The sequence below is a fragment of the Hydra vulgaris genome, chromosome 13 (assembly GCF_038396675.1).
Source record: "Hydra vulgaris chromosome 13, alternate assembly HydraT2T_AEP".
In the NCBI taxonomy this organism is placed as follows: Eukaryota; Metazoa; Cnidaria; class Hydrozoa; order Anthoathecata; family Hydridae; genus Hydra; species Hydra vulgaris.
This window is the reverse complement of record NC_088932.1, coordinates 25923613-26067791: the sequence shown is the minus strand read 5'-3', so window position 1 is coordinate 26067791 and position 144179 is coordinate 25923613. Positions and strand designations below refer to the sequence as shown.

The following is a 144179-nucleotide window of genomic DNA, read 5'->3' as shown; positions in this document are numbered from 1 at the left end:
TGGCTGCAAGAGCAGATCTAACTATGTTTAAAATGCGTTTTTGCACCTTGCCTAAAAGACAAGGTGCAAAAACGCATAGATATGGCAACAGTATTCCATACATGTTGCCAAATCCATATATATAGTCCGCCCCAGATATGGCAACAGTATTCCATACATGGCCGGATTTTAGATTTATAGAGATAAAGAATAGAATCCAGAGTAAAAAAAAATTGAGCTCGATAAAAAGATGCAACCTTTGCAGATGCTAATTTTGCAATGGATTTGATTTATGGTTTCTAAGAAAGATCGGAAGTAAGACTTAATCCTAAAAGATGAATGGTAGATGATTCATCGAGTACATTACCGTTAATAAATATAAGAAGATCTAAATTATTGCAAAAACAAATGGCTGAAAAAAATTGAGTTTTATCTGAGTTAAAGTTCACCAGCCATCGTGAGCCCCATGCTGTAGCTGAAGTGAGATCCTTTTCAAGCTCAAATGCCCCCTCCAAGCAATCAGAGTGTGTTGGCTTCTTTTCATGACAAAAATAAATGTAAGTATCATCAGCGAACAATGCCACTTTAGATGTGAGAATATCTGAAAGATCATTAATGTCAGTTAAAAAGAGTATAGGACCAAGGATAGAACCTTGAGGAACCCCTGAAGTTACAGAAAAAGAGTGCTGTCCATCGAGGACAAATTTTATACTATGATAGAAAAGGAAGGATTCAATAATCTTAAAGATGCTACCAGATACACCGTTTGAAGAAAGCTTATGGAGAAGACAAGCATGTCAAACTTTATCAAAAGCTTTAGAAATGTCAAGAGCGATTGCCTTAACCTCTCTGCTTTTATCTAATGCACGATAAAACCTATCGGTTATTACTGTTAACAAATCAGCTGTAGAACAATAAGATCGAAATCCATATTGATGATCAGAAAGTAAGTTATTAGATTCAAGATGAGAGATTAAGTGTTTGTTAATTAAAGATTCAAAAACCTAGCTTGTGATAGGAAGAAGACTAATGGGATGGTAGTTAAACGATCAGATCGCTCTCCAGAATATTTTAAAATAGGAATAACAGATGCCGCTTTCCAGCAGGCTGGAAAACAAGAGTCTGATAAGCACTTGTTAAATAGTTTTGAATCCTCTGGAGAACACTTCTGCGAGCCTATAACAGCTATGTTGTCTGGGCCACAAGCAGAAGAAGAGTCTAAGCAGCAAATCACTTTAGATACTGGAGTGAACGAATGTCAAGCAATGGATCAACCTGTTTGACAGCTATATTAGGTAGAACACAACTAGCAGAATTAAGAGATGATATTGATGAAAAGTTCTTAGCAAGTAATTCAGCTTTATCTTTAGGTGAGGTGACAAAGTCTGAACCATACAAGAAAGGTGGAATTAAAGATTTCCCCTTATTATTGATACTATTAAAGATTCTCCAGGTGTCACGACAGCCTAACTTTTGTGATGAAATACAAGATTTCATGACCTGAGAATAACAGGCTTTGGCATTAGATAAAACCTTTTTACAATGGTTTCTAGCAGTAATAAACAGATGCCTGTTTTCTGGAGAATTGTTTTGCTGATAGATATGGAAGCAACAGTTTCGATTGGCAATTGCAGCAGCACAATGCAAGGAAAACATTGGAGAAGAGTGAAGCTTGACCTGGAATCGTCGAGAGGGAATAAAAGATTTCATGCCAGCCTGAATCCACAAAGTTATGTAAGAAGCACATTTGTCAACAGGAAGACAAAAGATTTTTACCCAAGGGCTGTCATGAAGAAAATCATGGAAAGAGTCCCAGTCAGCTTTAAGGTAGTTGTAAGAGATACGATGATAGGGGGATTCAGATGATGAAGAAGAGTGAGATAATAATTTTAGAGAGATCAAACTGTAGTGTAGATCAAACTGCGATAGTGGTGTAGTGGTAGAGCGCTCGCTTCATAAGCGAGAAATTCCGAGTTCAATCTCCACCACATCTCTGGTAGTATCGCTCAACTTGTTTCTCCATGCAGCAGCCTTGTTCGTCAAGTTCGTCAAAAACTGTGATCAGAAGCACCTAAGGGTGATTGTGGAGAAACTGAGCACTGACTAGGATCAGAAACACGATATAAGTTGAGTAGAGAAGGTAATTGATTCGGGTTGTCTAGAAAGCGAGTTGGAAAGTTGACTACTTGAGTTAGAGATTGAGAAAGGCAAAAGTCGTAGGCTTGAATGCATGCAGAGTCACTGACACTAGAGCCAAGCCATTCAGTGTGATAAGCATTAAAGTCACCAACAACAACAATATTAGCTGATGGATAATATTGAGAGAGGGCTTGATCAATATGATCAGAAATAACATCAAAAAGAGTGCAATCTTGAGATGAAAGAGAGCGATATAGAACAAAGAGAAAGACAATAGAGTGAAGTGGTGCTAAACAAAAGCACATAAAAGAATAGTCTGTGGATTCAAACCTAGTTTCACAACAATAGGGTGAATTCTTACGAATGTAAATGCCCAGACCAAGCATGTGACTATTGAAGTCTTTATGAATTAAAGGAAAATAACCATCAACACTAAGATCACAAGATGAAACAGCTGAACTCAAATTAATCTCACAAAAAGCAAGTAGGCCTGGTGAACTTTGCAAGAGATAAGACTCAACAGAAGAAAAGTTACTTTGAAGACCACGAATATTAGTGAATGATAGGTATAGAGAACTTGGTGATGACAATGGTTTTTTGTGTTTTATAGTTTTTGGTACTTCATTCATATTTAAAGAACTTGACTTAGATAGTAATTGTAGATAGTAATCTGTAGCGTAGCGTTAATCTGTAAAGCGTAGATAGTAATCAGTAATCTGTTTAATAGCCCAAACAATTGCCTCATTACTATTAATAAACCCTAGGATGTAGTAAAGGACTGCAAATGTGACCTTGGCATTGCAAAAAAAAAGTACCACAAGTACAAACAGGGTCACCATCCATGTGCAACATGGCACTGTTAATACTTTGATATTTTTCAGCTGTTGATGGAATCAGCCTCTCTGAGAGCTACCAGAGTTCAGGAAACCTGACTACCAGCCGGTTACAGAGTTCAGGATCATAAAACTGAGTGAGTGCTGGCCTCAGAATCATAAAACTGAGTGTTAGAGCTGTATTAGAGTTTTAGAGCTGTAACTCATTAGGAGATAATCGAATGAGTTGCCTAGTCATAAAAACAGAGAGACAAGCAAAACCCATGCATTGAGTCAAGAAGATCCAGCATTCAACATCCTTTACTGGAAACAATGTATTAAAAATACATCTGCGCCAGCCTAATAGATAAAGAAGGGGTGCGAGGCTGGGCAACAGATAGAATCTGTTTACCCCTAAGTGTTTGCCTAGGTGGCCTTCTTCAAGACAGTAGCTGAATGCATTTAACATCTGCCCAAGATGAGTATTTTTATCGAGACACCATTTCTAGCCTTTACTCAACCAAGAGCCCCAAGGCAGTGGGTGTTTCAAGTTGAAGTTGGCATCTCCTAGCCTTTGCCTAAAAAGGTGTATCCTACAAGGCAGCAGGACATGAACGACCTAAAACTAGGGCCTAAAATAAATCTAAAAATTTATATCTAAAAACGAACAATTAATGATTAATAAAATAATGACCTCATTTGTGGGTTTTGAGTTCTCCATAATGCTATTTTTAAAATGAAAAGACAATGCAATTTGTAACTAACTGCTTTGACTGAAAAAATTAATGAGTGCAACATAATGGTTTTTAAATCTGTCAACCAAATTATGTGCACAAGATTCTTTTGATAACACAATTCCTTTCACTTAATTTTCAATACATAAAAAAGTATGTAATTTAAACTATTTTGCTAAATTCGAATGGCAACGCAGTGGTGCAAATTTTGGTAGCGACCTCAGTCTGCTGAGGTCGCTACCAAATTTGTTGAGAAAAACGCTTTCACATCATTATTGCCAAATGGAGAGCCTGCACTAAGCAGAGGTGTGGATCAGAGTGATTTGTGAACACATTATTCACATAAATGATAAAATAAGCTTAGATGAGAGATTTAGTACATATAATTGACTAAAGTTATGGGATTGGACATACATACATATGACTAAAGTTATGGAATTGGACATACATACAATTGACTGAAGTTTTGGGATTGGACATACATACAATTGACTGAAGTTTTGGGATTGAACATTTACTTTGCTAGATATAAAAGACTTTAACAACAGCAAAAAAAAGTGTTTTTTTTAAACATTTTTTTTTTTTTCTTTTTCTGAAAAAACTGCCTGGATTTAAGCATTTTAAAACTTAAATTAAAATATACAACTATATAAGAACATTTCTTTCACCTATATCAACTAAAGTGTGTGTGAGTGTGTGTGAGTGTGTGTGTTTATTTGGACGAATAATTTTTAAATTCACATTTTACATATATTTATTTCATAAGTATTTTTTTAAACAAGATTTAAACCAATAAAATTTATATAAAAATTTACATTTTTTTTTTAAACCTGTAAAAAAAAAAAAAAAAAAAAAAAGTCAACTTTCTATCTGTAAAAAAAAAATAGTTATATAGTCTAGTCAATGTATTATTTTTAAAAGAGTTGTTGAATAATCAAGCTGTTTCATTTGTACGAAATGAGTTGAATAGTCAAGTCGATTGCCCTTAAGATCAAGTATACTGAGTGTGCTTTTTAAAAAAATTCTTTACCTTTGCAAAAAATAAGTTACCTTAATTGAAAGTCAAAATTCTGTTCTCTTTTACATCTATTAGTACAGACACCATCAACCAAAATATTTTTACATAGTCCACATTTCCATTTCATTCCAATCCATTGAATAAAAGTTACACGCGCTACTACAGTAAACAAAATATCATTGCTATTGATTTTATTTAGAACCAGTGAAATAAGATTCATTCTTTCATTCTGAGCTATATTAAGACTTTCTATAAGTTTGTTAACATCTAAAGAAGGAAGTTTTATCATCTTGAACTGAGACATTTGGTTAAACTTATAATATGTTGAATGATTTGATTTTTTATGTTGGAGATACAATAATTGAACTGCAGCACCAGGAAGCATTCCGAGAGGATAAACAAGTTTGTTTGAGTCAAAATATATGGGAAGAATCTTTTTTGTTTCATTAACATATAACTCTAGCTTAAGAATAGATTGACAATATGGATATAGACTTTGAAGAGATTCAGCTAAAAATTTTTCTTCTACTCGTCCAAGGGGAGGAACATAAATGATATTTTCAGTATGAAGTTCTGTATCAAACATAATGCCTTTTTGACGCTTATAAAATCGCCTAACGATTGTGCCAAAAACCCACCTAAAAAACAAACAATTAAAAAATTGCTGATTACATATTCATGAATTGTTTAAGTTTTTTAATCATTATTTCTTTTTGTAGCAGCAAAAAGTAAAGGATAAGAGCACATTCTATCTGTAATTATGAATACACATCAACATTAACCAGACCTTAACTGTTGCACATTTTACATATGTGATAGCAATTTTACTTAGAGATTAAGATTTTTTTTTTTAGCAATTTTAGTAAACTGTAGAAGTTTAAACAAGTTATTGTTTATAAAAAAGAAAAGCAAATAAAAAGAATAAGAAGTCAACTTATGACATCACAAGTCAACTTATGCTTAAGTGTTACACATTTTCTATTGGAAATGTTAAAATGATTTTAAATAAAACTAGTACAGTTTTATAATTAAATTACTTTTATAAATAAATAACAAAAGAGACCACATACTTTTTTCCCTCAAACTTCAACTTTTTTTGTGGATGCATACTGACAACATCATTAATAAAAAATATGTCATCTAAAGAAGATATAACAACATACAGACGAGTACATTCTTTCTTAAGATGATACCCAGAAATTACTTGAAGCTCAGTATAGCAATACTTCTCAATAACTACATCATATTTTTTAATAGTAACTCCACAACCATTTAAGTGAGATATATCTTGCCCTTCACTGAAACAAGTAAAAAAACATTTTCACCTATATTCCAAACACCCAAATGTAATAAAATACTTTATAATTCCTCACCACATGAAATAAACTTCACATGTTGAATCCGCTATTTTACTATCAGATAATATTCCACATACAATCTAAATTATCAACTGTTACATAAATCCTTATTCCAAAATGGTGAGTATTAAAAACTTTTTAATTTTTTTTTTTAAATTTTACCAAGGAAAGCATAGAAGAACTCATTTTTACATAACTCCATCCATCAGAACAATTTGAAAAAACATTAGAAATACTTCCATTTAGCCAATTGCCTGATTGTGATAGCATTACAACATGATTTTTAAACTCTTTTAATGATTTTAACTTAGACTTGATTTTATGAATACTTCTGTTAGTATAAATGCAAGAATGAGGCTCATTAAAAAATTCAAAAAACAATGAAGGCCTGTATAAGGTTTTTTCAGGAGTAAAAATCCATTTTAGCATTGATAATAACCTGTCTGGGTTCTTTTTGAATCTAAAAAAAATAAAATTGAATATTATTTTAAAGTTTTTTGTTACTAACCTATTACTATTTTAAAGTTCTTTGTTACTAAACTGTTAATATTTAAAGTTCTTTGTTACTAACCTATTAATATTTTAAAGTTCTTTGATACTAAACTGTTAATATTTTAAAGTTGTTAATATTTATAATCTAACAAATAGTTTCAACAAATAAAATCAACCCTCAAAAAGAACTTTCATTATAATTTAAAAAAAAAGAGAAACTTTTATCTAATAATTACATTGAAGTTAATGTTGGATGAGTTGTTGAAAATAGTTTTTGAAGAAACTTTACCATGGCAACTAAATATTCTACAGAATACATCTGTAGCTGTGAAGCTATTGGATGTAATTGAGGAAACACAACCTGAATATAAATTTAATAAGTTAAATTAAGAATCTTAGCTAAAGTTAAAAGCAATAAAATAATGAAACACACATTGTATGAAGATTGATAAGCAGATAATTTGACAATTTGAATTTCACTTGAAGAACAGCAGCACAGCAGTTTCTTTGATCCCTTAAAAATGTTATAACAATATACTATTATTTCTTTTAAAATGTTATAGTAAAGTAACAAATTAAAATATATGTATAATCAGTTGTAAAATGATAACAATGATATTCTAATTAAGCCTTTAAAATTTCACCTTTAATAAAAATGAAATAATACATAACAGCATTTAAACATCAAACAACAAATAAAAGCCAAATAAAAATATATTGCCATCAAAACAACAAATTCATATTACAAAGTAAAAATATATTAATAAAATTATTTACCATATAGTGGTAAATAATATTACAAATGTTTTAGCAATAACTATGTTTAACAAAAAAAAACGATATCAATTGTATATGATATTGTTTTTCGTTAAACATAATTATTTAAAAACTTGTAAATTAGTAAAAACTATTGTGGGTGAACTAACATACAAAACTGATATCAAAAAACTTAAATAAATAGAAGAGAAAGACAAAGCTGATATAGGTGATGGATAAAACTAGTAGACATGATAGTCACATCTATTCATAGTTGTTTGAAATCTTTTTGATCTTCCTTTTTTTAAAACTAATTCAACAAGATTTTAGCTTAATAAAAAAAGTAGAAATGATCTTAATTCATTGGTATAAGAATACTTTAAAAAAACTAACATAAAAAAGCAAATGTGCATTATGGATTAAAATTTCTGCACCCTGACGAAAACCTCTTCCAAATTGTGAAAACAATGCTTGACAAAAAATTAACCTAAAAAAAAAAAGGTGCTATTTTACCTTCATTTTATAAAAACAATGATATTTTTAAAGTAACACAGCCAGGTGTTGTGTGTGCTTTTTTAGTTGGTAGATTTATACAAACAATACAGTTTAGTTGTTAGCCTAAGCATTTTCATTAAATATTTAAAAATATTTAAAAAAAATTACTTTATGTTAATAAAAATTTAAAATTTCTTTTTAGTAAATTAAAAAGAAATTTAAAAAAATAAAAATACTTGATTTCTTCATCAAGTTCTAAGATACCAAACTCAGCATAAACAGTGCTAGTGATAACACCCTAAAATGTGTAAACAGTACTTATAATAAGTACCAAGCATTTAAGAAAATATTTAAAAAAGAAAATTATATTACATTACAAACTATTTACTAATGCAACTACCAACTATACTTTTTTATTACAAAGTAAAAGTCCTTAAGTAGCAAAGCTTTGTTATTGTATTATTACAAAGTAAAAGTCTTGAAGTAGCAAAACTTTGGTATTGTATGGTTACAAGGTATTTTTTTAAACATAAAATTCATAATTTATTTCTTAACAGCTAAAGTTGACCTAGATACTTGAGCTTGATATGTTGTGCTTTTAATAATGGTAATATTATTGTTTTTATCTACATAATGTATAAAAAGTTAATGTATAAAAATGTATAAAAAGCATATCTTTTAAGAGCTTTGTATGGACTTCAGATGATACCTTCAGATGATTACCTTTGTATGGACTTCAGATGATACCTTCAGATGATTACCTTTGTTTGGATATTACTTCAGATGATACCTTCAGATGATTACCTTTGTTTGGACTTCAGATGATACCTTCAGATGATTACCTTTGTTTGGACATTACTTCAGATGATACCTTCAGATGATTACCTTTGTTTGGATATTACTTCAGATGATACCTTCAGATGATTACCTTTGTTTGGATATTACTTCAGATGATACCTTCAGATGATTACCTTTGTTTGGATATTACTTCAGATGATACCTTCAGATGATTACCTTTGTTTGGATATTACTTCAGATGATACCTTCAGATGATTACCTTTGTTTGGACTTCAGATGATACCTTCAGATGATTACCTTTGTTTGGACTTCAGATGATACCTTCAGATGATTACCTTTGTTTGGACATTACTTCAGATGATACCTTCAGATGATTACCTTTGTTTGGATATTACTTCAGATGATACCTTCAGATGATTACCTTTGTTTGGATATTACTTCAGATGATACCTTCAGATGATTACCTTTGTTTGGATATTACTTCAGATGATACCTTCAGATGATTACCTTTGTTTGGACTTCAGATGATACCTTCAGATGATTACCTTTGTTTGGATATTACTTCAGATGATACCTTCAGATGATTACCTTTGTTTGGATATTACTTCAGATGATACCTTCAGATGATTACCTTTGTTTGGATATTACTTCAGATGATACCTTCAGATGATTACCTTTGTTTGGACTTCAGATGATACCTTCAGATGATTACCTTTGTTTGGATATTACTTCAGATGATACCTTCAGATGATTACCTTTGTTTGGATATTACTTCAGATGATACCTTCAGATGATTACCTTTGTTTGGATATTACTTCAGATGATACCTTCAGATGATTACCTTTGTTTGGACTTCAGATGATACCTTCAGATGATTACCTTTGTTTGGATATTACTTCAGATGAGCAGCCAGAATTTTTATGTCAACAGAAAATTAAGCTGCTTTATTTAAACCACTATAAATAAACCATTTTTTACGGAAAACTTCATTGATATGTTATTTGATTTTTAAATTAAAAAAATTATTATTTAACAGAGCAGTACTCTAATAATCTGAATTAATTTGAATTATTGACACCTGAATTAGTAAAAGTATAGACCTTGACTTATAGATTGGTCTTAAGTATACTTATAGATTGGTCTTAAGTATAGACTTTGATTAAAAGATTGGTCTTAGGTATAGTATAGATTTATCAAGTGGTCTTAGGTGATGGTAGTGATTTAAAAATGGTTAATCTTTAGCATCTTTTTGTTGGAAAATGAAGACTTTTTGAAACTTATATATTTAAATAAGCCAAAAAAGGTAAATATTCTAAGTCAATTAAATTTGAAGAATCTAAATTAAAGATTTGTACAACTAAAAATTTGCAATGTAATCTTGTTTAACTTTATGAGTTTGAATAAAAGCTTCATGTTCTTATTCTTTAATCTGATGTACTATATCATATGCAATATCAATCTGTGATAAAAAATGCCTTTTTTGTTAACTTTACTATTTTTTAATAATTTCAATAAATTTAATAATTAATTAAATAATTTTATTTAACAACTTCAAAATAAAAAGATCAAATAAAGACTCATTGAAAATGGGTCTAGCTTGTACTCAATAATCACTTGTTGCAAATTGCGAATTGGAGATTGAAAATGAGTTGGAGATTGACTGTCTCACTTTTGGAAACAAAAAAAAACAGTAAAAAATATTTTCAAAATGATAAAACCCACCAAAAAAAAAAAGAAATGAAAAGACCAGTTAATTTGTTCATTACTGAAAACCGAAGCACACAGATTTATGTAAAAAAAAAAATATCTTAAATTAAAATGCAGATAGAAAACTTAAGTTGTTTTAAAACCATGTTGCCAAAAAAATTTTTACAGTAAAAACATGAATAACTTTCTGGTAAATACTAAAATATTTTCAAATATTATAGAGAAACTGTTTGATTTAAATATAAATAAAAAAACTGCAGTTTTAAATACAGGTTTTAAATTAAATTATACCACAGAAGACATGTTTTACGTAGAGGGTAAATTTAATGAGAAAAAAGGACTAATTATTAGTGGATTAAGAAGAAATCTATACATCAAGGTATCAGTGTTACTTTGTGCTTTATTTATACTTTAAATAAAACTGTTTATTTTAGGTAATGACTGATAAGGGCAGATACTGATTGATACACATATGATATAGTACATCAGATTAAAGAATGAGATCACAAAGCTTTTATTTAAACTTATAAAGTTAAACAAGATTATTATAGTTTTAAATGATAATATAGTTTTAAATTATTATAGCAAGATTATATAGGATTTTTATAGCAGGTTTTAAATAAGTATCAGTAGTCGGTCTACAAACAACCACTTTAGGTTGTAAAGCTGAGCAATTACTCAGCGTTTTTGGGTTAAAGTTGTTCAGCTTTACATGATTAAAAATTTAAGCCATTCTGCTCAAAATTTTTTTGCACAAACTCCAAAAATGAGTAAAAGCAATTGCTTTTTTATTTAATTTACTTAACCTTTTAACTTTGTACATAATGCTGTATTAAACAATAACCACTTTCAGAAAGAATATATCTGATATAAACTGTAATTTTCTTCAAAAATAGGCTTGCAAACATATGATGATCTGAGAAAAATTTATAGCAGGTATAATTAAATAATAACTTACTATAAATCCAATTCTGTTATTTATATATTGTTACCAATTTAACAGTAAATATTTAACATTGATCTAATTTTAGGAGGGATAACAAAACAAGATGGCATACCTTGAGCACAATAAGTCTGCCACTTAACAAACCAGATAATACACTCTGAAATTTTCATAGTTCCATAAAGTTATTGTAGATTTTATGCCAAATGTATTTATAAAATTGACCACAAAATTACCTTTATTAGAGTTATTGTAAACAAATGCATTTATGAAAACTTTATGCGTTTCTGAGGAAATCAAAAATGTTTTTAAAACTAGTATATATATAAGAGTGAAATTTCCATAGATCAATCAGTTTAATCAATAAAGATTGATTAAAATTTGAGCAAGATTTTGATTTATTTGTTCAATATGAAAGTTTTGTGATTTTAAATTAACATTTATTATATAATTGTTGTATAGTTGCACAGTGGGACGTAGGGTGGCCAAAACTCAATTTTTTTAAGGTGTTTTTTTATAAGGTGGGTTCAAATGTAAACACATTCAACATGAATAGGTTAAAATGTAAATGATTTAAAACTATCAATTATGAGATATTTAGGTACTAAGTTAAAATTTAAATGTTTTAAAACTATCAATAATGAGATATTTAAGTACAAAGTTAAAAAATTTTGTTGAAAAGTGTGATTCAAGAAAAATTTTATAGGTGATGTTTTAAGTAATTTATATAGAATTACGGTTAATATTTTCCCAGACATATATACATTGATGGAAAGTTTTTTATGTTTCAGGTATGACAATTCCAATATATTCAATACCCAGTATATTCATTATAAAATATCCAATATATTCAAAACATATTCAAAGTTATCTAGGAGGGGAAAAGGAGATAAATAATAAAATACATCTCAAAAAATTTGTAATGTAATACCTAAAAACCTTTAAATTTATTGAGAGTTTTGCATATCAAATATTAAAAAAAATGGGGAAAAGTATATAAATCAAAAGCTAGATTTGAAAACCATCATAAGAATGTTACATAATGACACCCCAGCTTTTCCAATCAAAAGAATATACCAACTAATCAAATAAGAAAAAAACAGGATGTTCGTCAAAGGAACTTGCTGGATTGAGCAACAGAAGCAAACAACAAATAGCTAACGACAAAGTTTTTAATTGTACAAGCTTTACTTGAAGCAAAAAGAACAGTATATAATATTCAATATATATATATATATATATATATATATATATATATATATATATATATCATAGTTTTTAATAATTATAGAACATCAAACTAAAGCAATTCAAATATTACACAAGTTAAATAAGAATGAACTGTTGCCAGATGATAAAGTGTTAAGGTAGTGCATCAACTGTATTGTAATCACATAAAAAGTTCAAATAAAGATACACACATGACAGCACCTGATAGATTTCCAAGCTACAGCACTATTAAAAAAATGAAAGACATGCTGTCTGCCAAAAGATTCGATAACTACAACGAGAAAGTTTTCCAAATTAGAATTAAAGGCTCTCATGAAGAACACACCTGCATGGAGTTTACAAAAGAAAACAATGAGGCTATCCATAAAATCAAACAAGATATAGAAATAGAAAGTGCAAATTTATTCTGATAAGCTGAAAAATCTGCTATAACAAATTTGTCATTTGGTAAATCTATTCTAATGGGGTTCAAAATTATCAGTTTTGAATACTAAATAGGTATGATGATTATAAGTATTATTGGAATGCTTTTGCAAAAAAAAGGACAGGGACAGTTAGATATGGAGCACATTTTGTTTCCTCTGAAAAACTTCATTTTTTGTAAAGTTTTGCACTATGCTTTATGACAGAAAAAGTGAATGCAAGAAACTATGAAGATCTTTAAGAAGATATTGAAATTTAGTGAAGGTTTACCTAATGAGAATCGGATTTTCCAACGAGATAATGTGGCAATCCATACAGTATGTGTTGAAAACAATCATTCCAGGAAACTATGTGTTTTGAATTGGCCAGCACACTCACAAAACTCGAACACTATTGAAAATTTATAAGGAATATAAGCATGGACTGTATATGGAAATTCTCAACAGTATACAATACAAGAACTTCAAACTGCTACTCAGGAATGATGTTTCAAAGGTTTGCTTTGAAAATCTTGAAAAAAATCAAAAAGTATGAATATTTTACAAAGTATGAAAAACCAAATTTAGAATTTATTGTAAAAGTTGGTAGTTATTACCATTATTATTTAAAAACTAAATTATTAAAAACGTTATTAAAAACTAAAGTAATTAAATCTTATAAAAAGTATGAAAAAATCACATTTCAAATTAATTAGTGTAAAAGGTTGTAGTACACATTATTAAAAACTGAAGTATTTAAAAAAATTATATTTTAAAAGAAAAATTATAAAGGTTTACCTTTGATAGAACTATAGAAATTTTGCATGTTTTTTTTACATACCTGTAGCCTATGTTTTAAGAAATAAATTAATTTCACAATGACAAACAGAAAAGATGACACAAAATATAAAAGATGACACAAAAACTATTTCTTATAACTATAAATTCAAATAAAGACCTCTTATGATAATTTTGAATTTATTTAATAACTATTTTATTTATTTTTGTTTAATTAAAGATTCAAAACTAATAACACACAAGTTGTCAGGCAAAAAAACATTAAGTTTTCGCATATACATTGTTTGAAATGAAAAAAAAATCATTCCCAATAAGAAATGGTATCAACTCTTTGAAAACAAGTTTAGTAGATAATGAGCAGTAAAGTCCTATTTTTAAAAGTTGTTTTTTTTTTTCAATCTTTTATACTTTGGTTTCTAAAAAAACTTGCTAATATTCAATAAACCGTGCATGATTTTAGGGGTTGTCTATAAAATATGCAACACTAAATTTAGCTAATAAACAAAACAGAAAATATCAAAAGTTTTCCCTCACAGAGAATTTTATTAAACCAAAAATTCAAAAGCGCTTTAGGTTTAACGAATATCATCATGCAAAATAGAAAATAATCTTTTACTTAAGTTTTTTAAACAAACTTTTTTTTAAAAACATTAATAATTTATTTTGTCATAATTAATAATACCTAATTAATTATAATTAATTAATTAAAAATTATTCATCAAAGCAGAGTAAACATTATAAGGTTGTTAACAAAAAAATATTTCCACCGACATACAAAATAATTATTTTTTTTGACAATAAATAGTATGAGGTTGTTAACAAATATTTCCATTAAAAAATATAGTTTAGTTAACTTACAACAATAATATAACTTTTTTTTTTATTTTGTAGATTTTTTTGTTTTTCATTTATTAGCTAGGTACCTTTTTCTGCTAGGTGCCTCATATTTATATGAAAAAGAAACAATACATTCATAAAATCCAGTAATAATGATAAAAAAAAAAGAAGATAAAACAACATACTTGATAACTGATACCAAAAGAATATTTACAAAATTTTTTTTCACAATACTTGATCTCATTTGTTAGTGAACAAAATGTTAAATCATTTGTAAAAAAAACTTTATGTCTCTTCTGCTCTATATTTATGATTCCAACTTGAAGTCCATTAAAATTATATACTCTATTAATTTTTAAACACCAGTACCAATGAGCATACTTCTTACCTTGAACAACAACAAAAAAGGTTTGTGAGTCACTAATGGAAGTTAATAGAACTAAAAAAAATGGTGTACCACCGTTAATTTTACTCAAGCAACTTTTTCTTATAAGAATTCCATCCAAAGAAAACTTCTGCTTTGGTTCCTTTATAATTGTAGGTCTATTTAATATAAACACAGACTTTAGTTCAATATAACACGATACTTTAGAATTTAAAAGTTTGATATCATAAAACGATTGCTTATGGTCAATTAGATAACTCCAATCTAACACTATTCCAAGTGAATTTAATTTTGAAAAAGTAGCTTTAGGATAAACACAATTAATTTTTCCAGTTATATCTTGAATAACAATATTTCCACTATTACTTGATTGATCAGCAGAAATTTCGCAAACAAGTATGAATAAATTTTGTTCACTCCTTTTATTACTTATACCATGTTCAGAGTTCATACCAGAGTTAAATAAACTATTTAACTGACATTTTGATTGTTTTATTGTGTTAATGTCTATAAACAGGTGTTTGGAAAGTTTTTCACATGCTATATTTATTGAAGGAAAACTGTATTTATCACAAATTAATTGCAATAGCATCAAAGTATCTTGATAAACATTTTTTTGTATTTCAATTTTAGATAAGATGTGTGACACTAATTCTTTGAACCATGGATGCATCTTCTAAAAACTCTTTATAATTTCATATTAAATTAATAACATAAAATAATTTGTTTTTGTTATAAAAGAAGTTAAAATCTATTATATATACATATATATATATATATATATATATATATATATATATATATATATATATATATATATATATATATATATATATATATATATATATATATATATATTAGTACTTCTTGTAATAATATTCAATAATATATTTACTAATAAAAAGTTACAAATTCTAGAAATACAATTGTTATATCAGAACGCAATAGTAGAATTTTTCTAAGATATATTTCTATTATATATAAGAATTAAGTAAAACCACTTAAAAAACAATTTTTATAACCCAAAATAATTTTATGTTTTAGTGATCACAACCATTTTTTTGAGGACTTGATTTACGCTTTTGTTTACACATTATTGATAATTTATTTTTTTAACTTTATATATTATGATTTTAATTAACTTTTAAAACCTTCACTTTAACAAAACATAACAAAAAAAAAGTTTTTTTGAACATAAACAAGTTTTAAACCTTTTAAAGACAAATTAAGCTTAATAAAAAAAAAATCAAAAAAATAACTTTTGATTCGTAAAAAAATTTTCAAATAAAACTGTACAAAATTAAAAAAAAACTAATTCATGACTATATCTATACCTACACCTTTGTTTGCGTAAACCTAGCCCTGCTTTTCTTTAAAAAAACAACAACAGTAAAAACTTGGAAAAAAATCAACAAAAAGTTAAAGTAAAAAGAAAAATATGAAAAGTTTAACAATAAAAATCACAAAAATAATTAATGAATACAGAAAAACTATAAGGAATAAAAACTCCAAAATAATATTAAAAAATTGCAATTCAGTTATCTAAAATTTTTTACAAAAGTATTTTGCTAAATCTTCAATTTAGAATTTTATTTAAGACAACTGCAAGAGGAATCATTATGATGGCAGTTAATATCAAAACAAATAAAGGACTACAAAAAGAATCAATTAATTTTGAAGAATTGACTAATACAATCTCCTCACTGTTTTTAGGCTTTAATTGAGTTTCTGATTTACTAGCTTCAATTACTTTATCTTGAGTAGCACAATCATTGTGATTATTTGAGAGCATATCAATTTTATTGTCAAAAGAAACATCCTCATCCTGACTACTACAGACAGATTCGGTGTCAGGAAATTCTTCAGTTTTGAAATCATTCATTTGAGCTGAAGAAACTAATGATTCCATTGAACTATTCATATTTAGACTAGCAGTTTCTTCCAATGGTAATTTTGGTTGATTGATTTCAAAATTTGGGACTGATAAATGATTTTCTGATGCAACAGGCTTTTGAGGATTCTCTGATGCAAAAGTATTTTGATTATCTGATGCAATAGATCTTGATGGTGATGGTGATGGTTTATACTGAACTGATAAGCGTAAGCTTTTACTCCTAAAAAATCAATAGTGTTATAAAAAGAAAAGTTGTGAAAATCACATTTTTTTTAAAAAACTCTTTAACAAAACTTGAAATACACAGTAAAAATATTATGAAAATAATTCATTATTATTTTTTAAAATTTCACCTAACAAATACGTTATAAATTAAATTAAAAATTGATAAGTTTTTAGGAATGTGAAGTGTTGAACTTTAAATAACAATTTCAGGTTATCATTCAATCTCATTTACAAAAATTTGTAAATCACACTCCAGTGTGTTTATGAAGTTTTTTTTTAACTTAAACAGAACTACCACTATTACTGTGGTTGTTATAAAAGCCATGGTTCCTGAAACACATAAAAATCTGCAGGGTCTAAAATTTGTGGCTTTATAAGCATTTTTATTTTAACTTGGAAAAAAGATTTTTTTAATACTTAATAATTTTTCAAAAGTTATTATTAAAAAACTGGGGAAGGGGCATGCTCCTCCTGTCTTCCTCCCTACCCACATTGCTGGAACCATAAAAATATTAATAATATTGTGGTTTTCATAACAGCAACAGTATTTTGACTGTTGTGTTGCTTAACATAATAGCAACATAAAAAATGAAAACTTTTTTAAAAAATAATTAACTGATGGATTTAAACCAATATATTTAATTTTTTTTTAAATTTGCGTATTTTAACTCTTTCACTACCCCAAGCCAATGACAGCGGCTTTTGATTTTTCAAAATTTTTACAGCAAGCCACTTGTAGCGGCTTTTGAGTATGCTTCACAGTTTATCCTTTTTTATACATAACTTTTTATTTTAGACACATAATTAGTTTGTTTTTAAAGTTTAATTGATTCTCTACATAATCAAGAACAAATAACAGCCATAATGTGTAATTATAGAAAGCTATCATTTTATAAACTTATTTCTAAAATAAAACAGCATTAGCACTGTAAAATTTAACATGTAGAAGTGCATAAGTATTTAGCTAAGTAATAGGAAAAGTCTTTTAAAGAAAAACATTCTTATTATACATTAAGTTTTGTTTTGGACTTAATGTTTTAGTTACTATAGATAAAAACAATGATTTTAAGCAAAGAGATTTTCTTGCTATTAAAAAACTTATTTTATTAAAAAGCTTATTTGTTTAGCATCTATTGATATAAAATTTTTTATCTTTTCAAAGAGATTTATTATTTGAGTTTTAATTAGTTTTCAATGTGATGACATTCAAATTTTATACAAAAAAATGTGTGGTCACAACAAAAAGATTTTTATTAAAATGGCTGGTAGTGAAAGAGTTAAATAACTTTTAAATTTTATTGCAAAATCAACTTTTGAGTTTCAGTGTGCTCATGGTACTATAAAACACTATTTGCACAAAATGGGAAATACCTCAAGCTCAGTGTTTAGATACTACACAAACTTCAGCTCAGTGTTTGGATACTTCACAAACCTTAACTCAGTGTTTGGATACTACACAAACTTCAACTCATGATAAAACAGTGTTTAGACACAAATGGAATGTTAGTTAACTAGGTTAGAAAGCACCTTCAAAAACTTTTATAAATTTAGACCACACCTTTAACTGGTTTGAACATGTCATCGTCAGAGATGAGAAATAGTTACTTTACATTAAACTACACTAGAAAATGCCAGAAACTTTAAGAATCAACTAAAACCGCAAAAAGGCTTGATTTGGTGGGACATGTGAATAACTATAGGTTGTTGCCACCATTACAGCGGAAGCGGAGCACTTGTCATATTAGTTGTTGTTACAGCAGTGATCTACTGTGCTCAACTCAAAAAGTTTCAACTTCCTACATGTCATCGTCAGAGATGAGAAATAGTTACATTACATTAAACTACACTAGAAAATGCCAGAAACTTTAAGAATCAACTGTTACGGCTTAGGGTTTATTAATAGTAATGTGGCAATTGCTAGGGCTACTGAATAGTGAACTGAGTACTATCTATGCTTTGAGTCAAGCTCTTTAACAAATTTAAAAATGAATGAAGTACCAAAAACACAAAAAACCATTGTCATCATTCACTAATATTCGTGGTCTCCGAAGTAACTTTTCTTCTGTTGAACCTTATCTCTTGCAAAGTTCACCAGACCTACTTGTGAGACTAATTTGAGTTTAGCTGTTTCATCTTGCGATCTTAGTGTTGATGGTTATCTTCCTTTAATTCGTAAAGAATCTAATAGTCACATGCTTGGTCTGGGCATTTACATTTGTAAGAATTCACCCATTTGTTGGGAAACTAGGTTTGAATCCACAGACTATTTTCTTATGTGCTTTTGTTTAGCACCACTTCACTCTATTGTCTTTCTCTTTGTTCTGTATCGCTCTCCTTCATCTCAAGACTGCACTCCTTTTGATGTTATTTCTGATCATATTGACCAAGCCCTCTCTCTTTATCCATTAGCTAATATTGTTGTTGTTGGTGACTTTAATGCTTATCACACTGAATGGCTTAGGTCTAGTGTCAGTGACTCTGCAGGTATTAAAGCCCACAACTTTTGCCTTTCTCAATCTCTAAGTCAAATAGCCAACTTTTTAACTCGCTTTCTAGACAACCTGAATCATTTACCTTCTCTACTTGACCTATGTCTTGTTTCTGATCCTAATCAGTGCTCAGTTTCTCTACATTTACTCTTTGGTGCTTCTGATCATGGTTTGATCTCACTAAAAGATATCAATAAAACCTATCGGTTATTATTGTTAGCAAATCAGCTGTAGATCTTCTCGTTCTACAGCTGATTTGCTAACAATAATAACCGATAGGTTTTATTGTGCATTAGATAGAGATGGAGAAGTTAAAACCATCGCTCTTGACATTTCTAAAGTTGGGCATGCTGGTATTCTCCATAAGCTTTCTTTTTATGGTGTATTTAGTAACATCTTTAAGATTATCGAGTCCTTCCTTTCCAATCGTAGCTTAAAAGTTGTCCTCGATGGACAGGATTCTTCTTCATATCCTGTAACTTCAGGGGTTCCTTAAGGTTAAACCATTGGTCCTACACTCTTTTTAACTGACATTAACGATCTTCCAGATATTCTCACATCTAATGTGGTGATGATACTACCATTTATTCTTGTCATGATAAGAAGCCAACACACTCTGATTGCTTGGAGGGGGCATTTGAGCTTGGAAAGGATCTCACTTCTGCTACAGCATGGGGCTCACAATGGCTGGTGAACTTTAATTCAGATAAAACTCAATTTTTTTCAGCCAATCGTTATCGCAATAATTTAGATCTTCCTATATTTATGAACGGTAATGTACTTGATGAGTCATCTACCCTTCATCTTCTAGGACAAAGTCTTACTTCTGATCTTTCTTGGAAACCATATATCAAATCCGTTGCACAATTAGCATCTGCTAAGATTGCATCTCTTTATCAAGCTCAACACTTTCTTACTCTGGATTCTATTCTTTATCTCTACTAATCTCAAGTCCGGCCTTGTATGGAATAATGTTGCCATACCTGGGGCAGATCTTTTAATGATGCCCTTTCTCTTTAAAAAAAGGTGCAAAAATGCATTGTAAACATAGTTGGACCTGCTCTTGCAGCCAACCTCCAATCATTATCACATTGTCGTAATGTTGCTTCTCTTTATCTTTTCTACGAATACTATAATGGACACTGCTCTAAAGAACTTGCATCTCTTGTGCCATATACTAAAATTCATTCTAATGTTACTTGTCATTCAATTAAGTCTCATCCTTTTTCTGTGACTGTTCCTAAGTGCTCCAAAAACTCTTATTCGTCTAGTTTTTTTCCTTGAAAATCAGTTCTTTGGAATTTGCTTCTATTATTTTGCTATCCTGATTCATATGATTTGCAATCTTTTAAGTCGACTGTCAATCGTTATCTTGCTCTACAAACTTTTTTCCAGTAACTTCCAACTCTTATAGTGGTTACTTAAAAAAAAATTCTGTTATATTTATATATTTTTATATGTGAAACTGCCTATACCTTATCATCTTTATAGATTATGATTTAGATGGTTTTAATTTAGATGGTTTTAAATTTTAAAACAATTTGAATGGTTTCATTAAGAGTTCTTTATAGAAAAAATTCTATAAAAAATTTCAAACCAATCAAATTAACTTATTTGAATAACTTTAAAATAAAAATTCATTGAAGTAGAGGATTAGATCCAGCTACATTTATAATATACTTTCAGACCTTGACTCAGTAGTAAGTGATAATCCAAGAAAACATAAAGTAGAGAAATACCAACAAAAATACGATAATTGTAAGAATATAGAAATACCAACAAAAATATGATAATTGTTAGCAGTAAATAAATTTTGATTGGGTTAAAATACACAAGCCACTGCAAGCCTAAAACTGTCACAAAAAATAGATCAGATTCAAAATTGGCTAACTATATTAAGTAACCAAAAATTTAGGACTTTTTGTCAATACATATAACTGTGTTATCAGCAAATAGAACCACTTTATATGTTAATGTCAGGATAACTAAAATCATTAATAAAGAAGAGGAACAATACAGGACCAAGGATCTAATGCACAATAGAACCTTTCTGTTAAAACAGTTAACAAGCCAGCTGAAGAAAAAGAGAATCGAACAACGAATGTCAGAAAGTTGTTAGACTCAAGCTGAGATAATAGAAGTTTATTAAAGCCTCAAAGACCTTGCTAATAATAAAGAGAAGACTGGTTGGTAATATTTAATAATTATAATATCCAAATAAAATGATTATTTATATTAGTTAAAAGAGTGTTCTTCATAGTTTTTTAAAATTACAGTTTTCAAGCAGACAGGAAAACAAGATTTAAGCACTTATTAAACAGTTTAGAGAGTATTGAAGTTCTGGAGTACACTTGTAAGACTGACAAGAAATTTTGTCTGAACCACAAGCTGTAAAAAAGTTTGAGAGAAATAAATTTAGCAACATTAGGGAAACAGGTGTGGTTAGATTGTTTAACAATGGACTAAACTAGTCCTCTAAGACGGCTAATCTTAATGATCAAAAACATCTTAAATTTAATGATCAAAAAGTTTGATCATTAAATTTAAGATATGAATTAGAGAAAAAGTTTTTTGCAAATAGTTCTGCCTCATCTTCAGAATGGTAATAAAATCAGATCCACATCAATAGAGGCAAAATATAAGATTTTTCTTTGATTTAATGACACTGATCATGATTTGTCGAAATTCTCTAGAACATAACTACTAAGATAAAATACAAGATTTAGTAAATTGAGAATAATGGGGCTGAGACAATTTTGCATTGTTTTATTGCATTAATAAGTAATTGCAATAATAACCATGTTTGTTCTCAAGAGAATTATTTTTGTAAAAAAGATTTGATTATGATTAGAAATAACAGCTGCACAAGAAGGTGATAATGCTTGAAAAACCAACAAGAAAGAAAAAAACCATGGAGTGCACAAGAAGGTAAATATGATGCTTGAAAAAACTAACAAGAAAGAATAAAGTCATGGAGCTGCATAAGAAGGTGAATATGATGCTTGAAAAAACCAACAAGAAAGAATAAAACTATGGAGCTGCACAAGAAGGTGAATACAATGAAGCTTGAAAAAACCAACAAGAACGTATAAAAATGACAAACAAGGTTTATGTTAGGAGTTGAGAAAACTTACCATCAGCCAGCCTCAGAATCATTAAACTGAGTTATAGAGCTGTATTCTCATAAAAACCCATGAATAGACTCAAGAATTCATTATCCTAAGCAAGAAACAATGTAACATAGGTTAACATTTTACACCAGACTAAAAAGGAATGCAAGGCTATAAATAAATCAAAAAATTTATTTAAACAAATATACTAAAAAGTGATGTATTCCTTCCATCAATAAGTATCAATTAAATGGTGCATATTTGTTCTGGTTTGATTTAACAACTTTTTACTATGCAAAAACATAACATACCTAAAAAAGAAAAAAATTAAAATATTTTGAAAAAGTTGTATAACCCTGCAAATTTGTCAGAATGATGTAGCTTTGAAAATTTTTGGAGTAGTTTGAAAGGTCTTGTCTACCAGAATTATTGGCAAGCAGAATATCTTATAAATTTACGTTCTAGGATCAAGTTTGCCTTAAAAAAATTATGATATTATGCTTATACAGAATTTAGCTCAGTCTATACCAGGTCTAGCATATAGTGTAAGGAGGAATGATTTAATTGAAAATAACTAACTATATATACAGAAATTTAAAAAAATATGTTTTCTAAAATATTTTTTCTTTTTGTTTTACTATATATTTTATAGGAGCCAATTTTAAGCTGTGACCTGTTCATAATTTTATGACTATAACACAAGTTACTTAACAGACTGTATGAATACACAAAGTAAAATAACATGAAATCTGCTACGGCAAGATTTTAAATTTGTGCTTATAGACTGTAACTAGATACCTTATCTAATTATGCTACATGCTACATGAAAGCGTGGAGAATAATAACTTATAGACTATAAGCAAACTGACAAAATAAAATGAAGGAAGTTTTAAAATAATGAAAGCAAAGTAAAAAATATATAATAGATAATAAAAGTCATAGAAAAAATACATAAGAAAAGAGAAAGTAAAACAACAACTATATTAATTCACTTTTCATTTTCTGTACTAGTAAAAATCCAAAAAAAGAAATTCATAGTATGCAGTTAGGTTATTAAAAAACAAGTGTAAAGAACAATTAAATATTAAGTGATTAGCAAATTGTAACACAGTAATTTAGGAAAATTAATTAAAATGTCTACCAATTCATTTATTTTGTAAATATTAAAGTTTATTTACTCTTTAGATATTAGGTTTTTGTTATGTTTCCTGTGTGAGATAATGTCTGATGGTTTAAAAAAAAAAAAATTATTATTTTGAATACTATATATATATATATATATATATCTGTGTGAATATATATAAATTTTTTTAATGTTCATTATTCTAAAAACAGATTTATGATTCTGGTATAGAAAGTTTAGTTACATATAAGTTAAATACCTTGTAAATGTAGGTGGTGAAGGTCTTATTATTTCATCAGAAATAACTGCATGTTCTGGTTTTCCACTACAAAAAGAATCATACAATATAATTACTACTATAAATATGCATACACACATAAACACAGTATTGTGTACTTTTTTGATATAACTAATTTTTTCATTACCAGACTATATTTAAAACAACATAATGTACATTTCTGTGTTAACTTTGTTTTATTTGGAAGAGATGGCAATTTATTTAACATGCAATTATTTAACTAGTACAAACAGAAAACAAAGTTGTACTTTAGTCATTCAAAAAATGAATTTTATTAAGTGCACTGTAACAATCTGGTCATAAATACATCATATACATCATTTTTTGAGTTACAACAGAAAAAGTGAAACTTTGCTACAATAATTTTATTTTATGAGTAGCATTCTTAAAAAAAGTCTTATTGTGTACTGCTTGAACAGCAGTAAACACTAAGACTTATTTTAAGTTTTTTTATTTTTAAAAAAAGCTAGTGATATAATTAATTTTTCAAAAATAAATTCTAGTGTATGGTTTTTTTATAATTTTCTGTTTACTTGGATTTAAATTATCACAATATGCGAAACTAAAATGCAAATTTTTGTTTTATAATTTTACAATAAAATATTAAATAAACCTTTCGTTTTTGTAATATTTTTATTTTAGTTTTAAAACAAATAGTATTTTATAAGTTTTAAAATAAACTTTTCCAAAATAAGTTAATATTTTCATTGAATTTTATTGGTCATATCGGATAAACTAAAGTATTTATCAAACAAACTGAAAAGAAAAACTGATATTTTAGGCTCTCTCTCTCTCTCTCTCTCTCTCTCTCTCTCTCTCTCTCTCTCTCTCTCTATATATATATATATATATATATATATTTATATATATATATATATAAATATATATATATGTGTGTGTATATATATGTATGGGTATATATATGTATGTGTGTGTGTATATAAATATATATATATATATATATATATAAATATATATATATATATATATATATATATATATATATATATATATATATATATATATATATATATATATATATATATATATATATATATATATATATATATATAAAGACCAATTACGACTTAAGCAAAATACCAGCAAATTAATTCAGGAAACAAGTTGTGTTCATATCTTAAATAACTTCTTGTAACTTCACCATTTTATTTCCATTTTTAAGCCTTATATTAGGCTCATGTTTAATTTTTTTAATAAAAATTTGGTTTTTTGAATGGTGTGTTTAGAGAGTATTGAAGGTTTTTAAATTTGCAATTATAATTAAACTTTTTCACTGCATTTCAGTTTATGAAGTGTTTCAGCTCTAAGTGTCACTTTTGACAAAATGAACAATAAACTTTGATCTGTCTTTTCTTAAATAACTACTATTATCAAAAAAAATAGTTTTCACCAACAAATTTATTTTTATATTTTATTATTACTAAAAAAATTATTTTTGGTTTTTAGATTTTAATAGAGCAACTTGTTTTTAACAATCCACAGCCGTATTCTTCTCTCCAGAGTATTCTTAGAACTTTTCAAAGTTTTGGAAAAAAAATTAACTTAATAATAGCAAGTTGGCAAGTTATCCATAAGCAATCACACCAAAATAAATATGCACCATTTGATTGATACTTACTGATGAAAGGAACAAGTCATTTCTTAGTACATTTGTTTAAATATATTTTTTGATTTATAACCAATATGGAAAACTAAAACATTAAAATATAATTTTATTGTTTGGTTTTAACAACACTTATTTTTATTGATGTCAAAAGTTTATTGACATCAACACTTTAATCAGACCAGATTTCTTTTGAAAGAAAAAAACAGAACTTTCCTTTCAGAAAAACAATATGGTTTTTAAAATGAAAAAGTTTTTTGTTAATATCTCGATAAATAGTTTGTTTTGGTTATTTTAATTAACTCTAAACTTATTTTCTAAGGTTTATTTAAGATATGAACACAACTTCCAAGGTTTATTTAAGATATGAACACAACTTTTAAGGTTTAGTTAAGATGAACTTGTCTCAGCATTTTGGGATCCATTTAAAAACCACTAAAACACAACTTAATTGACTAGAATATATTTTTTTTAAACTTAGAATTTTTAGTTTGCATTTTTTTATCGTTTTCATTGTTTTACAGTTTTTAGAGTTACATTTTATTTGTTTTATTTTATTTCTTATTTTTGTTTTATTGAATATTATTAAATAAGGGATATGCAAAATGAGGTGTACATTTTAAATAAAAAAGGTGTACTTTAAAAAAAAATCTGGTCTGATGCGTTCAACTTTATCAATAAAATCTCAATAACAGTCAATAAAAACATTGATGTAAAAAGTGAAATTTTAAGTTTTTTGGTTAAGTGATTAAATATTATAATAAACTGTTGTTAAATAACTTGTTTAAACTGTTGTTAATTAACTAGATTAAATCATCATAATTGTCAATATGACAAAAAGTTAATATGTGCTTATTTGAAATAATTTTATTGATAAATACATTTATCATTGTTATTTGTTATTTACAAATGATTTTTTAAAAAAGCTGTAAAAAAGTTGAATATTAATTAGTTTTTGTTCTCCTATGGAACTCTGATGTTTTCCTATGGAAAATGGATAGAGAGGCTTTATTTTAAAAATTCTACAAAACAAATATTACCTGTATATAAATGATAAAATTGCCAAGTAACACTTTAAAAGTTTTAAATTAGTTTTATTTTAACAAACAAAACTATAATAATTTATATAAAAATTTAGTATAAAGAAGATATATAAAGATAAATTTAATTTATCTAGATACTTAAAAAAAATAAGGTTGCTTAAATAAAATCTTTAAACCTATAAAATATTTTATTTTTAGAATTTTTTGAAAAATAATAGAAAAACATTTGATTTGCTGATTGCTATTTAAGTTTAAATTTTTTTTTAATTTACAAATATTTATTTTATCTTTTATTGATTTTGCTTAAATTGATGAAGTATCAAAACAATGCTTCTAACCAAAAATAAACTTTTATTGTTTACTTTAATTCATTTTTGGGACTGTCAAGGAGTTACTTTACTCACAATATTATTTTGGGACTGTCAAGGAGTTACTTTACTCGCAATATTATTTTTAAGTTGTTATGGTTTCAAAACTGTGTTTTTCCACTAATCTAAAACATAAGTTATTTCTTATTATTTAGAGTGTTGAGAGAACATTAAATTTTTCATTTTGTTTTTCTTTCAAATTCACAATTATATAAACTTTTCTTACATTGTAAATATTTCATATAATTTATATAATATAAATTATAGAGTATAAAGAATAATTATAGAGTATAAATTTTAATTTTAAAATATTCAGTTATATATTAAATATAGTTATGGCAATATAACTAGTTGTAATAAATTTACCCAAACTTTGGCTTTGGTTTTCTAAATAAATTGTGTGGAGATAAAATTTTGGATTTCTTTAAAACCTTTGGTGTATTACTTTGGCTAAAAAAAGTATAAATAATAATATAAATAAATTAAACAATTTAAATGTGTCCATATATAAAACATATTTAAAAAACTTTTTTTTTTTCTAATTATAATACTGTATTGTTATACTTTATTTCTATTGTTATCACATAACATTTAAAATATATATTTGTAACATTTAAAAAATATATTTATATTATTTAACTATTAACTACATTATGGCAAGAATCATATTTTTTAATTTAAAGTAAATCTAGTTCTATTTTGTAATTTGAAATAAGCTAGCTAACATTGTTCAACATTATATAGGACTGTGATTTGAGAGTACAAAAAAAAAAGTTTTTTCAAATTTTTTTTTTAGTAAACTATGTATTAAATTCGTTGCAAGATGGCTATTTTTAAAACAATCAAAAAATTGCAAATTAAAGAAAACTATAGAAAAGCCAGTCAAGAAACCTAAACTTGAAGGAACACCTATAGAAAAGTCATCAAGAAACTTGAACAAGAAAAAATACCTATAGAAAAGCTATCAAGAAACCTTAAAAATAAAAAACACCTATAGAAAAGGCAGCCAAGAAACTTAAAGAAAAAAAGAATACCTATAGAAAAGCCAGCCAAGTAACCTAAACAGGAAAGAACAACTATAGAAAAGCCATCAAGAAGAAACCTAAACAAGAATAAATACCTATGGAAAAGGCAGCCAAGAAACTTAAAGAAGAAAGAATACCTATAGAAAAGCCAGCCAAGAAACCTAAGCAACAAAAAAAAACTTTAAAAGAGGTTGTGAACCTAAAAAAAAAAAATACAATTCAAAAAATTAAAACAAAATTAAAACAACTTTTTAATAAAATTTTTTCTAACCTGTAAAAAGACATGTGTTCTACAGTACATTTCCAGAGATGTTTGCAAGATGGAGTATCATTTAAGCAAAAGACATAATTTTGCTTTTTCTTAAAATTAAAATAGAAATGAAAATAAAAATAGTTTTTTCAGTAACAAAAGATAAACAGAATCAAATAAAATAATATAACAATTTATAAACACACAAAAGTTTGAAAGTTTTTTAATTGCATTTTGAATTTTATTTTTTTAAATCTAAAATGATGTGATTTGACAAAAACTTTATCCCTTCATACTTTTTTTCGGGTTGCAGAGAAAATTTTTAGTAGGGGTGTACCGGAATAAAAACTTTAAATTCCAGGCAGAGATTCCAGCTGGATTTGCAGGAATTGTTAATAAAATTCCAGCCGGAACAAGAATTATATTTATATTTTTACCTTCAAGATTAAAGAGAAAACCTGCACCTCAGCATCGTGGCTATAATATATATTTATAACCTATAATATATATATATATATATATATATATATATATATATATATATATATATATATATATATATATATATATATATATATATATATATATATATATATATATATATAACCTAATTCATTAATTTGATTCTTGTTTCATTTAAATCTAATACATTGTTTTTGTTTGTTTTTATAATTTTATGAATTGAAAACTTTTACCTGCATAATCTTTATATTTAAAATTATTACTTTCTATTTTACCATTAGGTTAAATTGAAATATTTACTGTATTAGGCATCCTATATTTTTTAATTGTATAAAATTTAAGTAACATTTAAAATGAGACTATTCTCATTTGCAACATTTTTGATGAAAAAAAAGAGCTAGTTTATAGCCTAAATCTGGATAGCAACTCTTTTTGCACCACAATATTCATAAACTTTTAGAAATCCTTACATAATTAATTATTGCAAATAAAATTACAGTGTTAGTTTAGAAATTTGTATTTCTTTTCAAAGTGTTAATACAGAAAAAAACTAGAAGTTTTATGAATGAAACATTATGACTGCTATGACAATATGAATACAGTTGAATCACTATGAAAGGACTTCATAAGTTCTACGTAAACTAATTTTGTTGAGAAAAACAAATAAATTGTTTTTTCATTGTAATGACTGAATTGCAAGTTTTTGGGTGAAAATTTTGTTTACATAACACATTTAAAAAGTTTTTTTTAATGAAATAGATTTAATTATTAAATGAAATTTAATTATTAAAAGATTTAATTATTAAAGGCTCATAAATCCTTCTTTTTAAAAAATTCATTAAAAAAATAAAAAAACTAATAACGATATATAGTAACAATCAAAAAGTAAAACATTGTCAAATATATTTAAAAATTTTCTTATAAGAAATACCTTATGCTTGAGTGTTTGAATGTAAAATAATTTGTTGTCATATGAAACTTTATTTATATCTGACCTAAAAAATATATTTTTGAAAACATATATTATTTATAATGTTTTAGTGCTTATATAAGTTTAAGCAATTAAGTTAATTTCATTACAAACTAAAAATTGTGTTGTATTTAAAAATGTAAATTACCAATCAAAAATTATTATTATATCTTTATAACTTTTGTTCTTAGTCATTTAACTAAAAATAACAGCAGTAAAAAACAAGTTTTGGCATTGCAAGTTATTGCAAGTTAGTTTATAAAAACATTGCAAGATAGTTTATGCAAAATAGGAGAGCAAGATGCAGCAAATTTTTTAGACATACTAGATTTTATATTTATTAACAATAAAAATAATGCAACCATTTTTTCTAGCATCAAAGGTAAGCCTGTGTAAAAAATTTTGTATTGGGAACCTTTACTGAAATATATGCAGTGGTTTAAGTCTTTTAACACTAAGCACTTCATAAACAAAACATTAAATTTAAACATTAACACTTCATGAATGAAAAATAAAAAACAAAGGCAATGATGCCATTAAATTAACTTATTAAATATACAAATTAGTTATTAATAATAATTTCTTATTAAATATATAAAAAGTTAACAGTTTTTAACAAAATAATGTGATTTTTAATAAATAAAAAATGTGTAGCTATTTACTTATGTAGTTATTTGCTTATATATTCTAACTTATGTAGCAACTATTGTATAAAATTTAATGTTTTTTTTCATTACAAAATATCAAAGAATTGATATAACTCATTTTTATTATTGCATTTTTTTTTTTGCTGCAAAAAAGTTTATTATTAAAGAAGAACTGAGAAAAACATTTCATAACTGATATTAATCAGATAGATATCAGAGGATTTATTGAATAACTTGATAAAATGATTATTACTTTTTTAACCTCAATATCAATACAATTATTCATCAAGAAAATTTTAATTTCTTCACACATGAAATTACTGTATCAAGTTTTTAAATATAAGATATACATAAAATATAGAATAAAAAATAAGATATACATATATAAAATATATACATAAGATATAATATAAGATATATATGACCAAGGTTTCAAAGTAAAATAACTTTAAAAAAATATTTACCAGACAAATCCAGAAACTCGTTTGGCCTCTCGAATAACTTGTATACCATGAGGTGTTAAACCAAGATACAGAGGTAAATCATCATGGTCCTGAAAAAAACCAAGATACAGAGGTTAATCATCATGGTCCTTAAAAAAACCAGGAGCGAATTCCAAAAAACTGATATTTGAGGAAAAAACAAGAAGAATTTTTTTCCTAAGTGCTCCAAAAAAGAATTTATGGCGCACTTAGTAACAGACACAGGATGAGACTTAATTGAATGAGTAACATGAGAATGAACTTTAGTAGATGAGACAAGAGACGCTAGCTCTATAGAGCCCTTTATAGTATTTGTAGAAAAGAGAAAGAGAAGCAATATTACCACAATTTGACAATAGTTGAAGGTTGGCTGCAAGAGCAGGTCCAACTATATTTACAATGCATTTTTGCACCTTGTTTAAAAGAGAAAGGGCATTCGAAGATCTGCTCTAGATATGGAAATAGTATTCCATACAAGGATTGGAGATTTACTGGCATAAAGAATAGAATCCGGACTAAGAAATTGGAGTTAATCCTAGAAGAAAAAGGATAGATGGTAATGTACTTATCAAGTACATTACCATTCATAAATATAGGAAGATCTAGACTGTTGCGACAATGAATAGCTGAGAAAAATTGAGTTTTATCTGCGTTGAAGTTCACCAGTCACTGAAAGACCCATGCTCTATCCATGTCCCCTCCAAGCAATCAGAGGGTGTTGGTTTCTTATCAAGACAAAAATAAATGGTAGTATCATCAGCAAACAATGCCACCTTAGATGTAAGAATTTCTGGGAGATTGTTAATGTAAATTAAAAAAAGTATAGAGCCAATCATTGAACCTTGAGGAACCCCTGAAATTACAGGATATGAAGAAAAGTGCTGTCCATTGAGGACAACTTTTATACTACAATTGTTAAGGAAGGATTCAATAATCTTAAAGATGTTACCTGATACATTGTAAGGAGAGAGGTTATGGAGAAGACCAGCATGCCAAACTTTATCAAAAGCTTTAGAAATGTCAAGAGTGATAGCTTCATCCTCTTCACATCTATCTAATGCGCAATAAAATCTATCTAATGCGCAATAAAATCTATCCGTTATCACCATTAACCAGCAGTAGAATAAGAAGATCGAAATACATATTAATGATCATAAAGTAAGTTATTAGATTCAAAATGAGAAATTTAGTGTTTGTTAATTAACGATTCAAAAACCTTGATGGTAGCTAGATGAGTCAGATCGCTTTCTAGAATTTTTTGAAAATAGGGATAACAGATGCTGTTTTCCAGCAGGCTGGAAAACAAGACTCTGATAAGCACTTGTTAAATAGTTTCAACCTGTTTGTCGGCTATATCAGGTAGGATGTGATTAGAGGATTTAAAAAATGAGATTGATGGAAAGTTCTTAGAAAACAATTCAGCTTTGTCTTTAAGTGAGGTGACAAAATCTGAGCATGCATAAGAGGTGGAATAACAGATTTGCCCTCATTATAGACACTGTTAAAGATTCTAAAAAGAGCAATGGAGCCTAATTTTTGAGATAAAATACAAGATTTTATGACCTGAGAAAAGTGGGCTTAGACATTAGACAAAACCATAAGTAAGAAGTTCTAGATTCAATCCTTATAACTTTCTTCTCACAGCAGCCTTGTGCTTAACTTGTTTCTCTTTGCAGCAGTCAAGTCGTTTACCAAGTTTTATGCTTCAGAACAAAATAAAATTATAAAAACAGTCTCCTTAACTGTAGTGATTCCCCTAGCCTTGTGAAAATTAAAATAAAGTCTCCATTTTTTTATAAAGTAATAATCACAAAATAATTAAGTGGCTTTAGTCAATCTTTTAACATCCACCTTAAAATTTGAATTAAATTTTATTAATACTTATGAAAATCAAAAATTGTAAGGTCTACACAAAATCAACTCATCAAAAAAATATATAATTAAATAATTTTTTTAAACCTTTTAAAGGAAATCAGTAAAGACACTATATCATATAGATCTTTAAATTTTTATTTTCACAAAGATTTGTGGTTCATTTGTAAAGAAAGTTAAATATTATTACTTAGATTTATAAATATTACAATAAAAATACTTCTAGGACTTTAGTACAATACAATAAAAACATTACATTAGCAACATTATACAAGTTATAAAGGTTATTATTCAAAACTATGAAAATCATTAACCTTGCAAGGGTGCGGATCAACACCATACAAATCTTGACTTTTAACAACATTAAGAAATTTACTCTCAATTTCTGCAGGTGAACATCCAGTCAAACTTTTATGACATTCCACAATCTTTTCAAGCAGCTTTTCATTCTGAAATTTAAATAAGATTAAACTCTAAAATAAAAGAAGTAAAAAACTATTATACATCATATTTGTTCCTTTTAACACAACCATAGGGCTATTAATAAATAACCATAGGGCTATTATTGCCTAAAACTTAATTATAATATAACCATTATGTAGGTCCCATCATGATCATATTATAAATAATTTTGCCCATTTTGTAGTAGCAATAAAAAAATTTTATACAAGTTCGATATTTGGTCATAGGCTTACATTTGTTTTTAAACATCCTTGTTTCCAACAAGGCTGCAAGCAACAAATAATTAGAGTTGGAAGTTACTGAAAGATATAAGATGAAGATTGTAGAGCAAGATAATGATTGACAGATCACTTAAAGGATTGTAAAATATATGAATCAGGAAAGCAAGATAAAGGATGCGAATTCAAAGGACTGATGTTCGAGAAAAAAACTAGACGAAAGAGTTTTTGGAGCACTTAGGAACAGTCACAAAAAAAGGATGAAACTTAATTGAATGACAAGTAACACGAGAATGAATATTAGTAGAAGACACAAGAGACAAGAGAAACTCTAAAGACCAGTGCCCATTATTGTATTTGTAGAGAAGAGAAAAAAAAGCAACATTACAACAATGTGATAATGATTGGAGGTTGGCTGCAAGAGCAGGTCCAACTATGTTTACAATGCATTTTTGCACCTTGTCTAAAAAAGAAAGCGCATCATTAGAAGATCCGCCCCAGATATGGCAACAGTATTCTACACAAGGCTGGATTTGAGATTTAAAGAGATAAAGAATAGAAACCAGAGTAAGAAAGTGTGAGCTCGATAAAAAGATGCAACCTTAGCAGATGCTACTTTTTCAACGGATTTGATATATGTTTTCCAAGAAAGATCAGAAGTAAGACTTTAACCTAAAAGATGAAGGGTAGATGACTCATCGAGTACATTACCGTTCATAAATATAGGAAGATCTAAATTATTGTGATGATTGGCTGAAAAAAATTGAGTTTTATCTGAGTTAAAGTTTATCAGCCACTATGAGCCCCATGCTGTAGCAGAAGTGAGATCCTTTTCAAGCTCAAATGCCCCCTCCAAGCAATCAGACAGTGTTGGCTTCTTTTCATGACAAGAATAAATGGTAGTACATCAGCGAACAATGCCACTTTAGATGTGAGAATATCTGGGAGATCGTAAATAGAAATTAAAAAGAGTACAGAGCCAAGGATAGAACCTTGAGGTACCCCTAAAGTTACAGAATAAGAAGAGTGCTGTCCATTAAGGACAACTTTTAAGCTACGATTAGAAAGGAAGGATTCAATAATCTTAAAGATGTTGCCAGATACACCGTAAGAAGAAAGCTTATGAAGAAGACAAGCATGTCAAACTTTATCAAAAGCTTTAGGAATGTCAAGAGCCTTAACCTCTCCACCTTTATCTAATGCACGATAAAACCTATCGGTTATTATTGTTAGCAAATCAGCTATAGAATGAGAAGGTCGAAATCTATATTGATGATCAGAAAGTAAGTTATTAGATTCAAGATAAGAGATTAAGTGTTTGTTAATTAAAGATTCAAAAACCTTGCTTATGATAGGAAGAAGACTAATGGGATGGTAGTTAAACGAATCATATCGCTCTCCAGAATTTTTTAAAACAGGGATAACAGATGCCTGTTGAAAAACAAGACCTGATGAGCACTTGTTGAATAGTTTTGTAAGTATAGACGGCAGCTCTGGAGAACACTTCTGCGAGCCTATAACAGCCATGTTGTCCGGACCACAAGCTGTAGAAGAGTCTTAGCAGCAAATCACTTTAGATACTGGAGTGAACGAATGTAAAGCAATGGATCAACCTGTTTGATAGCTATATTAGGTAGAACGCAACTAGGAGAATTAAGAGATGATATTGATGAAAAGTTCTTAGCAAGTAATTCAGCTTTGTTTTTAGGTTAGGTGACAAAGTCTGAACCATACAAGAGAGGTGGAATTACAGATTTGCTCTTATTATTGATACTATTAAAGATTCTCCAGAAGTCACGACAGCCTAACTTTTGTGATGAAATATTCATGAAAAAAATTTCATGACCTGAGAATAGCAGGCTTTGGCATTAGGTTTCTAAATGGTTTCTAGCAGTAGTAAACAGATGTCTGTTTTCTGGAGAAATGTTTTACTAATAGATATGGAAGCAACGGTTTCGATTGGCAATTGCAGCAGCACAATGTGAGGAAAACATTGAAGAGTGAGGCTTGACCTGGAATCGTCAAGAGAGAATAAAAGATTTCATGCCAGCCTGAATCCACAAAGTTATGTAAGAAGCACATTTGTCAACAGGAAGACAAAAGATTTCTACCCAAGGGCTATCACAAAGATAATCATGGAAAGAGACCCAGTCAGCTTTAAGGTAGTTGTAAGAGATACAAGGATAGGGATAGGGGGATTCAGATGATGAAGAAGAGTGATATAATAGTTTTGGAGAAATCAAACCATGATCAGATGCACCTATAGGTGAATTTGGAGAAACTGAGCACTGATTAAGATCAGAGACAAGACATAAGTCGAGTAGAGAAGGTAAATGATTCGGGTTGTCTGGAAAGAATCACTGACACTAGAGCCAAGCCATTCAGTGTGGTGAGCATTAAAGTCACCAACAACAACAATATTAGCTGATGGATAAAGAGAGAGGGCTTGGTCAATATGATCAGAAATAACATCAAAAAGAGTGCAGTATTGAGATGAAGGAGAGCAATATAAAACAGAGAGAAAGGCAATAGAGTGAAGTAGTGCTAAACAAAAGCACATAAAAGAATAGCCTGTGAATTCAAACCTTTCATGGCAAATGGGTGAATTTTTACAAATGTAAATGCCAAGATCAAGCATGTGACTATTAGAGTCTTTACAAATTAAAGGAAGATAACCATCAACACTAAGATCGCAAAATGAGACAGCTGAACTCAAATTAGTCTCACAAAGAGCAAGTAGGTCTGGTGAACTTTGCAAGAGATAAGACTCAACAGAAGAAAAGTTACTTTAAAGACCACGAATATTAGTGAATGATAGGTATAGAGAACTTGGTGATGACGATGGTTTTTTGTATTTTATAGTTTTTGGTACTTCATTCATTTTTAAATTTGTTAAAGAACTTGACTTAAAGCATAGATAGTACTTAGTAAACTGTTTAATAGCCCAAGCAATTGCCTTATTACTATTAATAAACCCTAAGACGTAATAAAGGGCTGCAAATGTGGCCTTGACAATGCAAACCAAAAGTACAAACAGGGTCACCATCCATGTGCAACATGGCACTGTTAATACTTTGATATTTTTCAACTGTTGATGGAATCAGTCTCTCTGAGAGCTACCACAGAATTGGGGAAACCTGACTACCAGCCGGCCTCAGAACCATAAAATTGAGTTTTAGAGCTGTACACTCATTAGGAGATAATAGAATGAGTTGCCTAGTCATAAAAACAGAGACACAAGTAAAACCCACATTTGAATAAATTTGATTTTACAATTAAATTTTGGTCAAAAGATGATTAACTTCAACTTTTATTATTATGAACTGTTTTTAAGGTACTTAGAAATTGTGTCTTTAAGTACTAATAAAATTATCTGATAAATCAGATAACTCAAACTTCCTTAAAACTAATTATTTATTTATCCCTTTTTATCATTCAAAATTTCTTCATATAATGGTTTAATTAAAGTTTTTTAGTATAAATAAGTATAGATAGGCATGTTAACTATTTTCTTTATTTCTTTTTATCTTAATAGAACAGATGTAAATAATGCTAAAATAAAACTTCTTCAAATTAATCCATATTTAAAATAAAGAAACAAAAATATGGCTTTTTGACGCAGTTTTAATACCAAATAATAAAGTCATTGTAATGTTGGTTTTCAGTTAAAAAGCGATACTTTTAACACGGATAGTATGGATTCTGATAATGCCAACCTAGCTGACCCAAGAATGCAACTTATATGAGGCGATAGCATACACATCAAGGTACCCTGTGATGCAAATTTTGAAATCTTTTAATTTTTTCTGCAAAAAATAATTCAATTTGAATGTTCAAATTAAGTGAAACTTAGACCTTATAGTGCAACAATAAAAATGCCTTTTATTGGCCCCTGGCACCTTCTTAAATACATTGACTTTCAAATTGAAGTGAAAAATAACTATATAAAAACCAATTATATTACCATCAAATAGCATCTGATTAAATTGTAAGACATGATCTTTGATCTTTGTTTTGCACTTTTTAATACTTTTTTAGTATTTTGGCAGTAGTTTATACTTTAGGAAATGTTGAGAAATTTACGCTATGCTGAAATTTTATTCAGAGTTTGGTGTGGCTATATGCTAGATTTGCACCAATTTTTATCAAATAAATTGGTTCTTATTTTACAGGTGATTTTATTGTTGCACTATTAATTTAAAATTTCACATAATTTGAACATTCAAATTAAATTATTTTCTGCAAACTAAATTAAAAAATTTTAAAACTTGCATCACAAGATTTCTTGATCTGTATGCTATCACCTCATATAAGTGACATTCTTTGGATCAGCTAGGTTGGCATTATCAGGATTTGTACCAACTGTGTCAAAGCTTGCAATATGAAAACATGAGACTTGCAATATTGCAAAGCTTGCAATATGGCAATATGGAACTAAGCAAAAAAAGTCAAATATCATAAATAAATAAATGCATATTTATTGCATATTTATACCCCCAAATCTGATGTATATTTTTTTATTTTATTTGCGATAGTAGTGTAGTGGAAGACTGCTTGTTTCTTAAGAGAGAAGTTCCAAGTTTGATCCCACCACGCCCCTGGTAGTACCGCACTCAACATTTTTCTCTGCGCAGCGGGCTTGTTTGTCAAGGTTGGTGTTTTGGAGTTATAGAGTTGAGAGAGGATTGTAACCACAATTAAGTAGCCTACTTGACTGTAGTGGCATTTTGGGCCTTGTGAAGGTGATTTAACATAAAAAATATATAAAAATATTGGATAATGAAAAACACCTTATCCACCATGTTGAGAAACAACAAAAAGATTTTTGATGTTTAAGAAAAAAGAAAACAACTCAAAATTTCAGCATTTGAAGAGTGGGTCATTTATTTTAGATAAAGTCATTTTTAAATAGCTTCCGATTGTTCACAACAGAGACACCGCTATTTCTGCTTTAATTTTCAAAACAAAACCTATTTTCATGATTTTGATGGTTGATTAGATCATTGCAAGAAAGGATAATAAATCATTTAAAACAGTTTCTGGTTAAGTCAATGTGTGCACAAGTAAAATGGTAGCATAATTTAACTCGCTTAAATCGAACAGTTTTGTTAAAAATAAATCATTTATATATATTTTTTGTGTAAAAATTAATGTCAAAAAATTAAATAAAAAATAAAGATCAAAATTTTTTACTAAAAAATAAAATCAGTAAAACTGTGAGAAAGCAGCATACTGATCTTTTTAAATAAAATTACTTTGAATGAGACAACCACTATTAGATCACTTCTTGACTCTACTTTTTAGTTTTTGCATGTCTTTGATAGTGGTTGATCTTCTTGTTATTTTGTAATAAGTTTTAAACTTATTTTAATGGTTCTGAAGCCAGCTGGTAGTAAGGTTTCTCAAACTCTTTGGTAGCTCTCAGACCAGTTGATTCCATCAATAGCTGTAAAAAATCAAAGTACTAATACTTTCATGTTGTGCATAAAAAGTGTCTCTTTTAGCGATTTTGGAGTGCATTGTTGAGGCCAAATAAGTAACGCTTTGTTATAAGTTTGGGTTGATTGGTAGTAATGAGCAACTGCATTATGTATGATATCCTAAGCTTACTGCTTAGGATATCATACATTATGATTGAGTCAACTAATTATTAAAAACACAAATATATTACCTAAAACCTTGGCTTAAATGTCTGAACAGCTGGGTTTTAGTCTTTTAATAAGTTTGCATAATGAAGTATTAGGTAGTTTAATGCATTGAATTTTCTTTGAGCAGTTTTTATCAACAAGTATCATTGTCTCCTCCAATTTAGTCTAGAAATTCTGTGCTAGCATAGTTGTAGTTTTCATTTAATTGTGAGAGTTTTTAAATATTTGAATGCTTTTAGCATTTAACCACATGTCAGTCAAACACGCTATATCAATGAGATAATCAGTAAAAAATCAATTGAAAATGTTTAATTTATTACAAAGTGAATGCCTCTGTAATAAAGTGGATCATATGATTAGTGTACATATGATTAGTGCTTTTTAAAGACTTTTAGGTTATTAGGGTGTAGTGAAGGGATAAGGGCACATTGGATCTTAATGACTGCTCTACAGCAGTCCCATTGAATGGGTGTTTAAGGGTTGTCAGTGCTCAGGTTTATATTTTATGTTGGGCTGGTATCAAAAATTGAATTGAAAAATAATATAAGAACAAATTAAGTGATTGCAAATTGTAATATCTGGAAATACTTATGGTCATTAAATTCTCAGTTTATCAAAAACTCTGAACATTGCTTTAATGAAATGGTCAATTTATCATATTGCAAAAATTTATGAAAAAACAAAACAATAAACTTACTACTGCAAAAATAATAACAGTCAAAACTTACATATTTTTAATTGTTTGTTTAAGCATCAGGTAATTTAAGGATTAAATTAAATAAAAAAGTTAAAAAATAATAATAATTAAAGGTTCGAAAAATCTGCATGGTAAATTAAAAAAACTGCACAGTAAATTAAAAATCAACTAATTAAAAATTATGATAAAGCTATTTGCGAATTGTATAAAACATTAAAATTGATTTTTGCTTTGGTGAAATCTTAGAAGAATTATCTATTTAAAAATTTAAATGTTTTAAATTAGAAATTAGTTAATTGATAATAAAAATTATAATAATAAAGATATATTTTAAAATAACTCAATAGAGTGCTTTTGCTTTGTTTAACTATAAAAAGTTTAAATTAAATCAAAGTTTGAATTAAAATATTAAAGTTTAAATCATAACTTTTAATAATGATAATAAAAATAATATTATTAATGTTTTTATAATGAGATTTTATATCACAAAATCAATATAAATATTTTAAATTGAATAAAAGCTATTAAGTTAAGTAACAAAAACAGAGTTTACGGCTTAAACGTGCATGTTTAGATATGCAATTAAAAAAGAAAACTTAATTCAATACAAGACAAAGAATATCCCCCCCCCCCCTACTCCTTTGTTGCTAAGCATTTATTTGGGGAGAGAAATTGTGAGTATTACTGCTGTCCAAATTATTTTTTTCTAAAATCTCTCAATATGTGTGTATACGATTTTTTTTCTAAACTAGTCCCTCTGCATATATGTGTATATGATTTTTAAATATAAATATTGTTAATCAAATAAAAAGGCTAACAAAAAAAATATGCCTGTCTTGGAAGAAGCTTCAAATCTTTTAGATAACCATCTCCAAACTCATCTTGATTATAATCCCCTAATTCCGCTGTAAAATATGTTAATAAAAATAAATTTATGATTATAATCAAGTTCAGTAGTAATCATATCAAAGTAAGCATAGTAATAATAAACATTTTTTACAGTTATTAAAAGTTTTCTTGATACACCTTATTATAACAAAATTAAATTTATGTACAAATAGTAATCATATCACAGTAACAATCAACATATCTTTTCATATTTTCAATTAATAAAACTTAAAAGACCTCACCATAAAATTGAACATTTAGGTCTTTTAAGTTTTTATGTTCCTCTTAATGTTCAGCTTATAAGATCTTAATATGACACCTTAAAAGACCTAAGGGTGATTCCACACCAAATCACCCAGTCCATTGAACCATGTGTCTTCCTTTCATCTTAAGACACGATTTCTATTTATAAAAAAACATTGTATGCAAAATTTCTGCTAAAAATGTTGAGCTGTTGAGCTCTGACAAGATATCGCAATTTTAAAATTGACCTAGTTTCCTAAAGTAAGGTGGTTTTCATGTTTCAAAAATAAACATAATTCAGAAACAATAAGAAATAACAATTATAAAAATATGAAAATAAACATTTACTATGCTTTTTTAATGCAGGATTCAATAAATTTACTTAAAATGCTGAAATGTAAAGGGTACATGCTTAAAAGTTAATAAAACAACTAGTTTATATGACTCAACCTTAAGCTCTTCATCTCAAAACATCCCCAATCAATTTTTTTTCCTATTAATATTGCTAGTTAGTTATAATCTTACATGTCACCAAAATTCTAACTGGAAAAGCAACAGTAACATATAGAACTATAATTTCAAAAATATATCCCTTTTTCAAGAAATTACTAAAAAATATTTGCAAATACAATAAAGATAAATTAACTGTAATTTAAAAAATTCCTGAAATCAATACAAATTTGTTTATGGTATTGAAGGCGTAAGTTATTTTGACTGTATTTGTAATAGTTTACAATATTTTTCCAATTTGTATTTCTTCCATTTCTGCTTTTTTCAGCGTAAACTTTCTACTAGAGCTAGAGCAAGCTTATGGAACTTCAATTTGTTTATATTGAGAATTAGACAGGAGTATTCGGTTTCAGTGAGGTTCAAACTTTCTTAACTGTAAACCTTTTTACAGTACTGTGGATCCCGTCTCATAGTTACTTTAGGTGGAACATATAAAAAAGGTTTGAATTGGCTCAAAGACCCAAATCATTCACTAGTTAGCGTAGATTGTAAAAGCTTTTACATTTGTTATTATTTGTTTTTCTTTTGGAAGATCTTTTCTGGCAATCTCTTGTTTACAAAGTTTACAGAGTTCCTTTTCAGGAGCTATATTCAAGCTACTTTTAATCACTCGTGACTCTTTTATAGTAACTGCGATAATATTTTCTAAAAAATGATTGAATTTTATAAAGTCTGTCCACACATTTCTCTAAAACTTTACTTTGGTATGTAAAAAAAAAATTAAAAAGTTATGTGTAATAATAAAATATTAAAATTTTCCAGCTAGTGATTTTCTTTGTATGTGCATTGAATGGGTCACAACAAGCTTTTTGTCATATAGGATACATTTTCAAGTATTTTTTGTAGGAACTTTCACATAACATTTTTAAGTTTGATAATCAATGTTACAGCATAAAGGTTTTTAACGAAGAAATAGTTCAAACCTTTTTAGATTCCTTCTTTAGCATGATGTTTTGCACTAGTAGATATTAATTTTTATTTATATATACCAAATTGTTACTTTTTTACAACTCCAATATAGTTTTACCAAACAATGTGACTCTATAACTTAACTTTTTATGAACTATATAATTGCTAAAATTTAATAAACAAATGCATATCATTATCACACTTTCATTATCACTTTCATTATCATTATCACATTATCACATACACACAAACAAATGCATATCATTATCACACGATCATTAATTTCAAAAATCATTAATTTTTATACTTAACTATGCAAGACATTTTTTATTTTAATTCCCCTCCTCAAGGCTGAAAAGGCCACTACAGTCAAGAAGGCTGCACAACCCTCTCTCAACTCCCTAACTTTGAAACACATCTTGACAAACTACATGGAGAAACAAGTTGAGTGTGGTACTACTAGGGATCAGGTGGGGGTCAAACTCTGAACTTCTTGTTTATAAGGTGAGTGCTCTACCACTACACCACTACTGTATACTTCCTTAAATATAACATAATCATTTTTTTTCTTCTATAAACCAAATTTAATTTATTTGAATAGAATTCTACTAGCAATTCTATTAGCAAGTTTTTTTCATAATCTATTTAAAAATGATATCTTTAAAATTTAGTTCTATAAGTTACTTTTATTTATCCAGTAATTTTTTTGTGCCATGAAAGATTATAGCTAATTAAAAATATTAAAAGCAGAAAAAAAAAAAAATTGAACCGGGGTGTTTTGAGATATTGGGCGCTAAAGTTAAGTTCCTATAAACTAGTTTATTTTACTTACTTTTAAGCGTGTTCCTTTCACATTTCAGCATTTAAAATACATTAATTGAATTCAGCATCAAAAAAGCATTATAAATGCTTATTTTCATATTTTTGCCATTGTGTTATTTCTCATTTCATTAAAAAAAATGTTTTTTCAAAATGTTATGAAAACCGGGTTATTTTAGGAAACCAGGTCAAAATTAAAATTGAAATATCTTGGGAACCATTTAACATTTGGGCCCAGAATATTTTTGTGAACTTTCCCTTGCAACACGCAACTGCCAAAAAAAGGTTTGAAGAAAATATGAAACTCATGGTTCAAAATTTCCTAAATTTTGGGTGATTTAATGTGAAATTACCTCTTAATGTTCACCTTATGACCTTAATGTTGCAACTTAAGACTTAAATGTTCACCTTCACCAAAAACTTTAATGCTCACCTTCAAAGACCTTACGGCTCACCTTAAAAGACCTTAATGTTCACCTTAAAAAACCATAATGTGACACCTTAAAAGGCTTTAACATTGCACCTTAAATCATAACTAAAAAATTGAAAATAAAATTTTAGATTCTTATTCTAATGACTATCAAATAAATATTATGATAAAAATTAATACAAACATTTTAATTAAATTAATAAATTTGTTATACAATATTATCTTTTAATTAAATAAATAAATTAGCAACCAATTAGATTAGTTTGGAATTTCCAAAATAATTATCAATCATACTCTATCAATTGATTTGTTTTTAATTGTTTAATAAAAGAGTTATGAATCATGGTTGAAAATTGAATAACTTATATAGGTACATTGACAACTCATTGAGAAAAAATGGAAGAAAAAAATGGAAGGATGAAAAAAATGGAAGGACGAAAAAAATGGAAGTAAAAAATAGAAGGAAGAATATATTAAATGGAAAAAATGTAAACTATACAAATCAGGAAAACAAGCATGTGTACAAAGTGTATACATATTAAAATGTATACTTAATTAAATATTATATATAATTATAAATATTTGTAAATTAGATAAGAATACCTTGAACAATATGTCCAGCGAGTTCTGTAATACTATTTGTAGGACAAAGAAGTCTAAAAAAATCAGAACATTTTATTTGAAAAATTGATTTTTCATAAATCATCTAAATATAACTTAAAAAAAGTTGTTAAATCGGACTACAGAACACAAAAATTTGTAAAAAATAAAACTACTTTCGAATTCTTAAAATAAATTTTCACCTTCCATGCAATATGTCTCGCTTTAATTGCAAATATAATTGATATCTAAAAAAATTAAAATATAATTGATATCTAAAAGTTACTAAAATAAAATCTAAAGAAGCAGAAGATTCTTTTGGTTGGAAAATATTTTAGTTACAATATTTTTAGGACTAAATTTCTAGTATACAATCTAGTATCCTTCTAGTATCCTAGTATGCTAGTATCTTCATTGACAAATACAAATTTTGTGGAATTTAACTTTTTCACTTTTGTCACAAAACTTTTATAAATTATCAATTAACCTTGTGATTTCTTCTTTTACTTTTGTAGGGTCTGTTGGATAAAATTTTACTCGAAAAAAAAACATGTAAGGTTGTCGTGAATCTAAAAAAAATAATAACTTTTTTGAATTCAAAAACATTGTCAAAAACTGACCAAAAAGTTGTACTTTATCCAAATGAAAAAAAGTGCCATTATTTAAAACCTTTAACTATTTTTAAATAACTTTTATTTTTTTTTATATATTTTTTTCTATATATTTTTAAATTTTTTTTTTTTTTAAATATTTCAGCAAATCTTTACGAGCTATCAATAAAACATCATGCTGTTGGTCTATTAATAATTTCCTTGCAGGAGATAAATTTTAGGAAAAATTTCTATGAAGCTAATTATTTCTAAAGAGCTAAATCTTTATTTAGTTAAATAACTAAATAATATCTACCAAGTTAATCAGTATTGTTTTTAAATTATTTTTGAAAAAGAATGGCAGAAACTGCCTTAAACAAGTTTCCTTTATGATACCTGTGACTCAAATTTGGAATAAATGGTTTCTTTGGTTTTTTCTGTAATAAATGGTTTCTCTCGCTTGTTCTGAAATAAATGGTTTTTCTAGTTTGTTCTGTAATGAATGGTTTCTCTGGTTTGTTCTGTAATGAATGGTTTCTCTGGTATGTTCTGTAATAAATGTTTTCTCTAGTTTGTTCTGTAATAAATTGCTTCTCTAGTTTGTTCTGTAATAAATGTTTTCTCTAGTTTGTTCTGTAATGAATTGCTTCTCTAGTTTGTTCTTTAATGAATAGTTTACCTAGTTTGTTCTGTATAATATCTGTTCTCTAGTTTGTATATTTGATTAAGCTAACATTGTTTTTTTTTAAAATTTTTATTTTTTTAAGATTTTCTTTAAAAAATGAAAAAAATTTTCAAAATAGAGCAATGTGGGTCAACATGATCAGACTTTCTATTTTATGATTAAGGTGTAATTATAGTCCTTTGCAAAGTCTATTAGGCAACTATATTCGTCTTTTAATCTGACAATGGAACGTTGCAAGATTATACAGTAACCTAATAGAGTTCATCAAACCCTTCTCCTTGATTTTATTTTCCAGACAGCCACTAAATAAAATTTAAAGAAAGAAAATAGGTTGTTGAGAACATTAACTCAAAATTACATGTAAAGAATTTTTGCTTCTTAGTCTAATTTCTGGATTTTTATTAAAATGAACTTTTCATGGTTACCCCTGTGACTAGACAAATTCATAATCATGAAGCCAACTTCAACTCTCATATAATATGAAAACCTATGAGTATCTATCTGGACAATATCTAAAATTTGTTTTATATGATATATGATGGTTCTTTTTGTTTATTTTACGCTCTTTTTTATAATTAAAACTTTTTTCTGTCTCTATCAACTGATATTTGTACTGTAGTAGTATATTTATAATGTTAATTACAAAAAAAAGGAATCTTATTTATAATGGTAATTACAAAATCAGAGGAATCTTTAGCACAAATCAAATTCCTACTAATTTTTGAAATCTACTTTGCTACTAAAATAAGTTTTGCTATTTCCTAATATTAAAGAAGGATGCAATTTTTATTATAGGATGCTATTTTTTCATGTACAGTGAATGCATATCTGAACTGGTTTTTCAATAGTATCTTAAGCAGCAACGAGATTTTTGTTCTTCCCCATCACACACTATCTTGTATGATCATTTTTATTTTGCCAAGACTTTATTATGTTATTGAGTATTATAATTATTAAATTTAAATTTTATTGATAGTAATTGAAATTTTACAATTTTATTGATAGCAATAAAGAATTATATAAATAACCTGCTTAATGGTTAAGAAATTATTAGGAAGAAAGACCCTTTTGTTTTGTTATATTTAGGTTTCTGGATCTCATTTCGCACAAGAAATAGTTTAGAATAAGAAATATCAACTATATGCAACTCTTAGAAACTTGGTAGTAACAGGATTTACTTTCAGTCATTTGTTGTAATATAATAAAAATACATAGTTTCTAGCAGAAAATTTAATTTTTAATTCTTTTAATATAATTTTTTTAAATATTTAAATAATAGCATTATTTTTTTTTCAGTTGAATAAAAAATTACTTTTGGGTTGAATTAAGGTACAGTGAAAAGTAGATTTTTTTATAAAGTTCATGTTTTAAATAAACTTTTTTTGTTTTTTTTATAAAATTAATTTTTAAACTAAAATTAAACTTATAAAGATAATTTAAAAAGTTAGAATTAAAAAGTAAATATTAAAAGTAGTTTAACAAAAAAAAACTATTTAACCTTTTTTAAATTTAACAATCAAATTTTTTACACTTTTTTTTAATAATAAATTTTATTTTGTCAGGGTTAGGGTTTCAACTTGTTTAGTAGCGTGCTCAACTTGTTTCTCCACACAGTGAAGAAACAAGTTGAGAGCGATACTACCAAGGATGTGGTAGGGATCAAACTCAACACCTCTTGCTTATGAGGCAAGTGCTCTACCACTACACCACTACCACATTTATTAAGTTATTAATTTATTAAGTTATTAATTGTTTCAATGTGCTGACATTTATTATATTATTAATTTAAAGTTATTATCTTCTCCAACAAAATAAAAACTCTATAATTTCTAAATTTTAATAAGTTTACCTTTTAATTGCTTAATGATTTCTTTATTTGACTTCAACCAGTGCTACAAACAAAAAAACATCTTATTTTATACTGTTATACTGTTAGAGGACATTATCATGCTACCAAGGTGGACATTATCTTGCTATAAAATTTTAATCAGGAACTTTCCATAAAACAAGGTTTATGGCAGATGCTATTTATTTGCTCACATTAGAAATGACAAAGGATATCTCAAACACCATGATTGAAAAGAAATGGAAGATGGTTCAGAAAGATTCCTTATTAATATACCTGACATTCTATTTTTTGGTTCTTCAATTGCTGTCTCGGTTTTAAAGCCTGAGTTAATGATTTGGCAGCTCTCAAGGATGTGCCTAAATTAAGTAAAGAATATCCTGAGCTTTTTAAAGTAAACAGCTGATTGTAATGGCTTTAGTTGATGTTGAGGAAAATGAAATTAGGATGAGTCGCAAAAAACTTACTGAACTATTTACTTACTAAAATATTTATCTGTAGACAACAAATGTTTTCTCTAAACAAGTCTCAATCTTTAGTTCATTTCTTTTTCCAAAGAAACAATGATAAATAACATTCTTAATAGATCTAAGTTTTTGTAAAAGCATACCAATATCTTTCTACAGGCATTATCTTTAAATACTTACCCATAAGAGCCTCCCAAAGACTCAGCAAAGACATCCCAAAAGACACAAACCTTAAAGTAATTAGGAATTCAGATGTCAATAGGTTTTTAATGTTTTGCACTTCAAACTATTTTAGGGAGTACTTCACAGTGTTTATTATTTAGATTACTGGGCAGTTTCAAGATTTTTTTATTCTTTCTAGTTTCACAACAAAGAAAAACTAAGAATAGTAGAATAGCTAGAATGCCATGGAGTAGCATCATGGAGTAGCAGTTAGATCATTTAAATTCAATTCATTATGAAAACAGATTGTTAAATGTTTTCTTAATAAAGCTACAGATTGTAATGCTAACAGTATTTTGCTGTTTAAACATTGTTGATTGTGTAAATTAATAATAGTTTAAATATTTGACTGTAACTTATTTTGATTATACTTTTGTATATCTGTAACTTATTATGAGTTTATTTCTTTACAGCTGTAACTTACTTGAATTTTTGTTAAAAATCTTGTGAGACTTGTGATGCAACAGAAAATCTAAATTGAGTTTAAGAAAAGATGTCTTGTTTTTGGTATTAGCAAAAATTCCTTTAGGCTCAGATTTGCAACCTCTATAAAATATTTATTTTAGCCAGGTACAATAACAACAATAAATTTCCTTAAGAAATCTGAAATCATTTCAAAAACATCATCAAATTTCCTTATTTATAAATATTAATAAGATTTAGATCTTGACAAAAAAATTATTCCCTCATGTAAAAAATAACTTTTTTTTCAATATATATGTAGTTACATTATGATTAACACTGAATTTATACTTTTATAACAATTGCTTTTGTCTTTTTATTTCATTCAGATTCACTGCTAACAAGACTGCAAGCAACCACTATTAAGTTGGGATGAGTAAACAAAAAAAAGTTAAAGAGCAAGGAAACAGTTGACAGAAAAGTTGTATGTTGTATGAGTCAGAAAATGATGAAGATGGGAGAGAGTTATAAAGGAAAAAAAACTAGATGACTAAAAGTTTTTAAAGCATGCATAGAGTAAAAGTTTTCAAGCTTGGCAGATAGAGCTGGACCAATTATGTTTACAATGCGTTATTGGATTTGAAGATATAGAGAATGGAATCAGGAGTAAGAAAATGGCGAGCTCAATAAAGAGAAGTAACCCTAGCAGATGTTAATTTAGCAATCCATTGTATATATAGTTTCCATGAAAGGTTAGTAGTGAACAATAATCCAAAAAGGCGTAAAGAAGAGGACTCTCAAGAGGTTGCCATACATCAATATAGGTCAACAGTATTGTGATAGTTGTTTGCAGTAAATAACTGAGTTTTTTTGGAGTTAAAATTCACAAGCCACTACAAGCCACAATCTGTTACAGAAGTGTTCAGATTCAAAAATGGCTGCCTGTTTTAAGCAATCAAAAAGAGAGGACTTTTTGTCTTTTTTATAAAGTTCAGCGATATAAAATATCAGTGATTAAAGCCAATTTAGATGTAAGGTTGTTAGGAAGAAAATGTAGATAAAAAAAAAAAAGAACCATAGATAGAACCTTGAGGTACCCCAGAGGTTTACTCTTCTTCAAAGGAAATGAAAAATGTTAGCTTTTGAGGATGAATTTGACATAGCAAGTTTCAAAACTTTTTCCAGATATACCACATGAAGCAAGCTTATGGAGAAGACCAGCATGCCAAACTTTATCAAAAGCTTCAAACATATCTAGAGCAATAGCTCTTGCCTTGTGGCTTTTATCTAATGCACAATAAAATCTTTCAGTCACATCAGTTAGCAAGTTAGCCATAGAGCAAGAAGATCAAAAACCATATTGATTGTCTGACAGTAAGTTATTTGACTCAAAATAAAATGTTAGAAACTTGTTGATTAAAGACTCAAAGATCTTTCAACAGAAAAAAGACAGATTGGATGATAGTTGAAGGGTTTAGAATGTTCTCCAGAGTTTTAAAAATTGGAACCACAGATGCCATTTTCCAGCAGACAAGAAAATAAGATTCAGTCAAGCGCTTATTAAATAGATTAGAGTCAAGCTAGATTTATACCTGTTGATTAAACTTTTGTGAGTATAACCAATGTTTATACCAGAGGTCAATATCTATTATGGCGAAAAAAATTTTTTTTGCTCATTTATATTTTTAATCTTATTTTTGTCTGAGGAAATCTTTGAATTAAAGTTGGCATATTTGTACGAAGAAGTATCTGAATTACGTTTAAAATATTAAAGTGTGCAATATATGCACTATGTTGATTAAAAGTCACACATAACTAAAATATAAATAATAAGCAATAAAGAATACAAATTTTTTTATTACTCTTTGTTTATTTGTATCAACATATCTTAGTCCAAAATAATCTTTAGATAAAACGTCCAGATGTTTGCACACAAAATCAAGTAATTCTGATCCAAGTGTCTCTTTCTAAAAGTAAATAAGTACAAAATAAAAAATAAAGAGTAAAAAAAAAATTATGGTTAAAATTTAAAATTACTAAACATTACAAGTGCTCAGCTGGATTCTTTATGAACCAATCTAGTCAAAGTTTCAAAATTAAAGGTTTACAAAGATTTCAAAGTTACAGAGTATAAAATTAGAGGGTTTTAAAATTTTTTTATTATAAAGTTACAGAGTTTAAAGAGGTTTAAGCACTAGAGTTACAAAACTAAAAAAAAAAGTAAAAAAAGCATTAAACTAATAAGCTAACATTGACATAAAATTATTATATATAAATTTAAATCAAACAATTTGCAAATGTTTGTATTGGTAAGCTTGAACTAAAACCCTTAAACATCTTTTGACTTAATCACTTTAACTTCTTCGATTTGACTTGATCACTTTAACTTTAACAAAAACAGAGTAAGCTATTCTTACTCTGTTTTTGTTAAAGTTATTCCTGATTTAATAATCTTCTACGCAATATTAAATCAGGGGTGTCCATAATAAGGCCACATCCAGTGCAGGCCACATCCAGTCCTCAGCAATCATTTGGTGCCAGTATGTTTAATATGTAAATCTGTTTCAGTGTGCAAAGAATATAATTTAAGATAGCACTATGATTAAAAATGATTCATATGATTCAAAACATTCAGAAACTGATAATCAGTTTGTCAACAAGATATGGAAAGAAAAAGCAAAAAAATTAAAATATAAGTTAGTTGGGCAACAAGATGTGTTTAAAAGAGGAATACCAAAACAGAAAATGCTGTTGTTGCAAGGTATAAAGTGAGTAGTTATTAAGCTAAAAATTGTAAACCATTCAGTAATAGGAAAATTATTAAGAAATATCTTGAAATTGTGTTCAAAAACATTTGGTTGGAAAAATTGAAAACTTTGAACATCACACTCTCGAGACAAACAGTTACACAAAAAACAGGTAGTATTACAGGTGATGATCTGAGTTTGTTATTGGCTGAAAAAATAAAAACATTTTAGTATTACTTGATAGCTATTGATGAATCAACCAATATACCACAAACTGCTCAATTGGCTATTTTAATTCTTGTGACTGAAGAGCTAATTGATCTCTATAATATGCAAGACAGAACAACAGGAGAAATTATTTTGCTGGCAGTTTTTAAAAAGTTTAACGGATCTTCAACAGATTAATTTAAATTACAACAGCTGGTGGCAGCTCAGTAATTGGAAAAAAAAGGGTGTTGTTTCCAGACTGGAAAACTAAATGGCAGAACACAACTTGTCATTGATTGAAATCAATTATATTATTCATCAGCAAAATTTTACGACGAAGGCTATGGATATATAAAACGTCTTTAGTAGTTAAAACAATAAAAAGCATTAAACTTAATTTGGAGTTTAGTTTTATGCAATATACTTAGCAAAAATTAATCGGAAATACGTACAACCATATTCTAGCTTTTCAGCTAAAATTAACTTTGTGGGAGCAGTAGTTAAGGACTGGAAAATTTGGTCATTTTCTAACCATAGGTGACCTGAGTTCTGGAAACACACTAGAACTTATTACCTGTATTGCTGAAATTAAAACAAGATTTTCAAAAAGGTTTGCAGACATTAAAAAACATGCTGACAAAATCAAATTATTCACAGTGCTATTTTCTGTTAAAATTGAAACTGTATCAGAAAAATTCCAAATGAAGTTAATTAATCTTCATCGCAGTGATGTTTTAAGAGAGACATATAACCAACAAAATTTAATGGTATTTAAAAATAATCTTGACCAAAATAAGTATAGCAACTTAGTTGACAATGCAAAAATGATGTCTTGTTTAATAGCACTTTTTTTCCATTAATTATTTTACTGCTTCAAGAAGTCCTAATGGTTTTCTCACAGAGCTCAGCTAAATAGCATTTAATCAGGAAGCTTATGCCTCCTTTTTTACCAATCATGCATACATGGCAAGAGCCGGCTTCAAAATACAGACCTCCCACTCTAAAGCCAGCACTCTAATCACTACACCAAGGCTTCACATACTTTTGTGAAAGAGTGTTTTCTTGGATGCGAAATCTAAATTTCTTGCAAAATCTAAAACAAGATCTGAACTGAGAGATTCTAACTTGCAGAATACTTTAAGGAGTAGTATTAAAAAGTATTAAAAAACATTGCAAAAAAATATATATATGTATATGCGCATATTCCTTTGCAAAACCACATTTAATAAGTTAACAAATCAACATTTTTTAATGAAATTATTTTAAAAACCTCCGGCCCCCAGTAAACAGCTAAAAAGCTAACTTTTATCCTCATCAAAAAAGATGTGCTCTTAATAAGGCAAAATTTTATAATTTCAGATTGTCTAGTTGTATTAAACAATTCACAGGTGTTTTAAAATCTACTAGAGATACTGCTATTTTAGCCTTAGTTTCTAACAATAAACATGATTATGTAAGCCATGTTCAAAATATTAATACTTTAGGGAATAGTGATTATTAGCTTATTGTTAGCTTTCATCATCAATATAAAATCTATAGTTAAAAATGATACTTGAACCATATTTGATTCAAAAAAATGTAACTTTGATTGCATAAAACAATAAAATTTATAAAACAAAATTTTTGAAGGATAATAAAATATTTTGTATCATTTTTAAAATAACCTAGTCCTATTTTCTTAAATATAAGGCCATTGCCACATCCCTATTTGCCACTGTATACTACATTAAATGTATAATATCATAGCTAGAGATAGCTTATAATGACATAGCAAGAGATTGCTCAACATCACTTAAGCAGTAAAAACCTTTAATTTACTTTATACTTAACCTTTTAAACATTAATTATACCTAAGACTCTATTATTTATTAGCTTATATGAGAAGTCTTTGCATGATGCCAGCTAAAAAGTTCTCATTTATTAAAATCAACACTTGTTTTATATTTGAGCCAAAACATATAAATAAGAAATAATTTTATAAAACACAATTCTTACAAAAATGTATACTGATAAAGTATCTTTAGATTTTATCTTTAATGAGCTATAATGTTAGTTTGTGAATGAGAAATATTATTCACATTAATATGAACTACTTTTCACAATAATGTGATTTATTATTCACATTAAATAATATTATACTAATAAAAATGTAAAAGCAAAAGAAATAAAATAAAAAGATAAAGAGTTTTTAAAGAAGAAAGGATAAACGTTGTAAGAGAGCAAAAGAATGTAAAAAAATAAAAAATTGATTTACAATTAAAGATTTGGACCAAAATTTTACCTAAAAATCTAACTCAAATTTTACCTTAAAATCAAATGAAATTTCTGAATCATCAAGCAATCGAATTTTGCTGGAAATATCAGCCAAATTTATTTTGCTTTCCTTCATTTTAGCATTCTTTAATGATTAACTTTCGTATATATAGTGTATTGGACATTTCTCTATGACAAACTTTAATTCTACTACCTTACCTACGACTTGAAGAACAAACAACAAATTTTAATGACAAAAACAATTAACCAAACCCACTTATTATGTTCTCTACAAGAATAACTTAGTATCGATCAAAAAAGATTAATTATAAGGACAACATAAACAATAAACTTAAGCAAATAATTTTCTTTGAAGTTAACGAGCTAAAGTTAAAAGTAACATTCTTCGTAATAAAGCTGAGAGAACATCAACCCTTTTCTTACGCATTTTGCGCTAATAAATTTACGCAAAATTTGTTTGTAATCTTAGGTTAGCGTTAACAAAGCTCAGTAAGAATATAGTCAACGAAAATGGTTAAAGAAGCTTTTACCATATTTCTAATATTTTATATACATAAAATAGAAATCAAATAACTTAGAGATTTAGGTAATGATTTTTTTAAATTCGCATTCTTTCTATCAGTCCCTGTGTGACAAGGGCGAATCCAGCATTTTTTGGTTGTAGAGATAGCTAACTTCCAGACACGGAGCAAACTCCAAAGACTCTCTGCCCAAAACGTAAGAGCAACAGTTCGATTAAAAAAAATTTTTTGTATTTTTAACTAGACTTGTATTCATCGATAAATTTTCAGTTTCATTGTAAAATCACTCAGCGTTATGACCATATAAAGTTTTAACCAGTAACGGATCCAGGTGGGTATAGTAGTATGCTTTCTCCCCCCCCCCTCCCTCAGCCACCAATTTCTGAAACTCCTGAATTTTTTTTTTCAGGGCAAGCAAATGTGGTAACAAAATACAAAAATATTTCAACACCCCTCCGCCCCCACTACCACCACCACCATCACCACCACTACCTCCAAAAACTCCTGGATCTGTCACTGGTTTTTATCCCCTCAATTTGAATTTTAAATGGTCATAATTTTTTAACGCTGACAGGTTATACGATGAAACTTAAAGTTTATAGATGAATATAATTCTAGTTAAGAATAGTAAAAAAAAAATTTATTAACTTATCGCTCTCACGTTTTCTAATAAAAAAGTTTAAAACCATAAAATTCTAAGTGCAAAAGTTTAAAATCAAATTATCGCAAATTTACCTTTGAGATATGAAACTTTTAATAATAAACAGGGATTGGTTCCGCATTGAAATGTTCTCAAAAATAATTAAGTTGTCAAAATAAATTTGTATGCGGAACCGCGAAAATCAAAATAATGAATCCGGATTTTTGGAATAAAAAATATACTATAAATGTAGCTATTTGGAAAAATGTGAAAACTTGTTTCATAGTAAAATTTAAAACTTGTTTCATAGTAAATTTTAATTACAAAAAACATTTAGTATGGAATAAGTTCAGGCTTTTAACAAATCATACTGTATATATACAGTATATGTATTAACAAATCATACTGAATATACTATATAAAGAATGAAGTCATTTTTGTTATCTTTCCTTTCATCTTTAGCATTAGAAAAAGCAGTTATCCCTGGCATTAGAGAATTTTTCCCTAGCATTAGAACAATTTGGAAACGCAGCACTATAATCGTTTTTCACCAAAATATCAAATTGAATAATTAATTAAGGAATGTTACTTAAAATTGTCATTTTAACTTTTAACATCTTTATTTAGCTTTAAAAAATTAGCAAAAAAAAAAACAAAACAAAACAAAAAGATAGTTTAATAAAAAAATGATTGTAAAAAAGACAATAAAAATGTTTGAAATAAAATAGCAATATTTAATTCTCTTTTAAATGCAACTCTCTTTTAATGCAGTTATTCTCTTGCAATAAGTTTCAAATGCATATTATTTTATTATCAGAAGTCAACTTGGTGGTCTATTTTTTAGTTACAAATACTACAACAACAAAAAATGTAAATATTTTATTATTATTTTTATACAACAAGATTTTCGTCATAAGACCATTAGTCTAGTTTTGTCAAACTAGACTAATGGTCATTTCATAACGAATGCACCATATGGTCATAAAAATACTGGATCAAACTATCTAGTAAGAAGAGCGGTTATTAGATTTTAGGATTTGTAGGCGGGCAAGTCCGCAAATCATAATACATTTTTCTTTAAATATGGTCTTATACTGCCTTAATCTACATCGCATCTTTCTATTTTATTCAAAATGATATGAAATTTTAACACAACATGTTCTTTTTCAAACGACTTTTTGTGTTAAATTTATAAATACAAAAACAAAAAAATTGTTTTAAAAAATCTGAGCAACGCCACTGAATAGGTTTTGAAAATAAATGAATCAATGTGAAGACTGCTCGGTGCTGGAATTATTTTAACTATTGCAAAGTCATTTAGACAATAGAATATTCCTTACTACAAACATATAATTTTTTTGTTTCCTTTTACTTATTAAGTGCAGAACTTAATAATGAAAAAATGAAAAAAACATGTTTTTTAGAAAATTTATTTGCTTAAACACTTTGTCAAAGTTCTAGCTCTTTTGATATATAATCATGTCCAAATTAAGGACGTTTTTAAATTTTATTTAAAACAATTTAAAGCCAACCGACTGAGCAAAACCGTAAAGAAGTTTAAAAAAAGTTACTAAGTTTCAAGTAACTTATGGACAATCCGCAGTATAATTTTGCCATAAAAAAAATCAAGGTTCCATTTGTTTCCTGGGGGATGGGGTCCTGAAATTTGTTCATCTTTTCCATTCTGCTGTTACGCCACTAAATAAGAACTTTATTAACTTAGATCAGCATTTTCAACTTGCTGTAATTGTTTTAGTAACTATTCTTGTTCTAGGTATAATTTAATATAGAGTCAAACATAAATAACAAGGTATTAATTTTTTTTAATTTTTGTTTTAGGTGCCTTAAGAAGACCTAACGGTTTTCTCACAGAGCACCGCAGAAGAGCATTTAAAAAGGAAGTTCACGCCTCTTTCTTTACCAATCGCGCGAAATATACCCAGAGCTCGCTTCGAACCCGGGATCTCTCTCGAGTTCGAAGGGAGAGATCCCGAAAGGGGATCTATAGATCTTCTTGGAGTACCTTAACAACTAAAAAAATAGTAATAAATAAGAGTTTAATTTGTAATAGTATAAAACATCAAATCCTTTTTCCACTCGTCAAATTAACTGAGCTAGGTCAATTGAGTAGTTCCCTGGGCCAGTTACAAATTTTTGATTAATTTTGATGTCTCAAAAACTTCGCATCGCATGACAAAGCATCTAATAGATGAAAGTTAGGGAATTGGGAAGGTAATACAATGTGGAACAAAAGGTTGTAGGATGACTGTCAAGTTGGATGCACGCGCATTTTTTTCATTTTGGACCAAAAATGTATAAAAAAAAATTATTGCTATTTTTTTCCAAGATGCTTTTAACTTTTCTTATCTGCCACCACTAACGTGTTGATGTTTTACCAATTTATCAAACTTTTTATCAGCCGTTTTTTACTATGTCTAACTGTTTTCTAAGTTTTTACTGTTGTTAAAACCTAACTAATGTGTTACCTTGGCTAATAGGAGTAAGTTTAGCAGCTTTGAAAAAAGATAAATAAAATTTAACTACCGAATACTCAGAAACAACTTAGATAAGAAAAAAGTTTGCGGTAGATTTTGTATGCATATATATATATATATATATATATATATATATATATATATATATATATATATATATATATATATATATATATATATATATATATATATATATATATATATATATATATATATATATATATATACGTATATATATATATATATATATATATATATATATATATATATATATATATATATATATATATATAATTAGTAACTTTTAAATTGGGTTTTAATGTTCAAGATTATTGCATTATGACCAATAGTTTTAGTGATGATTTATCCAAGTTCCATAACATGAATATTCATTTATTGCTCAACTTGCCCTACACAGTTACTCGACTTACCTTGTTGGGGCAGGTTGAGCAACTTGGTAAACGTAATCAATATCTTCTCAAAAATATAAAAAATGTACTTTTTTTTTAAACCAATTTTTAGCAGGATAAATTATCTTTGTACTAGTAAAAAAATTATGCAAACCCGACGCACCGTTTATGAAGTATGTTTGATTTAGTATAAATTGCCTAACTAGCCCAGCTCTACCCTACTGCGAGATAGAGTAGAGCGGAAACAGCCTTGCTATTTTATTGTTCTTTTACACAGTTTATTTTATAAAACTTTTAAAACGTAATACATAAACGCGTTTAAAATAAAACGTGTTTCATCGCCGCACAAATTTTTTTTTTTTTAATGCACGCGTTAGCAACCCGTCCGCTTGCCTTCGCAATAAATAAATAAATATGGTTGATCACAATATTCTTATGAGAACGTTCTCGGCTAAAATATACTTCTAAATACTGTCTAGAAATTTTCAAATTTTATCAAAAAAATGACATATACTTTACAAAGACATCGCGAATTTACTGGTCCTACTCCTCATAGTGTCGCAATTGTAAGTTAATTATTATTTTTATGAAGTTTAAAAGTAATATGTTTATGAATATCATATTAGTTAACAAAAAAATTGCTTATGGCATAAGCAATTTTTTATGCATAAGTTATGCATTATAAGTTACTTATTTTGCATGAGCATATAAATTTTAAGTTTCAAAGTTATTTAGTATATTTATTACTTTCTATACTATTGTTTCAACTTGTGTTACAAATCTAATAAGTATAAATAATTAATGAGGACTAATTATTTGTATTTATACATACCGTCAGATGGGGTAATATGGTCATATTTTGACTGTTTTTTTTCTCTCAATAATTTGCTAAGTACAGGAGCTATAAACTTGTAGATTTTATTCAAGAGTTACTCCTAAAAGATGCACAAAGAGTTACTCCTAAAAGATGTGAAAATTAGTCATGTAGCTTTAAAATTTTAACCATAACTTATTATTAAAAATCATTATTGAAAAATCCAAAGATATGGCCACTTAACAGAAAAACTTAATTTAAACAAAAAAAATTGCAATACATATTTAAGAAATTAATGAAAGTCGCAAATCATAGAACTAGATTATCAAATAAAATATAAAAAAACTAATAAGAGTTATAAATCTGTAAACTTTATTCAAGAATTACTCATACAAGATGCACATCATATGTGAAAATCAACAATATGGCTTTAAAGCTTTAACAAAATTTTTTAAATGAAAATCATTTTAGAAAAATCAAAATATAGTGTAGTTAGGCCACTTAACAGGTTAACCTAATTTAAACAACAAAACATTGCAATACATGTTTATGAAATTTAAGGAAGTATGTTTTAAATCCTAAAACTAGATTTTTAAAATATAGTTCAAAATGCAAATACATTTACAAAAAATACAAAAATTCCTAACAAATTGCAAAGGCATTTCAATCTTTATAATGGTATTTGAATGTCTTGTGACCTTTCTGTAAATTATTTTCTTAAAGCCAGGGCACCTTTTTTGCTGATATTAGTCTTATTATACTTCATTACATTAGAAGGAAAATGTTCTTGATCAGGTTGTGCAGATTGTTAAAAAACAAAAAAACAAGCTATTTTTCACTTATGGCTGCAATCTTTAAAATGTTCTGAACAATTCTCTGTAAAGTTAGGTTGTGTAGAGAAAAACCTGTAAGTCTAATCTTTTCCAGAGAAGTTCGCTTATGTTTGTAAAGGATACTTTTGATGAAGTGTTTTAATGCAGCCAAGTCCTAAAGTTTTTCATTCGAATAACGACAAGCTCTTATTTAGCAGGAATAGCAGTTCAACAAGGTGTTTGCATATTTTTGGTCTTACCTCATAGAAAATTTCTAAAAGTTGATCTGGAAACTTTATAAGTCTCAGAAACCCTTTTAACTGGAATACCAGCAGCAATGGTCATAGTCTCTATCGGGTGGTTACTGTGTGTATATTCTACCTTTGGTTTGAATGTGCATGGCAAATTGCAACTAATTAAAAAAAAACTAATCATTAAATCAATAAGTTGCCTTATTACCCCAATTTTTAAAATAGCTTTTTACCCCACTTACCTTAAGGTAAATGATTTGAGCTTTGTAATATATTTGCCTAAGTGGCTTTTATTTATTTTTCTTTATAATTTGACCACGGCTGTTTTGATGTTTTGACAATTTAAATGCAATTTAAAAAATTGTTACATTATGAATAACTTTTAATCTTTGATCTTTTCTAAAGTTTTTATTTTACATGAAGGCTTTAAATAAAATGAAAAATTAATTATAATGGTTGTTTAAAATAAATGCATTTTGTGTAAATAACAATGGTATATTTTTTTTATGTAGGCATATATTTTATGAAAAATTGAAATGTTTCAAACTATTTTTCCATGTCTTTCTAAAAATCTTCTAAAAAATTATTTTTTTTAAGTTACTTTAAATTATAAATTAAGTCTTCCCGTTGCAATGGAATGATTTGATTGCTTTTTTGTATATATATTTTTAGAAAGAATTGTTTAACTTTTTTTTTTAACTTGACTCGTCTATAAGTACGCTTTTATTTTGACCCTACCCCTACCTGGCACAATTTGTGTAACTTTAAAAAAATGTTTCAAAAGATAAGTTATAGAGTAATTTATTTCAAACGCAATCAAAAATATAACAAAAAATAATTTTTGCTTCGAGTTTGAGTTTTTTAAATTTTGTTTTAGTGCTTTAATATATTTTTTTTGTAAGGAATTTCATTAGTTTTCTTTTTTTTTAATTTTCTTCCTGTTTAAAATTAGCTTAGCATTTCTTTTTTAGAATATTTCTAAATTCATCTAAACAGTAGTGGTCAAGTTGTCAAAAAAAAATACATTTGCGTGGTCAGCAATTGCGCTCAATCGCACGCCATTCCTGTCCAGGCCTACTAAAGTTATATCTTAATTAAACTCTTCTACTGCTTGTTGTCCAGACAACATTCCTGTCATAGTTTTACAAAAGTGTTCTCCAGAACTCTGTTCAATTCTCTCTAAATTATTTAATAAATGCCTGACTGAGTCTTGTTTTCTTGCTTGCTGGAAAATGGTATCTGTTGTTCCAATTTTAAAAAACTCAAGTGAACATTCTGACCCCTCCAATTATCATTTGATCAGTCTTCTTTCTGTTATTAGCAAGGTTTTTGAGTCTTTGATAAACCAATTTCTCACATTCCATCTTGAGTCAAACAACTTACTGTCAGACAATCAATATGGTTTTTTTGATTCTCTTGCTCTTACTTAGTCGGCTTGCTAACTACTGTGAATGAATGAAAGGCTAGAGCTAATGCATTTGACATATCTAAAGCTTTTGACAGAGTCTAGCATGTTGGTCTCCTCAATAAGTTTGTTTAATATGGTGTATCTGGGAAAGTTTTTGAGATAATTAAATCGTTTCTTTCTAAAGGGTTGTCCATAAAGTATATGCGCTCACAGGGGGAGGGGAGATCTTCAAATAGCATATGAAAGTATTAGGAGGGGTGGGGAAAGGTTCAATTTAAAAGTACATACTTCATTTTTCTAATTATTCACAATTAACAAGTACTTGTTAATAACTAAATGTTTTTGAATAAATAACAACTTAAAAAAAAAAACAATACCGGATATTGTTCTCCATAATTCACTAGCTAACCAATATAAAAGTTAAAATTCTGACTAAAGGTCCTAGTTTGCCAACATATAAGGATGTATGGTATAGAGGAGTTAAGGGTATAATGTTCCTCTATGCACACACATGCCACCCCTTATATCTGATCCTGATTAAGGTGAATTTGTATTTTAGACAACTTTTTTTTTTGAGTTAGCAAAAAACAGGTTTTAGCATGGTGACCAATACACAGTTTGAAATCACATAGCCAAAAATCAAAAATCATTATGTCTGATAGTGGGTTTTGTTACTAACACCCTCACTTAGAAATTTCCAATTTATGAAGTTCTACATGTGACAGGCTAAATGGTAGTGGCTTCATGAAGTTAGGTTTTTAAGGAATTTTTGATAAAAATTCTCAAGATGCTGGATTTTAGTAATTATTTTTTATTTTAATATATAAATCATTGAAAAATTGACAATATATACATCGTTGGAAAGGTTATAATATAGACTGTTAAAAAGAAAAAGAAAAAATTTCCTGAAAAAGTTGGTAATACAATTTTTAGCATTGAAAAGAGGGATGTACCATTCCGGTACATCCCTACTTTCAATGGTGAAATGGAATTTATAATTTGACTTTTTGTTTAAGACATGTGACTCAGACTGTGTAAATTAAATCAAAAAAACATTGTTCTACAAGGCAATGAAGAACTATAAGTAAACCTAGGTAAAAAATACAAAATTCTTAACAAACACAATGTAATTTTATTTGCAGTAATCAATTACGTATAGGTTTCTAGAAGTTTAGGAATGTTCTGGTGCAAAAAGGGTTACTATCCAGTTTTGGGCAACAAACTAGTTTTTTTTCATCAAAAGTGTTACCTGTCTCTGAAAATAGTCTCATTTTAAATGTTACTTAAATTTTAAATAATTAAAAAGTATGGAATGCCCAATACACTAAATATTTCAATTTTAACCTAAATGGAAAATAGAAAACAAAGAAATAATTTTAAATTTAAATATTATGCAGGTTAAAACTTTCAATAAATAAAAAAAAAAAGAAACAAAAAAAAACAACATATTAGATTTAAACGATTACAATCATTTGCGATAAATTGAGCAATAAATAATTTTGAAAAATTGGTGTTTTTTTAATCAAATAAAAAACTTCAATTTTTCAAAATTGAAAGAATAAAAACAATTTTTTTATTACTAAAAGTAAAAAAAAAAGAAATACTTTAAGGCATGAAAGACCAAAGTAAATTTTTTTTTGAATAAAAAAGTTATTTTTTATTTCAATTTTATTTGTTTATGGTTTTAAAATACATAACTAATTTAAGAAAAGATAATTCTTTTCTTAAATTAATTATGTACATTATTACTAAGATTTGAGTCAGAGAAGACAAAATAGATGTATGCTGCACTATGGCATGCATTATATTGAAAAAAATAAATATTTGATAGCAATCAGGTTTGGCTTAATTTAGTTTTTAAAACAAATGATTTAAATGAATCACCAGGTAATCAAGAGAGTTTAATAAACGAATCAGCAAAAAGAGGTCGACCAACAAAAGAGTTTGATAAATTGAGTTCTCAAACCTAAAGACGATTGATAGCAAATATATCATTTGATTCAAAAACAGAATCCATTGAAAAAAATATTGTTAGTGTCACAAAGAACAGCATTTAATAAATGTGACTTTAATTTAGCTATAATACTTAGTTTCATTACAAAGAGGCGACATGAATCGTTATTGCTTTACACTCAGCTAACCATGAACCATTCTCATGTTGCATGAGAAAATGATGTTTACAGACGCTTTTGTAAATTTCTTGGATAACAAACTTTCATAAAGTGTTTATGAAAGTACTCATAAAGAAGCACCATGCAGATTTCAATCTTATCAAGTAATTTATGAAATAAAAAACAAGTGCTAACCTTTAAAAACATCGATTGAAGTTACTGAAACAAAGACCAAAGTTAAATTACAGGATCTTATGGATCAAAAAGGCTTGTAAAGCTACAAGAAAAGGAAATTATAAAATATTTGGATGATTAAAAAAAAAGACTTTGATGAATTGATAAATTTAGGGTATGATAAATTTATAAAGTTGGGGTATGGATGGAACATCAAATCATTCAAAATACCATCAATGTTTTAATAATTCCAATCAAAATAACCTTCAAGGCTCAGATCTGTACAAATCAGATTCAAACAATATTTTATTTAATAACAATGTCTCAGAGTATTTGGTTCTGTAGACCAATTATGCTGGAGTATATAAAAGAAAATAAAGAAGTGGTATTATAAATTAAGGAGGAATATTTTATCAACTATAGTTTTGTCCTTTCAATGATTGATGAAAAAATCTTAGTTAACATCACAGACACTTCTTTGACACAATGTTGTCCAATTTGTTGCACCACAGCTAACATGATGTAAGATCTAAAAATCTTTAAGGAAGGATTTGTTACAGATGGGCAGGCATTGTGCTATGGCATTTTACCACTACATTCTTGGATTAGGTTTTTTGAATTTATTTTACATATTTCATATAGAATTGAAACAAAAACTTGGAAAGTAAAAAAGACCTTGAAAGATCAATATTTAATAAGGAAAAAAATTATTCATAATAAGATGTTTGAGTAATTTGGTTTGAGAGTTGATGAACCAAGAGCTGGCAGATCAGGAACTAGTAATACCGGAAATTTATTCCGACGCTCTATTACATACCGAGTTTTTTCTGACCCTCTATTACTCAGTAAAATTTTAGAAATTGATGAAATTATTATCAGGTTACATAACATTCTAATTGCAATCAATTAAAAAGACCTAATTGATCCGGAAAAAATTGATAAATACTGCAATGATACATATAAGAAGTTGTTAGAGACATATAATTGGTTTAAGGTATCAGCTTCCATCCACAAAGTATTAGCACCTGGTTAGGAAATTATTATTAATTCACCAGTTCCACTTGGTTTAATGGGAGAGGAAGCAGCTGAATCTTGACACAGAATTTGTAAATTTGATTGTGAACATCATGCAAGGAAAAAAGTAGAGAAACAAATTTATTTAATATTTTCATTCAAGGTAGACATACTTCTGTTCCCCTAATTAGTTCAATCTCATTAACTAAAAGATTGAAAAATAAGAAAATATTGTGCCTACCATAAAAGTTTAAAGTTTATTAGCAGTTTATAGTGGTAATAGAGAATTCATGATAAGGAATCAAATTAAATTGATGACTTAAATGAATTATATTTAAATGTTGACAACGTCAAGAGAGAACTAATTTTTGAGGTATTTTTGATCCCAGGCTTCTATCATTGCAATTTTTTTGCAAAACATTATATTTTGACATAAGCAAAAATATAACAATTAATAAAATTGTCCATTATTTAAACAATGCTTGAAAGTATCACATATAAAATATCCAACTGGGCCCCTATTGCTAATGTGCAACTTTCTACCCTCCCCCTTTTGCAGTGCCTTTGAGCTGGTTAAGCACAAAAATGAAAAATATTATCTTATATCTCTATTTTACTCAATGAAGGCCTAATATCCACATAAATACAACAATTATAGTTTTGGCCACCTATTTCAATGGAATATTCCCACTGTGCAACGGGTCGGAGGTCCCCTTCAATATAACCTTTCATTAGGGCCCTAAAATCTTGAAATTTTTACCACTAGGTATTGCTTAAATGAAAAGCTCCTTAAATTTGTAAATAGGCCCCAAAATTTAATGCCCCCTCCCCCAATTTATGTGTGTTATCTCCCCCCAACACTGGGTTTTAGGCTTTGTTTGCAATATTACTGATCTCAGTTAAGAATCATTTTTTATGGACTTATTAAAAAGGGGTACCTGAAAGTAAAGTTTATTTTTATTTTTGATTTGTCATTGAAACAAATTTTTTTTAAAATAAAAAGTAAATTATGACATGATTGTGGTACAATCTTTGATCTCCCCGCTGGTTCACTAGTTTTAACCTTTTGACAAAACAAACTTACTAAGTCATGTGTGTATATATGTATATATATTTGAAGACATATATGTCTTTTAAATTGTGATCCTGTGCCAAAAGCAAGGGCTTTGGGGTCATATAAAGTATTTAAGGGGTGGAGGGATATGCAAAAAGCTTTCAATAAAGTAATGGATGGGGGAAGGGGGTGACCAACTTAAAAAGCGCATGCTCTAATTTAAAAAATGTTTCTTCATTTATACAATTTTTTTTGAAACTTTTTAAAAAAAAATGAAATCAGGGGGGGGATTTTAAAAATGTACAATTTGGGGGGGGGGGGAGGGGGAAGAGGTGTGGTCAAAATTTATATTTTGGCGTATGCACTTTATAGATGACACCTAACTGCTTTATTAAAGTCATCCTCGAAAGTCAACACTTTTCTTCATTTCCAGTAACTTCTGGGGTGCCTCAAGGTTCTCTCCTTGGTCCTGTTTTGTTTTTTATCTACATTAATGATCTTCCTGACAATCTTACATCTAAAGAAGCTCTTTTTGCTGATGACTTTATACTCCTGTCTTGCTGATGACTGTCTCCTGTGTACAAAAAATCTTCTCTTCTCGATCACTTAGAACAAGCAGCCGATCTTATATCTTATCTCACTTTTGTAACAAATTGGGGCTTGCATTAGCTTGTAAATTTTAACTCCAACAAAACTCAGTTATTTACTTCAAACAACTATCGCCATACTGTTGACAATCTTATATTAATGAATTGCAACCCTCTCACTGAATCCTCTTCCTTATGTCTTCTTGGATTATCGCTTACTACTGACCTTTCATAGAAAGCATATATAAAATTGATTGCTAAATTAGCATCCACTAAGGTTGCTTTTTTTAATATATTGTTAAAAAAAGAAAATGAGTAGCCTGTAGTATCTTTTTTGTCTTTGAACAAAAAAAAGTTGAGAAACAAAAAAGTTAAGAAAAAAAAAGTAAAGGTAACTGGTTCATTTTTAGATTTACTAAACAGTTAATAAAACAAGAGTCAATTGGGTGAGAAAAACTTCACTGAGTTTTTTTTGTGTGCTCACAAAAATCTTGGTTTTCATTATCTTGATTGTAATCACACGAAAAATGTTTCTTTAAAAACTTTAATATTTAAAAACAAATTTTAATTTGTATTTAGCTTGGAAGATTAAAAAGTAAACAACCCGCTGAACATCTAACTCTTGAGCGAAGAAAGATTGAAGAGTTGAGAAATCAATCTATAGCAGAAGCTAAATTTGACAAGCTGAAGAAGTTAAAAGTAAGATGTCTGAAATAGTTAGCATTTGGCTAACAAGAATAAAAACTCTTGTTAGTCAAATGTTGTTTATCTCATTCATATTTGAAATGTTTTTAGGTATAATAAAATGTTTATACATCAAAGAGAAAACTATTAGTATTTATTTGTTTATATATTATTCCTGGAAAAAGTAAAAAAAAAATTTACCAATTTTTCATACTCTGATAAATTTTTTGTTTACAATGATTTTCCAAACTTTTATAATATTTTTGTTTATAGTAAATTTTTAAACTTTTATAATATTCTTTTTTATAATAATTTCTTAAACTTTTATAGCATTTTTGTTTGTTTACCTTTAGTTGCTTACAAACTTTGCAATTTTATTTGGATGTTTTTTTTATTTATTGTACACAAGTTTTGAGTTAAGATGTTGTTTATGGTCAAGTAGTTTTTTTTTAAGGAGGTCTTTAGTACTGTTGAATAGAAGTGTTTGCAACACATTGATTTAATATCTAAAGTAACTTTCCATTTACTTTTAATATGATCAAAGGTTCTTTCTAGAATGCTTTTATTTAGGTTCTTATGAAATTGAAAATGAAATTTTCATTAAATTCTTATTTTAGTAAAAAAAGAAAGAAAAAATAAACTACAAATGGAAGGTGTTAATTTAGTGATACAGCACTGTTCTTCTTCTAAAATGGTGATATCTTGTTTTTGACAAGTTGCCCAACTTGATCAAATAAAAAGTGATCAAATAAAAGACAGATAAAGATAATAAGACTATTTTAATGATAATAATAATAACAGTAATACTAATAGTAATAATAATTATAATAATAATAATAATAACAATAATAACAATAATAATTATAGTTCACTATAAAAATTATAAATTATGTTTTAAGTAGTTATTTATTAAAAGGAATGATGTTATTTATACAGAAGTCTGATGAAAGGAGTGAAAACTAAGTAAAAAATTTATATTATAGAAGTCTGATAAGAGGAGTGAAACTAAGTAAAAAATTTATATTATAGAGTAGTCAGAACCATATTTGAATGTGAAGCCTGAACAGTCTTTTTGATCTATTTAATGCTTTATTCAAAAATTATATATAGAATTTTAAATTTGATTTTTTGAAGTAAAAATATTTTATTTTTTTAAATGAATTCACTTAATAAGTAAATTCATTAAAAAAATTAATCACCAATAAGTAAGTTAAGAAGTTAATAAGGCTGCTAGCAACCACTATTTAAGTTGGAAGTTAACAGACAGCAAAGAATGAACATGAAAGGAGTTGACAGAAGGTTTAAAAACTAAAAAAAGCATGAAAACGACAAGTCAGGCAAGATTGAGATTTGGTCCAACCATATAAACAATGTGGTTTTGAACCTTGTTTAAAAGAGAAAGATCCTCATTAGAAAAACCATCCCAAAAATAACAACAATAATTTGTACCAAGATGAATAGGAGATATGTAGAGAATAATAGAAAATGGAATTAGGAGATAGAAAATGGCAAGCATAATATAGAGAGTCTTCTTAGCAGAATCTTAGCAGAAGCAGGATGCCCACAGCTCCTCTAAAATCCTCTAAAGTCCTTTTTTTCTAAAAAACCTCCTCTAAAATCCTCTACTATCTTTTAAAAAGTTAAAAATGTGATCAAATCTCCTCTTTAACTCCTTTTTTTTTCTCCAGGTTCACAAACTTTTTTAAAATTGTATAAAATAATCTTGTTGTGATGAAGCAGATTTTTATATTAATTACAATAGTTGTTTTTTTGGAAGAAACATGTGGCAAGATGTCCATCTGATAGCAGTAAGACAAGTTTTTTAAAAAGCTATCTGAAGTAACTAATCCACCTGAACAGAAAACAACTCAAAAGCAAGCGAACTTGATGTCAAGAGATCAGACATTTAATGTGAAGATAATTTGGTCACTAGAAGTTTTAAAATGTAATTATTCGTACCATTCTTTAGAGTCAAAAAGTAAACTCTTCTGTTCCATGTTTCCAGGCAGTCAAATTTCTAAAAGTTTTCCATGTGTGGAAAAACAAAATGCAGTTACATTTTATGTCATGGTGTTGCCCCTTTTGTTAAAGAGATGATGATAAATTAATTAAACAAAGTCCCTTATTACACCACCTTATTTGATGAATCTTATAATAAAATTTTAAAAAAAAGTCAAATGGATCTGCTTGTTTTTGGGATGACACAGACGATGAAGTAAAAACATCTTATTGGAGTTCTGAGTTTTTAGGTAAAGCATCAGTGATTAACGTTTTTTCTAAATATAATAATTGTTTAAGTTCTTTGGATCATACTCAAGTCCTCCAAGTTTCTTCTGATGGTCTTGATTGAAACATATGTTGATTTTAAGTCAAGCAATATTGATATAAATGTTGACCAATAATTTAGGGTGTTTCCTTTAAATTTTAAAATCCAATTCATTTTTTGCAACTCCTGTCTAAAGCAATCAAAATTTCCTTTATTATAGTCAAATAGGGTTCTCTTTTTGCTACTGACTTCATATGGATGTTGAAGGTTATCATAGAATGATCACTATACCCAATGTAGACTATCCACTTCTTTACCAAAGCTATCAACATTGTTTGTTCTGTAACAGATTCCAATCAGTAGGTTGTCATTTTGTAAACCAGTTGTACTACACCATATATGTTTAGGGTAGTTAGACTTGGGCTGAAATGCAACAGATTGCCATACTGCTTTGATATAAAGTAACATACCTTCCCCTCGCTTTTTGAGTCGTCTATCAAGCCTAAAAAGTATGTAATTAGCTAATTCAAGTTCAGAGTCCAATACACTTTCTGTTGACCAACTCTCCGTTATCCCAATAATATCTGGTTGTAAAGTATAGACAGTTGCTTGGAATTCACTCACTTTATTAATCAATCTTTTTGCATTTAAGTAAAACATACAAACGATGATTCATCAATATAATCAGATAACAGGGCTTCATTATTTTGGTCAATTTTATTTGTGCAAACTCTATCCATTATATATTTCCCCAAGATTTCTTTAGCCATATGATTTTCATTTGTTCTGGTATTCTGCCTCTTACCACATATATCCATTCCCTTGAAATTTCTTTTGCTATTTTTTCCTTTGCCTCTGCAATGAGAATTTTGAGATCTTCTCTTTCTTTTATTGTGGAATCATGAGCCACTTTGATTGACTTATACTTAGTATCTGCATTTTTAAGTTTATTAATTATTATTAAGTTAAATTCTCTATCACAAGGTTTTTTTGACACTGATTTCGTAGTTTTACTAATAATGGTCTTGAACGGTCTAATACATTTTCATCTTTTTATAATAAGCCGGATCACTTTAATTATATCTTCTTTAACAATATCTGAACTAATTACTCTGAAAATTTCAAGGAAAAATTTCTTGTCTTCTTGGTATTGTTCATCAGCTGAGGTACTGTTACTTTCTGGTACTCTAAATAGTAATATTTCATCAGTTTTCTCTTGAGCTTGTCATAAAACATTTTTGAATCTTGTCAACATCTATTACTCTGGTCTTTAGTTCATTATCTAGCTGTTAAGAAATGACTTCAGGCCATTTTTTCTATTGATACTTGACAATTTGTCTATTTGAACGTTTTTTGGATAATAGAGTTTAATTCTTTTTGAATGTTGTTTATTTTTTTATCAAATTTTTCTAGTTGAATAGAAACTTCTAGACAACATTTATCATCTGTCTCCATTTTTATTTTTTTGTTTTTTTTTACAAAGAATTTGTTGAAGTATTCTATTTTTTGGTATTCTTCTTCTTTTTTTACATATTGAAAAATGGGGTTAACTCATATTTAGATCTTTTTAAATCTTTTTTTAACCTTAATGTTTATCAAGTCAAATCTTTTTATAACATAAATGATGCCACTAACTCTCTTTAAGTGAAAAAAAAAAAGATTTTCTTCTTGTAACAAAATTGTTGTAGTTAAATATCTCCCTATTTTTAAGCATTTACTGCTTAAAAAGGTTGAATTAGAATTTTGTTTTAAAGTTTAATGTTTATATCTATTAGATCCATCAAAAGCTGGCAAAAAATGCTGCTTATGGCAACAAATTTAAAAAAATAATGACTCTTATTGCAAATTTTAAACTTCTATTTTAAAAGTATTGCTGTCCACATCTTTTGAATTTTAATAGCTATAAACAGTAAAAAGAAAGAAGTAAATAACTGCATCTTAAAGAAAAGAAGAAGTGTCTAAAGTGTGTACACGAAATAAATGTGAAAAAATAAGCACGTCATTTTTTTTCAGTGGCTGTATTAAAATCTTTTTAATTGTTTTGTATTTTGTTTACAACGTTTCAATAAAATATGTTAGTTTTTGGATTTAACTTAAAATTAGTTTTAAAAATGACAAAAGAAGAAGATGTAAGAGAAAAAATTATGTACAAATATTTACAAAATCCTAATAGTAGCTATAATTCGATAGCAAAATCATTGCAAATACATCCATACACCATTAGTCATGTTATTCAACGTTTTTCTCAAACAAAATCGATCAAACGCAAATCTGGTTGTGGAAGAAAGGAAGTTTTTAAAGATATAAAACTAGTTATAAAACTAGTTAACAGTTTTAAGAATAACCCAAGCCATTCACTAAGGGAACGCGCAAAAATATATGGATTTTCTTATAGTTTTGTTGCAAAAGATAGAAACAAAATGATTTTCATTCTTTCAAAGCACAAAATGTGCCCAACCGTTCTGAAACTCAACAAAAAAGTGCAAGAACCCGCAGCAGAAAGTTGTATGACAATTTCATTTCTAAAAATTTCTGTGTTATTGAAGGCGATGAAACTTAAATCAAGTACAATCATCAACAAATTCCTGGTGCTGTTTATTATATTGCCAAATATAGAGAAAAAGCAGATAAGAAATTTAAATACACAAAACATGACAAGTTCGCTAAAAAAGCTTTTATTTGGCAAGCTATTTGCAGTTGTGGCAAAAAATCAGCACCTTATATTTCTCAGTCCACACTGGTTTCTGGTCAAATATATGTTAGAGAATATTTACAAAAACGCCTTTTACCTCTCATTAAATCACACAATAACAGACTTGTGTTCTGGCCTGATTTAGCTTCAATTTATTATTGTAAACTAGCTATGGAATGGTATAAAAAGAATAATGTGAAATTTGTGCCAAAAACAGAAAATCCTCCGAACTGCCCAGAATTGAGAGTTATTGAAAAGTACTGAGCTATTATTAAAAGAAAAAGAAAAAAAAAAAAAGCTTTGCAGAAACATTAAAGATATTAAAATATCATTTAAAAAAGCATCAAATAGTTTTGATTCTTATTCTGTGCACAAGCTTATGGGTGCCACTAAAGCAAAAGCTCGAAATTTTATTAGATTTCCACAGGAATAATTGATTTTTTTTTTAATGTTTGACCTTCTTATATTAATGTATTGAAATTATTACTTGGTTTGAAATAAAAATTGAGGAGTACTTTTTTTTAATTGTTTTTCTACTTTCACATTTATTTCATGTACACGCTTTAAACAAATGAAACTAAAAAACATACTACAAAAGTTTTACCTTTATTCAAAGGCATGTGACCACCCAAATACCAAAAATCTTAGTAACTAGGTTATAATTACATATGATGGTCAGAAACATTTGGAAGAAATTGTTAATATTATTGCAAAGTTTTAGTTAAATTAGCTTGCAACAATAAGTTGGATCTAGTCAAATGCACAAGTCCTATTTTTTTATAACAAGCTTCAAGTTAGACCTCTTGACTCTAAAGTCAGATTTCTAACCACTTGGCTATGGCTGCTCAGTTTCTGGATTTAATAAATATTCAAAATGGTATTGCTGTCAAAAGCTTAAGAATAATGGAAAGCACTGTAAACTGAATTTAATTATAAACAAACATTAAGTATTATAAATTAAAAAAACTTACTGATAATTAAATGTTTTTTTTAGAAAATTTCTTCATTAAAATTTTATTGTACCATGTTTTTTCAAATACGCCCATTATTTATGAATTGATTATCTATTTTTATTGTCACTCTTTTTAAAGTCCTTAAGATTGTTTATTATAAATTATGAAAGTTTATTATAAAAAAATTTACATTTTCTCAATACAACATTGTTTTTAAAATTTCACTTGAAAAAAAAGGCTTTAAGGAAGATTCTTAAATTAAAAGTTCATAATTTTAATTATGAACTTTTAATTTAAGAATCTTCCTTAAAGCCTTTTTTTTTCAAGTTTTCAATTAAAACTAATTTTAATTAAATCTTTAAATATTTTATTTTAAATATTTTATTTAATCTTAAACATTTAATCTTTGTCACTAATTTAAAAAAAACATAGCAATTATGTTTTTACTATTGTAAGATACTGACACATTATTTTATTAGGCTTTATTTATTTTTAATATTGCTTATTTTTAAGCATGTTTGAAATTTGTTAAATATGTTCTTTTTATCTACTTAACTTTGTGGTTAAAAGATTCACATAGTTTTTTTTTATTTTTCACATCTGTTTTTTTACGTTTCACATTGTTTTTTACTATAACAATCATGATGACATTTTTTTTCATTTAGGCAGCATGGGAGATGAAAACTGATCAGCTTCTTGAAAAGAGCTGTGTTATGAGAAATATAGAAAAACATTTTCAGGAAGAGCAGAAGGCTTTAGAAATTAGAAAAGAAAAGTATGACATTTTAAAAAGGAGTAATCATTCAATAATAATAATTTTGGTTGCTAATAAGTTATATCTTTTAAAGATAAATGAAAACTGACCACCTTTTAAAAATCACACAACTCACTTTAAAAATTATCATTAAATAGTAGTTTTTTAAAAATTCAATTATAAAAATCAAAAAAGTTAAAAAAAAAATTGGTTGAAAAAATTAATAAGTATCAAAGCACTTTTTTAGTTTATTTTTTTTATTTTTATTTTTTATTTTTTATAATTCACCTCCCCAAGGCCGAGAAGGCCGCTACAGATGAGGAGGCGACTTGTGGTTATAACCCTCTCTCAACTCTATAACTCCGAAACACGAACCTTGACAAACAAGGCTGCTGCGCGGAGAAACAAGTTGAGCGCGGTACTATCAGGGTATGTTGTGGGAATCAGGGGCGGTGGTGATACTATCAGGGACGTGGTGGTACTATCAGGGGCGTGGTGGGAATATTTTGTGTGCACCTGTAATAACTTGTGCTTGCTTCCCTAGGCTATTGCTGAATAAAATAGAGATGTGGGGACCTTTTTCACTCTAACTTGTTTTTGGCCCAGTTAAGTAGTTATAAAGGTTTTGCGGAGTGCTGTGAAGACCATTTAAAAAAACAACACTTGTTTATATGATAGATAATGTTATAAAATAGTAATGTTGCATTTATTAACAGTTATTATGATGTCTTGTTATGTGTTTTCCCCCTATTCTAAAAACATTTAAACCATACTATATAGCTCTACTTTATGTGGTTTAAATTATTTAGGGGGGTACCCAACAATCTACAAAGTCTTGAAAATATGCAATAGTTCAGAAATTATGAACACATTTGGGAAATCTTGTAAACTCTTGTTAATTTTAAGTTTTATCAAATTTGTTTAAAAAAAATCAAAACCAAACAATGTAAGAGATATACCATGATTTTAGATGTATTTATAATAATAGAAAAGTCACTTTTTTACATAATACATTAATTAAGTTTACCTTAAAAAAATTGAAATATATATGAGTATATTTATGAGTATTAGAAGCATGATTAAAAAGCACTTTTAATTTTTTTGGAAACGGCATTCTGGTAAAAGATGAACTTTTACTTTTATTAACATAAAATATTATTATTTTTTCCAAATAAAAAACACACCCCAACTACTGCAGATGAAAATTTGGTCCGAGCAGTCCAAAATACAAAAATTCCTAATGATTGCATATTTGCTAGGGGTAGGATCACCTACAAATATTTCAAAAATACCATGAGAGTTATATTTGTAGCTTGATCTATCTGATTTAAAATTATGTTTTGTTATTTAGGTAAAGATGATTTGAATGGTTGGTCATACCCATTTAGAATCATGTGTATGTTGGAGGGTTGGAGGTTGGAGGGGGTGCTTGTTAATTGTTTTTGCCATGTACTTTCAATATAAAACATTTTTATAATTTTACATTTTTTATTCAAAGAAGTATTTTAAGGTTTTTATCTAAGATTTTTTATCTGTTCTTTTAAATTTTAAACAATGATAAGCAATAACCATTTAATTTGCTTCTCTGTTTTTTTTGTTTCTGAAATTTTCAATGAAGTTTTAACCAAGATTAATAACATGATCTGCACTGTTATGTAGAAAAAGCAGACCATTTTTTAAAATCTTTTATAATTTGGAAAAATTCCAAGTTTGATAAACTGGTTTTTAGCCATTCTATCTTGTGTAACGTCATTTTTAACAAATCAAAGATAAACTGGTTTTCAGGTCCAAAAATTTTTTAATTATTATATAACTAGCTGGTTTTGCTGTTTGAGCTAATTTAAGAACTAATTTATGTAATTTATGTATATTTACAAATAAGTAAGTTTATCAGCTATGCACATAGCCACAAATCTTTCAATTAAATACTAAGTATGTTTTTTGTGTTTTTAAAGTGACTTCAGCACGTATTTTATGAATCAGCTTTTCTTATTGCAATGGTATTATATTAGGACAAAAACTGCTGATTTGTGGCTAAAGAAGATTGTATGTTAAATAACAAACTCCTTGTGTCATAAATCTGGCATGGTGTGTGGTGTCAGAAATCTTTTCTTAATCTTAACTTATTCCTTATTTTTTCCGCCCTAAAATACTTAATTAAATAATCATTAATGCTTCCCAAACTGTTATTTATAGGAGAAGCAAGTTTTGCACTCAGTGCAGCCAAAATTATTCTAAAATTGTGATTCCATTGGAGAAAAATCTTCCTTAATACTTTTTTAAATAATAATAGGAACAGCATCAGATTTTTTAAATGTTCTAAAAGACCAGAAATACTGTTTATCTAAATATCTCCATTGTTGTATCTCACTCACAATTTTCTCACCAAATATCCTTTTTCACTAACCAACCTTTGTTTCCTAATTGACTCTTATAACCTTATTAATTGACTCTTATAACCTTATTAATTGACTCTTATAACCTTATTAATTGACTCTTATAACCTTATTAATTGACTCTTATAACCTTATTAATTGACTCTTATAACCTTATTAATTGACTCTTATAACCTTATTAATTGACTCTTATAACCTTATTAATTGACTCTTATAACCTTATTAATAGACTCTTATAACCTTATTAATTGACTCTTATAACCTTATTAATTGACTCTTATAACCTTATTTTTTCTTACTTCACTTTTTGTTTTGTAAAAATTTTTTTTTTCACACAGTTTTTTTGATTTTCATCAAATAAATACTCCTCTTTTAAAAATCACACTTTCACCTGGTTTTGTGTTTGTTTAAACTTTTTCTATTCTTTTCTAAGTCAACAATCTTGTCTCTAAATGGCAAATCAAAAGTAGAAGAATTCATTTAAGATATTGTAGCTAAAAATGTTTATATCTATGTATTTTTAATTATGAAAATATATTAATATATTATTAAGTCAATTTAAATTTGGACTGAATTGTAAATTTATAAACATTCTACTAAGATATAGTAAACATGGTAAATTTTTTTACTATGAGACAACCTTCTATTTCGATACATTAAGCTACAAAAAAATCACAAATTAGACGTAGAAAAAAATCACAAAGTAGAAATTAACACTTAACATAATTTCTGTAATACAGTAATTCTTAATCAGCAATTGTTTTATTGGTTATATATTCCATGAACTATTATGTTTTATGTGTTATATATTATTGTAATTTATTTTCCAACATGAAAAACTTCAAAAGAGTTTTTTTTTTGTTGCAAAATAAATTGAAAAAATATAATAAAGGTTTTTTGCAACAATTGTTTTTGATGAAAATAACAGTTTTGAAGAAGTGTCCTTTCATGCAACTTAATGTTAGTTTTTTTTTTTCTTTTACTCAATCTATTGTAGTCACATTTTTAAACTTCACATTGCGCTTTTATCAAAAACATAAAAGAAAAAAAAAATATTAGTTTTTATTCTGGAGCCTTTATGTAATATTGTGGTAACAAACTTTGAAAATTAAAAAAGATTATGTTAAGTTCCATGAATTAATTTTGACCGGAATCCTTTTTGGGACTTTTTATTCCTGTTGTTTGCAAATGAGAGAACTAAGTAAAAAGTCAATTAAAATTATATTGAAAAGAAAAATGCAAAAATAAAGAGTATTTTATACTTTCAGTTTTTCAATTATATTTATGATTTTTTTTAGATTTGTAACTTCCAAAGCAATAAACGTTTTGGGGACTTCCCTTATAATTTTAATTATATAGTATCTTTCCTTTTTAACTTATTTTGTTTTTTTCCTTACAAAAATGTGTTTTTATTAACAAGATACATATTTTTTTAAGATTGAAATTGATGCTCGAAGCAGAAGAAAAAAAATATCTATTGGAGCTTGATTGTAAAGAGGAAGTAGACCAACAAAAAATTATGAAAGATAAATTAGAGTTCTTAAAGAAAAAACGGGAAAGTGAAAAACAGCTTTATGTGGCAGAGAAAATGGAAAAGAAGTTTAGGTTTTCATTTTTAAATTTATTTTGCATGAAAAATTCTTAGTCAATAATTTAAAGTATAAAGGAGTTACACAAACTGCATAGAAAAACTGCACACTCCAAACTGTGGTTACATGTTTTTTTACACAGTCATAATATTCGATATAAGTTGAATATTTGCACAATTTCTTTGTTCTGATGTTTTGTGAATAAAAAGTAAATGTACAATGATTTATTAATATTTATTTCTTTTTTGCAACATTTAGTAAAGCACAATCATTATTCATAATCAGCAGAATTACACAGTGCATTTATCTAATTTTTTTTAAATTTTAAAATAAAATCAAGTGACAAATATGGATTATTCACCCAAAGCTCAACATAAAAAATTATGTTTGTTATTCAACTTTTAATAATGAATTTGGTATTTTATAAACCGAAGAAAGGTTTATCTATAATAATAAAATTTTTCAAAATGATTGTGGAATACCACTTATTGAGCAAAATTTTTGTGAACTTGGTCATAATTCAGTGTAAAATATTGACACTGTGCATAGTGCGATTGAAAAAAAGTTATTATATTTTAAGATTCACAGTCCTCTTTCTTTATTCAAAAACAGCTGCCTTTTCATATCAAATTCAAACTGATTCTCTCAGGTCTGGTATATAAAAAAGGTTTGTAAAAAAGTACCCCTTAAAGAAGCAAGGGAGATTGGTAAAAAGGTACCCCTTAAAAAAACAAGAGAGATTGGCAAAAAGGTACCCCTTAAAGAAAAAAAAAAGGAAAATTCAAAGTTCCAAATGAATCTCCTGTATTAAAAAATGGCTCAAAGTTTTTTTCTCTTAGATGAAAAAATCAATGGCTTCAAGTCAATAGTTAAATATTTTGTTCGCAATTATCTAGAATTTTATAATACTCTTTTTGAGTCACCAAGTCTAAACAAATAAATAAAACTTTACTTACACTTTGTAAAATAGTAGCATAATATTATAGTTACTAATATTGTATATATTTATTTTTATAATGTAAAAATGTTACAATTAAGTATAGAAATAGTTCTTATTTTTTATAAGATTCAAGTTTTAGCACTTTTCACTAAGATTAAAGTAGTTATAAGATTCAAGTTTTAGCACTTTTAAATTGAATGTTCAATGAAAAAGTTTGTCATTTTATTTGTTAATAATTGAGACATTCCTCAATTATTAAAAAATAAAATGTCTAATATAGAGTAAAAGATTTGTTTTTTGTGGTATGTGTTTTTCACGGTATACACTTTTTTATGAAAAAAAAAGCTATAGAGTGCTTGAAGTGTTTTGACTAGCTCACAAAACCTGTAAAAATGTGTACAAAACCATTTTATACAAAAATTGAACATTTATTGTCTACATAACTTTGACTACATAATTAAATTCCAATGATTGAATTTTTCCTCTGTAAAACATAGTTTGACTCAAGTTTTTCGTTTTATTCTACACTTGATGGATATTAATATTATCTTTGATGATGATAATTAATATTTGAAAATACATAATTGTCTTTAATATTTTGTCAATGGTAATATAATGCTTAATCATTTAATAAACAACTTTAAAATTATGTAAACAATGAATATGTTTTTTGCGGTAAAAAAACATATTCATATGTTTTTAAAAATCAAATATATAAACAATATGAAGCTGTTTCTATGCAGGAGGCCTTGCCAAAAATTTTCAAAAAAAGCTAAAAAGTTTATAACTGCCTCTAAAAAGTATGATACCAGAATGAACAATTACTTAGCATTTAAAAAAATGACTAAATGGAGAAAATCTGAAAAAAACTGGTTTGAAAAGGAGAACAATTGGTTGAGTGGCTTGATATGTCATTTAATTTGGGGAATCCTAAAACAAAGGATGATTTAATTAGGGTTGCTTTAGATGTGCGGAAACTTAGAAAATCTTCAGATACTCCGCAGTTCAAAAATAGGCTTCCAACAGAATATTAATTAACATCATTCCTTATAAGAAATCCTGGAATAGTTCTTTGTACTCCTGAATCTATTAGTAAAGCAGCAGCAATGGTTCCAGTCAGCAGAATTACAAAAAATTTTGACAACTTTTCCAATTTTTTTAGAAGTAATGGTTTACTTCATGTCCTTGATCGTCCAGATGCTTTTTACAATATCAATAAGACAAATTTAGAATTAAATCCAAGTCTGAAAAGCAGTTTACAAAGTTAATTCATCAAGGTCTGAAGAAAATATAACTGTGTGCTATTGCTTTGGAGTTAATGGTTCTATTGTTAAATACTCAGGTTATTTTGAAAGAAAACTTCACACAGAAAGAAGACCTTACATATGCTCCGAGAACTGTCAATGGCAATTTTTTGTTCACTCAAACTGAATCTTTTCTTTATTTGATTTTTTTAACATCTTTGCTTCCAACAGGGCTGCAAGCAACCACTATTAGAATTGGAAGTTACTGGAAAAGAAAAAATAAAGATTGTAGAGCAAGATAACAATTGACAGATGACTTAAAAGATTGCAAATTATATGAATCAGGAAAGCAAGATGAAGGAAGAAAATTCCAAAGAACTGATGTTTGAGGAAAAAAACTAAGGAAAAAATAAGAGTTTTTGTAGCACTAAGGAACAGTCACAGAAAAAGGATGACACTTAAGTGAATGACGAGTAACACGAGAATGAATTTTAGTAGATGGCTCAAGAGACACTAGCTCTTAACACCAGTGCCCATTATAATTGTAGAAAAGAGAAATAGAAGTAACATTACGATGATGTGATAATGGTTGGAGGTTGGCTGCAAGTGCAGGTCCATCTATGTTTACAATTCGTTTTTGCACCTTGTCTAAAAGAGAAAGAGAATCATTAGAAGATCCGCCCCAGATTTGGCAACTTAATTCTATACAAGGCCGGATTTGAGATTTATAAAGAGAGAGAGAAGAGATAGAGAATAGAATCTGAAGTAAGAAAGTGTTGAGCTCAATAAAGAGATGCAATATTAGCAGATGCTAATTTTGCAACAGATTTGATGTATGGTTACCAAGAAAGATTGGAAGTAAGAGTTAATCCTAGAAGATGAAGGGTAGATGGCTCATTGAGTACATTACCATTCATAAATATAGGAAGATCTAAATTATTGCGATAACGATTGACTAAAAAAAAAATTGAGTTTTATCTGAATTAAAGTTCACTAGCCACTGTGAGCCCCATGCTGTAACAAGCTCAAATGCCCCCTCCAAGCAATCAGAGAGTGTTGACTTCTTATCATAACATGAATAAATGGTAGTATCATCAGCGAACAATGCCATCTTAGATGTGAGAATATCTGGAAGATAGTTAATGTCAGTTAAAAAGAGTATAGGGCCAAGGAATGAACCTTCAGGGACCCCTGAAGTTGCAGAATATGAATAAGAGTGCAGTCTTGAGAACAGCTTTTATATTACGAATGGAAAGGAAGGATTCAATAATCCTAAAGATGTTATCAGATACATTGTAAGAAGAAAGCTTATAGAGAAGACCAGCATGCCAAACTTTAAAAAAGCTTTAGAAATGTCAAGAGCGATGGCCTTAACCTCTCTACCTTTATCTAATGCGCGATAAAAACCTATCGGTTATTACTGTTAGCAAATCAGCTGTAGAACAAGAAGATCGAAATCCATATTGATGGTTAGAAAGTAAGTTATTAGATTCAAGATGGAAGATTAAGTGTTTGTTAATTAAAGATTCAAAAACCTTGCTTATGATAGGAAGCAGACTAATGGGATGGTAGTTAGACAAATCAGATCGCTCTTCAGAATTTTTGAAAGTAGGCTGGAAAACGAGAGTCTGATAAGCACTTGTTAAATAGTTTTGAAAGTATAGATGATAGCTCCAGAGAACACTTTTGCAAGACTATAACAGGTATGTTGTCCAGACCACAAGCTGTAGAAGATTCTAAGCAGCAAATCACTTTAGATACAGAAGCTGGAGTGATTCAAATGTCAAACAATGGATCAAGCTATTTGACAGCATAATTAAGTAGAACGCAACTAGCAGAATCAAGAGATGATATTGATGAAAAGTTCTTAGCAAACAATTCAGCTTTGTCTTTAAGTGAGGTGACAAAGTCTGAACCATACAAGAGATACAAGAGGTGGAATAACAGATTTGCCTTCATTATTGATACTATTGACTCCAGAAGTCATGAGAGCCTAATTTTTGTGATGAAATAAGAGATTTCATGACCTGAGAATAGCAGGCCTTGGCGTTAGACAAAACCTTTTGACAATAGTTTCTAGCAGTAATAAGCAGACGTCTGTTTTCTAGAGAATTGTTTTGCTAATAGATATGGAAGTAACGGTTTCGATTGGCAATTGCAGCAGCACAATGTGAGGAAAACCATGGAGAAGAGTGAGGCTTGACCTGGAATCATCGAGAGGGAATGAAAGACTCCATGCCAACCTGAATCCATGAAGTTATGTAAGAAGCACATTCGTCTGCAGAAAGACAAAAGATTTCTACCCAAGGGGCGAACACGGACAAAATCACGGAAAGAGTTCCAGTCAGCTTACAGGCAGTTGTAAGAGGCATGGTGATAGGGGGATTTAGATGATGAAGAAGAATGAGATAATAGTTTTAGAGAGATCAAGCCGTGATCAAAAGCACCTAAAGGTGAATGAGGAGAAACTGAGCACTGACTAGGATCATAAACAAGACCTAAGTCTAATAGAAAAGGTAACTGATTCGGGTTGTCTGGAAAGCAAGTTGGAAAGTTGACTACTTGAGTTACAGATTGAGAAAGGCAAAATTTGTGGGTTTTAATGCTGAATCACTGACACCAGAGCCAAGCCTTTCTGTGTGACGAGCATTAACATCACCAACAATAACAATAATGACTGATGGATAAAGAGAGAGGACTTGGTCAATATGATCAGAAATAACATCAAAAAGAGTCTAGTCTTGAGATGAAGGAGAGTGATATAGAACAAAGAGAAAGGCGATAGAGTGAAGTGAAGTTAAACAAAAGCACATAAGAGAATAGTTTGTTGATTCAAGTCTAGTTTCCCAACAAATACTTGAATTCTTACGAATGTAAATGCCCAGGCCAAGCATGTGACTATTGGAGTCTTTACAAATTAAAGGAAGATAACCAACACTAAGATCAATAGTGAGACAGCTTAATTCAAATTAGTCTCACTAAGAGCAAGTAGGTCTGGTGAACTTTGAAAGTGATAAGGTTCAACAGAAGAAAAGTTACTTCAGAGGCCACGAATATTAGTGAATGATAGGTTTAGAGAAGTTGGTAATGACAGTGGTTTTGTGTTTTATAGTTTTTGGTCCTTTATTCATTTTTAAATTTGTTGAAGAACTTGACTCAAAGCATAGACAGTACTCAGTACACTGTTTAATAGCCCAAGCAACTCCCTCATTTCCATTAATAAACCCTTAGCCATAACAAAAGGCTCCAAATGTGGCCTTGACTATGCGCACCATCCATGCACAAGTACGAACATGGACACCATCCATGCGCAACATGGCACTGTTAATACTTTGATATATTTCAGCTGTTGATGGAATCAGCCTCTCTGAGAGCTACCACAGAGTTTGGGAAACCTGACTACCAGATGGCCTTAGAACCATAAAACTGAGTTTTAGAGCTATACCCTCATTAGGAGATAATAGAATGAGTTGCCTAGTCATAAAAACAGAGACACAAGCAAAACCCATGCATTGAGTCAAGAAGATCCCGTATTCAATATCCTAAACTGGAAACAATGTATTAAAAATACATTTGCGCAAGTCTAATAGATGAAGAAGGGGTGCCAGTCTTATAAACAGATAGATTCTATTTACCCCTAAGTCTTCTCCTAAGGTGCCTATTACAAGGCAGTAGACCAAATTGCACTATCAATGTGTGATCAGTTTTTTTTGTTCAATGTGTGATCATTTCATTTTCACATCAATTTTTGGAACAGCCAGATTAGTATTGGAAAAGGAAGTAAATAATTGGAAAAAAAAATAGTTGCAAGGAGGTTGATGAGATTTAGATTTAAAAAATTTTTAAAACTGATGAATAATAGAATTATTTCAAAATGAAAAATAGTTAATGGTTTCTGTGGTAAAAGAGTTTTTCCACTAAACATTGAGAATGTTTATCTTGAGTGGTGTATTGTAGAGTAGATATTGATTTTGAACCTGCTTCCAATTCAGATGCACAAGTAACTTCTGAATGTTTGAAGTTCCTTCTTTTTAAAACACAGCTTCTTCTAGTAAAAATATTATCAGTAATGAACTAATTGCTCCTGTTTAAGGTAATCATACAGGTTGTCAGTATAAATAAAATGGTTTATTTTTTTGATTAATTATTTTTACGTTGATTTTTTCATGTCAAATCTTCTTGTGTACCAATTGATTAGGTAACAGCTATTCTTCATAACGTTTCGAAAATACAGGAAAATATAGAGCCATTGCATAACCTTTTGAGCTACATCCCTGGTTACTATGTTCTGAATTTTTTAGTTATGAAGCAGTAGCTTGATATATTTTTATCGGCAATTCATAATGAAATGCCAGTTCCAGTTTCTTTAACTTTAATTCAGGATGTGGTTAAATTTCCAGAACCAGTTAAACGCAAAACAAATAGAAAATAAAAGTCAATTAATTATGGAATCTTTGTAAAAGAGGATGAAGAAAAAAAAAGATAAAGGAAAAAGTAGAAAGGAAAAAGAATTGTGAAGAACGAAAAATAATACAAAAAAAGATAATAAAAAAATAAAGGAAAAACTGTAAAAAAGATCTAAGTCATATGAACCTGTTGTTGAAAAGAAGCTTGAATGACCAGCTAAAAATATTTAATATATATGTTTTTAGTTGCTTTAAGAAATGAAATTCGAATTTCTTTTATTCTTAGAAGTTCAAATACATTTAATTTTAATATTTCTTTATAAATTTATTGCATTTTTTTCAAAGAAGAATTTATGTTATTTTTCAAAAACCACAAAAAATAAATTTTTTTACCGCAAAAAACAGATTTCATACTGCAAAAAATATATTGGTTAAGTAACTTTGTTTTTAAGTAAAAACAATAAGGCACAATGAAAATGGGATAGTAACATGTATAATATTTTCTTTACTGCTCATTTTGCTGCATATTTCATTTGAAGAGAATATATGAGTAAAAAGTTGTAAGTGAACAAAGTTTAAAAGAGCGTAATACAGCAAAAAACAAATCTTTTACAATTTATTTTCATTTTATTTATTTTACTTATTATTTATTTTGGGTGCAGAAGTTGCAGCTTACACAAATTCCTAAGATTTCGCACTAGGTCTGACTAAAAATAATGCTCAAAGGAGGTGATCATTTGATTTAGCAACTTTTTTGATTAATCTGAGGCACATTTTGTGGGTTGATATGAACATGGGCATTACATATGTTTGCTGCACATTTCTCTATAAAACTTTTGAGAGTTTCATGAATTTAGAGCTAGAGATATTACAAAACATGTGCTAAGAATAAGCCATATGCAAAAAGACTAAGTCAAGATAAGTTTTCTTTATTAAATCAGGAGGTATACCAAAAGATGCCAGGCAATAAATAGCAGACATTCTAGCACAACTGGAATGTCTGCTTTTTATTTCTGATGGATGTTTTTGAAATGAGTGTTCCACTTAAGATCATTTTGCAAGGTCACACCAAGGAGTTTGAGTAAGTGTTTCTAACTTACTGCAATAAATAATGAAAAGCCATTCTATGGAGAAATTGATCAATTAAGTTTTTTTTTTTTTCAGTTATCATTTCCCCAAGGCTGAGAAGGCCACTACAGTCGATGAGGCTACTTTTGTGGTTACAACCCTCTCTCAACTCTATAACTCCAAAACGTGAGCCTCGATAAACAAGGCTGCTGCGCAGAGAAACAAGTTGAGCGTGGTACTATTAGGGACGTGGTGGAGAACTCAGAACTTCTTGCTTATGAGGTAAGCACTCTACCACTACACCACTACCGCATAAGTTTCTAAGGAGAGTTTCTAAGGAGAAATCATTTAAGAAGAAAATCTTTTCATTTCAAAGAGAAATCAATCAATTGAGTTTTTGGGTCATTGACATGCATTTTAGCGCTTGAGCAGTAGTTGTACCATTATAAAGACCAGGCTATTATCTTTGCAGCCTTGCAATGAATTGAGGACAAAATTCACCTTTTTTCTTAAATTGGAATTGCAAGAGCTTATTTCCATGCATACAGAAACTTAAGTTGAGCAAAGCTTTGATTGTAGATTAGTATTAGGGGGGGCAGTCAAAACGGTGGCATGATCTCTTTGAATTGTTCCAGGGTACTGTCTGGTCCATTAGCTGATGATTTAATTTTTGTTAATGTAGGTAGTTGATTGTTTGCATGGAATGTGGCAGGATCATAATGGCAGTTAGTGATACCAAATTGATTTATATCCTCTGGCTCAAACACCCTTGTGAAGGTATCGTTTAATTCAATGGCTTCTGAGAGAATGAAAATTTTAGGTTTTTCCTGTGGTTTTATAATATTGTTAATAGCATTCCATTTCTTTTTGATGGTATAAATTTGATTTATCATTTGGTATCAGTTTTTAATTTTTTTGGCATAGTTAATTTGGCATAAATTATGTTTGAAAAATTTTTTAGATTAAGCATAGAAAACATCTACAGTACCCCATGTACTGTAACATGTACCGCTAAAACCAAAAAAGCACATCTCAATATCTTTTTTATTTATTTCATGGAAAACTACTTTAAATATGTGTAGAGTTGTATAAAATTAGTTCTTCCTAGTTGGTTTTGTTAAGAAATAGTTTTGTTGTTATTGTTAACAAAACTTTAACCTTTTTTGGTATTTGTACTCCAAAAATCGCATTCAAATAAATGGTTGTTTCTATGGATTTGAAATTTGGTATGACTTAATATCACTTGATCTGCTTTAAATAAAAAAAGTTACTACTAAATAAGTCTTGGAGGAAGTATCTGATGGACCACTAATCACACAAAATAGGCACTCCAAAACAAAATGTTTTTAAAAAAAAAAATTTTAGGTTTTACATGAGTTCTTGATTTTAACTTTTCTGATTCTATATAACTTCTTGATTCTATAGATATCCTTGCAGCGTTTTAAAACAAGTTTATATTGTATTTTTTACCTATTAAAAAGTAGTAGTAGAGTTAAGAAAAAACAGATAAAAACTGAAGCTAAAACTTCAACTTAAAAAGAAAAAGTTACAATCTATGCATACAAAAAGCTTGAGGCAAAAATTGAGAAAAAGAAGAAGTAGTACAGTTTAAAGATAGAGAAATGATTAATCAAAGATTGGATCGAAAAAAAAAAAATGTTAAGTTTTCACTTTTTTAAAGAATGCTGTTTAACTGAATTTGATATCCAAATAACTTTGGTTTTTTTCCAGGCTATGAACATTACTGTTGTAGTTTTTTTACACTTAAGGAGGAAGAAGCAGTAGTAAAATATATCAAGAATAGAAAAGATGTTTGCAAGGCATCAACAAGGCCTTCAACAAGTTGACCAAACTTCTTTATTTCTTAAAGATTAAATAAAGGACTACACTAATAAAAGATGTGAACAAGGTCAGAAGTTTGTTAAGTTGTCTCCTAATGCAAATTCAGCTCTGGAAAACAAGAAGAAGGCCTACTGATTTTTTATTTGCTGAATGTAAGAAAGTTTACTTAATCGACATTAGTTTTTTTCTTACACTTTTTTTTATATAAACAGTGAATTAAATAAATATCGTGATTATATATATATATATATATATATATATATATATATATATATATATATATATATATATATATATATATATATATATATATATATTTATATATATATATATATATATATATATTTATATATATATATATATATGTATGTATATATATATATATATATATATATATATATATATATATATATATATATATATATATATATATATATATATATATGTATGTATGTATGTATATATATATATATAGCAGTGAATTTTATTTCTTTGAATTTAAATATAATTTAACGTAATTTCTATAGAATATTTAAAGTCATTTATTTTTATTGTTTCAGACTTAGTCATTCGTTTTAGTCACAATTCCTTGCAAAGCATTCATGCTTAACAGTAAAATGGCCATTTCACCTATAAATAAACAAGAAATAGCTTGTAGTCATTTAAATAACTTTACAATCCAACTACATGCTGCTGATATTATGATGATGGTGTATGGAAGGGTGGCATTGACACCACAAGAATCTTCAATGATAACAAGACACCACAACTGTGAATTATGGTGTTAATGCGACAACATGCTTGGTATATGCAAGAAAAGGTGAACAGTGCCTCAATATGCAGTAGAAAACAGGGAATGCATAACAATTCATCCATTTGTTTCATTTTCAAGTGATGTTTGTACATTACAAACTATTTTCTCTTTGGTTGGAATAACAAGTTAGATGGTATTACAAGCAGTTGTAGAAAAAATTAGTCATCAACTTGTTAAAACAACTGAAAATGGGATATCAGATAATGACATTTTTGAGGGTGCTTGTCAAGAATTTGAGGAATAACTTACTGAGAAGACGATAGAAAGACCTGTTGTATTATTATCTGATGGACATGTTCACAATTCAGTTACGCTGGTTTAATGTACCACTACCAGTGTAATTCGATTGACCAGGGTAATAAAAACCTTCATCATGACCAGGGTAATAAAAACCTTCATCATGACCAGGGTAATAAAAACCTTCATCATGACCAGGGTAATAAAAACCTTCATCATGACCAGGGTAATAAAAACCTTCATCATGAGTACAGAAATTCCAAGCATTTTTTTTTTAACCCAATGCAATCAATCAATAAAGAGAGGTTTATGACTATCAATACAATATATGGAAAAAATAAGTTTTTACATTTAAGTGTGCAGCTTTATGCAGTTAAATAGAAGATCTACCATCATTATCAGTGTCAACTTGGTTTAAGACACTTGAATCAACCATTTTGTTCCTAGTTTGTAAAAGGAAAAGTTTTGTAAGTTATAAAGCAAATTTGATCAGACTCAATTATTTATTAGAGACATGGCTCAAAAAAGCCTGAAAAATTGCTGACTTGTTAACTATTAAGAAAAGTTAACCTTCAAAAAATACTTTTTTTACTCAATTCAAATGAAATCAAAAGAAGAGAAACAATGAAAACTAACAGCAAAGGAGGAAGCAAAAAAGAAGAAAATAAAAAAAATCTTATTAAATCTAAAAGTGAATGTACTTGTATTCAAAGCAAGTGTCAAGTTTTTGGCCTACAACAATGCCATATTTGTTCTGATGTACTTCATTCAATTTACAACAAAGCTAGTTGCAGAGTTAATGGTGTAAAACATGTGATGGTCTTACCAGCCAACCAGCATTTTTCCTCTAAAAAGTTGTTCTCACAGCAAACAGATAAATATATATATGAACATTATTTTAACACACATTAGTATTATGACAAATGCAATGACAGTAAATTTTTTTTTTCTGAATAAAGAAATTAAATAAAGAACAATTGTTGTACTATGCTTACATTGTTGTAATAAGCTGTTGTTTTATAAACGTTATATTATATAGGTTTTTATGGCTTGTTTTTTTTCCGTATGTTTTACCTATATGTTTGAGAAAACAATTCGCGATTTGTTTTCTCTCTGTAATACCTTATTTTGTTTACTGCTTTAAAAAAAAAAATTTTTAATGTGTTGATGGAGTTTTGATTGTAGTTTTGGTTGTTGGTTTAATTCAGGTTTTGAATGTGTGTGGTATTGTTAATGAAGATGACTTCCCTATCTTAACATCTTTCCTGACACATATTATTTACAGTTTTTTAACTTTTCTGTCATTCACTTTCTTGCACTCTAACTTTCTTTTTTGTTTTCTGTTAACACCAAACTTAACTAGTGGTTGCTTGTAGCCTTGTTGTTTTCTGTTAACACTAAACTTAACTAATAGTTGCTTGCAGCCTTGTTGTTTTCTGTTAAAGCCAAACTTAACTAAAGGCTGCTTGCACCCTTATTGTTTTCTTTTAACACTAAACTTTATTATTGGTTGCTTGCGCCCTTATTGCTTTCTGTTAACACCAAACTTAACTAGTGGTTGCAGCCTTGCTGGGAGTAAATCTGTCTTAAAAAGAAAAGTTTTGTTGCTCTTGGTTAATATTTTCATGTTTTTTTTTTGCTGTGCATAGTTGTTTTATAATCATAGTAATATTTTGTTAGTAATAATAATTTAGGTGTAGTTTATTGTATTGTAGCTGATTGTGTATTATTATTGGTTCATTATAAGGGAGGAATGTCATGATCTCCGTACTCAACTAAGTAAGCAAACACAAAACAAGATATTTGCTGATCGAAATGAACAACTTTTAATTAAAGCAGAGAAATTGAAAAAAGAGGCAGAAATTGAACATTATTTTGCTGAAATGTGCAAACAAGATATCAAATATAAAGAGCTTCAAGAAGAAATAAAAGCAAAAGAAAAAGCTAAACTAAACCAATCTGTTATAGAGGTTTCTATTTATGTTTAACAATAGTTTAGTTCCTAATTTTTTAAAATAAAGGTTATATTTAAATTTTGTTATGATTTTTTAAAATAAAGGTTATATTTAAATTTTGATTATATTTTTTAAATTTTGTTCTTATTATTTAATCTTAGGTATTATGATTTTTTTAAATTATTTATTTTTGTTTTAATTATTGCTTGTTTAGTTATTATTGTTTGTTTAATTTTTTTTTATTTTTAACATATGTTATTTATTTTATTAGACTTTAAATATGCAATGCCAAGCATTGGAAAATCAACGTCAAGAAGAAAAAAAAATCAAGCAAAATGAGGCTAACATATTAGTACACAGTTTTTTTTTATATTTGTTATTAAAAAAACTTTTATATATAAATATAAATTTGTAATTTACAAAACTTATTTAAAGTTGCAAACAATTTAATGTTATAATTGTATAACCATTTCATTTATTATTACTATTATTTATTTTTATAGAAAAAAGAAGTAAATGAACTAAAAGCTGAAGAAAATTTTATTTATTAAAAATTTATTTATATAGAAAAAAGAAGTAAACGAACTAAAAGCTGAAGAAAATTTAAGGAATAAGCAAATAAAAGCTAAAATGTTATTTGAAAAAAAAGAACAAGATTTGTTATTGAAGTTAAAAAAAGAAAGTAAAGTTAGTTTTTAATATTCATTCATTCATACAACATTTTAATATTCATTCGCTTATACAACATTAAAAAAAAAGTTTTAAACACACAAGTTTTAATAAAAAGGTGATTGTATTCTTCACAATGATATGTATTTTAAAAAGTGATTGCATACTTCACAGTGATATATATTTTAAAAAGTGGTTTCATACTTCATAGAAAAAATATTTTAAAAAGTGATTGCATACTTCACAGTGATATATATTTTAAAAAGTGATTACAGTGTTATATATTTTAGGCAAAAGAAAAAGATTTTGATTTTGAAACACAAAATACTTATGATAAAGTTCTTGAAAAGCAAATGATTGAAAAGAAAAAAGTATGTAGTTTATATATATATATATATTTTCATGCTCATTTACATTGGACCTTAGATTAGCGCTAGTGGGTATTAGTAGCGCTCTTGTTTTAATTTTATGCCAATTACTTGCAGCTTATTGTCTGGTTCGAATTCATGTTGCCATTTTTTAGAAATCTCTAGTAGCAATGGCCAACCAAATGAAAAATAGCAGGTTTATATGTATGTATAAGTAACATAATGGTTTATATGTATATATAAGTAACATTAAGGTTTATACGTAAATATAAGTAACTTAATGGTTTATATGTAAATACAAGTAACATAAAGGTTTATATGTAAATATAAGTTTATATGTAGAAGTTTATATGTATATATAAGTAACAAAGAGTTATATGTGTATATAATTTACATAAAGGTTTCTATGTATATGTAAGTAGCAAAAGTAATGAAATGAAATTTAAAGAAATATTTTATTTTTAATCTTTCCTACACCAATTTAAGAAATTACACACAAAAAAAAATTAAATAGAAAAAGTTACATGCACACTCTTGTTTATTCAAGTTGATTTTTCATTCCTTGAGACGAGCAGGTGTACCATAAATTTATATAAAGCTTAAATCAAAGTGTGAAATTAAGTGTTATTGATGCCTCATACCATTTGAGAGTACATTAGCTCTTGATGTTCCTAATGTATCATACTAAACATATAAACTTTCATGGTTGTTAAAGAAATTTTTTTGTTTCAGATTTGGATTGGTCATCTTTTTCTTTGTATATTTCTTTCTAAGTAATTAGTAATATAGCTGTCTCAAATGATGATAATATCATGAATAGAAATAGACTATGCTAATTCAATGGTACACTCATTGATAATATACATACTTATTGCCATCTGTAACAATTTTTTCATGTTTCATTAACTTTCTCAATTAGCTAGTTACAGCAGTTTTTTTGTATATCTGATCAGTCCTGCTCTCTCTCTATCTCTCTCTCTCTCTCTCTCTCTCTCTCTCTCTCTCTCTCTCTCTCTCTCTCTCTCTCTCTCTCTCTTTATATATATATATATATATATATATATATATATATATATATATATATATATATATATATATATATATATATATATATATATATATATATATATATATGCACATATATATATATTTGGAATATGTAATTATATTATATGTGATGATGCTGGTGCCTATAATTTGGTGAAAATTTCAGATAAATTATTTAGTGTTGAGAGAATTCGTTTTATTGGATGTTTTAAAGGGGTTTAAGTAGTGGTTTTAAACTCTGGCTTTTCTTATAATGTATTATTTTTCTAATTTAGAGACAACAATGGAAGGAAATGAATTGTTTCATGAACTATATAGAAAAAACTCATCATCAAAAACTTCAAAATGAAAGAATATTTGAGGAACATATTATTGAAGAAGTTAAAAAGCAAATGACTAAAAAAGATGAGAGAATGCGAAAAGAAAAAGATGCTAAAAAAAAGCTAATGGATGATGTGTTAAAAACTAGACGAATTCAAGTTGATGAAAAACGTAAAAATAAAAGGAATTTTAATTCAGTTTTTATAGCTTATATATATATATATATATATATATATATATATATATATATATATATATATATATATATATATATATATAGTGTATATATATATATATGTATATATATATATGTATATATATATATATATATATATATATATATATATATATATATATATATATATATATATATATATATATATACACAGGGTGAACAGAAAGTTCTGTCAGTACTTCACAATCAATTTATTTTAATATATTTGTAATATACATAACTGAAATTACAGTAACATATCAAGTAACATATGTAGTGTAAGTATACCAAGAATTATTCAAATTGGTCTCCTTTTTGGTCCACTGTCAATGATAATCGATGACGCCATGATTGTATGGCGGCACGAATGGTTTCCGTAGGAAATTTTTCCCATTTGCGGATCATCATTCGTTTCATGGAGGCCGAGTTGGGATGTTGTTTAGCATTGACCTTGGACTCCAAAATACCCCACACGCAAAAATCAAGTGGATTCAGGTCAGGAAAGGACGGAGGCCACTCATCCTTAGCAACAAACTTAGAGCAATTCTGTTGGAGCCATTCTTGCGTTGTTTTAGCTGTATGAGTTGATGCTGAATCCTGTTGAAAACACCAGTCTCCATTGGGATATAAAAAATTGGCTTCTGGTTGCAAAATTGCCTTCAGGACACTCTCTTGATAAGATACTGCATTAATTTTGGTGCCACGTTTGATAAAGACCAATGGCGATTTTTCTTTGCTACACACTGCTGCCCATACCATCACCGAACTTCGATTCTGATACCGCTGAACTGTTCCTGAAGACTGAGGTATGTCCTTTAATGATGTTGACCACACGACATTTTTTTTAGTATTAAAACTTTGTTCCATCACAAATAACTTTTCATCAGAAAAGATAATGTTCTGTATTGCACAATGAACATACTGACGTAATAACGTTTTGCATCTTTGCAACCTGGCCAGCTTTTGATTTACAGTCAATCCATGAACTTTATACTTGCGATAAGGTTTCAATCCAAGGTCTAATTTCAATAATTCCCTCATTGACTCCCTAGGTACTCCTTCCTTCTGAGCCAATTTTCGCGCTGACCTTTCAGGGTTCCTCCAAATTTTCTCGCCTATTCGTTTAATACGATCTGAGGTTCGAACTGTTTGTGGACGACCCGACCTTTCACGGTCTTCAACACCACCAGTTTCACACAACCGTTGGATAGTTCAATAAACAAATCTCTCAATAATTCCATGCACCTTTACTAATTTGAATATTTCAGCACCAGTAAGTCCTTCCTCATAATGTCGTTGAATCAACAAACAATGAACATTTATAATGACTACAATAGAAAGAACAAACCCAGTTACTATTGACAAATTCAGTTACAATTGATAAGCATCATTGTAGTTACAATTGTACTAAACTGATACAAAACTGATAAAAAATTTAATGATAAACACTTGTAAATAATGAAATATGGGAGACCAGAAAGTATACACATTGATTACTGATAGAACTTTCCGGTGACCCTGTATATATATATATATATATATATATATATATATATATATATATGTATATATATATATATATATATATATATATATATATATATATATATATATATATATATATATATATAAGCATAATTAGTATTTCAATTTTAATGTGGCATCATTCTAATATTTCTTTATTTCTTAAAGAAATCATAGAATGATATTTTTTTTTAAAGAAATGTTATTGAAGGAAAAGTCAGCCCAAAAATTGGTTGAAAGGCAAGAAATTGAAAAAAACATAGAAGAATATAAAATGTTAAATAATGAGAGACTTGTTCGTGCTAAAAAAGAAAATAAAAAATATCAGATGGATCTTTTGCATCAGATAGAGTTTGAAAAACAAAAGAAAGAAAAGGATGCTATAGAAGCAAAGAAAGAATTTCAAGACATGCAGGTAAGTGCTAATTTTATATACTTAAAAAGATGTTGTCATTTACTATTACGATTTGAAAAATTTGGTGTCATATAATAAACACTTCAAAGTTAAAATAACTTTAAAAGTAGGTTATGGTAAAAAATATATTCTATTTGATATAATTATATTCTACTATATGTACATGTTTCTGACATGTACGTCCAGGTAACAAGGACATACTTTATATTCAATATAAAGACATAATTTATATTCATTTTATTTTAAGATTTTATCAATTTGGTTTTGCGTACATATATTTAAATAACATATATATGTAAGATGAGATTAAAAAAGTGTTGGGAAGTTGAGGAATTTTTAAAGACTTGTTAATTTCAGTAATACTTAGTATATACTTTTACAATAGAATAATTTGTAAACCATAAAAGTTTTGGGTTTTAAAATATTTTTTATTAGAGGTATCGGCTACTTTTGTTTTTGGCTTTTTGCACTAGACTGTTCATTTGTTTCAAACACGTTGATGAATAGTTATTTAATGAGCTATTTTAATATGTAAGGTTTGAGGGTATCCTTTTTTGTTTCAATGTTTGTTATTTTAGAATTCTGGTAAGCAATATTATAAGAAGTTGTTCGTAGAACTTAATAAGATGGACTCTTCTAAACTCCCACCAACAGTACTTCCTTGTATTCATTCAAAGAATTGTTGACGTTGTGTTTGTAAATAATAATATTTATGATATTAATTTATGACACATTTGTACGAATATATGTAATAATGCAATAATTTTTAAATGAATAAATTTTGCAATAATTTTTTCAATAGACTTTTTTTAAATATAATCAGATGCCGATATAACATAAAAAACGTTTTTGCGGGTGCGTTAAGAGCTACGGTGGGTCCCTGGGCCTAAATTTTCATTATCGTGTGAATTTACTTCTTAAGGTTGAGTTTGAGCAAAACAATGCATTTTAGTGGAATAAAATTCGGTGTCTTTTACATATCGCTTTTGTATGCATGTTTGACAAAGCCAAAACTGGTATTTTGAATTTTCGCTCTGGATCTTTTCAGTAATTTAACTTTTAGAAGCTATGCCCAAAACTTTATAGCATAGTTTGCATTTGACTTGGTGTTATTGTTGCACACCCTGAAAATCTGGAACCTAAGGCTGAAAAAATATCCCATCAAAATCCTTTTAACCAATGATTGTGGATAATGTTGCAGAATAGTGGCGTAAAATAATTTTATTTTTCCGCTTGTTGTGAGACTTGCTCAAAGTGGTGACTTTTTATTATAGACTAAAATTAATTGGCTTCAGTACATACATCGACTATCTTATAGCCTGCTGCTACAAGGAAGTGCTGCTACATCGACTATCTTATAGCCTGCTGCTACAAAGAAGTGCCACTACATCGACGGAGGGTTTGGTTGGGGCAGGCAGTCTATCAAATAATAGAAAAAAAACTTTTAAAAAAAAAATCTAAAAAAGATATTAAAATATTCCGTATGTTTATATTAAAAAGTCACTACTTTGAGCAAGTCTCACAACAAGCGAAAAAATAAAATTATTTTACGCCACTATTCTGCAACATTACCTGATTGTGTATGTTATAAGGTTTTCATAACACCAAAAAAAAAATCATAGTTTGAAATCTAACAGAGATATTTTAATTTGGATATTTTGTGCAGAAAGTTAAACTTGACTGTCGTTTAATGATAGATATTACCTCTTAAAAATGCGTTTTACAAGTTTTTAATTATTAAAGTGATAATTGATCAAACTAAACTTTGTAAACTTATAAAGAGCTTATCTGGAATTTCAATCGATTTTTTTGAGCTTAGAAAATTCACTCAGCCTATTCCTATCACGTACTTATTGTTTACGTTCATGCAAAAAATCTCTTTTCCGTGCGCCAAAAGTTTGTTTTCCATCATGCCTATCTTTAACAAAAGCCACAAAAATTGCAGAAAACCCGTTTGCCTAATCTATACGAAAAAAGCAGACAGGCACCCTGAAAACCTGAAACCATAATGCTGATGAAAAATCCCATCAAAATCCTTTGAAGTGGTGATACTACCTTTGAAGTGGTGATACTAAAGAATCAATATTTAAATTTTAAAAACTTGCATTGAAATCCAACAGAGTTATTAACATTTTTCTAGAACTGATATTTATCTTGAGTTATAACAACCTATGACTTCTCCCCCAAAAAATTATTTCATTCAAGAAAGTCTAAATATTAAATAAAAATACACAAAATTCCTGAATTATTTTATTACTCTTTTTTATTAAAATAATGTTAAAATAATTAATTCAATAAAAACACTTCTCATTAAATAATGTTAAAATAATTAATTCAATAAAAACACTTCTCAATAAATAACGTTAAAATAATTAATTCAATAAAAACACTTCTCAATAAATAATGTTAAAATAATTAATTCAATAAAAACACTTCTCAATAAATAATGTTAAAATAATTAATTCAATCAAAACACTTCTCAATAAATAATGTTAAAATAATTAATTCAATAAAAACACTTCTCAATAAATAATTCTAGCAACACAACATTTGTCAGATTCTTCTTATTCGAATTGCATCTTGATCCAGTTCCACGCAGTTGATTCAAACTTTTTTGCTATTGTAATCAACAACACAGTTTAGAAGCTGATGAGAGTAGTCGAGATGAGAAGCATCTTATTTGTATTTTTCCCAATGAATGTAAAGCTTCGGTGGCTTGTTCACATTCAGTCCCAGGCTATTTTTTTTCACCTTGAGAAATGGTTGAACATGATGAAAAGCAGTATAAATCTATGGAATAACAAAAATCTAGAGTTTCAGAAAACAAGATTTGAAATCTTCAATTTTCAAAACATAATTAGGTGAAAAGTAAAAGCCAAAACAAGCTGAAACAACTCCCTTGAATGAATTCAAAACACGCACAGTGGGCCAGGTGGTGGACAAAAGTAAAAAAAAAACATCTTCAAATGTTACATTGCTATATACCACTTTGTAACTTAAACATTCAGCTTTTGTAACATGTATATATTTTTGTATAATTATAATGCCGTATACTTTTAAGCTGTAGAATCAAAAACTTTTTTTTTTAATATTTTTCTCTTTTTTTTTTTTTTAATTTAATAATATTTTTTGTGCCACTAATAAGCATAAAATAGATGTTATTTTAAAACTCGTTTTATTGCATAAATCAATAAAATCAATTATTATCTTTCAAATGAGTTATTACAACACTATTTTGTTTGTAAGTTATGTCGAATAAAATGATTTCAAATGACAGTGTATTTGAAGTACTTTTTTTAGTTAAAATTTCACTTATATATTCGAATACTTTTGCGGTCCAAAGTGGTCCAGTAATTTGAGAAATACATTATTCAATATGTATATTATCAATATAAATTTGGTTAATAATCCGCGCATGTCCGCCTGGTCTCTAATAATAATTTTTACAAGTTAAATGATTCATCCGATTTTATACGGCGTAAATATTATATGTATTTTTTTCTAAATGTTTATGTAATAATTGGGTCTCAGCAAGACTAGCTTAGTGTTACAAATTTGTTTTAACATTTATGCATCTTAAAATACCTATTTATAAGACTAATTTATTTCGTTAATGAAATTCATATTTTTATATAGTTAAAACATAAAATTATTGGTATTTATTCATATATAACACAAGAAAACTTGAACTTAGCTAATCCTAATATATTGAATGCAGTTCTGGCCCACTGTGGCACAGCAGAAATCCAGGGCTTTTGAATGATTTTCAGCTTCAGCAAGAAATTTCAGCTCGTTTACCTTTTTTGAGTAACTTTATGCAATCATTGCAATTGTAGTGGCCACCATGGTAAGGTTGAAGAGGGTTGTGAATGGCTGGAAGCCAATCCATTTTTGTACCAGAGTTATCACAATGTGTACCAGACTTTTCACAATGTGATTGACCAAACCAAGAAGTAAATGATGTTCCATGGGAGGAAGTACTTCCAAAATAACTGTTTGGTTAGGAAAAGGAAGCAAAAGAGGATGAACAGCATTAAAGAAAGGTTTGGCATTTTTCAAATTACCTCCAGATTAGACAAAACTTTGGTATTGCTGTCTAATGCTTCCAAAGGTGCGAAGTTTCCCACATGCAGTATGTTTTGAAGACTCAATTTCACACCAACAACTTGAGTGTTTGCTACTATGAGAATTCCGCAAACTATATTTGGAAGCTTCATGTCACACGAGATAACCAAGGAGCTGAAAGAGCAAACTTTTTCACATTAATGAGTTAAAAAACTGCCATAACATTCTCAACGTTTTCTGGTGTATTTTCTGTAATTGCCACAATCAATTACTTCTAAACTCCTGTGCTTTTGTAGCTCTATTTTGACCAAAATTTGACTGACTTTTGAAGAAGACTATGTGGCTCAGACTCATTGAGCTTTGAGTCAGATAAGCTTAAACTCACTTTCAAGAAAGAGCCACCACCATCTATTTCAAGCTTTAGAATAATGTTGCTTTCAAATTCTCTTGATGATTCGGTCTTTTCTTTGAGCTGATGCAGATCCTGGCAATGAACCACTTGGCAATTTTATGAGCTGGCAGCAAGTTTTAAGAAGCTTATGGTGAATTAGTCTCTCAATGCTTTGCCACTGTCAGCAAGTTTTTGCTGAAAGTTGGTTTCAACTAGCCTTACTGTGCTAATCTGGTTGAGAGCAGATCTAAGTTTCCTCATTACAGTATTTGAAAGCCCCGTATTCTCTTGCATTAAAACCATATCTGGAACACTCAAAGCACCAGTAAAGAGTTGCTGTGCAGCTGATGACCCTAAAGATTGCATTATAAATCAAAATTATATTATTTACATTTTGTAATGCCAATCAAATTAATAAAATAATTGGGAAAAATGTTATTGTACATAAACCTTTTCTTAAAGCCAAAGTCATTCCTTTTGATTGGCTGATCCGAACTGTTCCCTCTTGTTGATGTATCTTTGCCTGAAATGGATGCAATCTGTTCTGCACCTTTTGGGTCTGCCAATGCAAGTTCTCTGAGGTTTACATGATGTTTTTCTTTTGTACAATGATGAGGGTGTCCACGAGCAAGCACAGGTAAGCAAGTTGTACACTTCTTTTGAGCTGCAGGAGTTTGTGGACTAGCATGGCCTTTATTGAATTGTAGAGGGTTTTTCTCTTTTCTATTGGTTTTAGCAATTTCGATCAAACAATCACACTGTGCTGTTTGCCTTGTGATGCTTTTACAATAATGAGTCAAAATTGAACAGGCCTAAAAATTTTTTATCACTTGGCTGATTGATTCTAAAGTGACAAGTCATGCAAATTTCAGAAGGCGCACGATCATCACTGAAGTTCAAAGTATTTGAGAGTCTCGTGAATTTTCTTCTAGTAAGATTCTTTCAATTGTCTGTCTGCTTTTTTTATACAGATTAAGCAAACAGATTTTCTGCAGTCTTCATGGTTTTTGGCAAACGTAGGCATGAAGGAATACAAATTGTTGGCGCGCGAAAATGAGATATTTTTTGCATGAACGTAAACAGTATACACGTGATAGGGATAAGCTGAGTAAATTCTCTAAGCTAAAAAATATAAATTGAAATTCCAGATAGGCTCTTTATATGTATCTATACAAAGTTTAGTCCGATCAGTAAACATTTTGATAATTAAAAACTTGTTAAATGCATTTTTAAGAGGTGATATCTATCATTAAATAATGGTCAAATTTAATTTTCTGTACAAAATATCCAAATTGAAATATCTCTGTTAGATTTCAATCTATGATTTCATTGTTTGATGTTATGAAAACCTTATAACATACACAATCATTGGTTAAATTTAACCAATCCCATCAAAGTCCTTTAAAGGATTTTGATGGGATATTTTTTCAGCATTAGGTCCCAGATTTTCAGGGCGTGGTTGTCATTAGTAATCACCATTGTCGCTTAATTTATTTAAATTATCAAAGTTAGGCCTAATTTATTTCTTAACTTGTTTTGCTGCTTTTTTGTTGTCAACATCTTCCAACCTCTAGAGTATTTCAAATTTATTTAGAATCTCCGCTTCAATTTTTGGCATGTTTACATTTTTTTGTTTTTTGTGTTTCAACGTCTTGGATGCTAAACATTTTTTGCAAAACTGCGGGATAAGGTTAAGTCGATTGCAATTGTTTTTCAACTTTTTTTTTAAATTTTCTTTTGAATAGTTTTTACAATATTGAAAATTGGTCGCAGGCGAGCATACGACGTATGCTGACACTAGATGTTGCTCGTGTAGATTCAGAAGATTGTGGCGGAGATTTCTTTTCTTTAAAATGATGTTCACCTTTCAAAGGTCGAGAAAGCCACTACAATTGCGGAGGCTACTTTATTGTGGTTACAACCTCTCTTAACTCTTTAACTCCAAAAAAAATGGTCTTTCATACGCATTAGCGATTTGTGATTTTGAGTGAACGTATTTAAAAATTTCGAATGGAAACAAACCGATATTTTAAAACCCATTGACAAAGTACCACTCGATAGGTAACATGCGTCAAGATATGCGTATCTACCAGAGTTAATTTAAATTGTTGCGGCAATCTTGTGTTTAAGCCACTGGTAATATTTTCATTTATGCCAAAAATACCACAGTAAAATGTTGCTACTGGTTCGCTGGATGATCGAGCAGCTTTGTTGAGTGAAAATTTGTTGCTTTGTACTTCGGCTACTGCATGAGCAACTTGCTGTTGAATGTAGTTTTTCGTTTTTGATTGCGTGCAAATTTTTTCGTGGCCTTTTTATATATTTGAATAGGTTTGATAATCTTTATTTAAAATTTATACAGAGAATTTATCGATATTGGACAGTTAAAAATAACTAATTTAAAAATCTCCATTTACCAAACTTATGAATTGGCGTATTTTATTGAACCTTATCACATTTTCCGCTTTCAACTCATAACCTTTTACTGGGTATAGGAAGTTTAATTTAATTTAAAATTTAATTTTAAATAACCTAACAATTTATTTAAAAAAAAGTTTATTAAAATTGTATATCACTGCACACGGCAATACATTTTGAAAAATATTTGCTTTTTATCATCAAAAGGCTCTTCCTCATTCCAAAAAATTAAAAAAAGAATGCTATTTATTAAGATTAAATAAAAGATAAATTACCAAAGATATTAAATATCTTCTAAAATACTGTTTTTTTATTAAATTTTGACTGTGTTGACTGTAAACTTGATATAAACTAAGTTCAGAACATTTCAGAATAACTAAAAATATTATAGTCTTTTTATTCTTATTTGTTTATCTATATTTATAGAAATATCTATATAATAAAAATAAATACAGTATATCCTGTACAGTGTCGCGACTACATGTAGTACGTGACTGTATGTAGTATATTGCTTCGACCCTTGAAAATCCATGCATGGGTCTACATGGGTTGAAGCATGATGCTACGTGGTTGAAGCCCCCTCCCCCTCCTAAAATTAATAAATAAATAAATAAATTCAACAACGCTGTACCAATATTTATAAATAAACATTCATCCAAACAAAGAGTTCATTTGTGCTTAAAAATTTTTAACAAGTTTTTTAGATTTTTTTTATATCTCACCTTTCTTCTCTTGTAGTTTTCAAGTTAGGGGTCGTCCACAAAGTACGTAAGCTCATACGGGGGAGGGGGAGATCTTCAAAAAGCGTACGAAAGCTTTTTGCAAGGCCGCCTCATTTGGTATATAAACATACTTAAATTTGTAGTTTGCACGATGTGTGAAAGTGTCATTAGGGTCTCAAAATCTTCCAAATTTTACCACTAGGTTTTGCTAAAATTAAAAGCTTCTTAAATTAGCTAAAGGGCACAAAATTTGCTGTCCTCCCCTCCAATAAAGAGATTTGGGTAGCCTACCCTTGGCACTGGGTTTTAGCCTTTGTTTTCAATATTACTGATCTCGCGTAAGACTCGTTTTTTACTTACTAAAGTGGTGTCGTTATTAAAACAAAACAAAAGTTCAATATGGATTTTCCGGGATCGAACTCGGGCCTCCGCCGTCGATTTCCTACACATTAACTTTCGGCCAAGACATTCATAGAGTGTAATTTAACTTTATTAAAATTAATATTAGTAAATATATTTAAAGTCATTTTTAAAATGTGCAAACAAAGGGCTTTGGGATCGTATAAAGTATCTAAAGCACCTTTTTTTCAATAAACTTTTTTATTGAGAAAAAAAAGTTGAAGGGGGGTGGGGAAGTATTTGAAAAACGAACGTACTTTTTAAAGGAAGGGGACTTAAAAGTACGTATGGCAACAGGAGAGAGGGGGAGGGGGTCAAATTTTTGGCGTACGTTCTTTACGGACGACCCCTTAGCGATATTTGAGTTGCATTTGTTTTTTTGGATTAGAGTTTCGGATTAAATAAAGCTTACACGAAAATCAAAAAGTTATTTATTATTAAAAATAAATATAAGCAATTACGTGGTAGTTGCGTAACATCGTTTGTATCGATTACGTGTAGTTACGTAACATCGTTTGTATCGATTACGTAGTAGTTACGTAACGTTGTTTGTAATCTCTTACACTAGAGTTTGAGTTGAAAAATTTGTTAGAAGTTATTTAAGTCGACAACGTTTCTTAACAATCAGGCTTGTTTTTTGATGGAATAATTCAATAGAATGGGTAGCAAAGCCTAAATCTATTAAAAATTTTAAATCTTGCTTTAAACTGATTGAATTGAAAAAAGATATTAAACAAGAAAAATAAATTACTATTAATTTTGCAGACAACTGTTTTATTGGGTTCGTCATTTTGATGTCATTTTTTAATATTTGTATCTAAACAATCTTTAAACAGTTTGTTAATTTTAAAAGACCGTCATATGTTCTGGCTGTAAGAGGCAAAAATTTCACTGCTAGTTTGGCTGCAGCCACCATTTAGAACGCAGAAGCCATTTGAGGTGGCTTCAAAATTATATATGGTCTCTATAATATTTTCTGGTAGCGGCCTCAAATGGCTTTCACCTCCCCGTTGTTGGCAGCTTTGAAAACATTCCGCTTTCAAAAATAAGTTTCGGCGGCGGTGCCGTTTGAGTAACGGAAGGCATTGGCAAATTTCCACCGTTTATCTTGTCCGGGCTGACGGACGAACAATATTATTTGTCCGTTTAATAATTGTTTTGTTCGGCGGACAATTAACGTTTATTAACTATTTATTTATGTGGTGAAATACTTATTAATATTTTTATAATTTATAATAAGTTAATTTTTTAATATAAACATTTTTATTAACAACACACTGATTTCTTGAAATAAAAATGAGCTCTTCACAAGTAATTATATTGATGGGAGTGTCTGGTTGTGGAAAGTAAGCCCTATATTTAGTATTGCAATATATTTATTTAGTATTCAATATTAAAAACAACCATTTTTTTCAATTTCTCAAAAATCTAATAGTTTATACATTTTTGAAAAACTGAATTATAATGATTTACAATTATCAATGATAGTTGCAGATAATTATAATTAAATATACTTTTAGAAAATCTATAATAAAACTTTTTTATTTTTATTTTGAGAAAAAATAATTTTTAAAAGAAAACAGTTTTTATAGAAAAATAATTATTTATTTAGTACTAAATTAAATAAAAATAATTGTAATTTTAACTTAATTAATAGATAATTATAATTGGTATATTTTCCTTTATTTATTATATCCAGGCAAATCAAGTTAATTAGCTCCATTTAGTCATGCATTTTACTTCTTTATTTTGAAATATGTATGAGATTGATATATATATATATATATATATATATATATATATATATATATATATATATATATATATATATATATATATATATATATATATATATGTATGTATGTATGTGTATATATATATCTTATACTGCTGATTTAGGTGAGCATTATATTATATATATATATATATATATATATATATATATATATATATATATATATATATATATATATACATACATATATATATATAATATATATATATATATATATATATATATATATATATATCTTATACTGCTGATTTAGTGTGACATCATACTGAAATAGCCCGCTGCCGGGGGTTTCAGTACATATATCAACTGACAAATAGCCTGACTCGCTGTAGAGTGCTGCTACATCAACTGAGGATTTGGCATAGGCCAGCAATTTTTTCATTCATTATTCTTTGTTTTTTTCTTCTTTTTCTAAAAAATTTGTATCAATTTAGATAAGCAAAAAAAGTGAGCAAATGCTCACATAAATATGATTTAGTGTGTATATATATATATATATATATATATATATATATATATATATATATATATATATATATATATATATATATATATATATATATATATATATATATATATATATATATATATATATATATATATATATATATTATTTGAAAATTTATTTGAAGCAAAATGCATTAGTTTCTAATTGAGTCTGACCCAAACCCTAAGCTTGACCATAACTATATACATTTAATTGCGTCAATCCCTATTTGTCAGTCAATGTATGTACATTTAATAAACTTTTATTTTAATAAAAAGATTTTTTATTTAAAAAAAATATATACTTATTATAATATTTAACTGAATTTAAATAAATTTCAATAATGATGACAATAAAAACCAGGTTGTGTAATTAAAAAAAGATTTTCTAAATGATTGATTTCTAAATAAAAACTGATTAAAAGATGTTTTTAAAAAGATATTTGCATTTTTAGTATAATTTTTGAAACTTCAACATCAAGTTAGAGTACTTTCCTCAAATTTTCAGGTCAATGTTTTTATACGATTCTTAATCAGCATGAAATTCTCTATTGAAATCAATCATAAAATTATAGGGGTAGAAAACTGAAACAGCCAGAAAAGTAACATTTTCAATAGCTCATTTTATAAAAGTTACATATTAAATTTTCCAAACCAAATTTTTTGTTGTTATAGCTTGGAGTATATTTAATCATTTGTAAGTATATGCTGTAACAGTTATAAGTGTCTGTCTGGTAATTTACAAAAATAATAATCATTTGTAATCAATAGTTTTTAATAGCTGACATAAAATAATACATGGTACAAGTTTTACAAAATTTTAATTATTATTAGTAAGTAAATTAGCAAATATTTTTGAATGGTAAGTCTTGTGGAAAACTATATTGCCCCCTGTTGTTGAAGTTCAACTGCCACAATCTAAACACTACATCACCCTTATCAATGACAGAGGTTTCATGCACAATATATTTCAATATTTAATGAAAATACTAGGGTTGCTATTTTATTCAAACATTCTTACTGACTTAGTTACTAGAGAACATTTAAGCAATGAAAAAATTTGCAATATTCAATATAAGAAAACTTAAATTTCTAAGTGCTATACATTAAAAGGATATGAGAATAAAGATCCGTCAAAAATTCTACAGGGATTAGTACGTCTCCAATACTATAGTGATTGCACTTTGTACCATTGTCACATTCAGTGTATTTCAGCCTTCTCGTATACAATGTTTCCTTTTTAGTGGAACTCCAAAACACCTCATGAACTTGTACAGTCCCTTTGAAAGTTGTTAGGTTTTCCGGTACACATTTCTCATAGAGATTAAAATCTGTGTTGTTAATAGTATAGTTGGTTATACTTGGACAATTTTCTTTTTTTTCTTTGACCAAACAATTAATATCAGGAATAACTTTTCCTTGTCTTATTAGTCTGCCTGCGATTCTTTTGATACAGCCCCCTATTCCATCAGGGAAAAAAGTACCTACCAAATAGAACATGGACTTGTTTCGGTACTGTTGAGAAGTGCTATCGTTAAGGAAATGAACTATTTCAATGATAGGCAGCTCATAAAAGGCTTTAAATGCGCACAGATCCCAACAAACTCTATTATCTTTTGCCTTTATTTTGTTTTCAGAAGTACTGCAAAAGTATACCACAACTGTATGGATTGATACTTGGTTTCTTGTTTTCTTGGTTTCAACTACACCAAATCTTCCTTCATTTTTACTCATTATTAAAAATGTCTGATAGTTCAGCTAGGACAGCAACATAGAGCACTACTGCTGCCTCCTACAGCATTTTATTGGAATTAACAACTCTATCCACAGACATGACACTCGAGCTGGTGACATGAGTTTCAATCACATAAAAGTTACTTTAAAAATATATTTTAAGGAAAGTGTAAATGAGAAGATGTAAAGTGACCACTCGGAAATTGCTCTTAATGGATTAGGTTTTAAAAACTTGTCAAGGTTGAAGTCTTTAAACACTGATCCAATTTCTGAAATGGTTTTTAAAACTGCTCTAATTGTATTTCAATTATGTCTAGTTGAATCTGCATTTGTTCTTCCGAAGAATTCGCTTCTATTTCCTGTTCACACAGCATAAATAAATTTGGTTGTTGCTTTGCAACTGATGAAGCATTCTTCTCATTTTCCATATTGGAGTCTGCTACATGAACTGCAACTAGTCGCATGATATTGTTTTTTTGGTTTTGTTGAGCTTTGGTTTTGTTGCATAATTCTTGTTTATACTTTCCTGTCTACATTTTATTGAATTCCAATTAAAAAGAAATTTGCCTGCAGTGATATTTTCATGTTGAAGACGAATAGTAAGATCGCATGCCATTTTGCAAGACATCTCTAAACTCTTCCCAGCCCCCCTTCCCCAAAAAAGTATGGTTGCACATTAAGTTCTTTAGAGGCTTCTTTTAGTCTGTTTTTGAATTACTGGTCCTATCTAGAAAAACAGAAGAATTCATTAAAAATATATACAAAGTTATTAACAAACTAATTAAAAAGGATTAAAAAAATATTTACATAAATGAAAATTTAAAAATAGTTAAGTAATGAAAATGCAATTAACATTGAAATAATTGGATTTATATTATATTGGTTGGAAAAAATAAGATTAAAAATGGTTTTAGTTTTATAAACTTAATTTAAAACTTATAAGTTATAACTTGCCTTGATTAGCCTCTTAATCATATTGAACTAGCTAGACCAACAGGTAGCCTAATCTAAAATTGGCACTAGATATGGAGCTTGGTCTCTGAAGAAGTTAATCCATTTAGAATTTCTTGCTGTTTTGATAACTTTCTCTCGCATGACTGAGATTTTTATTGTGGGCCTCTTCAATGCATCATTTACAGCTAACTGTAAAGTGTAGGCAGCACATCTTTAAAGATGTATAACGTTTATGCTACCAGTAACTTCACTTCCCAAAGCTGCTTTCCCATGGTCTGCTGTAGAATGACCATCCTTGTCAAAATCATCAGTTTCTACTGGAAAATTGACTTCATCTTTGTCAATTTGCTTAATGGCGTTGATGCCCAAGTCATGTACCAACTTTATATTCATCAAAATGAATTAAATATAATTTCAATAGTTAGTATTATTCTATACATTACAATATCTAAAAGACTTTATTTACATTTTAACAAACATTAAAACAGTTTTTTTTAAATGATTCTGTTAACTGAAAATGTTACACACAAAACATTTTAATTTTAATTATTTAACATACAATTTTCATTAAAATAAAATAAGCATTTCAAAGTATGTTACTCACTGCTGCATTGTTGACACTTAGGTCTAAAATATTAGTTTTATTGATTCCAAACTTATCTAAACACTTTTCAATAATATTTTCAGTATATTCTGATGTTTGTTTTCCCATTTTATCAACAGTGCCATGATTGGTCACAACAATTTCATCATTGTTCAAGTATTGCACATTTATACCAAGGAAGTGGCGCATATGCCTTATTGTAGAATCAACTTTTAAATAAATTAACATTTTTGATATTTTATTTTTGATTTGTTTGCAATGCTTTTCAGCAAGTTTGCTTATTTGAATATTAATCTCATATTTTCTCTATTCATTTTTAATCCAAAATGAGAAGCAACTTTTCTGCAAAGCTTTTGAATAGATTCCCGATCAAATGTCTACAGAATGTTTTTAGAGTTTATTAAAAAAAGACAAAAATAATAATTTTTTATTTTTGTTATGCAGCTATGACATTTTTTAATGTTAAGTAATAAATAATAACAATAAAGTAATTTGATTCTGAAATGAAAGACCTTCAACCAAAATCAGCTGGTTTAAGCCTTCTAAAAACTTGTCTTTTGTTATGTGCAAATTAACTTGCTGCACAACATGCTCTAATATGGATTACTGCGAAGTGATGCCTTTGATGGCGATATATTTTTTCTTCTTATTCTTTTCTTTTTTTTATAATTTTTCTTTTTCTAACATGATGAGGAGTTTTGGGTGTTTGATAAGTGTCATATAAGGTTGCTTATGCAAGCTTTTGTGGCACATGTAATTTTGTCGCACTGCTCGTTACTTTTACTTTTGTCGAGTACAAAATATTTGAAGCATACTACTTTAAATCTATACAAAATTTTATTTGTATGATGAAAACGTCTGTAGATCGTATCTGATGCATAGTTAGTGGCAATTACTGGTCAAGATTGTTGCAAGCAAATAAATAGCAAATATGAATATAAAGAAAGAATGTCTGTTATATAAGCTTTACAAAACTAATTGTTTGTATAACAACCCACAAAAACATAGTTAAGAAAATCATTATCATCACTAGTTATAAACTGATCAAGTTAAAACAAAATTTTGTAATTATTGAGAAATTGTTGAATTAAATCAAAAAGGTCCTTCCATGAAAAAAATTGTTGCGCAAAAGAGTATTTATTTGTTATAACCTTTTTTTGGCTTTTTTATGACTTGTACGTTTTTTACTGATTGTCTAGCTCGTTAGTTTGACTTTATAGTGCAAAATTACATTTTGTTGAATTCATGACTTAAATCCTGTTAATTGACACAATTTTTTTATTGCATGTAACTAATTTTTTAGTTAAATTTAATAGTTTTGCTTATTTAAGCCATGAGGCTTTTGTTTCAATTTTTCATTAGGCATTATTAAAATAAGAAGTCAGTATTTTGTTAGAAGAATATACTGAAGCCTTAAGACATAATAATAAATTCCATGAATAACATGTTTGTTAAACTTTATTTGTTTTAAAATCAGCAAATGTTGAATAATGTGCATTGTTTTTGGCACGTCACCCACATAGTTTGGGTTCTCACAAGTTAAAAAACAATGCAACTGTGTCACTATATAAAATGGTTTTATTATACTTTTTACAAATTTTATTATCTTAGCAAGCATTTGTGGTGTGACGTTTCATGTTGTATCTGCATACATCTGTGTTGTATGAAATTCCGAACTGATACTTAATCTAGCCAAATAAGCAAAACTGGTAAGGAAGGAGATAAACTTTCCGGTTAAATGCTCTTATGCATTGTTTAGTGAAAAGCCATGTCTTTTTGAAGCACATTATTAACTAAAGAAAAAAAAAGGCATCCTGGTGTCCCAGATTTTTATGGACTATCAAGACTCTAACTCTGGACTCTACTTCCCTGCATGCATGTTCTACCAAGATAGTCAGTCAATGTATATACTGAAATCGTCACAGGTAACTATTTCAGTATGATGTTGATTTAAAATGACAGTTTATGGAAAAAATTTCGACGACCATTCAAGGTTGTCATAAATTAATAGTTTGGCTGCTCAAACTAAAACCCTCAGTTGATGTACACTCCCTACATATTCTCCTTTTTCAAGTCAGTTATTGTATGTTTACTCTCTGCATGTCTCTTTATTAAGTCAGTTGTTATATGTATATTCCTTGCATGTTGTCCCTATTTAAATTAATCGGTTTGTGTATGCTCCAGTACTTTTATCTATAAATAAATTAGGGTTAGGGTTTGGGGTGATTAGGATAACCCATTAATAAAACAAATATATAAAAATGGTTTAATGGGTGTGTACTAAAACAAAAAATGCAAAAGTTTTTTTTTTTAATTTTAAATTATATAACCTAAAGCATAAAGTTGTGCAAATTTATCTAAAAGTTCTGGTATTTTTTCTAAAGATTTTGTTGTTTACAATATGAAGACTTGCACTATTTTATACCTTCTTAGGGAGGCTTTTGAGCTGCACACATGTTTTCTAAATTGACTAATGACCTAATCTGGGTTTGACTACTTTTTCTTCTGAGATGCAAAATAAACTGATTTTTTTTAATTATCAGCTCATTAGTACTATTTGTTGCAAAGGTTACGAGCTGACTTAAAATCTCCATAAAATTATAGAAGTGATGTAATAAATGCATAATGATAATATGCATTTATTACATAACACAAACATTTATATTTAAATCTATTAAATATGTTCTATATAATGAAGAATCCTTTAAAAATCCTTTAAATATGTTCTATATAATGAAATAAAGCAAGATATAAAAATTTTTTGAATATTTTTAGGGGGTGCCACAAGACTGCCAGCTCATAATTTGGATCATCATGATCATCCTGCTACTCGTAACATGTAATCCAGTACATGCCTTTTTGCCTTATAGGGCTTACTTTTCAGGCAAAGACTAAAAGTAGTTAATTCTGGTTTAAAATATTTACCTGCTAAAAAAAACTCATCATAAACAGATGTAAACTACATCTGGGTACTGTCTTGTAAAATACTTCTCTTAGGCAATGATTTTAGGGGTAAGCAGTAAACCTCTTTTTCATCTTGTAGACATGTGTTATAAACCTGTGTTAGATAGTTTTCTGTTGATGATGAACCCTGGAACTTTTTGACTCCATTTTTATTTTTTTAATTATAACTGGTTAAATCATCCTTATTATACAACAATGAATCAAATCAGATTTACATGATATCATTACATGAATATCATAAATAAAAATTGATATCATTACATGGTATCAATTTTTAGGAAAAGCAATTTCAGAGCAAATATTAAAATCATTTAATCAAAATATATCTCATCTTAGCATACAAAAAATGATTCAGATATCTTCAGATGGGTCTAATGTCAATTAAAAAAAAAAACGACTGTAAAAGAAGATTGTGAACTTAACGAGTATCCAGTCTTTATAGATATTAGGGTGTGTGACCTCAACACAGTTCACAGAAACCTAAAGACATCATTAACTCTTGAGAGAAAATTAAAAGCAATGCAGATGTTTCTGAATGAATCTTATGAATGCTGAGCTATCATGAAGAAAAATCTGAGATAAGGTTTTTAAACTTTAAACTTGTGGTCATCGTTGGTGTGAGAACAATTGGGTGTTTCAAGTTTATTGAACACTTAAACAGTTTACCAAAATCAAAGCAACCTTGTATAAAGTATTTTAATTTTTTTTTAGATACAGTAAAAGATAATATGAAAAAAGATAATAATAAAATAATAATAATAGTAAAAGATGTTTATTACTAAGTTAAAGTTTATTAAATTTATATCTGAAAAGTTTTATCTATTTCTGAAAGGTTTTTAAATTAATCTGTTTTAAAAAGCATATTAGTTAACATTCCCATTATGTTTTTCTTAAATGATGTATTGGGAAGATCTGATACAACTAAAAAAATCATGAAATCTATCAGATCAAATGTTATACAAAAGAGGAGAATCGATATTGGTCTGCTGGTGATTAAAAAAAACAAAAAAATATCAAAAGAATTTTTCTATCATCTATTCTGGGATAAAAAATATGAAGATCAAAGAACTTTTCTACTAATTTATCTCTTTTTCTAATGACACTTTTCCTGATATCCCAAAGAAATATTTTAACATCAGAAGACTATTTTAATGTTAGACATCCTAATGACTCATTTAATGTTAGACATCCTAACGACTCGGGTTTCAGTTCCTAAGTTGTTTTTCACTTGAATTTTTTCACAGCTTGCAGTTTCAACAATATTTTATCACAGCTTGTAGTTTCAACAATATTTTTCTGACAGTTTTACGAAAGTCAAAAACTTTCTCAATACTCTGTCAGTAGTCAATACTCTGACTATTGCTCAATCAGTTTTATTAACAGCTCATTCATGCTCAAAAATTATTCTTGTTTATTTTTTGTAAACATCAATTTCTTGAACTCTCTCCTGTCTTTGTATTTCTTTTTTTTTTTTTTTAAATGTCATTGAATTGGAATTCTCTCCTGTCTCCATATTTTCATGACTCATATGTTTAACAGTTTTAAAATTTTTTGATCAACTGTTTTCTTGCTCTTTATCTCTCCTTAACTTCTAACCTAAATGTATTGCAACTTGTAATTTAAATGGATTGCAAATTCTAACTTAAATGGCTTTCAAGTTCTAACTTGAATGGCTTGCAACTTTGTTGGAAGTAAATTTATTATATAAAGTGATAAAAGATAAATAGATTCTTTAACATTTAATATTGCTTTATTTAAGATCATTTAATTGAGTCATTTTTCAGGATTTTTTTCATAATATTAGAGTGCTTTTCAATTTCAATTGTCTTGAGGGACCCCTAATAATATTATTTTATTTAAAAAGTTTTAAATTCAGTGTTATTTTTTTTTATGTAGAACAAATTAAGAATTTGTTCTATATCAACATAATAAAAAGACATGTTAAAAAATACTTTTTAAACACGTTTGTTTTATTATGTTATTATATTGCAACAGTTGTTATGTTGTTATATTGCAACAGTTATTATGTTATTATATTGCAACAGTTGTTATGTTGTTATATTGCAACAGTTGTTATGTTGTTATATTGCAACAGTTATTATGTTGTTATATTGCAACAGTTATTATGTTGTTATATTGCAACAGTTGTTATGTTGTTATTGCAACAGTTATTATGTTGTTACATTGCAACAGTTGTTATGTTGTTACATTGCAACAGTTGTTATGTTGAAATAAAATATTTTTAACAATTATTTTAATTTGTTTAGGACAACAGTTGGAAAAGCTTTAGCAGAAAAAGCAAGTATTTACTTTTTTTTCTTTTTGAATCATGTTTTCCATTATTCATAATAAATAATGAATTATTTCTCAATGCTTCTTTATTTTTGTTTAGATTTTAAATATATTGTATAACATAGAGCATAAAAAGTATATACAATATACTAATAAAAATAAATCATACAGTTTTCAACTGTTTAGCTAAATATTTTATTTTTAGTTAAATATTGGTTTTATTGATGCTGATGACTATCATTCGGTGGAATCTGTAAAAAAAATGCTTGCTGGGGAACCTTTAGTTGACAAGGTATATTTTTATCTAGTAAAATAGTGCTAAGAACAGCAAGCATTTTATTTGAAAACAACTTAATTAATTACCAATGCATTAACAAATTCCGCAAGTGTACAATAATGTATAAATCAAAGAAAAATTTGTTTTGAATTTTGCATATCCCTTATTGTTCAAAAGTTAACTACAAAATTCATTACCTAACAATAACATTAAGTGCAACTACATCGACTGAGGGTTTGGGCTGGGGCAGCAATATTAATTTCATCATTTAAAATAAAATCCATTAGTATTGTCAAATGATACTACAGAAAAAGCTTATTATAGTACTACAGAAAAAAGCAGGGTTGTATGGTTTTAACCAAATGGTTTAAACCATTGGTTTAAACCATGGTTTAAACCAATTAAAAAAATGTTGATTTAAACCAAATTAATGTTTTTTTAAAAAGATTTGAAGAACTTGCAACAGAAATCTAAAACAGGGTTATGTTGACAAATACAACTAATCTTCAATATAGATATTTTTTTTAAATCCATGTTTTATGTTTCTGTTTTTTCATAGAATAGAGTCCTCAGTGTTCTTATAGAACAGAGCAGTAATAAATTAGTAATAACACTTATTTATCTGTTTTCTTCTACAGGCTTTTTCTCCTTCATTAGGTTCATCAAGAAGCATTGCTTCCTGATGAACTTATTTCATCAGGAAGTTTTCTTAACGATATATATATGTGTGTGTGTATATATATACACACACACACACACACACACACACACACACACACACACACACACACACACACACACACACACACATATATATCGTTAAGAAAACTTAAAATAAATATTTAAATGTTTAGCAAAACTATAAGTAGTTCTAACATAATTTATTGATACCACAAAAAATGTCTCAAAAAACTGGGCGCAAATGTGATTTGATTTGGTTAAAATATACACGAGTGACTGTTCCAGAAAGAAACGGGTGCAGCGCAGTTTGTAATGCGTGTAGAAAAGAAATGGAAGGTCAAATTCAAAGGATGCATGAACATATAAAAAAGTGCAAGCAATCACAACCCCATGAAATTATGGAGTCAATGGAAGATCAACAACTTCTTGAAGGTAGTTAAATTACTGCATTGCCATTTTAAATTTTAAACTTTCCCTAAATTGTAATCATATCTATTTGAATTATCATGTATAGACATATTAACTTAGAATAATTCAATAAATTGCAATTTCATTTTAAAGGTAACTCACCATCAACGTCACAACAACAAATGAAAAGGTCTCAGCCCAATTCAACATCAGCTGATAAATATTTGAAAATAGATAAGTTTTTTACACGAGCAAGCCTCAAAGAGAAAGATTTATTTGATCTGCAACTTGGTAGATTTATATACAGTACAAACTCTAGCTTCAGAACAGTTGAACACAAAGAATTTTATATATAAAAAATAAAAAATTTATCAATATGCTTTATCCAGGATACACTCTACCTAATAGAACTCAAATTGGAGGAGAAATATTAGATAGGGCTTATGCAGAAGAAATTGAAAAATGTAATGTATTGAATGGTAAAATTGTAGCCATGTCTTTAGATGGCTGGAGTAATGTGCATAATGAACCTATAGTTTGTATCTCTGTAATTACAGATAAAATTAACATTTTAGTAGAAACAATCAACACTTCTGGTCATTTACATACTGGTGAATATCTTACACAATTAGCAAGAGAAGCAATAGATTCTGTAAGATGTAAATTTGGATGCACAGTGAAAAGCTTTGTGACTGACAATGCAGCTAATATGAAATCAATGAGACAAGTATTGTCATCTGAAAGAGATATTATCATAACTTTTGGGTGTGCTGCTCATATGCTGAATCTTTTAGCAAATGATCTTAGCATTGAAAATGTGAGCAAATGTTACACAAATAATAAAATATATAAGAAATAATCATAAAGCTGGAGCAATTTATAAATTAAATGGAGGAGCAAAATTGCCACTTCCTACTGAAACTCGCTGGAATTCTGTATGTGATTCACTTGAGAAATATGTCAACAACTGGAGCATCATTTTCACAATGTTTGAAAAAAATAAAGACTTAGATCCTATGATTGGTAAAAAAGTAAGTGATATACAGATAAAGCGAAACGCAGAAGATTTATTAAAATTATTAAAACCAATTACAGTAGCTCTAGATAAGTTGCAAAGAGATCAAACAAAAATAAGTGACACTGTTGAAATTTTTAAAGATTTGATAAACAGTTTATCATTTTTAATAAACGAAAAAAAAAAATTGAATCTAGATACCTTCAGACTGTCAATGATGCTCATTTCCTGGCAAACACTATAGATCCTTGATATTTTGGATGTAATCTTTCTGAAAATGAAAATGAAGCTGCCATGAATTTGGCAGATAAAGAGTTCAAGAATTTGTTACCAATAGTATTCAAATTAAAAGCCAAATCTGCTCCATTCGATAAAAGCTATTTGTATAGTGAATCTGTTTTAAAAAATGTATCACCACTAGAATGGTGGAAATCTCTAAAAATTGTGGATTGTAACATAATGGATATTGAAGGTTTATTAAATGCACCAGCTTTTAGTGTTGGAATCGAAAGAATTTTTTCTTGTTCTTTTGGCCTTGTTCATTCTAAGTTAAGAAATCAATTGGGGGTAGAAAAAGCAGCAAAGCTTGTATTTATATATAGAACATTAAACAATGATGTATTGAATAATTTTGATGAAATATTACACTAATATTGATAAAGAATATAGTTTACTTAAATAAAATGCATTACACTTTTTTTTAATTTAAAAGGATAACTAAATACGGCATTGTTTAATAAAAACCTAATTTTAACCAAAAAAATCATGGTTTTTTTGGGTTTTTAAAAAATTTTTAAAGTCACAAAAGATACGTTCCATATCTTTTGTGACTTTAGATTTTCTTTATGAGACTTAATGTCTCAAAGTACTCATCGTTAAATTAGGATGGTAATTGCCTTAGACAACCAGCCATTTACTTTTATTAGATTAGATTATTTTTATTATAGATAGAATTTATTAACTCTATGCATCATTTAGAAATCAAATCTTTATTCATCATTTAGAACCCAGATTTTTATGCATAATCTGGTCAGAGAAAGTGAATTTCAATTTTAATGTATTGAAATCAATTTTAGTGAATTGTGATTGATTTTCATTTAAAATATTGTTAACTTGTAACTCATTCATCCATAGCATAATCTTGCATCCTTAGCATCTTCACCTTCATCAAATGTAAAATCATGTGAAAGCATGTAAAATTTTCAAGCAAATTCAGCTTTTTTTTTTCTCAGGAAATAAGTCCAATAACTCAGGAAATAAGTCCAGTAATAACAATATTTTCTTTTTTTGAATATGTGAGCATTAAAGAAATTGATGTCGAAATGTTGGTTTAAGTGATCAGAGAAAACTAAAAAGTTTAAAAAAAAACTTTAACTTCTTTAATAAAAGGGAATTTTGCTCAAAAAATAAATGGTTTGTAGTCTTTGCACATCAAGAAAAATAACTATGTTAAAGCTACAGGTAGATATATATAGATATATAATGTATAAAAGATCCAAGACATGTTTTCTTTCTTTGAAGCTGAAATAAACTAAATAATGATTAATAAATGAAATTTTGTGGTTTAAAAAACTGTTGTTATTAAGAAATATATATTCTTTATATTCTTTGAATTCTCAATATATTTAGTAGATAAAGAGATTGAAATAGTGAAAATATGTTTATTTTTTACCATTATGTGGAGGAAATAGTGAAAATATTTCTATTTTTTCAACACCATGTGCCCACTTGATCGTGGCTGTCATTGTTTTTTTTTTCGAGTTTATGGTTTGAATGTTGTTACAACAAATAAAAGATAGCAACAAAAAAAAAAGATTCCTCAATATTTATTTATATTCAACAAATATATTTAGTTGGAGGCCTTGGTGTGTTGAATATTTGTTTTGACAATAACTTATTATTAATTTTGATTTATCCATGCAACATTGTTAAAAAAACTATTTTTTGCTGATATATAAAACAAAATATAATTTCTTAAATAAAGATAACAACACTAATAATTTCTGCTATTTTTTTTTTACAATAATAATAACTTTTTTTTAATGCGTATATTTCTTTTAAGAAATGATAACCCAATAAGTTGAAATATATTGTCTGCATATGTTTATTTTTACTATGGATATAATTTAATAATTTAGTTTTATGCATGTTAATAAGAAAACTCATTACTCCCATTGATTGATTGATTTTTTCTTGCAGTTTTTTGCATTTTTATTACTCAACAGGTTCATAATGTTAGGATATTGTATTTGCATCTTATTTTATTTTGAATAATGACAGTGACTATGAGTTGAATCAACTTTTACAGTGACTATGATTTGAAAGTCCTTTTGTTGGATAAAAGTCTGATGGAAAATTTAATGTTCATACATAAATAAAAAATTACTTATTCAACCCTCGGAATTAGGAAAAATTAAGTCAGCAAAAAATTGCTGACCTAACCACTAAAGGTGGGCAAAATAATTTTCACAGTAAAGCTTAAAACAAAATAACAAAATAAATTTATAGCCGTCAAAATCTATATTTCATAAAAAAGCATCTTCATTGGATGACAATGGCCATTCTTTGTCAGAGAACAAACTAATGTCAATGTCTTCAATCGATTGTTCTTCTTTAAATGAAGTGATGTTTTCTAACGATTGTATTATTGTTTTCTGACTAGAGTTGTTTGAAGCACATTTTTTTGGATACAAATGACCATCTGGTTGACGAACTCATTTTCTGACTCCACCATCAGAATACTCTGTTAAATACATTTCTATGGCGCGTTATAGCGGCTTTCAGAGAAGTCTCTATCGCATCGAGCCGAAGAATATCTTCTAAGGTTTGATTAGATATGATTGGCGAGTTCCAGAAAATACTTTCCATAGAAAAGAGGATACACGCTCTGACTCCACATTACTTATAGGTAATGCAATGCAAATTAAAGCTATATGTAAAATGTTTAAAATACCTAGCTCATTCTTAGATAGATCAGATTTCATTTCTTTGTTATATGGATTTAAAATTTGCAAAGCCAATCGAAAGGTTTCTAATTGTAGAGTTAAGTGCATTAAGTTGATGTTCAATCCATCTTGTTTCCATTGGTCTCTTATATCTTACTAAAATAATGTTCATGAATTGTGATTGTCGCTTAAACAAACGTCATTTTAAATTTGCTCGTTTAAAAAAGTAGTAAATATTTGTGCAATCTTTTTCAACATCACAATTAATTTGCAATCCTGTAAATGCATCATACAAGATAAGTTCAATTTTATGGCCAGGGCACAAAATTAGTTGGTAATAATCTCCTTTTTCTTCTTTTATAAGACGGTACATCTTAATATTAACTGGGACCCCATCAGTACATAATCCTATCACTTTGTCGGCGCACTGCGTATTTAAATGTAACTTGCGAATTGAGTTTTCTAAAGCTGCTTTAAGCCCTTCCGCATCAACATCAGATACTACTTCCATGCTCATAACTGAAAATTTTGGAACACCGGTAGCAGCCATTTTCAATAGAAACAACTCTTTTTCATCCTTTGACTTAGCACTGCTGCTACCATCACTCATTACATCTATAATAAGATATACGGTTTTCGTTAAGTGGTTTGGTTATATCATTCTGCAAAATATTTTTACTTGAGTATTTTACAATTTCAGCACATGCAGAATCACTTAAGTAGCTATCTCCCAAATCAACTTTGTGAATTTCTTTTTCAAAGCCAATGCAGAGTAAAAACTAACCCTTTTGTAACTAAAAAATGTGCTAATTGAAATTTCTTTAATAATTGGTTTACTGAAGTTTGCATATGCGTAACAATAGTAATATGTTTTTCAACAACTGTGGAACTCATTCCGATGTTATCAGTTTTATTTGCATTTCCTTTTTCCCCTAAGCGGCAAACAGCTGTTTGACGAGAAAGATTTTTGTTCATGTGATCCTTAAATTATTTCTTTTAACTGTTTTTGCCCCTTTGACAAATGTTTCGGCACCTTAATTAAAAAATTTATAAATAAAGTAATCTACCTATAAAAACATAAGATAAAATAATATATAAAATAAACATTAAAGTATCAAACTCACCAATTTGTGCCTTTTATTCCAAACTTCCCTTTATTTTCCTTCATAAAATTCTCTACATATTTTGCACCAGAGCACTGTGATTTAGAAACCCTTAAAATTTGGCTAAAATACAGTTTTTTGAGTGGCGCAATTTAAATAATGTTATTAGCTAATTATTTTCTACAGTTTCTTATTTTAACGGTATAAAAAAATAAGTACTGAAATAAAAGATTCAAACGTTAATATATGTTTGAAAGTGACCGAAAACAGCTTTTTTTTATCAATAAAATTTTATCATTTTTAAATCTTGATTTTCTCCCTAAACACAAAACCTTTCAATTTAATTTTCTATATATACAAAGATAATAGATAACTATCTTAAATTATGAAAATATTTGAAATATGTATTTATACACATTGTAAGAAATGTATTTTTAAAATACAATTGTAACGAGTTTAAACTGATTTTTATAGTGCTAGGACTTTTTACCTTAGACTTCCTTTGCCAAGCTAATTCTTACTTTACAGAGAGTTTGTATCATTCTATAAGAAACTAAAAAAGTTAGCTGCCCCAACTTGCCCTATTTCGAAATAATGTGGTTTTAAAAAGCTGATTTTATAAAAAAATTAGCGACGTTAAAACTAATACGACGTAAATTACCTTTAACTTTTATGTTTTAAGAGTTTTTCCTGAAATTTCTGAACAAAACTTTTTAATGTGAATATATATATATATATATATATATATATATATATATATATATATATATATATATATATATATATATATATATATATATATATATATATATATATATATATATATATGTATATATGTATATATGTATATATGTATATATGTGTATATATATATATATATATATATATATATATATATATATATATATATATATATATATGTATATAATTTAAGATAAAGTTATTTATTATCTTTGTATATATAGAAAATTAAATTGAAAGGTTTTGTATTTAGGGAGAAAATCAAAATTTAAAAATGATAACATTTTATTGATAAAAAAAAGCTGTTTTCGGTCACTTTCAAACATAAATTAACATTTAAATCTTTTATTTCAGTACTTATTTTTTTATACCGTTAAAATTATAAGAAGCTGCAGAAAATAGTTAGCTAATAACATTATTTAAATTTCGCTGCTTAAAAAACTGTATTTTGGCCAAATTTTAAGTGTTTCTAAATCACTGTGCAGAGTAATGAAACATTTCCACCAGTACCAAGTTGATACAATGCTCAAGAGAAACCCCATGAATCAACTGTCGTCTTAGAAGGCATAGCATTTAAATTTTAATATAACAAGCTTTCAACATAATTTTTAAAAATTTTTTAAATGTTTTAAAAACTTGTTTATGTGTGAAATTTATTTTTAAGAAGTTGTAACCAATTAAAAGCGTTAAAACAAATTATATGTCTAATTAAATTAATAAATGTTAACATATTTATTAGCATTACTTTCAAGTAAAAGGTTCAATTAAAAGTTCTTTTTTTTGCTGCGCAAAAATAAGTTTTTTTTTTCTGTCATTAAATGATAATAATGACATAATAATGATAGTAACTTTTTAAAATGAATTTTTTAGTGATAAAGCATATTCAGTTTTAAATTTCATAGTTCATAAATTTTATTTGCATCGCAGTAGCAACTTTATTTATGCTTTTTCATTAGCAATTTTTTTATTTTGAGTAACGGGTGATTACTAAAAATCTGGACAAAATTGCTTACATCATATTTCTATATGCAACAAATACTTATTTTTTCAAACAATTTTTGAAATGTTGCAAATTTATTCTTCTTTTGAAATATATATTAACTTTTATATAAGTATTTTAAATTTAGTATTAAAAATGACGTCAAACAAAGAGCTCCAGAGAAAACGTGTGTACCAGTTTTATCAAGAAAATTCAGATAAACCTAAATCATTCACTGTTTCTCATTTTGAAGCAGAAAACTTATCAAGATCGACTATATATGGAATTATTAAACGTGTAGAAGAAGATATACCATTTGAAAGGCAAACTGGTAGTGGTAGAAAGCCGAAAATAATGACTAAGCGCGCCATCAGTCAACTTACCAAGCTTTTTGACCATAAATGTGGCATTTCTCAGCGTATAGCTTCAAAAAAGTTCAAATCTTCTCAGTCACTTATTTCTAAGGCATTGAAAACCAAAACATCAATAAAAAAAAGAAGACAAATGAAGATTCCAAGTTAAACTGAGAGCCAGAGAGCAAAAATCCAACGTTTGTGTGGTCAACTTTATAAAAATTATAAAGATTTTATTTGGGTTCTTGATGACGAGTCTTATTTTACTCACTCGAACAGCCAAATTAATGGTAATGATAATTTCTATTCAAGTAACATCGAATTAACACCAAACAATATTAAATTCAAAGAAAAAAGAAATTTGAAGAAAAATTATTGGTTTACCTGGTCATTTCGCCTTTTGGCCTATCAACTCCATACATTGTACAGTCTGGAACAGCTATTAACCAGCATATTTATGCTGATGAATGTTTGACTAAAAAACTATTACCACACATCAAACAGCTTCCAAAAAATACCAAATACATATTCTGGCCTGATCTAGCAAGTGCCCATTACTCAAACAAAGCTGTTAAGTTTTTGAATGAAAATGGTATAAAGTTTGTAACAAAAAGTGAAAACCCTCCAAATACGCCTGAATGTCGTTGTATTGAGGATTTTTGGTCTTGTATCAAAGGAGATGTTTACAAAAATGGTTGGCAGGCAGAGAATTTGGATCAATTACGCTCTAGAATAATTTACTGTTTTAAGAAATTCGACAAACAGCTGGTACAACGCTTGGCAGAGTCTACTAGCAGAAGACTCGACACAATAAGAAGACAAGGTCTTGTTGAATTAAGATAAACGTTTTTATTAAAATTAGAATAAATTTGCTATTTTATTCTTTTTAAAACAATAAAATAGGTCTTCAAGATTAAAGTCCAGATTTTTAGTAATTACCTGTTAGCTTGCTTAATTAATTGACTTGATGTATTTTATTCCAAAATTCACTGAAATAAAGAGTGCATATTTGCTATTTTTTTGTGGAAGTTACTTAAAATCTAAATTATTAATTCATTTTCATGCATATTCATTTACTAATTAACTCCCAACATGAATAAAGCTAGAAAAAGTTTTCTTCTAATTAAAAAAGTGGTTGCACAAAACGATATATACATATATATATATGCATATATATATATATATATATATATATATGCATATATATATATGTATATATACATATATGTATATATATATATATATATACAACTCTCGGAATTAGGGTCGGCATTCGGCAATGCCGACCTAACTGCCGGCCTGAAAGTATTTTATATTATTCGTTTTTATGTTTTATGGTCAGACCTATGTATGAACTAATTTTTGCCGACCTCTAGAAGATTAAGGTCGGCGAATTATTGCCGACCTCAATTTTCCTAATTCCGAGGGTTGTATATATATATATATATATATATATATATATATATATATATATATATATATATATATATATATATATATATATATATATATATATATATATATATATATATATATATATATATTATTTACAAAAAGGTACAACTAAAAAAGAAAATATTTTATATAATGAGGAATCATGTTATCCATCTTTTTTACGAGTTTTAGCGCCTCTGGTGCCTTCCCGGCCTTGTGCACTGAACAAACTTGCATGTATGAACGGCACAAGTAACAATAACTTTAGTTAATATGCACAAAACTACAAAAAACTTCAAAAATAAATTTCCAAAAGTACTATTCAAACTTGTGCCGCTTCCTTCACGAAACATCATAATATTTTTAGAGCTATGCTAACTAATTTTACAGTGTAATTTTTTTTTAGTGAAAATTAAATTTTCACTATAAACAAGCTATGTGTATTTTGTGATGTAATTCGTGTTTCATTAATAATGAATAATTGATAAGGTTATAATAATTATAACCTTTCACAATTTTGATTTAATTGATAAGATTATAATTATTATTACCTTATCAATTAAATCAAGATTTTAAGAAAAGTTATATTCTCACAACAACAACATAAAAAAACGTGGTCAGTAAAAAAATGCCGATCTTAGACATTGTCAGGTCAGCAGTTAGATCGGCTTTACCTAATGCCGACCCTAATTCTGAGGGTTGCTTATTAACTGTTTGTGTCAATAATAAACCTCGAATTCGATGTGTGAAAGAACTATCAGCACACTATTAAAACATGCTTTACACACTAAACAGACCCGATCCAAAAGCTTTAAGTGCAGAGATCAATAGTTTGTTTAAACAGAACAGTTAATCAATCAACAATAAATATTTTATTGTGCAAGAAAGAACTGAATTTGTTTTATGCTGTAAGAAAGCTTTTGTTAATGTTACCGATCTCCAAAAATGAAAAAATGGTGTAAAGAATGTTTAAGTTATTCAGTGGAACAATGAAAGATGATTATCTTTAGCAATTTCAAAATTATTGACAGAAAAAACAAGAGTTTGTTTGCCACAAAATACAGAATAATATTTGAAGCAACACATACAAAGATGTATTCAAAAAGGTGGTGACTCTGCTGGCATATGGGGATGCATATCAAATTTGTTGGCTGTCAAAAAAAAAAAATATGAAGGAATATTAAACCAGTATTTTTTACAAGCTTTTTCATATGTCTGAATAATAAGTACATTTAATTTTAAGAATATTTATTTACAATAGACTGTGTAGATTATGATTATTAGAGATATTTTCTTAAAACAAAGCCGAGATGTTTTGTTTCCTACCATAAATGCGGGCATGTTAGTAAAGCAGCTATGTAAACAATGGCTCACCTGGTTACCTAGTTTTCTATTTTATTATATTATTGATTAATTATTATGGTTATTTAAACTTTTTTTTGTCTTTTAAGCTTTTTTTAGGAAATCCAAGATTTTATTTTTATCTAGGATCGTGAGATATGGTTAAGTGTTCTTACAGACATTATTATCAGGTGGGTCAGAATTTCATTTGCTTGAATACTATTGAAACGGGTTATTTCAGAAACACCATAAATCATTTTTAGACAAAAATGAGTCAAGCACGATATCATGTTATCAATCACGATATTATGTAACATGTACATAATCTCATATAACACGAATATTTGCTTCATCATTTTTTTCCAAAAATGATTTATGGTGTTTCTGAAATGACTCATTCAAGTAGTGCTCAGGATTTTATTTTTAATATATGTATAAATATTTATGTGGCATCAGAGTCATGGCTAGGTGACCTCACCCCCCATCGGGGGAGGAGGAGGGTCCATTTGCAAATTTAGGGGCCGTTTTGCAAACTTAAGGAGCATTTTTTTTTAAGTCATACCTAGTCGAAAATTTTTTAAGGCTTTGGGGCCCTAATGACTGGTTTTGGGAGGGGGGGCTCCGACCCACTAACCACAGCACTGTGTGACATTAAACTTCGAAAAATTAAACTAACAAATATAAACTATACTGTTATCTCAACAGTAAACTGATCTCTAGATAATTTTGGTGTAAAATATGCGTTTATGAATAAATATAAACATTTAAAGTTCTTGAGTAGGTTCTATTAGATTAATATAACATATTAATCTAATAAAACATGCGTGTAAAATGGTGTTTATGAATGAATATAAACATTTAAAGTTCTTGAGTAGGTTTTATTAGATTAATATAACATATAAAATATATAATATATAAAAAATATATAGATTTACATATTTTTTAACATATTTTTCATCTTGTATGCTAATTCTTAGAAGTATGTGAGCTGTAGTGAAGGGTGTTAAACTGCTATAGAAGGCTGCGAAACTGGTGGAGGGTGTAGAGCTACAATTGAAGAATTTAGAATAGTGGTGGTGGGTCTAGGATTGTGACTGAAGTCTTCAATTGAAACTGAGATAAGAGGATATAAGAATCAAGAAAAGTTAATTATTTTATTTTTGTTTTGATAGAAAAATGCTGGAAAAATCTTCGTTTGTACTTGCTTGCTCTGCTCTCAAGAAAAAATACCGTCAACAACTGAAAGTATCTGAAGACGTTCGATTCATTTATCTCGCCGGTAGCAAAGACGTGATTAGAGAAAGAATGCTACTAAGGAAGCACTTATTTATGTCTCCTACGTTGCTTGATTCTCAATTTGCATGTTTAGAAGTGCCGTCTGAAGATGAATGTTTAACAATAAATGTAGATTTAAGTGTACACGATATTGTTGAAATTATAACTCAATCACATTTCACGAACTAAATTGGATGACTCATTAAAAAACTCTCGTAAGTTCTGACAAATATTGTTAGTTTGTTTTTTTTATCAAAAAGGTTTTATATTGAAAACTTATTTTTATTAAAAAAAAGAAAAAAAAGAGAATACAATTTTGTCATCTTTAATTTTAAACTAAGCGATTTTTGATGATATATTTAAAGTACATTTTAAAGTATTAAATTTCACACGTGTATAAGAGTCGATTTTTTTAAATTAAAAACGTACTTTTTGTTAACAGTACCAAATCTTACAAAAATCTAAAAATTCTCCGCTGTCTAGAAACCACAGTTTAAAGGCACAAAATTTTTTTAAAATAATGAATTTTGACAGCAACACGACCACATGGATATTTTTACACTAAATAGCGGCCGTGGCGCTTGCTTTATAAGCAGGAGATCCTGGTTCGAAACGAACTCTAGACATATTTTCGCGTCACAGTAAGGAAGGAGGCGTGAACTTCCGAGTTAAATTCACTTCCGCGGTGCTCTGCGACAAGACCGTTAGGTCTTCTTGGGGCATCTAAATAACAAAATAAAAAAATAATAATAGCAATAAGTATATACTTCCATTAAAACAATAAAATTGCAAGTGGTCTCATCGGCATCTCAATAAATCAGCTTTGACGTTTTCGAAAAATTTGTTCCAACTTTTAGCTGCAATAAATACTGAAGCCAAAAAGTTTTGAAAATTTCTTAACTTAAAATCATAGCGTGCAAATCATAGCGTGCGAATCTACTACAGGTAGGGAGCGTAGCGAAAAAAGTTGAAAATCGCTGCACTAAGTACCAGCGATTTTCAACTTTTTTCGGAAAAGTCATTTGCTTCAAGCGGGAGTACTTTTATTGGACCATTAAAATATAATGTGCAAAATTTAAAAGTTGCAAGTCTTCTCAATTCTATCTTTTATCTAAATTTTGATTTAATTTTTTTTTACATGTAATTCATTATGAAAGATAAACTATAGTGAGTTACATACTTATAATAATATAGTTATAATAATATGTTTATAATAATATAGTTATATAATTAATAAATTTTTAAAACGAGTGTCGGTATAAAGCATTTTCCCGCGTATTTTCATATTTAATTTTTTTAATTTTTGTCTTTTTTTAGACATGTTTGGGTCCTGTAATAATGGGTAGTTTTAATTACATATAAAATTAGATGAACTTATGTAAATAAAACATTATTTACATATAATTAATTACATATAAAATTAGATGAACTTATGTAAATAAAATTAATTACATTAATTTTATTTAAATTAGTTTTATAATAATACTATAGCCTTAATTACATATAAAAATAGATGAGCTTAGGTAAATAAAACATTTGATATTTTCAAACTTATTTTTCAAATAAGATTACTAGTTAACTTTGGATTTCTTTATTTTTGAGTTATTTTCTTATGAACTATCAACTCCAGCTTGAAGCAACTTAATACCAAAAATTGCTGGTACTTAATCTGTACTACAGATAGTTTACAGGAAAAAGTTAAAACTTTACATTTTTTTTTATTTCAACAGATTTTAGGCTCATTTTGGCATGGAGAGTTTTATTCATCTTCTGTGTAATGATAACAATAGATATTAGGTGTTAAAGTTGTTTATTTAGTCGCAATACAACACAAAATTTTTAATTGATTACATATAAATAGTTTCTTCGAATCTTTACTGATACTCTGGCAAATTTATTTTAATAAATAAAAAAGTCCTGATTTTTTTTATATTCTTTTTTTAATATAAAATCATTTATGTCTGTTTATATATTCTGTAAATTTTTTACTTTTTTTAAGGCAATGTAAACTTTAAAAATCAAGGATCATATTTCATCGTATAAATTTCATCGCTTGTAGGTTTGTAAACGCGTGTTTTATAATAAACAAAATGCTAAAATTTACCTTCGCAATTACCAAGGTAAATTTTAGGATTTGGTTTATTATGAAATACGCGTTTACATTAAGCACTGGTGTTGATGCAATGATGGTGATTATGCTGTAAATTTCTATAGCGATTTTTAGATAAGAAATAGCGGGCGATTTATTACGATATTTATTTAGGTAATCGCCGAGCGGATTTTGCTTTTTGATTTTCATTACGATTAGCCACTAACTAATAAAATGAGAATTTTTTCGATTTACCAACATAAAAAATTGTAGCAAATAAGATTAAATCGTATTTTTATCATTATTCTCGCAAGATACCGTTATTTTTTAAAGAAATCGCTGTTTGTTGCAAAGATCGCTGTTATCGTCAATTTTTTTCTTAAGTTCTAGAAATTTAATTTAGCAATTAAGTCTTATACTTATCGTTATTCTTGTTATTTATTGCGATTATTAAAAAAATCCAAGTTCATTTTAATAATGTAACAGGAGTTTATATAATTAATACAAAATAGAAAAAAAGATACATTAATAGTACAAAATAGAAAAAAAAACTGATTCATTTAATACATTTTATGAAGAGAAGATGCATGTGATCTAAATTTTATACTAGATGTAGAAGTCCTGAATGATGTAAAATTAACTTTGTAGATGTATGTTTGAGCGAATCAATTTCAAAACTGATTCCATCTTTTAAGTCACAGAGTGACTTAAAAGATTAGAAACTAAGAAGTCTTATGAAGGTTTCCAAAGCCAAAAGCGCTAAAGTCTCTCTTATGAGAGACTTAAGCGTTTTTTAGATTTGGAAGTTGAGGGTTGAGGTTCTTCAGCTGTTGTGGTTGATCAGCTGGCTCATCTTTACAAACCATTGCTTAATGTTTGACTTAACACAGGATAATTTTCTTTGACAATTTTTTTTTTTAACATTTTCACTTCCAACAAGGCTGCAAGCAATCGCTATTAGAGCTGAGAGTTATTGGAAGCGAAGAAGGGTTGGCTCCAACCCACTAGCCACTAGTGTGTCATTAAACTTCAGAAAATTAAACTAATAAATATGAGTAAAAATATGCGTCTATGAATGAATATAAGCATTTAAAATTCTTGAATAGGTTTTATTAGATTAATATAACATATAAAATATATAATATACAAAAAAATTTTGGTGTAAAAATATGCGTTCATGAGTGATTAGAAACATTAAAATACCATCATTCAAATATAAAATATCATCATTGATTTGACATTGGGTCTCTGGATTTAGATTGTACCGCCGATCTATTGATCGGCGGTACAATCTAAGTCCAGATAATAATTTTATAATACCGGGCTATAGCTTGATTTCATTAGGGCGGAAAAACAAATAAATGCGGTGGTGGTTTAATTATTTATGTAAAAGAAAGACCTACGATATTAGACATGACATGAGTGTTTCTGACGTCAATAATGAGGTTTTAACGATTGAAATATTGATCAATAAAACTAAAAAAATTGTGATTAGTTATTATTATGGCCTACTGGCGAAAACAAAATTTTTAGTACATTTTTACATGATGACCTTATAAATAAAAGCAACCACGACATGAAATTACATATGGGATTTCAATTTAAATTGCTTTTGAGTATCGCATCAAAAAAGACATTAATAGTTTTTATAATGACCTATTTATCGGGAAATAACAAACGAAAATACTGGTAATACTAAAACATTGTCGCAAGCTTTGTACACAGTTATTAAAGTAGATGATAATCTTCTTAATCAAAAAAAGTTGCTTCCAAATTTAATAAATATTTTGTATCTGCAGGTCAAAACCTACCCGAAAAAAGTTCTAAAACCTAAAAGTTAAATAAAGGAAACATTAAATCTAACCTCGTATCTAAATTTTTTTAAATGAAGGAAACATATTAACTCTAATCTTGTATCTAAATTTTCTTTATAAAATAAAAAAAACATTAACTCGGCTTAGTGAAACATATTAACTCGGCTAGTGACGGGGCTTAAGTGATAAGACTACTATTGTTTTTTTTTGCCCCGGCCATGTAAATATTTATTTATACATTTTAGTATTGTAGCAATTATTTAACGGCGAAATATATATATATATATATATATATATATATATATATATATATATATATATATATATATATATATATATATATATATATATATATATATATATATATATATATATATATATATAAATATATATATATATATATATATATATATATATATATATATATATATATATATATATATATATATATATATATATATATATATATATATACAGAGGCGTAGAAAGAATTTTTTGGTGTTCCAGATAGGTAACTTTCAGACATGGAGCAAACTCCAAACATTTATATGTTTATACTTATGTCAAATAATGAGGGTTTGCAAAAAATTGCGATGATTGGAGGCTGGGAACAAAAATGCCCTAAAATTTTCGCCCCCCCTGCCCCAATCGTGAGAGCAACAAGTTGATGAAGTATTATTTGTACTATTCTTAACTAGACTTATATTCATCGATAAATTTTAGATTTCATTTAAAAATATTTTAGCGTTCAAAAATTATGACCATATAAAGTTTAAACCCCCCTCAATCTGAGGGGGGTTTAAACTTTATATGGTCATAATTTGGGGGTTTAAACTTTATATAGCTTTTTTATAATTTGAAATAAATAGCTTTTTTATAACTGTATGTTTTAATTACTAATTCTAAAAAGAAAAAGTCTTTGGAAGTGATCAAAAATTATTAAAATTTACTGAAACATAAGAAAAATAACCAAAATTTGAATTTAAATAATCAAAATTTGAATTTAAATAATCGAACTTTGTAATTACACTAACTAAAAAAACTTTTTAAAATTGGTAATTAAATCTTTAAATAACAAGTCATTAACTAGAGGCATCTAAAGTCTATCATAGGGCTGCCAGGAAGTCTATCATAGGGCTGCCAGGAAGTCTATCATAGGGCTGCCAGGAAGTCTATCATAGGGCTGCCAGGAAGTCTATCATAGGGCTGCCAGGAATTGCCAGTTCTAGCTTTTGTACTTCACGAATTTACTCTATGTGTCGGAACATATTTCCAGACATAGAATTTAATAATAAACAAAAAATCTAACAACATCTTAAATAAAGCTTAAAACTTTTGCCACACATTAAATCAAGTAGCTTATTACTATTGCTTCCAGAATATTTAGAAAGTATGATTTCAATATAACAATACCTTAGTTTTCTACTGTAGCTGTTCGAAAGTTGATGTTACCACCAAAATAGGGTGAAGAATCAAAGATAATAACAACGTTAATTACAGACAATAACTTTTTAAAAATTACAAAAATTCGTTAAATCTTAGAATTAAAAAAACAATTTAAAAAGAACAAAAAGCAATGCTATGTTTGTAATGGATTATGGAGTAATGGATTCAATGCTCAAAATGTACAAATTGGGCTTATAGGGGCTGTCCATTAATTGCGTCAACAAAATAGAGGAGAGGAGGGTCTGAATTTTTTTGACAATTGTTGATAAGGGGGATGGGGGTTAGGTCAAGACAAGTAGACGTCAACAATGTTACTTCTGAACTAAATGTTGAGGTTTACTCGTAACACAATTATTTTTTCAAAATTGTTGTTGGTTAGTTTGCTGTGCAAACAAAAAAGATTTATGGAAATACATGATCTAGATTTTGTTTATTACTTAAACGTGTAAGATGTACACATTTTTATGAACCCTTTAATATTTTTTTGTTCGTAGTAAGTCTTTTTAGTTATAAACTGGAAATATGTTCATAAGTTAAAAGCTTAATAATTTTGTTTTTCTGTACCTTTTACTTTTATTCACTTTATGTTCAGAGCAAGCATTTATAATTTTTAATTGAAATTTGTTCATAAATTAAAATTTGAATAATTTTTTTTCTACACATTTTACTTTTAATCACTTTTTTGTTTAAGATTCCTTGTGTAATTCTTGTGAACAACACAGTACAAAATTGTATTTTTAAAAGAATAGATCTTTCAAAGATCAAAGAAAGTTGTCAGGATCAATTTTGGTGCAGTTATTCATTCTCACCATACCTCAAAAATGAAAGTTGCTCCTTAATTGAATAAGGTATTAGCAATAATTAAATTTGCATAATTTTGTCAGCAACTTGAAACTGTTATAAATCTGCTGCAGAACTGCGGATACCATGACTTGACGTTTTATGTTAATAAAAGGCATTTCATTTTTTTACAAAACCGTTTGAATCATTACCAACTCAAATTTATTCAGCGCTGGATTACCCGATAAGCCCAACTTTTGGGAACCCCATATAATTATTGGGGCCATTGTATATTAATAATGCAAATAATGCAAATTAAAAATTTATATTTATTATTATTCTACTTTATTTTTGAAAATACTTAAAATATTTCTGTGCAAGGTAATCCTGCAACTAAGCAGCGTATCGTTAAGTTTTTTGCCCTCTCATCTGTAGAGACTTAAAAACTTCCAGAATGTCAAGGAAACTGTAGAAAACTTTCAGAATGTCAAGGAAAAGCGAACAAATTTCAAACTAGTTGTTTTAACAAATACTTCGAAATTTACTTCGCTGTAATTACTGGTATTATAATTTTTTATTATTGTTTTTTATTTTATCTTTAGTTAAAAATTAGTTTTGTATTGTCTATTATTTTTCTTAGTTCAAACTTTTTAACAGCAAAGCAAGAAGTTGATTGCAGAGGTTATGAGCTAAAATTAAAATGCAGTTTAAATCATAACATATAACATAAGGTAAGTGTTAAATTAAATAATAACATATAACATAAGGTAAGTGTTAGTTTAAATAATAACATATAACATAAGGTAAGTGTTAGTTTAAATAATAACATATAACATAAGGTAAGTGTTAGTTTAAATCATAACATATAACATAAGGTAAGTGTTAGTTTAAATAATAACATATAACATAAGGTAAGTGTTAGTTTAAATCATAACATATAACATAAGGTAAGTGTTTGTTAGTTTAAATCATAACATATAACATAAGGTAAGTGTTAGTTTAAATAATAACATATAACATAAGTGTTAGTTTAAATCATAACATATAACATAAAGCAAGTGTTAGTTTAGATAATAACATATAACATAAGGTAAGTGTTAGTTTAAATCATAACATATAACATAAGGTAAGTGTTAGTTTAAATAATAACATATAACATATGGTAAGTGTTAGTTTAAATCATAACATATAACATAAGGTAAGTGTTAGTTTAAATCATAACATATAACATAAGGTAAGTGTTAGTTTAAATCATAACATATAACATAAGGTAAGTGTTACTTTAGTTTTTCATGTTTACTCAAATTAACTTATATAACTGATGATCTTTTGTATCTAATTTTCTGATTAAGTCGGATTTTATTGGAACACTTTCAACTTTTAATTTAATATAAAAATTTACAGTTGTTTATTTATCATAAATTAATTTGCATTATCATAAATTAAACCATGCCACGGTCATACCTAAGTGGGTTTAACAAAAGAACACTAGCGGAGGAAAAAAAATCAATTATGCTGCTGATTTAGTGAAAATTCTAAAATTAACTTCATTTTTCCAAGGGTCTGTTCCCCATCTCCATCACCCAGTGAAAAAGTTAAAACTATTAGTAATGAAATTGTAAGAAATTAGTTATTACTTATTGTATGTTTCACCAAATTCTGAGCATTTTGAAATGGATATTTTTAGCAGTGTTAGTAAATTTGCAGGTTCAATTACAAACAGATAAAATTGATCATTTAGTCAGCAGCGATTCTTCTGCTCATCAAAATGAATCAAACCCTCAGAATGATAGCTGTTCGAATGACCTTGAGCAACATATAGTTAGATCTGACCTTCTTACTTGCGGAAATGATTCTACTATTGAGAAAGACAGTCATTCAACCAATCCTGGAAAGTGGGGCAATTTTAATAAAGATGGCGTTAATTTTTGGTTTAACCGTGGTCCACAAGAGTGTCAAAACCATTCTGGACCGTTTGAGTGTTCTCGTAGATTTTACAATACAGAATTCAAAACGCTGTATTATTCAGAAAGCACATTTTATGGGAAAAAAGTAAATTGCGAAAGGTTTTTGAGAGAATAGCTCATTTATTCCCCAACAACTTTTCTATGTACTGTTTCCCTTGTAAACTTTTTGTGTCTAAAGAAAAATCAAACAAACTCACGAGCGATGGATTTAATGATTGGAAGAATACTTTTCAAATACATCAACATAAATATGGAAATCTTCACAGGGAATGCATGTTGACATATATTCGGAAAAAACAAAGCTCTGTTGTGTGTGGCACCCTTCAATTTCAATTCCAAACGTAGCAAAATTACTGGAAAGAAGTATTGAAACAGCTTATACCAGTCATTTTAACGTTATCAGAACAAGCTTATCTTTTTCGCGGAACAAACGAGCATTTTGGTGTTCCAGATAATGGGAATTATTTGGGTTTGCTAGAACTTTTGGCTCAGTTTGACCCATTATTGAAATATCATATTGCAACATATGCGGATAATGGTAAAGGAAATCCATCTAACTTATCAAAAACAATATGCGAGGAGTTGAATAATATAATGGGAGAAAAAGTGCGATCTCACATTATGCAAGAGATTTTAGTCGTTCTCTATTTTAGTATTTCAGCGGATTCAACTCCAGAGATTGCTCACATTTACCAACTGAGTATAGTTGTTCGATATGTTTCGCCTAAGAACGGAAAGCCAGTCGAACGATTTTTAACATTTTTAATTATGAAAAGTCGCGTCGGTGCGGTAATTGCAGAACAGGTTTTAAAATTTTTTAGGCAAGATTTTTCACTTAAATTTTAAATATTGTAGAGGTTAGTCTTTCAACAATGCCGCAAATATGTCGGGAGTATACAGAGGGATGCGAGCGATAATGTCATGCGGTTTATATACCATGTGCTACGCATTTGTTTAATTTAGTTGGACAAACTTTTGTACAATGGTGCTTGTTTACAGTTCATTTTATTTCTATCATGCAACCATTGTACACGTGTTTTTCAAATTCGACGCATCGTTGGGATGTCTTATAACAGCACATCGGGAACAAAAAAGTACTCAAATCATTATCAAAAACGCGTTGGGAGGCTCACTAAAATGTCACAAAAGCAGTTCTCAATTCTTTTAAAGCAATTTTGACAGCATTGAATGAGATTGCTGAAAATCCCTCTCAAAAAAGTGAAACCAAATGTATTGCAAATAAAATGGAAACGTTTGAATTTGTCTTCATGATCGTATTGTGGAGCAATATCTTAATTAGTTTTCGATCGACAAACAAAGCTCTTCAGAACAAATTGATCTTAAAACTAACGCTTTGATATTCTCACCATTAAAAAGTATGTAAGACAAAATGAGAGATAATTTTGATGAACTTGAAAACAAAGCAAAACCAATCTTGCCAGGTAGCAATTAAGCGAATGTTACAACGCGGTTGGCCTAAAAAGAAGGACCTCTAAAGAACTTCTTGCCCCGTACGTGATATTACCTGCTATTATTTTCTTTTTTTGGCTAACTCTGAACTTTCGGAAAATGACTGTCGACAGAAGGTTTCTGATTTGGTTGATTTTTATTCTAACGGTTTTTTTACAGAATTGAGGCAATATCACAGCTACGTCAAATTAAAATTTGCATCAGAAAACTAGTTCTCATATTCGGAACTTTACGAAACTTTGGTTCTTGACAACCTTGCATCTGTTTCTCCGAACGTCGATTTAATGTTTAACACTTTTTTTTTTATTTTTACAACTTCAAAAAATTTACTCATCGTTACGTTACAGCTACATGACATAATATAATGCAACGTTAAAAATAAAAAATATAACATAATATTACCACGTATAACATATCATTATAAAAAGTGGTTAACAAGTGTAACTAAGTATAACGTAAACTAATAGTGTTTCTTATCATAAAAACTATCATTATTTTTTAAAAATAAACGAATAAAAAAAAAGAAAAAAAAAAAAAAGAAGAGACAAGAAATTTTTTTGTTACTTCATATTTATACATGTTGTTGTAAAGGAAAACTCGTAGAAGTCTATGAAGACGAATCATCGAGTACCTCTTTAAATGGTTAAATAAAGTGTATTTCATATTTATATATAGTCAAAAGTGGTTAAACAGTATACAGTCAGTGATACACATAAATATTTTAGTGTAAATTTAGTATAAACACTTATGATTATTTTAACACATGTTAAACATTAAATGATTTAATGTTTAACATGTGTTAAACATTAAATCATTTAAGTCCCGCAAAACAAATTGTTTTGTGGAGCGCTCGTTTTCAAAAATAAAATTAAAAATGAGCAAAGAAGTACCATGCTTCAGAAGAGATTAGACATGCTGAGCTTTTTTTTTTTTTTTAAATTTATTTTTTAGGTGCCCCAAGAAGTCCTAACGGTCTTGTCACAGAGCACCGCGGAAGTGCATTTAACCAGGAAGTTCACGCCTCCTTCCTTACCGTGACGCGTAAATATGTCCAGAGCTCGTTTCGAGCCTGGATCTCCTGTTTATACAGCAAGTGCTCTAACCACTGCGCCACGGCCGCACAATGAGTTTGATGTCTATCGAATCAGATATTCTTCGCGAGATCAATTTTGATAATGTAATAAACGATTTTATCGATAAAAGATATAGGAAAAAAAAATGTATCGTAAATTTTAATATCCTTTATAAGTTGTTTTCGCAAATGTCCTAATTATAGACGTAAAGAAAGATATGTAAAATATGTTTAAAAAAAAAAAAGTATGTTTAACAAAAAAATGTAGTATGTTTAAAAAGATAATAAATACCAGATACCAAAGACTTAAGCGCATTGGTAAATATTTACAATAATGAATGTATGTACTTTATTACTCAATAATCTTACAAAAATAAATTTTTTAATGCAAAAATGGGGTCTTAATCCGGCACTGCACTCGCATAAAATTTACTATTTTCTGCGACCCAATTCAGCTGGTTATTTTAAAGTTATATAGCAATACCTAGCCGTGTACGGATCCCTACAAAAAGTTGTAGGAATATAATCATTTGTATTATATAGAAATTATGTCCAGCTGCATACTCAAAATGTATAAAATATCCTGGTGCAAACAGCGATAACAAAAAAATTACAAATGTATAACAAAAAACTTTTGTTTAATAAATATTTTTTAACTTCTTCAATAAATATTTATTTTTTAATATTTTATTCCTATTTTTTTGTTTGTTTGTTATAATTTCTATTTAATAATTATTTACACTTTTTAATTCTCTGTTTATTAAACGTTTCCAACATTTCATAAAATATTTCAGTTGATAAATGCGTTCTGATAAAATTATAATTGTTCGATTTATCAGTTATAAAGTTATCGATATGAAACTCTTGAAGCATTGATTTAAAGATTAATTTCTTTTATAATAGTTATAATTGTATAACATCTATCGTTTTTGCATAAAACTTATCGTTTTTTGTATGACATCACGCAAAAATTTCTTGATAACAATGGCTGTAAAACCTTGAAGAATTTTATAAATAATGAAATAGTTTCTAGATAAGCTATGGAATGTTTTGCGGAATAATATTTTGCATAAACCTTTAGAATTTTCTTCCAAATTATTAAAACAGTTAAATGCACAGCTCTTAGCTCTGTAACTTTAGTAATTGGTGACAGTTTCAATATACTTACTAAAGGCTATGCTTCGGTATACACCTTATTACCTATGTTTCAATATACACCTTACTATAAACTACCAATGCGTTTGAAAACTCTGTTAGTTGGAATGAATTTAAATGCTTTGGGGTTATAATATACATCTGCTATGGAACTTATTGCAGGGTTGACATGCACCAGATGATAAAACAAAACCAGAGGGACAAACGGTTAGACAAGATCTATTAAACATATAAAATCCATGTCGACATTGAATGCATATTTTATCATTGCAGTTCAAACACCCTACAAACCTTAGATCACACGATTCGCAAACATTATTTTGCCTATGTCGTATGTATCCGAGAGGGCAATTCGTAATACAGGTGGAATTAAATAAAACTGATGGGTGAATACAAGAATGGCAAGAGGAGCTATTACATTTCAGGCATTGATCATTACATGGTTGACACCGCTTCTCTTTTTCATAGTACCCTTCAGGACAACTTTGCACACATAGATGTTTTCCTTCATTTGATACAAATAAAAAGTAATTATCTTCACAACTATTACAGTAACGAGTATCGTTGCATGACCGACAGAACAAATCACATGATGAACAGGAATAGTCACTTTTATTATAAAATGTGCCCATGGGACAACTACCTTTGCAAATTCCATTCACCAGGTCATACATTGGTGGACATAATATACATGCACCAGAATCTTCTTCACATGCTAAGCAACTTTTATCATTACATTTCATGCACACATTATCTTTCGGATATCGATAGTATAATAACGGGCATTGATGGGAACAAATTCCATTTGGTTGTAAATAAGTTGAATTATTACACTTAGTACAAAAAATTTTTCCATAAAGTTCTAAATAAAACAATTATACAGTATACTTCAAATTTTTGCATTTTTTAAAGTTAAAATAACGATAAAACATGAACGTAAAAACGTACCGTTACAACGTAAGCAGTTACCATTACATGGTAGACATTTATTTTTTAAAGAACTATAAAAAAATCCAGCAGTACATCCTTCAATGCACATTCCGTTATAAATACTGAATCCTTGACGACATGTTAAGCATTGGTTTGGAGAAGCACCGACACAAGTGTTACAACTATCATGACATTGATAACATCGATTACTTTTATCTTTAAACATATGAGCTGGACATGCAGAATAGCATTTGAAATCATGCCAAACTTCATTTGTTCCACAACTTGTGCATAAATCAAAGTTATAGATACATTGATTACAGCGTGAACTACAGCGAGCGCACGCGTGATCAAACGTTTTAAACCAACCTAGCGGGCATTGAGAAACACATGTATTATTGAGAAAATAAAGTTTATCAATACACGTAAGACATTGTTCAAAGCTTGGTCCTACACACGAAGCACAAGAAGAATGACATGGTTTACATGTTAAAGTTTTTTCATCATTATAGAATTTCCGTTGACAAACTTTGTGACAAGTATGAGTATCTGTGTGAAGAGAGAAATTTCCGTTGCATTCTATGCATTGATCATAGTTAGGTCCAAAACAAGAACTGCACCCGGGATGGCAACTTTGACAATTATTTTGCGAAAGATATTGATTTGGGCATGGATTAACACACCCCTTGTTTCGGTTGTCCAACTCACCTAAAATTATAAAAAAGTTGATTCTAGTTATTACTAATTAATATTTTTAAAATACCGAAAGAAAAACAAGAAATATAGAAACAAAAAAATAAAAATTATGTTACGCTGTTTTAAGAAGAAAAAAAAACATTTACCAATGCATGATATACAGTTATCAGGCCCTAAACATTCATGACAGGTATGGTGACATGGCTCGCATACGCTAGAAATCCCATCGTGCCTTGCAAAATATCCAACAGGAACTTCTTCTACACAACGCCCGTGAAACAGATGCTTACCTTGACTGCATACAGTACATTCATATACTGTTGGACCATTGCATTCCTGACAACTTTTAGAGCATTTAACACAACTAAAATTAAACTAAAGACAATAAAAAAAAAATTAAACAAATATTTAAAAAATAAAATAAAATGAAACTAACCTAGCAGGACTTTCAACACCATATGTACCACTAGGACATTTATGTAAGCATTGTTTATCTGTCGTGAGATAGTAATTTAAAAAACAAGCTGTGCAAACGTTCGCATTTTCGCAAAAGGAACAATTTATAGGACAGAGTTCACATTTTCCAGTAGTAACATCAACGTAATATCTTGATTGACATTCAAGCTTTGATACACACTCGTGACCCTTCAAAAAATAACCATTAAAACAGGAGGTGCAAGCTGCAGAATTACCCGGTACACATGATTCACATTGGTGACCACAACTTTCACACATTCTTGTAACCATATCTGTGTAATAACCTTTAATAATAAAAATAACCTTTAATAATAAAAATAACCTTTGTAATAAAAACCGTGTAATAATATAAAGAAGAATTTAAAAGATAAAATAAACAATAATAGAGATAAACAATCATAAAAAATTAAATCAAAGAAATAAAAAATTTTAAACTATGACTATAAAGCTACAATAAAAAATTAAAATAAAACAAACAATAAAAACCTTGTGGGCAAAATTTGACACAATTCCCTTCGCCAGAAACTCGAAAATAATCAAAAGAACAAATGTCACATTTACGACCTTCATTGCTACACTGCAAACAGTTTTCAGGACAATCTAAGCAATCTCCAGCAATTGTATTAGCATGATATGTTCTTACAGGACAGTTAAGAACACACTGACGTCCATTATAAAGATATCTAGAATTCAATTAATTAACCAAAATTAAGATAAAAGAATGTGCGTGTAAATATGCAAATAATAATGTATAGATATACCTATCTTCTTCATCATTAAAAGACGTTTTAGGACACGTGCTGCAGTTTAAATAACTACCTCCGTTACATGTCTTACAAGATGAATGACAAGGCTGGCAAACATTGCTATCAAACCATTCACCTTCATTACATTTTGGAATGCATTTACCCTCTACTAAGATGTTAGTATTTTCACAAGATGTGCACCAATCAGTATGAGTTTTGCAAGTTCTACACAATGATCCACAATTTTGACAGACAAAATTGCCACTAACATCAGCGTATTTGAACATATCTATAATAAAAATAATGTCTTAAGTCAAATGTTATTAAAAATCTATAAAAATATTTAAACTACTCTTTTAGAATAACATAAAGTTCTAAAATTAAATCAAAATGTTTATGTTGATGAGTGTTATTTGACCAAACAGCTGTCCAAACCAGCATCATTGAATTCATTATTAAAACTATAGGTGAAACTTTTTCACCATTGCTTGACTAAAGAAGTCTAAAGAAATTATCATAGGCAAATATCCTAATTATCATAGGCAAAACAACCAACACAAGTGCCTTATTCTTATGAATTTTGAAATAAATTTTTTGTAGTACAAAGATTTTACTGACATTTAATTGTTTCCAAAAATTCATAAAGTTTTTTAGTTGATAAATGCATTCTGATAAAATTATAATCGTTTGATTTATCAGTAATAAAGTTTATCGATATAGAACTCTTGAAGCACTGGTTTAAACTTTCACAAAATATAAAGATCTATTTTTCTTTTAATAGTTATAAATTCTGCATAACATCTATCATTTTGTCTAATGAACAACATTACACAAAAATCTTTGGATAACAATAATTGTAAAAACTTGAAGAATTTGATAAACTATGATAGTTTGTCGATAAGCTATGGATTAATGTTTTGCATAACCATCAAGCAATGTTACATATTCCCGCACAAGAAATTTAGAAAAACATTCATACATGTTGCAAAAACATTCAGACATGTTGGAAAAACATTCAGACATGTTGGAAAAACATTCATACATGTTGGAAAAACATTCATACATGTTGGAAAAACATTCAGACATGTTGGAAAAACATTCATACATGTTGGAAAAACATTCAGACATGTTGGAAAAAAATAAAGACATGTTAGAAAAACACTCAGACATGTTGGAAAAACATTCATAAATGTTGGAAAAACATTCAGACATGTTGGAAAAAAAATTTATCAAGATAGTTGTAATGATTAGAAAATGTTGAGATATTTTCTAAAAATTTTGAATTTTGACCAAGTTTTTGACAAAAGTTCTAAGTGTAAAGCAGGGTATTGAAACAATCTTTTTATATTATAAAGTCATTCAGAAAAATGTTTGTGGTATAAAGTTCAATTAGCAAAAATTAACAATTAATTTGAAGCTTCAACTTGAAAATGGCTGCTTGCATCAATAAAAAATTGTAAAACTTCTATTTTAAACATCTTACAAGATATTTTGAATAGAAGACTTTAATCAGAATATTTGTTCAGTGGTGATTCAAATGATAAAAATTGACATAATGATAACGAGTCAAATAAATAAAGTTTTAATTACAAAGTTTATTTAATTATTACTTATTAGGGATCGCTAGTTTACGGTATACTAAAAATTTAGTCTACAGTTTACCGTATAGTATACCGTAAAGTAAACCGTAAAGTATACCGTAAAGTATACCGTAAACAAAACTTTTTTTTGGCGAAACTGTATAACAAGTTTATAAAAAAGTTTACATTAAAAAAATGTGTTTGTTTTTTTATTAAATGTCTTTGTTTTTATTTATGCGTATTAGTATAATATAAAATATAAGTTACATTATATTTAATATAAGAAACTTATGTAATAAACGCTTTTTGAATGACAATTGGTATGGTTGTCTTTCAAAATCGAAAAATCATTCGCATTTGTATGCCGGTGATCCTGGTTATTTTCTGATATGTGATGACAATGGAAACGGACACAATATGACAATGTCAAAAATCTTTGTATATAAATGCAACGATGTTTCCCTGTTGTTGTATACTTAAAACAATACTTACTTTTTATATAGGCCATAAAATACTTTAAAATAATTTTACACACTCATAGTTTCAGCAGATTTAATACATTTTTGATCATTTATATAAATTAGTATATCAAGGGTAGTGTATTTCTCTTTAAAGTCACTTTTCTTACAATTTCACTTTAGCTTTTGGCCAAAATCAACTCGACAGCGGTTTTAGAAACCGACTGTATGTTTGTATTAAATAAAAAATTTGTTGTAAAATGTTAATGCTCATTTCACTGCGGTACATCGACTCATTGCAAACTAGTTAAAAAATAGATTTCGGCATCACTCTAAATTAAAACAAGACTTTTATCTCTGGATTAAAATAGCCGACGAACCCAGCAAAATAATCAAACTAGCACAGGGTTTAAAAAACTTTTTTTTTTTTGTTGTATTTCATATTTATCTGCTTTAAAAGTTAAAATAAAAACAAGTCGAAGTTTCAAAGTTTTTGAAACTTTGACAAACTTTTTATATATACCAATATAAAATATTCACATCCTGACTGTTCTATTAACCCACCCCCCTCCCCCTTGAATTTGCTTTTTCATTTGAAGTTTGATAATTGCATATTTTTGATGAGCCGAATAATCCCATGAAACTGATAATTATAAAATTTTGCTCCACATTCTCACTAAATAAATGAAAAAAATGAAACAAAAAAGTTTGATCAAAATCAGCAACCACTTGACAATGGATTCTTATCTGGTTTCTTCATTTTTAAAGCAAACATGTTTGTTTTTTGCATAATTTAAATTTTAAAAATAAATTCTAGTGTTTTCAAATAATTTTAAATAAAAATAGTAAAACAAACACACTCAAATTGAAACAAAAGTAAAAAAATACTAAAGTTAACAGAAACATTTGTATTATTCTTTTTCAAAAAATTACAAGAATGTTTTTCTATAATGTAATTTAAAGAACTTTATAAAGTTAATATAAGTAATTAAAAATAGTTTTTAATTAATCAACAGAAATGATATCATTTGTATCAACTGAAGTCTCTAGATTAAAATCAACAGCAACATCATCTTTATCAATCTCATCATATTCACTAGCATTATATCAGCAATATTTGCTTCTTTTTCATGAAGTGTGGCATTTGCATACATAAGAACTAAGCCGATTGCTTTATGTTTTGCAAGTCGGTTTCTACACTTTGAATGTATAAAATCATACAAACTCCATATTCGTTCACTTGCAGCTTGAGAAGTTGGAATGGTAAAGACTATTCGTGCAACTTTAGCTAAATTTGGAAATTTACTTGCACCCTCAACACTCCACCAGATATCAGGATCCATTAATTTAACTTGAGCTGCAAAATCTGGAGTTGGATTTGCGCATAGTCTCTGAAAAGATCTTATTTCATTTTTTGAAGTTTGACAATTGCAAAATCTTCTTGTTTCAACTATGTACTTTGGAAGTAACTTAAGGACTATAACAAGATCACTTTTACTGGATGGAGGAGGCTCAATATACATATTTCTACCACCATGATTTTGTGGATCAAGAAAGTACGCAAACCCCATGGATGGTGTATGCACAAATTCCTATTGGTGTAAAACAAGAGCTTTCAATACTGAGTCTTCACTCCATATTTGCATTAAATTAACAAATCCTAAATAAACTTCAGAAAGTAAACAAGTATCTGATTCCAGTTTACCTATTAGTTTTGATAATGGTTTCATGACATTAATAAAACGTTGACAATCTTCCCAAAAAAATTGTCTTGTATAATATTTATATACTCTAACTTTTTTGTGG

At 28.1% G+C, this 144179-nt stretch overlaps 6 protein-coding genes across 9 annotated transcripts in view; 3 read left to right on the top strand and 3 right to left on the bottom strand.

Annotated features, from left to right (window-relative positions):
• LOC100212286 (uncharacterized) overlaps nucleotides 1-15600 on the bottom strand; it is a 27594-nt gene extending 11994 nt beyond the window's left edge. For 2 of the 3 annotated variants that reach the window (XR_010643332.1, XM_065816701.1), the window contains exons 1-9: nucleotides 14683-15599; nucleotides 8020-8081; nucleotides 7682-7775; nucleotides 6966-7046; nucleotides 6769-6893; nucleotides 6203-6500; nucleotides 6056-6120; nucleotides 5753-5980; nucleotides 4715-5320 (exon numbers count right to left, since the gene is read on the bottom strand). Coding sequence is in view for 1 of the 3 variants with exons in the window: in XM_065816701.1 (XP_065672773.1) it covers nucleotides 4715-5320; nucleotides 5753-5980; nucleotides 6056-6120; nucleotides 6203-6500; nucleotides 6769-6893; nucleotides 6966-7046; nucleotides 7682-7775; nucleotides 8020-8081; nucleotides 14683-15555 (2432 nt within the window). In the remaining 2 variants the exon portion in view is untranslated. Of the gene's footprint in view, nucleotides 1-4714; nucleotides 5321-5752; nucleotides 5981-6055; nucleotides 6121-6202; nucleotides 6501-6768; nucleotides 6894-6965; nucleotides 7047-7681; nucleotides 7776-8019; nucleotides 8082-14682 lie in introns of all 3 variants that reach the window. The other variant, XR_010643331.1, reaches the window with a different exon arrangement.
• A 721-nt stretch (nucleotides 15601-16321) lies between these two features.
• LOC101238780 (FERM domain-containing protein 3) lies at nucleotides 16322-54025 on the bottom strand. The gene is made up of 14 exons (XM_065816530.1): nucleotides 53660-54025; nucleotides 50263-50367; nucleotides 47313-47355; nucleotides 44676-44757; nucleotides 44392-44436; nucleotides 44192-44244; nucleotides 40621-40694; nucleotides 33079-33213; nucleotides 30875-30963; nucleotides 29725-29788; nucleotides 28353-28441; nucleotides 27423-27506; nucleotides 23983-24048; nucleotides 16322-16996 (listed from the first exon to the last, which is right to left on the bottom strand). Exons 1-14 carry the CDS (start codon nucleotides 53741-53743, stop codon nucleotides 16459-16461), a joined length of 1551 nt encoding a protein of 516 aa, XP_065672602.1. The 5' UTR covers nucleotides 53744-54025; the 3' UTR covers nucleotides 16322-16458.
• Nucleotides 54026-58057: 4032 nt separating this feature from the next.
• Nucleotides 58058-95116, top strand: LOC100204270 (cilia- and flagella-associated protein 53). Its single transcript, XM_065816885.1, has 11 exons — nucleotides 58058-58260; nucleotides 66499-66618; nucleotides 73180-73289; nucleotides 77102-77269; nucleotides 89552-89774; nucleotides 90031-90111; nucleotides 90327-90446; nucleotides 90719-90799; nucleotides 92119-92335; nucleotides 94100-94317; nucleotides 94896-95116. The coding sequence occupies exons 1-11, from the start codon at nucleotides 58198-58200 to the stop codon at nucleotides 95001-95003; spliced, it is 1509 nt and encodes a 502-aa protein (XP_065672957.1). The 5' UTR covers nucleotides 58058-58197; the 3' UTR covers nucleotides 95004-95116.
• Nucleotides 95117-103469: 8353 nt separating this feature from the next.
• LOC100208063 (probable gluconokinase) lies at nucleotides 103470-125969 on the top strand. Its single transcript, XM_065815049.1, has 5 exons — nucleotides 103470-103658; nucleotides 113117-113147; nucleotides 113347-113433; nucleotides 124566-124609; nucleotides 125591-125969. The coding sequence occupies exons 1-5, from the start codon at nucleotides 103609-103611 to the stop codon at nucleotides 125880-125882; spliced, it is 504 nt and encodes a 167-aa protein (XP_065671121.1). The 5' UTR covers nucleotides 103470-103608; the 3' UTR covers nucleotides 125883-125969.
• Nucleotides 125970-127837: 1868 nt separating this feature from the next.
• On the top strand, nucleotides 127838-136955 carry LOC136089761 (uncharacterized). The gene is made up of 5 exons (XM_065815846.1): nucleotides 127838-127893; nucleotides 133383-133440; nucleotides 133530-133874; nucleotides 134135-134593; nucleotides 136875-136955. The coding sequence occupies exons 1-5, from the start codon at nucleotides 127838-127840 to the stop codon at nucleotides 136953-136955; spliced, it is 999 nt and encodes a 332-aa protein (XP_065671918.1).
• LOC101237189 (proprotein convertase subtilisin/kexin type 6) overlaps nucleotides 136953-144179 on the bottom strand; it is a 104499-nt gene continuing 97272 nt past the window's right edge. For both annotated transcript variants that reach the window (XM_065816459.1, XM_065816460.1), the window contains exons 15-20: nucleotides 140351-140624; nucleotides 140076-140272; nucleotides 139549-139873; nucleotides 139259-139476; nucleotides 138435-139124; nucleotides 136953-138348 (exon numbers count right to left, since the gene is read on the bottom strand). In XM_065816459.1, the coding sequence (XP_065672531.1) occupies nucleotides 137615-138348; nucleotides 138435-139124; nucleotides 139259-139476; nucleotides 139549-139873; nucleotides 140076-140272; nucleotides 140351-140624 (2438 nt within the window). In that variant the 3' untranslated portion in view covers nucleotides 136953-137614. The remainder of the gene's footprint in view (nucleotides 138349-138434; nucleotides 139125-139258; nucleotides 139477-139548; nucleotides 139874-140075; nucleotides 140273-140350; nucleotides 140625-144179) is intronic.

Excerpts from the sequence above, each read along its gene's own strand:
- LOC101238780 (XM_065816530.1), bottom strand. The coding sequence starts at position 53,743 with ATGAAGGAAAGCAAAATAAATTTGGCTGATATTTCCAGCAAAATTCGA. Across the intron at positions 50,368-53,659 it reads AAATTTCATTTGATTTTAAG|AAAGAGACACTTGGATCAGA; the intron begins GTAAAATTTGAG and ends ATTTACTTTTAG. Across the intron at positions 16,997-23,982 it reads TCACCACCTACATTTACAAG|GAGTAAAAGCTTACGCTTAT; the intron begins GTATTTAACTTA and ends TTGATTTTTTAG.
- LOC100204270 (XM_065816885.1), top strand. The coding sequence starts at position 58,198 with ATGACATATACTTTACAAAGACATCGCGAATTTACTGGTCCTACTCCT. Across the intron at positions 90,800-92,118 it reads AAATGATTGAAAAGAAAAAA|AGACAACAATGGAAGGAAAT; the intron begins GTATGTAGTTTA and ends TTTCTAATTTAG. Across the intron at positions 92,336-94,099 it reads AATTCAAGTTGATGAAAAAC|AAATGTTATTGAAGGAAAAG; the intron begins GTAAAAATAAAA and ends TTTTTTTTAAAG.
- LOC100208063 (XM_065815049.1), top strand. The coding sequence starts at position 103,609 with ATGAGCTCTTCACAAGTAATTATATTGATGGGAGTGTCTGGTTGTGGA. Across the intron at positions 113,148-113,346 it reads GAAAAGCTTTAGCAGAAAAA|TTAAATATTGGTTTTATTGA; the intron begins GCAAGTATTTAC and ends TTTTATTTTTAG. Across the intron at positions 113,434-124,565 it reads GGGAACCTTTAGTTGACAAG|GATCGTGAGATATGGTTAAG; the intron begins GTATATTTTTAT and ends ATTTTTATCTAG.
- LOC136089761 (XM_065815846.1), top strand. The coding sequence starts at position 127,838 with ATGAAATACGCGTTTACATTAAGCACTGGTGTTGATGCAATGATGGTG. Across the intron at positions 133,875-134,134 it reads GCACATTTTATGGGAAAAAA|CAAAATTACTGGAAAGAAGT; the intron begins GTAAATTGCGAA and ends TTCCAAACGTAG. Across the intron at positions 134,594-136,874 it reads GTGCGGTAATTGCAGAACAG|AAATTATGTCCAGCTGCATA; the intron begins GTTTTAAAATTT and ends TGTATTATATAG.